We start from the raw sequence: 127,544 nt of genomic DNA on the forward strand, positions 1-127,544 counted from the left end.
AGAAATTATATCTAGACGATCTAGACTGGTCTATAAATTCTGTTCTATTCTATCTTTTACAGTCTTTGGGATCATAATACTTTATTTTTTAAAAGATGTTGTATGATCTATTCTTATAGCATTTTTGATTAAAAATTTTAAAAACAGCAAATAATGGGGTTATAAGGGAGGACTGAGGTTTAGAATATGATTGACAGGATACATCGGGGCAGAACTAGACAGGGGTACAATTAGACAATGGGGTGTTATAGTTTTCCTTAGAAAGAATATTGAGCGAACTACTATTTTTTTCAGAGTAATTAGGGTCGAATTAACACATGTTCGGCAGGGAACATATATTGGCAATTTCATCAAAGTATTGAAATTTATTTGTATCTAGTAAAATCTAAATAATATGTTTTTTCACTAATCTACCTCATCCTGTGGGTATAGGTGTTCAAGTTTCGTGTCATAAATGGTACAAAATAGGGAAGCAATTGGTGTTCCTTCGACCCTAACTACCTAGCTTTTCATCGAAATGTTTTTTGTCTGATTCCTACATGTTTTTCACAATTTATAGACAAAGAAAAAAATATTTTCAGGCTAATTCTTTCTCGATCTCTCTTATTATTCAATTAGTTAGTTGTGACTAATATTAAGACGGCGCGGTGGACATTAGCTGCATAACGTTTTTTAATATATTTATTATGCCTCCTTGTCTTTTCCAAGAGAATAACATCTCAAAAGCAATTATTGAAATAAATAAACTAAAGTTAACTTCCTTAACTTTTCATAGTCGAATTATGTAGGGCCCATGCCAATGTCAGAATCAGTATCTCAATCCGTTTGGCCGCTATATTCAAGATTCCAAAATATGATTTATAGTCAGGTAGGGCTTGCATAAGTATTTTATTGTTGAGGTATTTACATACAGTATTCTCCCCTTTCGAATTCGAGCAATAAAAATCATGTGAAGTGTATTTGAAATTGAGAAAATACCATTTTTTTCCAAGTCATCGTCTTCATGAAATAACAGATTGCTTTTTTCCAAGTCAAGTTCTTGTTTTCATCTTCAACATTATACCCTCATACTTTGTTGAGACTGATCTTGAAGAAAACTTTGCTCTTGCCTGTGGCAAAAAGTATATATTCTTAAATTTTTGTTCCCCATCTTTTGCATGAGTCACAAGAATGGCTCAAGTGAAGGATGAAAAAAACCGTGTGAGACTCCATGGCAAGCATTAAGGTATGAGGGATGTATGCTTTCTTAAGGGATCAATTTTGGCTTCATTTTTCATTCGCCATAATCGGAAAATATGTCCTTATTAGCATTTGAAATTCAGAATTACCTCAAATTGTATAGAATAAACAGTATGTGCAGAATTAATTGTGATTTAAATGGCTGAGCATGAAAGAGCAAATGTAAAATTATGCAGTGGCAACCTTCACGGAAAATCCATTTTAACTACAAGCATATGAGCCAGATAAATGAGTAAAGCCACGGAGTGGAAAAGTGCCCGAAAGAAAATTGTATTATTTTATTTACTTTAGGTTTCTACTTGATATTCTATACAATGTAAGTTGGTAAGGGCAAAAGTTTTCTCTATCTCCCCACACACAAAACATTATTATACTATGTTGCCCAATGCGACAACTATATCTTTCAGAAAGAAAAGCGCCACAATTTATCAAACAAATTGCCACTGGTTAGCTCATATCTTTCATAGAATGTTTTTTTTTTATTCTTCCTCCTGCCCAGCCATTTCTTAAGCACCACTCACGGTGTGATTTAACAGGGACATCCCAACACTGCATGAAATTTTAAATATTCACCATTTTCTGTGACTTCACTATTGCTCCGGCAGATATATATTGTCTTCATTCATTTACGACTTGGTCATAATTTTAAATTCTCAGCTGGAAATGCTGGGAAATCTCCACGGAGATTTTTCTATGCAAAAATTTGCTGGAAAATACACTCACTGACACATTTATATTTGCACTTTTGCTGATTTATATCACAGCATGTGGTTTCTCATTTAAATTATGCTGTCATGAATATTTTTTGATAGAAATTTATTGCACTTTTTGCCCAAAAGACAGACACAAGGATTAATGCAATCCTGACATTTTATTCGGAAAATTTTAATATTATTCATTTTATTTGTAATCAAGAACTATAAAGTTTTTTGGGATTTGAAAGCTTGGTTCTGCTGATAGCTTTAGGAATCTCATTTTATTGGCTAAGAATCTTTCAGTGCAATAACAAACGTGTGAGCTTCTCTCTTCCGTCGTTATGTGTAGATTGGCGCTAGTGTCTAGTGTATTCAAATAAATGCGGATAACTTTGTCTTCCGCGAGTGATTTTGACCCCATACTGTACGTAAACTTGTCTTTAATTGTAATGTTTAAGAACGGTCCTCACCGATCATACATGGTAGATCGGATAGATAAAGACCATCCTTAAGTTCTAGAATTAAAGAAAAGCTTACGAACAGGAGAGGGTCAAAGTTTCCCACAGAGGACAAAGTCACCCTCATTTACGGTATGTGTAAAATTTTAGCACTATCTTTATGTAAAATCGTAGATTGTAATATTTGAAGAGGTTGTATCTACTTCATTTTTAGTTGTTTATCTCGTTTTAGTGCTAAAAATACGTGGAAAATAGTTAAAAATGTTATGGGACATGATTTATTGTCAAAACAACAACGAATTTTTAAGGAAACTGAACGAAAACACATGTTTTTTTTCTTGCACATTACCAAACTTTAAATCCGTTTCCTTGAAACTACGTTTCCAAACGAAACAAGTCGTAGAAGTTGCTTAGACAGTAGAAAATGCTTCGTAAAATTGTTCGTAAATGTTTCTAAATTTCTGAGAACTCAAGAAATGCTCGTAAATTGTATGCCCGGTATATCCAACAAAACAGTTCGCAAAAGTATGTACTTTTTACAAACATTGTTCGTTACATGATCACTTGTCGACCGTTTTTTTTTTCTACAAACATTTGTTTGTACGTTTTTTGTTTGTTTGGCAAAGCTTTACGAACAAATGACACACATTTTCAAACCTTTTTTGTGCATTGACGGTCCTTTTGGACTTTATTTCCACAATGAAGTATCAGACGTCCTTTATTTGTTTTTTAAACATTTCTTCGTAAATGTTCGTCAACAAATAGAAATAATGTTCGTAAAATTTTGTCAATTGTTCGTAAAGTTTTACCAGTATAACAAACAATGCGAACAAAAAAGTTGCGAACAATGTTTTGTGAAAAATTACAAACTTTTACGAACTTTTTAGTGAATTACAAAATTCACGAGCATTTCGTATGTCCTCTGTAGGCCCTGTAGGAATGCACAAACATTTACGAACAATTTTACAATTTTATTTTTTCTGTTTAGATAGATTTTCTGAAGAAGTACACACAACTATTAAGATTGATACACTATTAATGTTTGAGAACGTTTTTATACCATTGTATAAATCCGTTAAAATCGGTGCAGAAATGGATGAAAAAGAGAATTTCTGGAAAACAGAGTTCATAACGTGGTTTTTTGCCTAAAAATTGCAGTAAAATGATTTTTTGGCGCAGGAGTTTTTCAAAGGGTGAATGAGTGTTTCTCAGAGCGAACCGTGAACGGCGATCGACAAAATTGCGCCGATCTGGAGGAAAAAATCGAACGATTGGAACTATGCTAAGAAATCGCCAGATCGGCACAATCTTGCCAGTAATTGACAGATCGGCATGTTGAACATGCCATCTTCATTAACAAAAATCGGCAGATCGGTACGATTTCAGCGAAGAATCGACAGATTTAAGTGTCAGTTTCCTCTTGACAGATCGGCACTCGAGTGAACCGTGATCGGCACAGTTATCTACCCCTTAGATTTTTTGCAATTTTTCGAGAAAACTCTTGTTTTTGCATTTGAAAATCATTTCTTTGAGGGAATAATCTTTCAAGAACTATTCTCCTCATATACCACTTAATTTAAGCATTCAACAAAATATAACCCCTTATCGACAAATTCTGTAAAATTTTACACAATTATATTCACAAAGCTTTTCAAGAAAGTTGTAAAATATAAAATTTTTGAAAAATTCTAAGAATTACACAATAAAAAATAGTTCTTCTACAACGATATTCGTTGTAAATAAACGTAAATATTTTATTCTAAAACATCTGTAATTTTACACAGAATTTATACAAAAAATACAAGAAGTTTATATTTCACATTTTCTCGATGCAAGTATTTGTATAAGTTTACAACACTAATTATGTCAAAAAATTAAACGTACTATGATTATCGTTATTATTATTTTCACTCCGCAATTATTACACATTGATTATAGTTTTTCAGATCAGTATTGTTTAACATTTTGTGTTTTTCAACCAAAGTTGTTGAATTTTCAACAAAAATTGTGTAACACGAATTGAATTTCAACTTAAAGCTTATACTTCCGTCGAAATGGTTTTGTGAAGTCGCGAGTATTTTATGAGAGCGTCTCGCGTAAGGAAGGATTCCGAGTTCAAGAACTAAAAACATTCAAAATAAAATATTAGAAATTAATAACTATCTAAAAATGCTAAGAAATATGCAGTTGTCGGGGCTTTCACTAGTAAAAATAAAACGATGAAATGACAAAAATTTCAGTGTTTCAAAAGATGATATATACTCCATCATTTTGAAACAATGATTTTCATCTTTTGTCAATAGATGACCAACCATCTTTTTTCAAACACTAAAATCATCTTTTGGAAACAATGGAATATATAGCATCTTTTGAAACACTGATTTTCAGCGTTTGACAACAATGATTTTCGGTGTTTTATAGGATCAAAATTTTGCATTTCATTGATCAAAATACTGTTTTTCAACGTTTCTGAACAATGTTTTTCTGTGTTTTATATCATGAAAATTTTGCACTTCATTGTTCGAAACACTGTTTTTCAGTGTTTCAGAACAATGCTTTTCACCGTTTTACATGATGCAAATATTGCATTTCATTGTTCGAAACACTGTTTTTCAGTGTTTCTAAACTATGCTTTTCACCGTTTTACACGATGAAAATATTGCATTTAATTTACTGGAACACCGTTTTTCAACGTCTTAGAAATTTATTTGATTATGAGACGCTGTTTCCTCGCTTTTCAATAGAAAATATTTATTTTTAAATTTCATGCTTCAAACTTGGTACTTACATGCAAGCTGTCCCAAACTACCCAATTTTATTTGCTTTGCTCAAAAATATTTCGGACACGAAATAAAGGGCGTATAGGATGGTATCTCGCGCTTAAAGTTTTCCAAATGTAAAAAATGCTATATCTTCGGAACATGTTGAGGTTTTTTTATTGTTTTGTTCTTTTTTAAGAGATAATTTTACTATATTCAAGACTATATTTTTGATTTTCAATATCATCGCTTGCATTAGCTATCCTAACTTTCTCATTACTTAATACGCAATTATTACAACATTATCGAAATACACAGACTATACAAGAATTGCCGGTTAAGTGATCAGTAAGTTACGACAATCGCTCATTCATGCAACGATATTTATTTTATTTTTTGTAATATCCTTCTATTTTTTTGGAATATAAAAAAGTCTCAAATTTGCCAGACAAAAAAGGATATTTGGAGCTTTCAATTTTATACTTAATTTTATTCGGCATTGAATAAACGAGCAGTAAAAAGTCAAATTTGCTCAGCAAAAAAATCGAAATGATCAGTAAAAAATAAAAAAGGGCAACAAAAAGTTAAAAAGATCAGTAAAAAAATAAAAGAGCAGTACTTTATTAAAAGCGGTCAGTGAAAAATGAAAAGTGGTCAGCAAAAAATTAAACATGATCAGTAAAAAGTAAAAGATGATCAGTAAAAAACAAAAAGTGGTCAGTAAAAAATAAAAAGTGGTCAGTAAAAAATTTAAAATGAGCAGTAAAAATATTGAATTTGGTCAGCAAAAAATTAAACATGATCAGTAAAAAAAAGTGATCAGTAAAAATAAAACATGATCAGTAAAAAGTAAAAGATGATCAGTAAAAAACAAAAAGTGGTCAGTAAAAAATAAAAAGTGGTTAGTAAAAAAAAAATAAAAATAAGCAGTAAAAATATTGAATTTGGTCAGCAAAAAAATAAAAATGATCAGTAAAAATATTCAAAAAAGCAGCAAAAAAAATAAAAGTGATCAGCAAAAAATTAAAAGTGATCAGTGAAAAATAAAATATGGTCAGTAAAAAATAAAAATGAGCAGTAAAAAATAAAATTTGATCAGTAGAAAATCAAAATAGGTCAGTAAAAAATAAAAAGTGATCAGTAAAAAATAAGTGGTCAGTTAAAAATTTAAAATGAGCAGTAGAAAATAAAATTTGTTTAGTAGAAAATAAAGTGGTCAGTAAAAAGTTCAATAAAAAACAAGAAATTGAAAATATTCAACTCAGTAAAAAATTGGTAAGGAAAAATTAAAATGTGCAGTAAAAAATAAAATGTGGTCAGAAAAAATAAAAAATGGACAATAAAAAATAAAAAGTGGTCAGTAAAAAATTAAAAATAAACAGTAATTTTCTTCATTTTCAAGTGAAATTTCGCACATCTTGAGCCTAAAGCAGACTTTAAGAGGGTGTAAAGTATGACGCCTCTATCTCTCATAGTTTCCAAGGGTTTTCGGAATCTTTGCCTTTTTACATTTTGTTTTTTTTTTTTTCAATTTGTCTTTGGAATCTTTGTCTTCGGTAATCTTTGTTTTTTAGAAACTTTGTCTTTGGAAATCTTGTCTTTTATATATTTTAAACAAATATATTTTATTAAATAAAATTATGATATTACAATGGTGTTTTTTGATGTTTTTAGATACGACCTTCAGGGCAAAGGGAAATTTTCTGTGTTTTGGGAAATTTTTAGTTTCGTCCTTTGGGGCAAAGGGAAATTTTTAGTTTCGTCTTGGGGCAAAGGGAAATTTTCTGTATTTTGGGAAATTTTCTGTTTCTGGGAGGCTTTTAATTTCGTCCTTCAGGGCACAAGGAAATTTTCTGTGTTTTCGGAAATTTTTAGTTTCGTTATTTAAGGCAAAGAGAAATTTTCTGTGTTTTGGCAACTTACCAGTATCATCTGTCGGGGCAAAGGGTAATTTTCAGTTTTGGGAAATTTTTAGTTTCGTTATTTAGGACCAAGGGAGTATTTTGGGAAATTTTTAGTTTCGTCCTTTGGGACAAGGGTGTTTTGGGAAGTTAACAGTATCGCCTGTCGGGACAAACGGAAATTTTCTGTTTTTGGGAGGTTTTTAGTTTCGTCCTTCAGGAAAAAGGCAAATTTTCTGTTTTGTGAAATTTCTAGTTTCGTCTTTTGGGCAAAGGAAAATTTTCTGTGTTTTGGGAACTTATCAGTATCGTCTGTCGGGGCAAAGGGAAATTTTCTGTGGTTTGGGAAACTTTTAGTTTCGTCGTTTGGGGCAAATTTGAGAAAAAGGAAGTTTTTGTAAAGTTATAAAATGTGCAAAATGTGTTACAGACAAAATTTATGAAAATTGTGAAAAATGTATGAAAGACAAGATTGCCAAAGACAAAGTTTTCAAAAAACAAAAGTTACCGAAGACAAAGATTCCAAAGAAAAAAACTGGGAAAAATAAAAGCGTAAAAAACAAAATGGAAAAAAGCGAAGATTCCCGATCCCGAAGGAAATGTACCTCTATAAGCTGATTTAGGATTATCACTGGCTTAATTCTTCGTTGATAAATTTATATTTTTTACTGACCAATTTGAATTTTTTACTGACCACTTTTAATTTTTTACTAACCACTCTTAATATTCTACTGACCTCTTTTAATTTTTTTGCTGGCCTTCTTTAATTTTTTACTGACCACAATTAATTTTTTATTGTTTACTTTTAATTTTTTACTGATCAATTTTTATTTTCTACTGACCACTTTTGATTTTCTACTGATCAAATTTTATTTTGTACTGCTCAATTTAATTTTTTTTACTGACCATATTAGGTGAGAGTTTTTACAATCTCACCTACTTTTTATTTTTCACTGATCACCTTTAATTTTTTGCTGATCACTTTTTACTTTTACTGACCGCTTTTTATTTTTTGCTGACCAATTTTGATTTTCTACTGATCAAATTTTATTTTTTACTGATCAATTTTTATTTTCTACTGCTCGTTTTTAATTTTTTACTGACCAATTTGTATTTTTTACTGACCACTTTTAATATTTTACTGACCACTTTGAATTTTATACTGACCACTTTTATTCTTTTACTGACCGATTTTTATTTTTTATTGCTCGTTTTTAATTTTTTACTGACCGATTTTTATTTTTTACTGACCACTTTTTGTTTTTTATTGACCTCTTTTAATTTTTTGTTCAGCAATTTTTATTTTTTACTGCTCCTTTTTAATTTTTTGCTGACCACTTTTTAATATTTCACTGATCAATACGAATATTTTTACTGATCATTTTTAATTTTTTTGCTGACCACTTTTTATTTTTTACTCCTCATTTTTAATTTTTTACTGCTTTTTTAATTTTTTTTGCTACGCATTTTTAATTTTTTACTGACCATATTTAATTTTTTGCTGATTAATTTTTAATTTTTTACTGATCAACTCGAATATATCTACTGATCATTTTTAATTTTTTGCTGATCACTTTTTATTTTTTACTGACAAAATTTTACTTTTGATAAAATTTGATTTTCTGCTGACCACTTTTGACTTTTTATTGACCATTTGTTTTCTGCCATTTTATTTTATAAATATTAATTTAAGGCAAAAAACAAGTGGTCAGTAAAAAGTCAAAAGTGGTCAGCATAAAATCAAATTGGATCAGCAAATAATTCTAAATAATCAACAAAAATTTTCAATTTTGTCAGAAAAAAGTAAAATTTTGTCAGTAAAAAATAAAAAGTGATCAGCAAAAAATTAAAAATGATCAGTAGAAATATTCGTATTGATCAGTGAAATATTAAAAAGTGGTCAGCAAAAAATTAAAAAGGAGCAGTAAAAAATAAAAATTGGTCAGCAGAAAATTCAAAGAGGTCAGTAAAATAATCAAAGTAGTCAGTAAAAAATAAAAATCGGTCAGTAAAAAATTAAAAACGAGCAGTAAAAAATAAAAATTGGTCAGTAATGGCGTCTACACACTAGTAGAAATTTTTTAAAAAAAGGCATTTTTAAAAAAAAAATTCTACTAATGTGTAGACGACATATAAGATTAAAAGTGGTTAGTAAAAAAAAACAAATTTGTCAGTAAAAAATTAAAAGTGGTCAGTAAAAAATAAAAATTGGTCAGCAAAAAATTAAAAGCGTATAGTAAAAAATTAAAAGTGGTCATGAAAAAGATAAAAATTGGTCAGTAAAAAATTAAAAGTGCACATTCAAAAATTAAATGTAGTCAGTAAAAAATTAAAAATGGTCAGTAAAACATTAAATGTGATCAGTAAAGTATTAAAAGTGATGAGCAAAAAATTAAAAATGATCAGTAAAAAAATTGAAAAATCAGCAAAAAATTAAAAATGAGCAGTAAACCTCTTTTTGTTTTTACACTAACCACTTTTTATTTTTTACTGATCATCTTTTACTTTTTACTGATCATGTTTTATTTTTACTGATCACTTTTTATTTTTTACTGATCATGTTTAATTCTTTGCTGACCACTTTTCTTTTTTTACTGACTGCTTTTAATAAAGTACTGCTCTTTTTTATTTTTTTACTGATTTTTTTAAACTTTTTGCTGCCCCTTTTTTTATTTTTTACTGACCATTTTTTTATTTTTTACTGATCATTTCGAATTTTTTTCTGACCAAATTTGACTTTTTACTGCTCATTTATTCAATGTGAAAAATTAAAAATGAGCAGTAAAAAAATAAAAAATGGTCAGTATAAAATAAAATGTGGTCAGTAAAAAATAAAAAGTGATCAGTAAAAAAATAACCAATTTTTGATTTTTTATTGCCCACAGTTTATTTTTTTACTTCTCATATTTAATTTCTTACTGACCAATTTTAATTTTTTTCTGACCACTTTTTAATTTTCGCTGACCACTTTGCATTTTAAACTGATAAAATTTTATTTTTTACTGCTCATTTTAAATTTTTTACTGACCGTACTTTATTTTTCACTGATTTTCAATTTAATTTCTTTTTGCTGATCTTTTTTACTGATCTTTTTAAACTTTTTTGTGCCCTTTTTTTACTGACCTTTTTCTTACTGATCATTTTGAATTATGTGGCTGGACTGATCAGATGCGAATATAAAATTTTCTGTATAAACTTTTAACCCTCTAAGGACGATGGGATTACCGGTGACTCCGGTTACCCAAAAAGAGATATCTTTCCTACGCCCGTCTAAAGTTATGTTTCGCTCGCAGAAGTCACTAAAAATTATTTTTTCTGCACCCCCAATTTTCGATCTTCTTGTCCTTAAAGGGTTAACCTATAAAATTTTATATTAAGCTCACCTGAACCATCAGAACCACCTGAATCACCTGAAACCACACCATCATCTGCGAATTTATTTATCTCTTTCCGGTAGTGGTCTGGAAACCATCTTCAATCCCAGCAATGGTCACCTCGATAAACTACGTCGATGATCAATGTAATCTTCTTGATGATTTCTGACGGGGAATGCTGATCTCCAATCCTCCCCTCTCTCTCTTGTGGCATCTTGTCGTATGAGACCGCATAACTTTCAGCTCTCTGCAGCTTGAGCAGCTTACCTCCAGCACCCAGACTATCTTCCTTTGTAGTAGATTCCTTAGTACGGTGTCTTCATTTGTAGTTTTTGTCTGGCATCCAAACTAGATCCAATAAAATACATCTACAAGTTAATATAACCTCACTTTGGGCTTTCCGGGAACTATTTTTCCCACTCTCAGCCCAAAAACCTAGGCTCTGAGGGTACTTGTGATACGCTTATCACATGACTCCAAGAGGGTCAAGAGACTCCCTAGAGAACCAGACAGAGGAGGATAGGGATGAGGACAGAGTATCTTACTTGACAAAATTCCTCCCTGGAGGAGCAATTTCACCAGCACACATGCATTTTCTGATTGTCTTGGTACCAGTTGCAAGATGACACAATTTGTCCTGAGATCGAGATGACGCAGGATCCGGAGAAGTCAACCAGCCTCATATTGGAGTCTTTTGATGCATTTTTGACAGCCACAAGAGTCAAGGGATGTCTTTCACTTTTCACTGAACACCAACATCCCTTTCACACCATCACTATCACTTCCAACGCACTTCACGAACGTAGGGCATCTCCAAACAACTTTTGGTGGAGAAATTGTGCCCATTTCTTTATTTTTCTGCGACAAATTGCACAGACAAAAGAAAGACATCACCGCACTGACGCCATTTTCTTTGACAACTGACATGTTTGTGATGTGTCAACCACTGATATTTGTAAGCGATGTTTTTCAGTGTTTCAATAAATGAAGTTGCACGAAAAATATTACCCGTTTTACAAACAAAATAGAGCAAATTTAATAAATAATTCATGCTTAACCTACTTTTTGGGACAGAGCAAAGGCAAAAAATGTGTAACCTGCTCAGTCCCACCAATTTTTCCCCAAGAAAAACCCGTCTGAAAATATTAGTAATTTTCAGTGATTTGAAAGATGGTTTGAATGTATGTAAAATAAGTGACGTTTTTTTTCAGTGTTTCTAATAGATGAAATGACGAAGACTTTTTACTCGATTTTCTTGTGGAAAATCGTGAAACGTTGCAAGATTTTGTTCTCAGAATACTCTTTAGATCTGAGCAAAAAGTTTTCTACAGACATCTGATAGAACTTATTGTTAAATCTGAAAACACTTTTCAGCTTTTTGAATAAATGACATATCATCAATTGGGAAACACTGAAAATCAGCTTTTCAAATCAATAAAAAATAGACGAATTTCGATCAGCTTTCTCAAAAGATGACCGATCATCGTTTTATTTTTACTAGTGTTTGCCCTGAAAGATTCTTTAGGGAGACCAAGACTTATCGTGGCCAATTTCCCGGCAGCTACTCGTTCTGTACCTCCATTCGAAGTCTTCCAAGCCATGTTATACTGTCAGACTGACAGTGTCTCCTGTCAATCAAACCCCCACACAACGGGCTACTGTACACAGAACTTTAGAATTAACGTTCAGTTTAATCTTGACATATTTACAACGTCCAATGCAATTAAAAACAAAAAACAAAATTGCTAAAAAACTTCTTTTAAATTCCTGTTCTAATTCTTTCGCAGTGGAAAATTAATGTTTCATTTTTCTATCGTTTTTGTGTGGATCGGCGCTAGTATCGGTAGCTGAAATTGAACAAACAACGTTAAATAGAAATCAATAGAGCTTCTTAGAAAACTACTCAGGAATTATTTATTATCATTGTCAGCAGAAGAAGTAGAATGTTTAATTTTTCCACCGCTGTTGAATTGATTGATACAATTACAAACAATTCAAATTAAATGATATATATAAGCAGGATTCAAAGCTTATAGATTGTTAGTCAGCTCATTAGAAATTGTTTAGATCTGCTAAAAACTTAAATGTATCACTCTCAAAGCCGCTTTTGTATGATTTGTAGCCAATAGAGTCAGCTTAAATTGTCTAAATATTTAACAAAGTGCAATTGAAAGCGATTGAAATAAAGTTTTCCTTTGACATTGCAATTTGACTTTAGCCCGGAAAAGGGGCTAGAAAATAAAGTTTTGTCCACCCAGCAAGTGACAAGCATAGAGATTATTTTCTTAAATAAACGTGTAGGAGCACCCAAATCAATGTTTGATCATTCGTACAGAGAAAATTTACATAATGTACCCAGGAAAAGCCCTTGAAGGGAGAAAACATACAGGTCCCGTGTATATTGGGATTCCATTTAAAATGCGCACTTACATACGGTTGAAGGAAATGGTGTTGAGAATAATGTCCTTATTTCTCCTCAACCCTCTCTCCCTTTTTTAACTTTTCCTGGAGTCCCTCCTATTCTCGGGTGCTGCGAGAAAAACCCCTCAATATTGTACTTGGCTTAGCGCCAGTTAGTGGAATGTCTCTATTTTAAATAAATCAGCGTGTTGCAATGTGTTTTTTCGGTGGTACTTGGCAGAGAAAAAGAAAATTCCTTCATCGTTTCACCACCAATCAGTGTATATCTCATTGCAATTTTCAATGTATTTCGACGATATCGAATGTGAAATATTCTTGCAACATTATTACTTTTATCTCTCAACTCTCCGGCAATATGGTTCATTTTTACTGACATGATTTTTTGTTGGTGAACCGACTAACCGAATATACAAAATGTGCTTAGAGTACACTGTAAAAAACCTACATTGATATATTGCACATAATTATGATCAAATATGATATACAATATTGCCTGGTTATTAATTTTTTGTGTATTTGAACACAGATTACGATGTGGGCTTGGATACTTGCTATGAATTTATAGAATTTAGTACCATATCGGTCAATTGTCAGTCAAATGTGAGTCTTCATTTGACCATCGTGGTAAGAAATGCCTGTTCAATGTCAGTCAAATGTGAGTCTGCATTTGACTGTCACGATACAATGTCGGTCAAAAGTCAGTCAAATGTGAGTCTTCATGTGACTGTTTTAGTAAGAAATGCCGGTCGAAAGTCAGCCATATGTGAGTCTTCATTTGACTGTCAGAGTTCGAAGTGCCGGTGAAAAGTCAAATGGGAGTCTTGAGTGTTCTGGTGTGAAGTGCCTGTCAAATGTCAGTCAAATATGTGTCTTCATTTGACCGTTCTAGTACGAAATGCCGGTCATAAGTCAGTCAAATGTGAGTCTGCATTTGACTGTCATAGTATGAAGTGCCCGTCAAAAGTCAGTCAAATGGAAGTATTGACTTGACTGTTCTGGTACGAACTGCCTGTCAAATGTGTGTTTGATATTACGAAATGTCGGTCAGAATTCAGTTAAATGTGAGTCTTCATTTGACTGTCGTAATACGAAATTTCGGTCAAAAGTCAGTCAAGTGTGAGTCAACATTTGACTGTCGTGGTACGAAAATTTGATCAAATGTTAGTCAAACGTCAGTCTTTATTTGACTTTTATGGTACGGAATGCCTGTCAAATGTCAGTGAAATGTAAGTCTTCCTTTGGCTGTCACGGTATGAAGTGCCGATCAAAAGTCAGGAAATTGTGAGTCTGCATTAAATCATCTCGGAATCATATACTATTAAGTTTGTGAGCTACAATAGTAAACTAGTAAAAAATGCCTTGTCTGATTCATCTCATTTATTCTGGGTAAAAAAAATCCCTTTAACGTTGGTCCTTTGAAATTAGTAAGCAATAATCCCCAACCCAAAACTAAATCCGCACTTAAATTCTTCATCCATAACATTTTATTTGTGCTAAAATTCAAAGTTTATTTCCATGTATTATAAAATTTAATAATTCTTTCTGTGACTATGGAAAAAATGAAAGTCAGAATTCCGAAACAAAAATTATTCTAATATTGTTGAATTAAAATTGTTCACAATTAATATATTATATTTACAAAACATTTTTGTAAAGCTAACATGACTATGTGTGTTGTACACATATTTATATTACACTTTATTATTTATTTTCAACTTGAACAAATTGAATTAAATTATATTTTATTAAATAACATCTTAAGTATTTTGTTGCAAAATTCCAAAACGAATTCTATTCATTCATTCATCCATTTTCAACAGCTTATCCCTATTCTATTTTTTTTATAAAAATTATAATAATTATGATCTGAATAATATTAACTTCCCAAGAATTTTCTCTAATTTTATTAAAAAATGTGGTATATATAATTTTTGGTAATAATTAGTATTTCTGGAAGTAGCTTTTTTAGTGTACAATACAAAGCTCCAATTGTCCCACTTTTTTTATGACACATTGAAAATTTCCATAAATTATTGTTCTGTTGAATGTTTAATCGTATTCAATGGTGAATGTCTATTTGTTACGTAGCCAATACTTAATCATAATTGCCAATTATGTTCATGGTAATGTAAAACATTTGCATATTTGTCATGTTTGTTTCTCCAAAATGAGAGAGAGTGTTCCTGGTCCAACATATTTTCCTTATTTACAATCCAACTACCACTAGTCCAAGTTGAATCAGGAACACAAAGGAAATTGCATTTATGGTGCTGTAGACAATGAATTCTGGCCATTGCATCAAACAATATGCTGAGGAAATTCTCTCACTCAACCGCGTATAAAGTCATCATTTTGATCACCTTCAGCACTAGATTATACGACAATCCGTATGCAATGCAAATTGGACTGGGATGAAATTGTTTCCTTAACTTTAAACATGCATCCCCTATATACCATGTTTCACTAGCACATTCGTTGAAAACAACATTGAGGACATAAATGAAAATAATGTTTTGTTCATTTACTGGTAACATAGCTTTCAATCTCCTGAGGATTTAATATGCAGCTCAATATAAAATTTATTATTGCAATATGGGATCTCGATATGAAAAGTGTTATTACCGTTAATGGTGGATATTTAATGTTGTGAAAATACATTTCGGTGTGAATTAACCACTTACATTATTATTTTTTCAATCACTTTTCATACAATAATCCCCAGATATCAAACACATTATTGCTCGACCACAGAGAGAACATCATATTAATAATATCGTTCTTGCCGTTTATCTGTTAGTTATTGACTACACTTATTGGTCAAACGGTGTGAGATTGTGAGTTGGGATATCTAGTTTCTGGTTTCATTTTCTTCTATTTATTTGTTGAATTTATAAGGTTTTTATTCGTTTTAGAGGGTATACTATTTAATTTATTTTGATATAATGGGCTTTTTCCATTTTGTACATTGTTCAGTTTACAATTTTTTATTCGGATTACAATGTGAATAAGAAATATGTCCCTTCAAATGCTTCAATCCTTTGAAACGGGCGGGACTCGAACCTCGAACTCACAACTATGGAAGTCGAGTCAGGAGTAGACGCACAGTAACAGATGGAAATATAGGACATCAATAAATTATTGCAATTGTTATTTATTATGAATTATTTAGTAATCCCGCCATTTCTAAAATAATCTTACGTTTTCTAGCACATTTTATATGAAAAAATGTACGTTTTTTTGGAACCAGAAAGAGTATTATTTATTGTCATGGTTATAATAATTATAGTACTATTAGATATTGTTATGAATATTATTACTATATAAATATTATTATTATTATTTTGAATCCTGAGCAATGCCCAGTGATCGCGCTCACTCCTATAAACAGTTCCGAAAATATGTTTATGAAACAAAAGTTATTGTTCGTTGATCATCCGAGATTTATCTTGTGTTTCCAAAAAAAAGCTATAGCATTTGGGGGTTTATTTTAAAAACCTTAAATTTTTTAAGGGCTCTTCGCAACGATATTTTAAATAAATTATTTTACAGTAGAATTTATTGAATAATGAAAAATTAATTTAAGAGTAATCTGTCACTTATCAAAGTATTGCACATTTAAAAATTCAATGGATTTTACTCTTTACTCAGAAAAAAAAATATTTCGAAAAATTGTTCGTTGTTCGTAAATGTTTATGTATTCCTATTGGTGACCTATGAAATGCTCGTAAATCGTATAACTCACAAACAAGTTCGTAAAACTTCGTATTTTTCCACAAACATTGTTCGTAAGATGATTGTTTGGTGAACATCTTGTTTTACTTTTACAAACATTTGTTCATATATTTTTGTTTGCCTGGCAAAAATTTACGAACAAATGACAAAATTTTACGAACATTTTTAGTGTGTTTACGAAAAACTGTTTGTAAAAGTACAAAAAATGCTCATATGATCATTTTACGAACAACGTTTGTGAAAAAAGTAGTAAAAATTTTACGAACTTGTTTGTGGGTTATACGATTTACGAGCATTTCGGAAGTCCTCAGTATAAATTCACAAATATTTACAAGCAATTTAAAAAAAAATTTCTGTTTAGATAATAATCACTATTTTTATAACAATTCAAAAAAAATAGACAGGATATTCGCCTAAAATTTAAATAAAGCAAGTATTACTATGAAGAAAAGACTCTAGAGCATATTTAAATATTTAGAAATATGACTAAAATCTATTCCCATATAACACAATCGAGATGAAGCATTCCACAAAGTCTTTTCCCTTTGTATCTTTGTAACGTTCATTTTTATCGAGTTTCGAAAAAGAGAATAAATTGAATTGATATTATCAACACACTAATTATTGTTCTATATGAGCCAAAAATATTGTCGGAAATTTTTAAAAGGAAATTTTACGTATATTAAATCGGAGATAGTTATTAATTTTAATGAAGCTAATTGTCGGTATTTTTCCCCTCTATATTAAGAAAATATTTATTCTACATTCTTTACGAAGTGATATTATTACCCTTGGAAAAAATAATTGGAAATGATAAATTAAAAAAAAATGATGTTAGTAATTTATTTCCTATTTAGTACAAGACTATTTAAAAATAAATTACTCTTAATTTTTCAATCTGACTAAAAACATTTGATTTTTTTGTTTTCAAATTATCAATGACAAACTTAGAGAAATTGTAAATTTGCAATGGATGTTTAGTGTCTTGGGGACGTATTTTGGTTATCTTGTGACTTAGTCGTATGACTTTCTCATATTTGAGTTTCTAAGAAAACCAGATGTTGCTTTTGAATGCTAATTTCCAGGTTCAATTTAGCATACTTGGGAGAAGTGTCATTCGACGAATTAAGTACAAAAACTTTTCACGTACTGTGATTCAGCAGATCGTGAGAACTGTCTGACAAATGTCATCAGAGACATTAGTCATACGATTATTTTTCTGATATATTAATCTTAACGTATGTATTTCAAAGTGTAACTTTTAAATCATATTTCAAATTAAAGAACAAATTAGGGTTGCGGTACTCTGAAAAAAATGTTTTGTCAATTAACAAGACAAGTTTGTAAAAAGAATGTTCTTCCATACAGAATATGGAAAAGTTTTGTCAAATTGGTATATAACATCATTTTGACAAAATATCAACAAAATCCATTTGTTCGTTTAACAAGACATTTTTTCAGAGTAGGACTTATGGCCTTTCTTTACTAATTGCCTTCTCGCTAAAATCTTAAGCTTTTGTCAGAAAATGATTTCAAAAGACCTCGAAATTAGGAATTTTTGATGTGTTACAATAGAACATCATATTTTTTAGTTTTCGTACTCATTTTCTGACAAAACTTGCGACGAAGCTATAAGTCATGCCGCAACCCTATATGACTTTTCTTACTTCGAAACTCATCAGTGACACTTGTCACAAGTCTGCTGAATCGACCCCTTGGAGTCAGATCCTGTTCAAAAGTGAAGTCAAATCTTACATTTTAAAAGCAAGAGAGGCTCCTGTATTCCAAGAGTACACTTTTAGAAGTCAATTCCTCTATCAAGATTCCAACTGTCTCAATTTGAAAGTCGTGAGTTACTTCCCCTCTTTAGAGTGACACTGCAACAAGTTATTTGGGGTGAGGATGAGTCAGTCTTGGTTTGACTGCGAGATGGGGAGTATCAAACTCTGGATTCCTGGGCTACGGAGATCGGATAAATGGTTACTCCAGGGCCCCGTAGGGGAATTCTGCAACAGAATGACAATGTCATATGACAAATTTAAATTTTTGCGTGGTAATTTAGGAAAAATTAATCGTAAATCCAATTCATATCAGTTACAAAAAGCTAAATAGACCTCTCTGGAATGGCCATTTGATGCTCACTTTGCCTTAATGTTGTTCTGCTCCTGAATTTACTACAAAAAATTTGTCATATGACATTGTCATACTTTTACAGAATTCCCCTACAGAACGTCACACTGATTCTTATGTCTCGATCCGAACTCTTATAGAGCGAAGGAAGATCATTGCTAGCGCTATAGTCCCTACTTCTAGTATACAATTACCTACTCTCAGCGCTCTCTTGAGGGAAATAGGGATTTTGGTGCTGCAAAAGTAAAAAGTGTCACACTGACAAATTCAGCGAGAAAAGTCATGTGCTTTATTTTGCTTATAGCAGGACTGATTTGTTTTTGAAAATCACAAGATAAATATAAAACTGTATTAAAATGTTCAGACTTAAAATTTTTGGTCTATTCTCATGAATAATTCTCATATGACAATTGTCATATTTCTGCAGAATCATCCTGCTTTTAAATTGAATTATAAAGTAAAATTTAAGTGAAATTTCACGGACCTACTCAAAAATTCTAATATATCGGACAATATTTTCAATTTCAGTGAAAATGTACTCAATTTGACGAGGTTTAGCAAACCTTGTTATAACTCATTTAAGACTACCAGGACTAAGTTGAAAATTAATAAGTTTCCGTGTGAAGCCCATTATCTGTTCTAAAGGATTACAATTCATGTGAAACTTTAACAAAATTATGCAATTTCTAAACAAATTTTAGTATAAGCTTCTCTGTATTGTTAAAATATCGCATAAATTTAATGAAGTCTGCACGGAACTAAAGATATTTGTTGCAGCTGCAAAAGCTGTCATTGTCTTAATCTCTTTCAAGTTTCTCGCATACCTCCATTGATTTCGTGACACTTAATAGCACTTAATCTCAACTATAAATTTCTTGAGAATCAGTAAGGTCTTGGGGTATGAGAATTTTGGCCCATTTTCACGCACATCCACTTCATTATCGGAACTCGCAGGAGATATAAAAACAAAAGTAAATACTAAAACCCTCGCGCGCCGGGTGGTACAAGAACATTGGATGAAATATTGTACTATAGCGATGGGAATTGGGGGTAGGAGTTAATACTCTACAACTTCTTTAATACTTTTCTCTATTGCTAGGGCAAAAGCTGATATGTAGGGGGTGTTGAAAAAAAAAGTGGTGAAAAAGAAGTGCTAAGTGTGGCTGATTAGTAAATCTTGACACGTAAAATAGTCTCGAAGTGCAACCAAATTGTTCTGAGTGGATGCTTGGATGGATAATGATCCATGTTAAGGCGATATTAAAGTTTTCTCTCAACACTTTGTCGGTGAATTCTTGCAGAGAATTTCTTCACCATGTCTTATTATACGGGGTATCACGCTGGGAATTTTACACTGAGAAAAATGATAATAGTATTTTCTACAATTTATTCTACTTAGATTTTTTTTCTAGACTAAAATTTGTATTATAAAACGGAAGAATTAAGAAAATTTAATCATACAAAAGCAGTAGAGGGATTCTGTAACGATATGACAATGTCATATGACAAATTTTCGTAGTTAATTCGGGAGTAGGACAATATTAAAGACCAGTTAGCATCGAATTGTTGATGCAACTTCCTACATGAAGCTCTTAGTAATTGATATGAATCTTATTTTTGATTATTTATTCCTAATTTACCACATAAAAATTTTTAAATTTCTCATATGACTTTGTCATACTGTTACAGAATTCCGCTGCAGGAAATACCACACTCATGCAAAGGAAATGGAAGAAACTGGACAAATAATCGGACTTAATTTGTCTTAAATTTTTAAATTCGTTTAAAATCGACCAATAGTAACAACGAATGATAGCGAATGGATTATAGTATTCGCTAAATTGCTCTTAATGAAATCTAAATTCACATTCTTTTCTCTTAAACGTTTTCCATTTATCGCTGCTTTTTGCACTCTTTTTATTCTGAATGTCAATTTTAAATTTGAAAGAGTAGGATAGTCATTTTCAAAAAATTTGAAAAAGAAAGATACTTGAATTTTGATTTCAAGAGATTTTCAGACTTAAAAGGTTTACCGAAGCCATTAGGTTTCAAAACCAAAAATTCCATGGTTTTGTCTTTTTTGGGATTGCTCAAAAACGCGTCGTGCAATTTTTCTAATTTTTAAATATGTTTTAGAGATGACCTAGGCGGACATTTCATACATATGCGAGAAGATCGTTGAACTATTCCTAATAACGATTTTTGAAGATCAAAGGTTAAAAAGATTCAAGAGAGTGTATTTTTCAACCGAATGGGGTCATTTCGGACTCGTTAGAAAGGTCTTTGAATTTCTAATAAATCTGAACCCTCTGAACCAGAGGTGTGCAAGAAACCGTTGAAACCGAATTAACGTCAAATGAAACATGTACGTCAATGGTCAAAACGCTACTATAACAAACTTATTTTGACGTTAATTCGGTTTCAACGGTTTCTTGCACACCTCTGCTCTGAACCTATTCCAGTCGGTTATGAACCGGTAATAAACCGATAATGAATCAGTTATGAACCAAAAAATAATTTTTATCCGAAAATCAATTGTATTACTTCTATGGTATTTTTGGTGATCTTTTGAGTGATTTATAAATCGGTTCAAGTTCAAACCCGTAACGAACCAGTAAACGTTCAAAAAAACGACGCGAAAGTACTTTTGTGGTACAAGGTCGAATTTTATTTTGAATTTCTTGAATGTCTAGCACAATTACAGACCAATTCCGATCTTATTTGATTTGGAAATGTTTTGAAATTACCTGTCGATAATACTCCCCAAGTAGCAAAATCTGACTTCCAAGATGAAATATTAGTTGGTATAACGTGTTGACTGAGTCATATCTGAGATTCTTATAAGTCAGTTGTTAGCGAATTAAACAGACTCTATCATCCTTCTACGAGTTTTATTTTACTTATTTTCACAATGAACTTTCACGTACGCTCTTTTTTCCATCTGTTTTCATTCAGTGATGTTCCGCTAGGTGCGCTGATGGCTCTCGATGTAAGCTATTATGAATTCAAATTTCCGTTAATATCAGTGTCTTTTTGGTCCCATAAAATCTCTTAATTTAAATAGGAAATATTTTTTAATATACATTGGAACTACAATTATTCAATGTAGGGTCGAATGAACACCTCTTCGACAGGGAACCCATATTGACACTTTTTCGATAAGGATAAGTGTTCAAGTTTCGTATTCCAAATGGTACAGAATAGGGTGTCAATAGGTCCTAACATGAGTTCTTAAAGAGTCAATAGGTCTTCCATTCACCCTAAACTGTTTTGGTATCTCACTTTTTGTGATCGTGAAACAAGTGTCAAGTAGTGGTCCTCGTCACAATGACTTTAGCACTTCGAAACTAAGCTCATATCTAATTTGATTGCTATCAAAATAGTAAATTTTTTGTCATTCTACTGACGTAGCATTAACCCTTTAACAAAAAAGGGACACCGGTGTCTTAAAAACAGAAACCATTTCTCTTTTTCGTTCCAACAAAATAAATTGTTCTTTTTTTGTTTTTGGGGCACCGGTCATGAAAGAGTCAAAGACGTTTTTACGACGTCTTCATGACCTACTGCCGTGCTGCGTGGGTCAAAGTCTCACCCACGCAGAATTTTCTGAAGAAGTTGGTAATTTTGAGTGCTTTATTTTTCTCGGTGTGGTATGTGCTTTGGGGGATGGATGGGGGTCGAAGGAAAGGTCGGGGTGAATGTGTTGACGGGTGAAGGAGATGAAAACATACACACCTAATTTTGGGGAATTTTTATGAATATTCTTTTGTCGATTTGAGGGGTGGATGTGGATGGTATTTTGGCTCTATTTGATAGTTTTTATTTCAACAAGACGAGACATTCTATCTCAAAAGGGATGGAAGGAGTTAGGAAAAAAACTAGCACCCTCTTCTTGCCTTTTTCGTTCTCGTTACACTTTAGTGTCTCTGCATCATTATCCTTTTTTTCTCTCCTCCTTCTCTAATATTAAATGTGTCTTTCAGCAATGGAGTTGTATCCATTGTGTTGTGCTGCCATTTGAGGCGCCTTCCAAATTGTCGCCTAACATTCTCATACGGATATCTTGTGTATATCAGTACAAAGCTTCACTCCTTATATATGAATGGGTAAATTGTATGTGTGTGGAATATAGAGAAATCCTATATATGTAATTTTTCCGGATTTTCTTTATCCCTTCTAATAGCACTGTTAAAGGTCTGTGAATTTTCTCCATGTGGTATAAGAAACGATTTTATTTGAGGTTCTTTCAGCACAATGCTATATTGCCGCACTTGTGGCAAAGGAATATTCTGTCTCACCCTGAGAAAAAAATATAAATATGTAACCATCGTATAATGCAATATTTGGTAAAGGTGAAACACAAATGATAAGTGGAAAAGAGCATTTTCGCGGGTTTATGGGGAAACATGCGGGTTGGGGAATTATCCTATTTGTTCGTTCACGCATATAAAAAGAAACACAATTGTGGGCTTTTTTTTTGGGAGATGGGGCAAAGCTTTTTATTTTCTATGGAATAATGCCTAACAAAATTTTCTATTCTGGATTTAGAGGAAATGGAAAAATACCTCATTTCCTTAATGGAAATTTATTGACAAAACTGCGGTATAAGCGCGATTTAAAATCTCTCTAAAATTGCACCAGAATGCAGAGTGTCCCATTTGTAGCGCAATTTAAATGTTTTTGAAAAAAATAATGAAAAGAAAAAAAGAAGCTAACGCTAAAGGTGTAAAAACGAAGTATTTAGCCCCTGTAAGAATATTGCTGAGAGATTCACTATAATTTGAAAATATTATATTTAAATTTTCTAAAATTTCCAACATTTCAAAATTTGATTATCACTGGTTTCGTAACAGTCCAAAAATGAATAGTTATGCTTTTATATTGCTCAAAATCTAAAAAGTATGCTTCAAAATGTCGGAAAGCGATTTTTTTTATTGTAAAATGATTCATTTTACAAAGTTTTAGATGTGAAATTTTTATGACAAAATGTTCCAATTTGGATAGAATTAAAAGACATAATAAAAAATAAGTCAGAAAAACAAAGATATAGTACGAAAACACAAAATTAAAAGCAAAATTGAAATCTTTCAAATTTTAATCTTGATGTGACAATCTTTCAAAACAATATTCTCTACTAGCACTGGTCATATACTGGTCATATAATGGTTATAAATTAGTCATGATAGTCCTATAATGGTAATATTATTGTTATAATACTTTGGATGATTTTTTATTAACTATTATTCTTTTTTGCCAAGCTAACCTTCAATATTACAAACAAATTTTTTTTGCACTGTTAATTCTCTTGATTGACAAAATTGAAATCCTTTAAATTTAACAATATTAAATCTTTAACTAAAAAAATTCAAATCTATATAAGTACTAACACTGGTCATATATTGGCCACTTAATGGTTATTAATTTATCATGACAGTCGTATCATGGTCATACAATGGTAATATTGTTGTCATAATTATTGTACTAATAATTTTAATTAGCTAATATTACTCTCTATAAGCTATTACTTTTTTTGTCGATCTACTTTCAATTTTGCTTTTAATTGACTTTTAATTAACTTAATTATTGTTTCCTAAATTTATTTTATTTTATTTTTTAAATTTATTAAAAAAATATTTTTTGGAATCCCAAGTAATTCTTTCAATTGATAAAATTTTAATCGTAATGCGACAATTTTTCTGAACAATATTGTTTACGTACACTGGTCATATACTGGTCATTGAAAGGTTATAATTAGTTATGCTCGTCATTTCAAGGTCATACAACGGTAATATTATGGTAGTATTACTTTAGAACTATTTTTTATTAGTTATCATATTTTATTAGGTATTAAAATTGCTTTTTCCAAGCTATCTTGGATTTTGGCATCTTTATAGAAAAGAGTGTGTAGTCGTTACTGATTCAATTTGTTAATAAGGTTCAAAAAACTGATTTTTAATATTTATTTAAAATTTACATCCGTATATCATAGAAATTCTCAACAATTACTGGTTATTAATTTCACTATGATTTATTTTATTTTATTCACTTTCTTGGATCTGGCTAAAAGCGGTTAATTCGTATTTTCAAAATTCATCTAAAAACTTCATATTTCCAACGATGATTGCATTAGAAGCAAAACATAATGTAATTAAACACTCTATCTCTTAAAGTTGATGAAAATTGCAAGCTCATTTTTCATGTGATTTAATTTTCATAAGCTTTTGACCTACAAAACCAACCAATTCGTACATTATCTAAATTGATGATGTACAATTAGGATCTTTTCTCATGCTTTATTTGCCAAAATATTCTCTTCTTTGGTTTTTCCGCCCCGTTTGACGGCGGAGTAAAAGCAGAAAAAAGACTCTGCATAATTAAATTATTCGTAATTGAATTTCATGAAATACCCAAAAATATCTCCTTACGCTTTTCATCAGTATCCTAGAGTTCATTTCTCTGGCATCGGATTAAAATTATATATATGGAGAAAATTGTGTGTGGAGGATGAATGCCTGTCGCAACTTTTGGCATTATTGTAGATTGTATTACATGGGAAATTATTCTGGAGTGTATACCATAGAGTGCACAATAAAATATATTATACCAATGTAATATGACCAAAAGGAATCTTCTCTATTATATGTTAGAGGAGAACCGGGATACTTGGAATTGGGGTAGTTTGGGAATCCGCGATTTTTTTCTTCTTTTAATTTAATCGAATAAAATATTGGTCGTAGAAAAATTAAATATATTGATATCCCAAGTAGTACTGCATGATTAGCACAAAATTAAGTCATGAAGACGTCGTTTGAAAGGCTTTAATGCCGTGTATGCAGAATAACTAAAATTTCACAAGTTTAACAGCAATCAAAGTTCATGTAAGCTTAATGTTGACTTCATGGTGACTATTATAAATTGCCTTACAATTATAATTATGAAAAAATATTTCCTCTTCAATTACTCAAATGAAAATTGGTCAAATTGGAACGAAATAGGGTAATTTGATAAAAGTCGGACAGCATTAAAAGTCGGACTATGATGACGGCTTCAGCACAGGGAAACATATGAAGTTGAGCTGTTTCTTAAATTTCTCCTTTTCCAAACCTCACATATTACAAAATGTCTAGAGGAAAATAAAACGGGATTGTAAACTCCTTTAAATCAAACCGGAATGGTCAGGAAATTTTATTTATAGGGGACCAATCAGAAACATCACACTGCATTTGGCCATAGTCTTACTGACAAAATACTAGATTGTATCAGTGACATATTCGGCCTACCAAACCGGGCTTTCTGACGATTACCTGGGAACGCTGGTAGTGATAAGTCTGCGATAGACGCAACTAAGTCACGAATTGCGATATACCACTGTCTGGAGCTCGAACTTGGTGGATCCGTGCTATTCAGCCAGTATATTATTGTGTTCTACGCTGAGGTTAAGCATTTCCAATTGGGGTTCATACCCTTACTAAATCTGACGTTTCTGGCACGAAAATAAGCGCATTCTCTGATAGTGGAGCTGCTTTACTTTCTATATGAGGAAACAACTAGTCCTAGGAAATGTTAGAACGGTCTGACTTACCTGTGAGATCGTTCTAAATTGGGTGTTTGGGCAATGTGGCATAGCGGATAACGAAGAGGCTGACCACCTCGCAGTGGTAGAAGTGAAGACCGAAGTCACTGATCCCTAGCCTGTCGTGAAAGTGTCCATCCAAATAAAGAAGACCACACTTACGCGCGCGACATCAAGCGGTCTGGGTGGATACAGACAACTGTCGTGTGTCCAGTATCCACTTGTGGACAGGAAAAAGTCTGAGTACTTGGTGAGCAGCAACCTCTACAAAGACTGGCAGTTTGCTAATCTTATAACCTCACACTTTCTATTTAAACAACTTACTTACTTACTTATCCGGTGCTACAACCAATTACTGGTCTTGGCCTGACTCACGACCCGTCGCCACTCGAGCCTGTTACGTGCCACTTTTCTCCAATTCCGCACCCCTAATGAGCTGGCGTCCTGGTCCACGCCGTCGGTCCATCTGAGGCTGGGTCGGCCTCGTCTCCTCGTAGCATAGAGTCCGCCCCTAAAGATTTTTTAGGCTGGGTCGTCCTCATCCTTGCGAACTAGATGACCAGCCCACCGGAGCCTATTGAGACGTATTTGCTTGACGACAGTTACCTCTGTAGCGCTCATACACCTCATGGTTGTATAGGCTCCGGAATCGTCCCTCCTCACATATGGGGCCAAAAATCAAATGGGCCAAATGGGCATCCGTCGTAGGATCCTCCTCTCAAACACGGCTAAGAGTTCGCAATTCTGTTTGTTGAGGACCCACGTCTCAGACGAATACGTGAGGACTGGCAGGATCATAGTCCTATACAGCAGTAGCTTAGTTTCTATACTTAAGGTTCTGGACCGCAAAACTCTTGATAGAATGAAATAGGCCTTGTTGGCTTTCAGCAGCCGTGCGCGGACTTCTTGGTACTTGGTGAGCAGGAACCGCTACAAAGACTGGCAGGTTGCTAATCTTATAACCTCACACTTTCTATTTAAACAAACACCTTAATATATTGGGTACTACCTTTAGAAGTTGTAACAACGCTGAGAAGACAGTCTTACATTATGTATGTGACCCTCCAGATGATCGATATTATGGGGTTCAAAATTGAGGCCGGCCTGTCTAAGGGAATTTATCCGAAGGACAGGCTAATTCAAAACCCCTAATAAGGGTCAACAATAAGAGGGGACCCAATGAGGTCTGGATGCATCGCAAGAGTTAAACAGGACTAGACACACGAGCAGGGTGGGGTCGGAAGAGTAGCTGAAGGTGCGCGGATGGACGCCAATTAGTACCCCCAAGTATGCATCTAATCTTAGTAAGACTATGACTAAGTTATAATAATCAAGATAGCACAACGTTCCATAGAGGAACTTAAGCCTTCCCACAGGGAAAGTTCGTGATATCCATTCTATTTTTTTCTTATACAGGGATATGATTGTCAGTCCCGTACCCCATTCAATCAAGTGCAGTGCTCATTGGAAGCTATTCAATTCAAACACCTTTAACTTCAGGAAATTCCTGGTAACCTTAAGGGAGATTTGAACTCGATACACTTGCATCATAGAGAGAACATCTACCATTTGACCCAATGAATGCTCAATCATGAATGGGTACATCAAAGCAATTTTCATTTGACTTACTTTATTATCACAGTAAATGTGAGTTTTCTGATGTTATACACCTGAGGAATCATTGGGTTTTGGTTTATGGAAGTGATCGAACTGGTACTTAAAGTCTCATGTTTTATTCCTAATCTGCAGTTGTATTACCGTCAAGAGACTTAAATATGACTAAATCTTTACGTAAAACTTACTAAAATCTTTGCATCGTAAAGATCAGTTTTTACTACTTGGGATTGTCATTATTTTAAGTGATGTAGGTTTTCCACACTCAAGGGAGCCTTATTTATTTTGCGGATCTTAAATATCCCTTTCTATAAACTGCAATAAAAACTATCTTTAATGCTTCCGCTCTCCCCTATACGTTATATTTTTGTCTCATGCATGGCCATATTCATATAGGATGGAAAATATACAAAGCTGTATCTGGTAGTGTGGCAAATACGGAAGAGAAGAAAGATAGTAGAATCGAATAAATGCTGCAGACTCATTCAATTTATGAGCCGTGACTTTCATTTTGTTCCAGGTTTTGGACTCCCCGACCTATACCTAAAGTGTCGGTGGAACATATAGGGGATACCATCGTACGCATTAGTGAGAGCATTCCTGTGCTCTTTAGCTGAGTGAAAGGCAAGAGGGTGAAATTTGGTGCTTATGTTGGGATGGAGGTAGAAGAAGGGAAAATATACAACAATACGTAACAATTGGACATAATGTGAATAGGATAAATGTGTTTTTCCAGGAAAAGTTTCACCAGATTCCCGCATGTCAGCTCTCTTTCTCTTCTATATTCTTTGTTATATCGCGCTGATTTTCTCTTTATTCGGGGTATCCCTCGAAATAACGAAAAAGGCATAGCCCGGTATGTATGAAAGTTGGTCTGAATGTACCTTTACTATATGTGATATTTGCTCCAATAGGAAAATGGAGTAGAATAAAACATCTAAATATAACCAGAGCACAAGGGAGCACCTTTATGTGAGGTTCGCACTCTTGGAAGACTTATCTCATGTGCACGTGTGTGCTTGAAGCTTGAAGAAGTGGGTGGTAGGGAAGGCATAGCGTATTATTTGATTGCTTAAGTAACTCTGAAAATGTAACTCAATTAGTTACGGTAATGAATACGTTTACATGGATTTATGTACTTAAATTTGCAAGACATTCTAACGACCAAAAGAAAAAAAACGACTGAACCTTCAATTGAGAGAAGAATTGAGAGTTTGGAGAGGAGATGGGGTCATGGGAAATAAAGCACTGCCAAGAGTACTCGGTAGACACTTAAATTTGGTCACAATGTCGAAGGTGAATTAAATGGAAAATGCATGTGGAAAAGAGGAAAAATCGTATGAATAGTATCGGCATAGTTAAGCTCATTTAATTGCACTATTAGTTCCACCAAGGGGAGGATTTTAATGGTAAATGATGTACCTTTGAACTGGAAAGATTTTCCAGATCATTTTCTAATACTTTCAAAACTTTGAGGAGATAATGGGATTCTCAAGCACAAAACTTAATTTTAGTTACTCTTTCTTGCATATTAAACTAAGTTTTCAAGTACATTGAGTGAGAGATTGGCGAAAGTTTAGGTAAATGAGTGTTGTTAGCACTCGATACTCTGCACTAATTTTATTTAAACCTAGATAAGTGTTGTTGCTACACTCGAGTGTTGCACCAAGGATAAATGAGCGTAAAAGTTAATGTAAATGGAACGGTCACTCCCCTTTGATTTTACTTACTATTGCCAATGGACATGGATTTACACTTATATGCTGAGTCCTTCCCCTCCTCAGGCCTACACTGAGAAAAAAAAGAGGCTACGATTAACTTTTTTTCGTCATAACTTTAACACGTTTCGGGTGTAAAAATATATCAACATTTTTTAATGTTAGTTTTACACTTTTTAGGGGTAAAATCAACATGAAAAAGGGTAACTTTAACCCCTAATAAACCTAAAAAGGGTTATATTTACACTGATTTCGGATCAACACTACAGGGTAAAATTAACATTTCCGGAATGTTATTTTGACTTTTTTGGATTTCTCTCAGTCAGTGTACAAAGCCTATCTAGGTCTCAGTTCGTGTCTTGTCAACTTAATTTATCTACCACTTTCCTACAAGCCGTGTTAGTGACAATAGCTGAAACTTAACCATGTATAAATATTAATGGTAATGAAAAATAAATACAATACAAATACGATACAATATTCTAAATTACAATGTGCAGGGTATCAGACAATTGTTAATTCAGTCGACGAACGAATCCACAAATCCCGCTAGTTTTTTCAAATTAATTTTATTAATCTAATCTTTGTCCAATGCACAAATACGTAACTTGAATTCTATCCAAAATTGGTGTAGCATTGTTTCTCTAGAATTAAAACCCGATCCTTTGGTACATAATCATTTCATTAGCTGTTCCTAGTCATCTTATAATTAATTCATAATCATTTGGAAACTGTCCCTATTTTATATAAGATTTACAAACCTTTCCAATGAGTCCAAATTTGGCCATATTGGTGGGAAAATACGCTATCCGGAGCTGTTTAACTTTTAAACTTAGAAAACCATGAAACGACTGAGAAAAATACCATAAAATCTGACTTTTGAAAAATAAGTATTAAACGTACACTGATACGAGGTTCGGATTTACACTAAAAATAGAAAAGAAGAGTGAAATTGATACTGAATTAGCTTGAAGCGAAGCTACTCTTTTCAGTGTAGTAAAATCTACGCCTGACAGTGTTCAATTAATTCAGAGACACAATTTTCTATGCAAGAAGAAAACAAGAAACAAGACAAGAAATCTTCCTAGCTAACCTCTTAAGAGCATTGAAAAATTATGGATTTTTGTTATGTAAAATTTAATATGTAAGTTCGAGGACAGTCCCCCAAAGACCCCAAGTCGTTATATCTAACCGTTTTCTCTAGCTATGATTAAAGTGAGATAAAAATAGATTTTATAACTACATTATTTAGCCGTCAAATCATCGTTCAACAAACCGATTTTGCTCAGTATGTTTTTCACAGTAAATTCAGGAAGAATCCGGAAACTTTCTACTGTAAATCTACGTAGTTGATCTACAGAAATTCGATAGAAAAGTTGTTGATTTTCAAGATAAGCATTTAGCAGAATATTTCTGAAAGTTATTTCATTTTTCATGCAAGGCACATTGTTTTCGGTGTTCTAAAAGATTTTTCTTTTTTAAAGTTACAAAAAAGACCTTTAGTTGTTTAATTTAAAACCGGAGTAGAAATGAACCCAATAAATCTACCAAGAATATACAGATTAAACTGTGGGATTTAAATTGTACATCTACCAAATAAACTTCATTTCAAAATTCTGAGCATTGATATTAGTCACTTAAAAGATTAGTCAAACGAATTCAGGCACTTTTGTCCTAAATTTATACGAGTTTTCACACATTCTTTAGTACATATCAGTAGTGTAGTATCTCTTTAAAAAATTAAATATATTTTTTTTAATTAACGTCAAAGTAAAAACTAACAATAAGCACGGTTTTTTCGTAACCGGATATGTGAATAGTTCTGGGACTAAATGCATCAGTCGATAATTCATCTTATACGTGTTTAAGTCCTATTTGTTAAATTCTATGATATTGCTGCATTTTTTTGAAAAAATGCCTCGAAAATGTCTCAAAATCATCAAGACTAATTTATAATTTAAAATCAGTTTATTGAACATCACAATTTATGTAGATCTGTTCACATTATATCTGCAGTGTTAGAAGAAACTAGGGCAGTAGTACACATATCGACCATGAATTCTGCCTCTGAAGTTTTATATCTAATTAAAAAAATCACAGTGTTTACAATAACCCCTACCACAGCAGTGTTTAGTATTGCCCCAGTACCCCTAGATATTCTCTAGTGAATCTTCATTGAATTCTGTAGATATCCCTAGAAATAGAAAACAGTTTACTGATAATAAACGATCCTTTCAGTCTGTTTTTTATCTTTTTTTCTCCTTTTTGTCTATTTTATGTAAAATGTAAACTCTTTTCGTGTAACGGAAATGGTTCATATAACCTCAGAAAAGTTTTCACTGTTTTTACTTTGGAGGTTGGTCACGTACACTAAGACGGCGGTGGCCAATATTACTCAAACGAGGAATTCCTTAAACCCTTTATCTGTGAAAATTTCTGTAAATTTCTAGTTATGTTAATAATAAGTAATAAATAAAATAAAATTATAGTAAGCTTCCACAAAAAATGAATTCCTCAACTATGAACGGTTAACGAGACGGTTGAATTCGTAATGTAAAATTTGAGGTTATATGAATCTGGTTCTTCCTCAATATTATCGTCTTATATCAACTTCCTTTTCGAAAACTTTCGAAAAGAGTAAGTGAATTTCAGAAAAATTCGGTAACATTTTTTAAATATTGTTTACGTTTTAGGATTGAAGAATGTCATCGGTACCCTCCGAACGTGCATTTTGAATAACTTGATCGGTACCGTAGATTCTGATGACTTTTCCCCCCTTCTGTTCATAAGCTTCTCCATAATTTTAGCACTTAAACTATAAGGCTAAGCCTTATGTCCTAGACACACTAGCGACTTAAGCCGATAGACGACTTAGTGGAAAATGATCGAAATGGGGTTTAACCATTGTTTCGAATATAATTACGCTAAGCCGTTTCTCGGCTAGTCCTCATGTCGTTCATAGCCCTTAGGTCTGAAGCCTGTTTAAGGTTCTACTGGTGATCTACGCTTCCCCCTCTTCGTCGAATATTCGAATGTTACACCTTCCAAAATTTCTTACTTCAGGAACTTGACTATAGGTAGGTACGGGTAGTATCGGTCTCCGAGGACGGCTTTGCCCCCTTCTATTCGTAAACTTGTTTTCAAGTCTAGCACTTTATCGATCGGATATGATAGATCGGCTCGCCGAAGATCATCCGTAACGTCTAGAATTAAAGAAAATCTTACGAACATCTTACGAACGGTAAAGCGGGCTTAGCACAGTTCCTGGAAGTCTGTCTTTTCTGAACAACAAGCAACATCAATTACAAAAAAATGTCAAAAATTTCGTGTATTGAGAAATTACAGCAATAAATTGTTAGGCTAAGCCTTAGGGCTATATCTCGTATAATGTCGTACTGACGGTCTACGTTTCCCTCATTTGTCGAATCTTCGAATATTACACCTTTCAAAGTTATTATTTCAGCAATTTGAAATTATACTCTAGGTACGGGTAGTATCGGTCTCCGAGGACGACTTTGCCCCTTGTATTCGTAAACTTGTTTTCAAGTCTAGCACTTTATCGATCGGATATGATAGATCGGCTCGCCGAAGATCATCCGTAACGTCTAGAATTAAAGAAAATCTTACGAACATCTTACGAACGGTAAAGCGGGCTTAGCACAGTTCCTGGAAGTCTGGCTTTTCTAAACAACAAGCAACATCAATTACATTAAAAAATGTCAAAAATATCGTGTATTGAGAAATTACAGCAGTAAATTATTAGGCTAAGCCTTAGGGCTGTATCTCGTATAATTTCGTACTGACGGTCCACGTTTCCCTCATTTGTCGAATCTTCGAATATTACACCTCTCAAAGTTATTACTTCAGGAATTTGACTATATACTGTAGGTACGGGTAGTATCGGTCTCCGAGGACGATTTTGCCCCATTCTATTCGTTAACTTGTTTTCAAGTCTACCACTTAAGGATAGCCTCACCGATCCGACATGGTAGATCGGATCGATGAAGACCATTTTTAAGCTGTAGAGCGTTCTTCAGAATAAAGGTTTTGCCCGTTTTGCCTAGTTTCTGAAGATCTGGATTTCCTCAACAACAAGCAACATCAATTCCGTAAAGAAAATTGTCAAAAATATAAGGCTGAGCCTTAGATCTGAAGCCCATTTAAGGTTCTACGGGCGATCTGCGCTTCCTACTCTTCATCGAATATTCAGGATCACTTCTAGAGAAAACCTGCTTAACTCTATTCTCTCTGTAATTCTTTAAATTTTCTTTTAGTATTATTCTATTTGTGTTTCTATTCTCTACCAAATTCTTTTGGGATTCTGTAGAAGGTTATCATGGGGTTAGCACGTCGGTGTACATTTATTTGTCAAGCAATATTCCCTCGAATTTGCTGAAGTGTAAGGAAAAAATTTTCAATAATTGTGAGATTTGTCGAAAAGAATTTGAGAATGGAATTCAAGTGATCCGGAGGTTTTATTTCAAAATTCTTTTCTGCAAATAAGGATGAATTTCTTTTCTTCTCTTTTTTTTCCTTGGTAGAGAAATTGGCGAGGTCAGAAAAATGTATGGTGGCAAAAATACTCGAAATGTTTTCCTGACACACCGAATGATGCATCAATTTTCTACTCGCCCCAGCTTGAGGAAAATCGCAAAGATTGAAAATCTCATCTCGTGTGAATGGTACTGACGGGATTTTGCTTGGGAAATCACGTAAGTTTAATTTTTAATGATGTCTATTTCGGTATCAGTTGAACATTTTTGCCTCTCTTCCTAAACGATATATAAATTTAATTGTGTGGGTTATGTGGCTTGGAGAAAAAGACTTTTTTTTTTAGAGAAAGAGGGAATATCTATGGAATGTTTTTGTGCTGGAATATGTTTTTTTTTTGCATCAATTCTCTTTCATGTGGGGAAAATAATTAGGATTTTTCTTGGGAGAAAGGTGCTTTTCTTGTTGGTATAGTGCTTCCTTCTGTATGTGCTTCTATTTATCCACGAGAAATGTGTGGAAAATGAGGGAGAATTTTTTGGAGGAGAATTTGTACTAAGCAGAATGTTTGAAGACTAGCGCATGCGAAATGGGGGGCCTTATTGTAGGTTCTAGGGGATGATTATTCCGTGTGCAGTTGAGGGTAGTCAGTTTATCAAGAGTCGCTGTTGAGATAATATCGTTTTCAGACGAATCTCCATTTTAGTCTAATAAATTAATTATTGAGATACATATCATCGTAACAACGAGTGTTTTATCTAACTAAGCAAAGTGAACAATTTAGGAATAGCTCTGCAATTATGCTTAACTAACTTCACAATGATCCAGGCTGATTTGCGAGTAAAGTAGACCGCCAAACGAGAGGGAAAATCTTTCAATCTGAATTAATGTCATCAATGTGATTGCCATATACTCTATTGACAGTCAATTTCGCTTTAATTGAAGTGAAGCCGATCGAGATAGGAGAGGGTAGGGTATGCAGAGCTATATCCTGACAAATTGTCGTCAATATGATATTGTGAGGAGAGAGAAATAGGAAAGGAAGGAAGTGGTAGGGAGATACCAAATTAATATTTAGTATCTTTTCACTGTGGTTATGGTTTAAAATTTAATTCTCACAACCGCTTCTAAAAAATTTTTTTTTCGTTGTTGTTTTGCATAACAAAAAAGAGAAAAAGGGTATTTTTGTAGGGGGTTGTGGGAAAATAAAAGCTATCACTGGTTAATCCCAGAACAGAGACCAGATTACTTTTGAATAATTTACAGTACACCATCTCCGCCGAGGAGGAGCACGGTGGGGGGGAGGGGTGAAATATATAGCAAACTAAAAGTAAGAGAGATAAACTTATACATAAGATATATAAATTTTCCACCAGAGAAAATTTGCAAACAATGTCGCCAAGAGTGAAAGGATATGGTGTTAACATAGACAACTAACTGTCTTAATATTGACCTAAATTCATTCTTGGAATATTTTGCTTTTTGAATCTCATTTAGAGCTAAATTTAATACAATTTTGCCACATTTATTTGAAAGGCGCAGGAATTCCGCCAAAAATCCATTTAATATTCAAATGATTAAATAACTCTCCCAAAACTGACGATTATGTCTTCAATAGAAAGCAACTTCAATTAGTGGCTTACCAAAATAATTCTCCGTCGCATGGGATTAAGCTGGTGGTTGAGCTTTTGAATACATAATGTTTCAATTTAACCCATTCCATTTTTTTTCTATATCCTCAAGCTATTTCCTGTGATTTTCTTATAAATATTCATTCTAATGCACTTTTGATGCACTCACCTGGAATATTTGCTGGGGTTGGAAAAACAAAAGGTACAGAGTGTAAAGGGGAGACGGGGAAAAACTACAAAATTGAGAAGGATTTTGTGGAAAGTCATCAAAAGTCGTGGTGAAGTTTCAGTCGTGAAAATTTCTACAGGAAATTGTGGCAATTAAAATAGTCGAATGTGGCACAAAGGTGGAATGATATACTAAAACTAATGAACTTTTGATCATTCAGTCCAAGAATTGTGTTTAGTGGTTTGTTGAATGTGCTGAAAGTTCTGTGGAATCACCATGAAGACAACGATAGCAAATTTAGCACTCATTTTTACAACAATTGCAACTTCAGCCATCTTCACTGAGGGTATGTTCAAGTCCTTTCTTTTAAACATTTGTCACGAAATTCCAACAATAAGGATTGTGCCAAAGGGAGAGATCTCAATGGGTATTATTAAGGGAAGTCTGCTCATTCGAACCCAAAACTCTTGCACCATAGAGCAAGCGCTAAATCCCTTTTGGCTTAAATACACTCAGGCTAGGTAGCTCAATCTAGCAGCACCTCAACAGCTTCAGTTGCTTAAAGACACTGTCCCCTACTTCCTTCCATTAGACCTATGGCTTAACTTCACTAATTTCTTATCAATCTTAGAAAATTTTGACTTTGAATTGAAATTTTTAAAATGCTGCAATAGATTCTGAAAAAACAAAACTCGAACTCGAACCGATCTTTCCAGGGAACCTAAGGACAATCCACGAAGAATTCACAGGGAACCCGGGGATCCCATGCATTGTTTTCAGCAAACTCACAGGGAACTCATGCATTTTTCAGGAAACTCTGGGGAAAGCCAGGGAACCATGTATTTTTTCAGGGAGCCCAGGGAACTCATATACATTTTTCAGGGGACTTTGGGGAGCCATACATTTTATTAGGGAACCCGAGGAACTTGTTAATTATTCAGGAAACCCGGTGAACCTATATTTTTTTCAGGGGACCCGGGGAAACCATATATTTTTTCAGGGAACCCAGTGAAATCATACATTTTTTCAGGGCACTGGGAGAACCCGTATATTTTTTCGGGAAACCCGGAAAGCCTGTATATTTTTTTAGGAAGCCCGGAACACTCATAATTTTTCAAGGAACCTGGGCAACTTAGAATTTTTTTCAAGGGAACTCGGGGTACCCATATAGTTTTTCAGGGAACCCAGAAAGCCATACAGATTTCCCGGGTTCGAGGGTACCCGGGGAACCTATGTTTTTTTTTCAGGGAACCGGAAGAACCTGTATGCTTTTTCAGGGTACCCGGGGAACCTATATATTTTTCAAGGGAATTCGGGGTACCCATATAGTTTTTCAAGGAAACAAAGAGAACTCATATATTTTATCAGGGAACCCGGAGAGCCCGTATATCTTTCTAGGGAACCCGGGGAACCTATACATTTTTCGGAGAACCCAGAGAAATCCAGGGAACCGATATATCTAGTGCTATATTTCGACCGTATACGTATACAAGCTGAAGTCAATGTGGGAAATTCGGTCTTATTTTGTATTCTTCAATTTGACTTTATTTTGCCAACGTTTCGATCCTGGATGGGATCTTCTTCAGGGCCTATTACAGACAAATTCAATGCTTAATTAAATAATTTTTTGAACAATTTTTTTTTAAACAATTTCTTTTTGGGACTTTAATAAAGTCAAATTGAAGAACACAAAATAAGACCGAATTTCCCACATTGACTTCAGCTTGAACCGATATATTTTTTCTAGGAACCAGGGCAACTCATAAATTTTTTCAGGCAACTTGAGGAACTCATATTTTGTCAGGGAAATCGAGGAATCCATACATTTTTCAGGGAACCTCGGAAACTCATATTTTTCAGGGAAACCGGGGAACCCATATTGTTTTTCGGGTAACCGGGAACTAGAGCCACTCTGATTTATTATAAATAACCTCTTGGAAAACCAATAATATTGGTTTTTATTTAGGATTTCAAGGTCCTGGAACTGGGCTAACCTTTAAGTCTGAAACCGCTTTTACGGATAGGGGAAACTGGGGCACCACCAAACACGGGGTAGCACCAAACACTAATTTTTATTTCTTAACTACTTGGACTATCTCAACCATTTCTTCAATAGACAGGCATCCCTATAGTGCCTATAAATTCCTATAGGGCTTGTCCTTAGATGTCGAATATCTGATTAAAAAATCGCAGTGTTTGGTGCTACCCCGTGTTTTGTGGTGTCGCAGTTTCCCTTAAGACCGTAAATGCGTACACCTCCTCTCCTCCAGAATGTAACCTGTTCTGTCGGTATGTTCACCTCTCTAGGAGCTTTGTGGTTTTTTAATTTTTGAATTTCTGTGGTAAGGTGGCAACCTCCTTCTAGCCTAGGGTCTTCTCATTTTGGTGGTCAGTGCAATCCTCATCCTCGATTCCCTATTCAAAGCAGATTCTGCTGAATTGAGGAGACTCTTGAAGAATTTTTCCCATTTCCTTAACCCATCCTCTGTCTTTATTAGGGTATTTCCTGACTAATTTTTTTCACAAAGACAGTTGTGGTTGAGAGCCCTGTCCCTGAGACGATACAGTGTGATAAAAGGCTCTCACGCCTCTCATCTGCTGCAGCGCCTCTATGTCTTCTCGAGAATATTTAGCCTGTAAAATTTTGCAGTAAAAATTTATCCCAAATTGTTATACACTCAGGACTTAGGACCTCAATAGGCTTAGGCTGATTCTCGAGAATATTTATCCTATATAATTTGGCAGTCAAGGATTAGGTAAAGGAAATTTATGCAAAGGATTTGTAATCGATGATCCTAAGCCCTCAGTGTATAACAGTTTGGGATAAATCTCTACTGTCAAATCTTACAGGATAAATATTCTTGAGAATCAGCCTAAGTTTATTTAGGCCCTTAGGGCCCTGACAGACCTGAGGATTAGCCGAGAGATGGCTTAGCGTAATTATATTCGACATAATGGTTAAACTTCATTTCAATCATTTTCCACTAAGTCGTCTCTCGGCTTAAGTCGTAAGTGTGTTTAGGGCATTAGGCTCATCGATTAGGGTCCTTTTCCTTTACGATAAATTTACTTAACCTAATGCTTTACTGGCAAATTCTACAGGCTAAATATTCTCGAAGAATAGCTTGAGTCTATTTGAATCCTTACGAATCACTACGGTTAGTAACGGATTTTACTAAGTCAGTGCAAGTATTATATTTTCCTTTCCGATTTCGACTTTAGGGAATTTATAACAGATCACAAAAAATTAAACTTTCTAGGTAGCAAATAAACAAAGTTAATATAGTTAATTAATTTATTTATTGTGCAAAAACGAAGACATTTTTATAACAGTAGAATACTTTTATACCTTACTACCCTAAAATAGGTTTCTGCCTTTACTAGAAAGTATTGTCTCTACAATAATTTAAAAAAATAATAATATAAAATCATTAAGATAATAAATTAAATAAAAAAGGCTTGACTCCTCTTTGGAACACGTCGCAGTAGGGGAAAGCGCGCTACCTTCGGACGGTTTATGCTTCGGACAAATCTCTTTTTTTTAATGTGTTATAAATGAATTTGGCCCATTATAATATTTTAATAGCTAGTCCAATTCCTCAAATTTTCAGAAAAGAGCTATGGGTGAAATTCATAAGGAACATAGAGAAAAAATTGAATTGTTTGAAGCTTGAGTCATCCGAATGTAGCGCGCTTTCCCCTACTATTTACTATTTTTTAGGATGTATTCTAATATTGAAATTTATACAAAAACTAAAAAAAACATTGCCAATAATTTGTTTAGAAGTATTTTTGGTAGATCATTTATCTGAAAACCAGTGAAAAATTGGGTTAATATGGAGATATGGCGCAAGAAAGTAGAGAAGTTCAAGTCGAGCTGAAAAATTCATACACCGTAGAAACTGAGCCAATTTTATACTGTTTTAAAATAACACAATTCATAATTTATGTGAACTTTGCAATTTATACCATCTGGTTAAAAAAACAACCCAAGCAACATTTTCTTTCCAAATTAAAACTTATTGTAAGGGAAAGGTTATTCTGACGTTATTACAAATAATCAAAAGGCTGGTAGTTTTACTTACGTAAATTTTACATTACTACCACGATAGTAACGTAACTCAGAATTAAATTGACATTATGACGTCAGATTTTTTAAAATTATACATTAGACTTCAAAAGACGAGACCTGTCTGAATTCGTTGATACCAAGAGGTTTAGAAATAAAAATCACTGTTCGGTGTTACCGCATGTTCGGTGATGCCCCAGTTTCCCTTACTGATCGTAATTTTTCTCGCAAAAGTTATAAGAAGATTAAATAAATTTTGCATTTAGTTAACTTAAAGTTTTCTTCCTTCTTTAATGTCTTCATTACAGAATACCATCACAAGCCTTTTCGCTACGCGCACCTTCAAATCTTTCATTCTTGAATTATAATGAGAACCCTTTAATATGTGCATAATGTACAACAATAAACGTACTGTATTTCTTATTGGAATATGGAAAAATCTTGGAAATAATTTTGTTATATTTTCTTGAAATCTCATTATTTTCAAGTCTGAGAAATATTTAAAAATTCAGTGAAAAATATCTTTGATCGGTAAATCGGCAGATTGGTCAACTGAAAATATCAATATTGCTCACAACTTTTTTATTGTCAATTTTTCAATATTATTTATGTTTTAATCACTTTTTAGCTTAAAAACATATTAGCTGAAGAAAATTTGTTGAAATCAAGGCTTTTCAAGGAAGTATATAGCAGAGTTATCGTTTCCAGAGTTAAATTCTCTTGAAATCAAGTACAAAAGTGGTTCTTAATGTTATAAAACATTCTCAGAGAAGTTCCCAAAATGCTATATTAAAACGTTTTATTCTTCATACAAACGATTAAACAAGTAGATTAGAGTTCTGTATAAACAATTGTATCCAACTTTAAGTAGAGGAAAGCGCACTACCTTCGGACGATTCAAGCTTCGGACAATTCAATTTTTTCTTTATGTTCCTTATGGATTTTTCATAGTTTTTTTTTCTAAAAATAAGTATTGGACTAGCTATTAGAATATAATATTATAATGGGCCAAATTCATTTATAACACATTGAAAAAAGTAATTTGTGCGAAGCATAAATCGTTCGAAGGTAGCGCGCTTTCCCCTACCCGGTGCAAAATTTACAGTGGAAATGGGCTATTTTGTAGTGACTTAAATTGTGTGCGAAGGTGAAAGGTTCATTGAGCCTTTGCACAAACTACGACTAGATTTTCATTGTTCTCTAGAGGAAGTTCTGAGGATCTCCTAGGATAGCCTAAGGAGCGATTATGAACCTAACAAGTGAGAAATTTTTTGGCATAGGGGAAACTAGGCCACCAGCGAATACAGGGTATCACCGAAGACTGCGATTTGTTTGAACACTATGCTTGTCCATTGAAGAAATTGCTGTCGTAGTCCTAGTACTACTTACTTACTTAAGGGGCTGTAACGTCCCTTTAAAGGACCGGGTCTCTCGCATTACCCTCCTCCAGTCCTGGCGACTCTTCGTCAGCTCGCTCGCCCAACTCTCTCTAGAAGGATCAGATCCCCTGTTCGTTAGCTTCAGGTTCGTGGATTCGTGACTTGCCACTGGGGTTGGTTACCCAATCCTTTATCACTCACCTGAGTGTATCGGGGCGTATCAGGCATCTAGACCGCTTGGAGGTGAACATTAAAATTGAGGGGAAGAGGTTATGTGTCGCATTATCCCGATTTAGACCCCCATGACCTAGTCTACTCCATGTTCGGTAGTGATCTAGTTTCCCCTAATTAAAGAATCGATTCAGTTTGTAAGGTAGTTAGAAAAATCACTTAACTCGGACGTCTTTTTTGTGTGCGAACCCTCAAAGCATTCCCCTAAAGTCTTCTAATTTACTACGCCTCAATTTGTTGTTAGTACTAAATGAGTTGTTAAAAATTGTATCACGTTCCTAGATCCTAAAAGTGTCTTATAAGTTTGACATTTTGAATGAGATAAAAGAAAAAATCGGATTCTTGCATTTTATTAATCGTAATAATATATTTCACAATGCGATCAATTGGTAAATTATAATAAAAAAAATCTAAGGTGAGGTAAAACTAATGTAAGATTTTAGTAAGAGAACTTACCTATTGCATGTTTTATAAGGAGACAAACGTTGTTAATAAAATACGATATTCTTCACCTTTAAAACGTTATACGGATAATAGTGAGTTAATCATTGACCTACGAATAACTTTAGTCTTTTTTCTTATTTTGGTACTTGGGAGGGAAGAGGTAAGATGTGAGCATTCAATCTTCGAACTCTATAAGAAAAAAATTAACGGATTTTAGGGGTGGTTTTTTTCTTCCTAAAATTAAATTTCAGAATGCGATCAGTTGGGAAATATAAGAAAACTGACGTGTGGTAAAACTAACGTAAGATTTTAGTAAGTGAACTTACCTATTGCATGTTTTATAAGGAGACAAACGCTGTTAATAAAATACGATTTTCTTCATTTTTAAAATTTTTTGCGGATAATAGTGAGTCAGTCAGTGACCTACGAATAACTTTAGTCTTTTTCTTATTTTGGTACTTGGGAGGGAAAAGTTAGGATGTGAGCATTCAATCTTCAAACTCTATAAGAAAAAAATGAACAGATTTTTTTCTTCCTGAAATTACATTTCAGAATGTGATCAGTTGGGAAATATAAGAAAACTGACGTGAGGTAAAACTAACGTAAGATTTTAGTAAGCGAACTTACCTGTTGTATGCTTTATGAGGAAACTAACGCTGTTAATACAAATAAGCTATTCTTTACCTTTAAAACTTGTTGCGGAAAATAGTAAATCATTCAGTGACGTGTGAGTAACTTTAGTATTTTTCTTATTTTGCTACTTGGGAGGTAAGAGGTAGAAAGTGAGCATTCAATCTTGCAGCATTAAGGAAAAAATGAACAGATTTTTTCCTTACAGAAATTACATCTTACCACTTATTGTATTTTCTCCTATTTTCTGTAGCAGAAAATTAGTGTCTCGCAGATTAATTGAAAATGATCAGAAGTATCCTTTACAATCTCAATGAGTCCCATGTTGAATTAAATTTACTGCATATGACATACAATCCTTGGTCCTTTCTCCACATTTCATTTCAATCAATTAAGGGAGAGAAGCAAAATAATTGATATGAGGGTGAAACAAACATTGGATATTACTTTGTAATTACATACATTGACTCCGCTATCAATTTGTGGGTAAATAATCAATTGCATGGTCAAATGGATAATATTTTGTGTATGTTTTGGTCCTTTATTTAAGCGTTACTCCTCCATTTGATAATAATGAGGCCGTATATTTTGTCTAATAGGACAAATCTATATTATTTACTCAAATGTTATACTGTTTTTTTTTTTTGGGGTACAATAGGTACCACGAAATTATGATGTAGGGGGATTATTTTGGAGAATCAATATCACTTGATAAAATAAATGAACTCTACAGAATTGTGTAAATCCAGTTGAGTGTTTGGGTTTTTTCAGGGGATTTTATTGGTTTTAATTCTATTTAGAGGTGCTTTTTTATCGTTGTTTGTTGTCTACTGCAAAATACTTTCAATGTTTCCACGTTCCCATACATTATCCAATTTAAAAGTTTCAAGGGATGTCAATATAGAAAAGCTCTTTCTCTAATGGATTGGATGGGATATCTTTATTTCGTCTCATATCTACATTTTTAGATCATTCATTAAAATAACTTTCTTCACATTTTTTTTTCATCACTCGCTCTTGCTCTCTTTCGTGTACTTTGGGGTAGGTTTTTTTTCTTCTTCTTCTAAGTATATATCAGAAAATATCATCCAAGTGGAAGAGGGTAGATTAATTAAGAAATCTGGTATTTACAGAAAGTTTCAGCTGTATGGGAATTATCTCTGTGAAGTATTATATATATGTATATGTGAAGGGGGGTAGGGAAGGGGGATGTGATATAAACATAGGAGATGGAAAACTTCCCTTCTAAATAATTCATTTTACACTGCCTCACAAATCCTCACCAAGTTGTGCAATTTTGTTAATTATGTGCAGCATATCTGATTTCTCAAGGGATGAATTTTGTAGGACAAGACGGAAAAAATTTGGTTTCTGCCTCAGTGGTTGGTATGTGATCATCATGGAGCCGTCCTTCATCATTCGTTCCTTGATTTTCGGAGCTACCTTGTGCAATTTAGCCCAAAACACCTCATCACGCGGGCAATCCCTCAGACTTGGCGGCAAGTACCAGAAGCAGACATTTGTGCATTCTGGCTCATTCACAACCATCTCAAAGTCACTCCTCTGGCGTATTTGTTCAGTGAAATATTCTGCCATCTCAAAGACCTTTTCCGTGTGCTTCTGTAGTCCCATGGTACCCTTAGCTTTCCACATCAGCCAGAACTTAAAGACATCAGCACGACGCCCACATTGAATGTGCTTGTCGCCAGTGTCATATTTAGTGTCGTAGAATTTATCCTTTTGAAATAGATATGAAGCATTACAGGAATGGCATTGCTTCAGCAGATTAGTGTGTCGAGTGAGGAATGTTGAGCACTGTTGAGGTGCTGCCAATAATTTATGTGGATTCCATGTCACTGAGTCAGCCCTATGTAACAATAGCAGAAAAAAAAGGGAATTTTAGAGATCAACACTTGATTTTTAGCTTTTCCTCCTACATCAGGGGAAAAATATATACAGAAGCACCCATGGGATTTTTTTTATCCTGGGATTTACAGCATTGCACAATCAAGTGGTTAACTACAGTCTAAATTTTTAATGTTTCAACGGTTGAAAAGGCTTAGAACAGAATAATAACATTTACCCTATAGCACAATCCGAAAGTGTCTCGGCTAAAGATAAAAGCTTTCCGTTTTCGAAAAATGTCGTTAATGTTCGAAAAATTTAAGCAGAATTTCGCATTTTCATAGTGAAGCTCGAAAAGGAAACACTTCAGCAACCATGCGGACGAAACAAGAAGTAAAAATAACAAAATGTCGAAAGCCGACAGACTATTCGCCACACTATTGGATCGATAAGCCTTGCTCAGTGATAACCCTTCGAAGAGTCAAAGCGAAGCCAAACTTGTTCGAAAATCGACCAGTAGCGGAATTCTATAATTTCCGTGACATTGTCACGCGTGAGTTCGAAACCTGACAATGCAATTTGAACTTTTTTGATTTTTTAATGAAGTCCCTTTACTTGATGATTTTATGAAAATACAGTACGTCTTGGTTGATTTGTTTAACAAAAGTCATTGCCATTTGAATTGCCAGAAATCTCATATATGTGACTTCTGACAATGACACGTGAGCTCAAATAGCAATGTCACGGCTACAGAATCGCATTTTCGAAAAAAGCTCTCCTAAGATTCGAACCCAATTTGTCATATGGCATTGCCAGAGCGTTACAGAATTCCCCTCCAGTAGGGGAATTCTGCAATTTTCGTGGCATTGCCACGCGTAAGTTCGAAACCTGACAATTCCATTCGAGCTTTTTTGTCATATCATATGAGTTAGAAAATGCAATTCATTGAATTTTTAATGAAATCCCTTTACTGAGCCCGATCACAAGTAGATTTTGATTCTCCAATAGTGTCTTGGATAAAAGGTAACTGGAACTCTTTGCACAAAAAGTCGTTGAAGTTCGAAGAATTCAAATTCAATTTCGAATTTTCATACTAAATTTTCGAACAAGTTGGGGAAAATTTATGAAATATCACACTAAAAAGCTCGCAAAAGAGTTACTCAGTGATTATGGAGTGATTAAATACTTGGGCGAGATAAGTAAACGTCGTTGTTCAGTTTTTTTCCTCACAACAATGTGAAGACCGTCACATTTTGACACATGAGCACTTCGAAATTCGAACAGGATGTAAATTCCGCCACCTTGCGAAAGTATTAAGAAGTAAGAAAGTCTCTTTTTTGGATCTTCAAATAGATTTTCGAATTTTTCAAGATCTACTTCTGTACGGAAAGACTTGATGATTTTATGAAAATACAGTACGTCTTGGTTGATTTGTTTAACAAAATTCATTGTCATTTGAATTGCCAGAAATCTCAAATACTTCTGACAATGCCACGTGAGCTGAAATGACAATGTCACGGCAACAGAATCGCATTTTCGAAAAAATCTCTCCTAAGATTCGAACCCAATTTGTCATACGGCATTTCCATAGCGTTACAGAATTCCCCTCCTGGAATTCTGACAAATTGGGTTCGAATCTTAAGAAAGCTTTTTCGAAAATGCGATTCTGTAGCCGTGACATTGCCATTTGAGCTCACGTGGCATTGTCAAAAGTCACATATTTGAGATTTCTGGCAATTCAAATGACAATGAATGTTGTTAAACAAATCAACCAAGACAGACTGTATTTGCATAACATCACTAAGTAAAGGCATTTCATAAAAAAAATAAGTGAATTGCATTTTCGAACTCATATCATATGACAATGAAAAAGCTCGATTGGCATTATCAGGTTTCGAACTCACGCGTGACAATGCCACGAAAATTACAGAATTCCCCTACAGAAGTCTAAAGTGTAACAAACATATTCGCAACTTTAGCCAGGTTGTCCTTCTATTTTGAATTTTCGGTATTCTGGACACTTCAATAGTCAAAACGTGAATTATTGTGTAGTTTTGTGGAATTTTAGGATAGCAGAACCTTTGAATTCTATTTCATTACAATTAACGTCCTTTTCAACACTTTATTCATATTTTTGCAAACATCTGTTTAAATTTTCGAGCTTCCAACGGGTTTTTAGGTAATTTCTCTCTGATATACGTTCACATCCTTCGAATACGATACAGTATAAACCTCAATCGAAGAGAGCTTTCAAGTTCGGAAGGTTATTCCTGAACGTAAGAAGAGAATCCTTGTATCTCCTATTTACATCTTCTGTAATCGAGGGGACAAGAGGAACACGCCATAGGAATCGACCGACATTGAAGGTCGGATCAGTCATCCCAAAATTAAATTATTAGTTATATTAATTATGATGTACTGGGCTATTTGTGCCATTTTGTACATTGTCCAGTTTACAAATTTCCGTGAGAAATGTTTATTGAAACGCTTCAGTCATTGGCTCCGGTCGGGATTCGATCTCACAACTGTGACAGTTGAGTTGGAGGTCACACCGCTCAAAAGCGGAAAACTCTGACTGCTCTTACCAATTGCACTATGGATCTCTCTCTTTTACTAAAGCAGTGAAAATTCTCCAAAAAAATCGTTATTATTTTGTAATATCGATCCGACCTTCAATGTCGATGATTTCAGTGTTTCCTGGTAAATTGCGATGAAACTAAGTAGAACTACTTGCCTTTATTATTTCAGATTCAACCTTAAAATTTAAAGTTCGTACAATTCTAGAATTGCATAAATAATAATCATTTCCATATTATTAAAGTCCAAGTTTCTGAATTGGTTTGTCCGAAATTCCGCTATGTCCGTAATCCCAATTTCTACTCGTAGTAGAATATATTCAGAAATATAAGAGCTGTACCCAAATTTCGGACAAATTCTCTATATGCTCGAAAGTTCTAAGTTTGAAAAGTTTTATATTTTTTATAAAAATGAAAATTGTTATTATTTCTTTTGTAGCATCGGTTTTTTTTTAACTTTGGAAAGCAGTTTATCTTTATCATTTTCCCTTAAGTTATTCTATATCTACTTGAAATTGTATGGAAACATAGGCATTTGATTTGTGTACTACATCGAACAATTTGTTTCTCAAAATCCCTTGCCCTACCGGAACTTTTATTAGAATTTTCCTACAGTCTGTTCATGGAGTCGACGCTCATTTGTTTCTTTGCTATTGTACAATCTTTAGAATTTGACAAAATTAAAAAATTATGAAATTTGAGGAATAAAATAGTGTCCGATATTACAAGCTGTTCGAAAGATTGAATTTTAATAGTGTCATTAAAAATTGATTTTGTTTTCTTTTCACAAGTGTTATTTTCAACCTCAAAATTGGCTAAAAATATAGGTATTGCTTTGTGTGCTATATCGGACATCACTTTGTCGATGTCACTTGACCTTGCAGAACTTTTTCAAGGACTTTCCTATAGCATATTGTTCTTTCGTTTCATACAGTCTTTAGAAATTAAAAGAAAACCCGAAATATTTACGGATTTTTGAGTAACTATAGAAGTGTTCGATATTGCAAATTGTCCGGAATTTAGCACAGTTCGTCTATTTGATCTATATTTTATATCAAATTTTTCAAAGACTGGTTTTAAATGAAGGCAAACTCATATCCAATTATTTTTAAATCTGACGAAAAATTGCTATATATCCTATTTCGAATTATGTTTAATGTCTTTGCTAAATTATTCTCTATATATAATAATGTTCTCTGCAATTATTACCAAAAATATGACTTTCACATCAATATTCCAATTGTTTTTGTAAATAGAATAATTTTAAATACAGAATTTTGAGAAATAATAGAAGTGTCCGGAATTGCATGTCCGAAATTTGGCACAGTTCGCCTATTTGATCAATATTTTGTCAAAATATCAAATAGAAAATCGAACTAATACAATGTATACCATTAAATTGTATGTTTTTTTCGTGAGATCTAGGTCATTTATAGAAGGAAACAAACTGGAACAATTTTACATTAGAATTCTTTGATGATCCACAGTAATTTCCACTAATACGTATACTTTTAATCTTGGCCCATAAAAATACGTTTAGCCTTAACTATCATAAATATAGGCCATATAAAGCAGCATATTAATAAGAGATCAAAAAATTAAATAGAATAATTCTTCAAGTTAAATTGGTTTGCTATGCAAAATTTTAAAGTTTTACTCTGCAAATAAATAATTGATAACTCTTGACAGATAGCTTTTCAATTCAGTGACAGCGATGACAGCTACTAAAACCTGTCAAATATAAACATCAGTAATTTTGACATTAGGATCTTTGACACTTTGAAGAGAAATTATTGTTCGCACACGATTAAATTTAGCTTTTACACATTATAATATGTGAAATTCATAATCCATTAATATGACTTAGAGAATGCTTTTTAATGTGAATGTTTTTACTTTGCCTAAAGGATCTTTATCTTTTAATAATATTTAAATATTGGAATATATTAATTATTCCACTATTATTGAGAATTTTTCATTCTCTTCACAATGCTGATGCTTTATTCTAAAACTAAAAGATAAAATCAAAGGTTAAATGGCCCACAAAGACAGAAAAAAGTCTTGAACATTGAATAGATCAGCTTATCATTTTCCATTTCAATAAAAATCATCAGTCTGGAAAATATTTTAAAATGCAACATTGAAGGTTCTCCAGAATAATATTTAGAAAAAAATATTAGCGGCAACTTGTTCAACTAAACGCCTCAATTTGCAAAAGTTTTGAAAAAAAGTTGTATATTTTTCGCAAGTTACCCAGTAATAATCAGTCAGTAAAATAACTTTTTTTCCCCATATGATAAAGTTTGTAGACATGAATTGAAATGCTGGCAAATGCATAAAGTCTAGTATGTTGCAAAAATTCAAATTCTCTTGCTAATCCATTCACGAAAAAAAAATCCCGCTGAAAGTGCACTCAATGCCATGGAATACGGTGGAAAATCTCCTCCCATACGTACACCCCTCGATGTCACCCAGCTATAAATCATATTTGACACGGTGATTGGGTAAATGGCATGAGGAGATCAATTTAAAACTAATTTATTGCTTCACTATCGTATGGGAGACTGTTACGAAAATGGTGCACTTGAAATTGGCTAAAATAATGCCAAGAAAAAGAGCAGTGGTAGAGAGAAGTGTGAGGTAAAAAAAATAAACAGAAATCAAGGTTGAGGAAAATGTGAATAGAGGTTGATTTTTTGATGGATATTATTATCTTTTGGTTTATACCCGACTGACCACACATTAATTCCATATTCGATTCGGCTAATTTTATTATTCGTTATCTGGTTGCTTGGAGAAAAAATTAATTCTTTTATGTGGGCTTAAGATTGGTTTGACATTTAAAATTGAATGTATTTCTACATTATTCTATTTGCAGAAACAATTGAAATATTCATGTGAATGTCATGGTATTTTTGGTAATCACAGAGAACGTTGTTTATGTGGAGAATAATTAATTAAGATTTCAAAGATTCACGCTGACAAAACATAACTCTAATCAAGAATATAGCAATTTCTCCTAAGATTATAAATATTTGCATGTGATCTTGTCTTGATTTAAAACCAATCTTTAAGAATTTTGATACAAAATATTGATCAAGTAGGAAAGGAACTGTGCCAAATTCCAAACACCTTCTAATGTCGGACACTTGTTTTATTTCTAAAATTTTGAAATTTCAAATTGGAGAGTAACTTTTCCAAATGAAATGCTATTAAAAAAATATTTGATAAAGCTCCAGAAGTGCAAGATACTTTGAGAAACTTGGTGTCCGATATAGCATACAAATCAATATCTACATTTCTATTCAATTTTAAAAGCAGTGAGAAAAATTTTAGAGAAAATAAATATGATAAACCACTTTTTAAAGCTTTAAATAAAGCTTAAAAAAAGAAATAATAAAAAGTTTGATTTTCATTAAAAATTTTACAGTTCACGTTTACACAGAAAAAAGATTTCGTAAAATTGTTCGTTAATGTTTGCGGTGAATACCTAATGGGAACTTCAGCCATAAACATGTTTTGCAAAAGTTTGCATTTTTTTTCACAAACATTGTTCGTGACATGATCAATTGAAAAGTATTTTTTTCTATTTTACAAACACTAGTTCGTAAATGTTCGTAAAGAGTAAGAAAAAGCACTCGTAATTTTTTTTCATTCAAAACAAAAATGTACGAGCTAATTTAATGAAAAAGTACAATATTTTGCTCGCTTTACGAGCATTTCGTAAGTCCCTAGAAGGAATTGACAAATATTTATAAAATATTAGTTTCTGTGTGGGAAATCGGTCCGAGATTTGGATCTTTTCCTCTACTTTCAATTTGCAATTCGGGAAATTTCGGCAATGAAAAAAATACCAATTTCCGGGTTTATATCCACTACCATTGTTAAAGTTATATTAGCTTTATTGAAATTTAGTAGATTGGTTATTCATGAAATTAAATTTTCAATAGTTAAATTTTCATGATGTTCTCAACTTTCTGAATTAAAAAAAAGACAGGTAGCGTTGCATTTACATAATAAAATAATTATTTGACATTTCATAAATAAATTCGCTGACTATTTTTATATGAAATATACTTATTTGATTTTCTTTCAAATTTATTCCAGACTTCAGCATTAAGAAAAACAGTATTTTTCCATTCTTTCATAGTTCAAAAAATTATAAAATATGTTACTTATTTAAAGAAACATCGAAGTTACATTTCTGTCTTTATTTTCTCTACTTATTTTTAATTTAAATTTTACAATGTTAAATTCCTTTAAGCCCTTAACTTAAAATGGAAATCTAAAATTTACTTGAGCTGTTTCAAACTTTTAAAACAATCGCAAGAACCTTCTTGCGTTTGTTAAAAGTTAACTTCAATTATATATAGTCTTAAAACATATAGTCTTAAGAAAGGATCGTTGAATCCAAAAGGCAGGAAATAAACTGAAATCTAACCTAATCTAATTATTTAAAATTTTGAGGTTAACTTTTAATTTATGAAGATTCACTACGTTTGATTTAAAATCAGAAATCTTTAATGTTGGCTTCAATATTGAAATCAAATTTTTAACATGTGACAGAGTCTAAGCAAATCAAGACTGATCATTGTCCAGTGAAAATCCGATTAAAGGAGATCCAAAAGAGACTAAATTGAATAAATGCATTTGTTTTAGGTGATGGTAGCTAAAAACCCTTAATCCAAATTACGAATAGATCGAAATCCCGTATGGGAAGAAAATCCAAATGGACCAAAATCTAAAATCCCTAATACCAGAATTCTGAAAGTCAAAATCGCAAATCGACCAATATTCAAAACGCTGAAATTTTGAATTGGTTGAAATCCCGAAAAGCCAAGGTCCCGAATAGCCAAAATCCAGAATAGTCAAAATCTCCTATGGTCAAAATCCAGAAAGCGTCAAAATTCCGAAAATCGAAAATCTCGAATGGGCCGAAATCCCGAATAGTCAAAATCCCGAATTCTCAAAATTCAGAAAACGTCAAGATCCTGAATGGTATTAATCCAGAAAGCGTCAAAATTTCTAAAAACCAACATCCCGGAAGACAAAATCTCCAAAGTTGAAATCCTGAATGGTCAAAATTCTAAAAGGAACGATATTATACGAAGGATAATGTGCGGAATAATTTCCCAAAGTGCAGAAAATTTCCCCTGCCTCCAGTAAGCGCAGGTGCAATCGTGGGAGCAGCTATGACACTTTTAGGGATTCGGAATTTTGGCTTTCGGAATTTTGGTTTTCGGGATTTTGGCTTTCAGGATTTTGAGCGCGACCCGTTTGAGGTTATGAAACCTGCAATTGTTTTCAAGTCGAAATACCTTGATAGAACGTTTCTTCTGGTTTGACTGAACTGGTTTTTGCAAGTCTGACTAATTTTGGCGACCGAATTCCAAATCAAAGATATTCAAAAAATATACAGAAGACCGGGGCCGGGGCAAAATTAGCCACTGATAGCTTTAGATAGTGGGATGTTATAGTTTGCCTTAGAAGGGATCTTGAGGAAATCTTTATTAATTCCAAGTAGAGGAAAGTGCTCAACCCATGCTTCGTATGACCCCAAGCTTCGTAATGACTGAATTTTTCCTATGTTTTTCAATAAATGTGACTCATTGCAACCTTATTTTAAAAACTAGGGAAAAGTGTCAATTTTTTTTAAAATAAATTGCGGAGTCACATTTATTCAGAAACGTAGGAAAAAATCTTGAGACTGTACGAAGCATGAGCATGGGCACTTTCCCCTAAACAATTCTTTTTATTCGGTCTCCAATAGAGTAAAATTTGCAAAGATAAATTCTTGAGGAGGAGCTCAAGTTTTTTCGCATTTATGTGCTGCAGTCGTCCTTCATAATCCGATTTTCAGTATGTCCGAAATTTCACGACTTTTCGACATATTAACAAAATTACTCTATACTGAGAAAAAAGGGGGTGCGCTTAACTTTTTTTCCTCATAACTATAACACTTATTAGGTGTAAAAATATATCAACATTTTTTAATGTTAATTTTACACCTTTTTTAAGAGTAAAATTAGCATGAAAAAGGGTAACTTTAACCTCTAATACACCTAAAAAGCATAATATTTGCACCGATTTCGGATCAATATTGCAGGGTAAAATTAACATTTCCTGAATGTTATTTTAACTTTTTCGGATTTCTCTCAGTGTATGTATATGTAGTAGGTCATACCCTTCAAATTAAATCTGATTATAAGAAGACCGTTTATAAATACCAAATGTGCTTTAAAATAATGCGCATTAATAGAATTGAAACACTGAAGGTACTATTATTATTCGAATAATCATTGTATGACCCTTTGTACTAAATTCACCTTATACTATTTAAGATCATTGAAGAATTAGCATCAAGATTTTTCTAAAAGAAATTCAGTAAGTTGAAGACGGGTACTTCTCTGTTAGGAAGCCTTTGAAATAGGGGTTTTTCTTCGATTTTTAATGATTTAATTTAACTCCACAAAGACATATTTCAAAGGTGCTCCAGTTGAAAGGTATCGCACTTCAACATAAACCCATTATCATTTGGTCAGCCGGGTAATGACGTCCGGTCAAGTTGAAATGGGTATTTTTGAAATAAATAAAAGAGGCACGTTTTGTGCAGGAAGTTTCATCTTAACCGGAATTAGTGCATTTTGGACCTTGGCATTTCAGCACCTCTTTTGGTGGTCAGCTGGGAAGTTGTATAAACGCCGAATGTTTTGATAATTAAAATTGACACCTCTTTTCACTCTTTGGGCTGCATGAATGGTAAATAAAATAAAGTAAAAGAGTTATGTCTCACCTTTCAATTCCGGCTAGGAGCGTGCGATATTTTGGAGAAACCAGTGCTCCACCACCCCAAGCTGCGTCCACATGGAACCAAAGCTGGTATTTCTCACACAGGTCGGCAATTTGGGTGAGTGGATCGAATGCCCCCAGCACTGTCGTACCTGCCGTGGCTGATACCATAAAAGGGTGGCCACCTTCACATTTGGAACGCAAAATCTCGCTCTCCAAATGATCCATTTGCATTTTACCACATGCATCTGTACGTATTGAGTATACATTATTGGCACCGATACCCATAAATGAGGCCAACTTCTGAATAGAATAGTGAGCATCCTCGGATGTGAACAACACCAAACGTGGCATTGCGTGAAGTCCTTTGGCCTGTGGAATTTTCGCATCAAAATCATTTTATTGCATACATTGCATTGGTGCTAGCATATGGGGATTATCAATTCAATCAATTCACAATTCATTAAATTGCAACCATTATACCAATTGAATGCTCCACCCTGAACTACCATGTGCTCTCACACTCTCACCATTTTAGATTTATGCTGAGGGCTTTATCAGATTATTGGGAATTTTTAAAGGAGTTATTGAATTACACTGTCAATGGGGGTGGATGGTTAAAGGATTTCCTTTTAAACTCTGTATCGATATTCTTTTCTGCCTCAGTCCCTACCTCATCCCAAGAGCTCTTTAACCTTGTTGAAGAAGGAAAGGATTAAAGTTCTTAAGGTGATCGTCTTAGCAAATTTCTCACTTGAATTTTACATGTTTTCTTCACTTGAGTTTATTTATCACTTTTAATACTCTTTGGAATTTATGAACAGAATTTTCTTTCCAAAAGATCCTTTTATCTGGAGTTTGACTGAAACTTAGCATTTTGCACCCACCTTCAAGCAAAAGTCTTGGGGACTTTGAAACATGGAATCTGTTCTGTACCGAATAAATCAATGTTTTAATTATACTTTTATCACGTAACCTGACGCAGATGAATCCCAGTTTTGAAGAATCATGAGAGCCATTACTGGCTTGAGTTGTTTTATAATTCCTAATCATGTGAGAAAGATTAATCGGAATATCATCGGTTGAATCAACCTTTGTTGTATCTGTATTAATTGTGTTTGCATTTCATTTTGTAATACTGATACAAAAGAAATTCAGATACTATAATTGACGATTCTATAGATTAATAAAATGTATCCCTGATTCTTTATTTCAAAGGCATTTACCGACCGGGTGAAAAGTTCTGAGATCGGACAGCAAAAAGGGACTAGGGTAAAATGAGGTAATTTGGAACCATTTGAGATTTTCTCATTGTTTCAGAGATTCAAAAGACAGAAAAGCTGTTCCTTTTCTTCTTAATCGTCTTTTTCTTCTTTTGCTCGTCTGAAACAATGAGAAAATCTCAAATATCCCAAATTGTAAATGGTTCTAAATTACCTCATTTTACCCTACATGATTCCAATTTTTTTTCTAATTGCTTAATCTCCTACAACTTTGACGTACTTGATCTCATAATTCTGCAATAATTTTAAACCATGGCATTAGCGTGTGTAAGCTAGTAGTGTGCAAGATCTGTTTAAAACCGAACAAATGTCAAAATAAGTTTGTTTAAGGTAGCGTTTTGACCATTGACGTAAAAGTTTCATTTGACGTTTGTTCGGTTTCAAACGGTTCTTGCACACTACTAGCTTAAAGTGATGTCTACGGAGAAATTTATTCACGTATTCCAACAGACAGATGTCGCTGGAGGTCAAATCTAGTTAATAATGACGGATGATCAAACAATTCGTACATCCAGCTTTTGTCAAATTTTTACGTACGCAAAACCACTTTTTCAATTAGATTTTTCATATAGAAATGTTTTTGCAAAATGTATCGTACTCATTGTTTTGAGATGCCTATATAGTATGAGCAATTTAACGCGTAGTCACACTTGATCTACAGAGACAATAATTTGGATTTTTTAACACTAAGAAAAAAACGGGGGTGCGATTAACATTCTTCCTCATAACTTTAACCCTTTTTAGGTGTAAAAATATATCAACATTTTTTAATGTTAATTTTACACCTTTTTATGGGTAAAATTAACATGAAAAAGGGTAACTTTAACACCTAATACACCTAAAAAGGGTAATATTTACACCGATTTCGGATCAATACTGCAGGGTAAAATTAATATTTCCGGAATGTTTTTTTTAACTTTTCGGATTTCTCTCAGTGAATGATTATTGGGTTAATTCGCATTTTGGACTTTGACTGCATAGATTACTTTTAGGCCTTGCAGACCACCTTGAAATTCAAGTGACCAACTGCAAACAATTGATTTTGAAAGAGGATATGTCCCTTGTGTTTTTATCATTTTAGAATTATTTACCACTGCTTTTAAATTTTTTTTAGCAAAGAACTTATTTACTGCACGATGTTAAATTTTTCCATTTTGAAAAAATGGATCGACACACCAACTTCAATTGCCTTGAAAGGTATAAGAAAGAATTTCCAGATGGAAATGAAGCTTAGTATAGATTCACATTAGGAGTGATACTAAATTATTAATAAATTAATTCCTCCTATCAATTAGGATCTTCTGAATAAAACGTAATCTTTAAATTAGGCAGTGAAAGGAACGTTCGACTCTTCAATTTTGAATTTTGTAATGACCCAAGAGGTATTTTTTCTGTAAATTGTTTTTTTTAAATCTACAAGTGAGAATCATAAAATTGAATTCTTATAATTTTTCAAAAATAAATTTTTGAGATAATAAATCATTATATCGACCGCTCAGAATAAGAGACGAATAACTCGCAGTTGGAAAATTTTACAGGAGAGCGATTTGAAGTAGAGATTTTACATGCAAAGTATAGGATTTTTGAGATTTAAGATCTCTATAACTTTGAAAAAGATTATCATTTAAGTACTATATTTACAGGAAAGTTAGAGCGTATAAAGAAGTATCTAAAAAACTAAATAAAACGATTTTTTTTTGTAAAAAAATCGAGTTGTTCGACTAATATTCTGAGTAGACGATGTGGGAACTGTGCTATAAGTTTTAAAGTATGCAATACCCAAGAAAATAATAAAACGACAATTCAGACTTAGTGAGCTTAAATAAAGTTCATAAAAGTTTGTCAATTGAGTAACAAAGGGGTTAGTTGGGTTACTTGATTAGCTCGACAAATAAAAAAATTATTTAATTTAAGTTCTTTATCATATAAAACTATAATATTTGAACTATATTTTCTGGAATTTTCATTTAAATTTGAAAAATATTGTCGTTGGTACCTAATTTTTGGAGAAGATTTTTGACTTACTTTGCGGTAGTTACGGTTAATCAGAACAAATCGTCTAAAGTTAAAAAACAAAATATTTTCTGTTAACAAATGAGCTAAACACGTACTTCAACGAAGGATTTTTAATAACTTTGATCACAACTTATTTTACAAAACGAAACGTGGTTCAAAGGACGCCAAAAATGCTCTCACAGATCCAAATTTAATTATTTTCAGTAATCCTTCATTCTAGTACAAGTTTAACTCATCTGCTATCAGGAAATATTTTTTTTTTTTATTCTAATGGACTTGCTCTGAATTATCGTGACTACCCTAAAATATGTTTTTTCATAACAGGTTTCCAAAAACCAGGTCCCTACGGCTGATTTTTTAATTTTTTTAAATAAAAATTTTAGAAAATATACTCTAAATCCTCTAAACCCATATGTGAACCGGTGAGCTTGTCGGGGGTGTAGGGTAGCTCAGAAAAAACAGAGATTTTTCCTAAAGCTACTTTTTCCTTTCTTCTCTTGTGGGCTTCTTTGTGAGTTCTCACAGATGATAAACAAATAAATGTTTTATTGTAAATATATTATTGAGCAAGAAATAATGAGGAAAAATAATTTTGAAAATAAATAAGAAATAGAACTTAATTAAATATTTCAAGAAAATCTTTGAGAGTATGGAATGAATGGATGATGTTAGTTTAAGCTGAGACTTCTTACTAATATTTCAATATATTGCGATTCTGAAGAGGGTTGAGAAACTATCCCAAGTTCAATCATTTGTCTAAAAACAAAATAATCTAAAGGATTCTTCCATTGGTTTTTGGGGTTTTTCTATCAGGGGTTAGAAGGCATGCCAAGACGGCGGTAGACAGATGATGTAGCATATTTTTAAAGCAGACTAAACCTTACAATTATTTTATTTCATTTACAATTGTTTTGTAGAGTTAAATTGCATTACGTCAAAGATCAATTTTCCTTAAAAATTTATGGAAAATCATATATTATGCAGCCCTACAACTCAAAGTATCCCCACATCCCCTATAATCTTCAATATTAATTGGATTAATACAGATTATATCAGATCAATTTAGTGCATCTTATCCTCGGCATTTAATTAACACAATCACAGTCAATATGTAATTTTAGAATTCTTAAGAATAAGCACATACAATCACTTATCATGCAGACCAAGTCTTCATAACGAAATGAATCTATGTTTACAATATCCAAGAATATCTCCTTTTTTGGCTAAAGTTGTCTAAAATTTAGGACTTTTCTTGTATATATTCTTCTATTTTACGAGCTTCCAAGTCACATGATAAAAGTTTCAAACTGTTTTTTTTTTTTTAATTTGACTTCACGTGAGGTTTTCTTGTTAAATATGCTATTAACGAACTTCCTTAATTAACATTTAACATAACGTCTAAGAATAAAACTTTTTAAGATATTCACTTGAAATGTATGATTTTTTTTATTATTATTCAAATACTCTTCTTTGTATCGAGCATAAAACTTTTGTTTGTCAACAGAAGAACTTATGGCATTCAACGAAGAAAAAGTATTGAGTTTGTTAGAAAGAAATTGTGAGCATTTTTATGAAACATTTTTTTCAATTCAATTAGAATAGCACAAACAACAAAATTGATCAAAAGAAAATTATACAAAATGATATTTTTGGTGAATAAATAATTGACAGTTCAATTTCATTTGAAAATGTGATATTTTCTGAAAATTTTGTGAAATTTGTTAGAATAAAGGAAAATGGAGTAGCAATAATTATTAAAACCGACAAAACTCAAAATTCTCAATAGTCAGTGAAATAATTTACTTAATTATTGTGGAATTTTTGTTGGAAATGTATGAGTGACGTATTCTTTTGATCAAAATTTTAAATGCAAAATTATCCCTCAATTTTAATGAAGATTGTAGAGCGTAAAATTGTGAATATTTATTAATAAAAAGAATCAGCCCATTGCTGAAATAATTTTAAAATGTAATTATTTTTTTAATTGCAAAGTAAAAAGAGATGATTATCAGGCGGTGCAAAATGATATTTAAAACAATCATTAAAAAAAGATATTAAGGATATTACAAAATATCACTAAAGGAAAAGTCTCTTGAAAGTCTTTAAAGTCTCTTATGGCGTTATCACGCAAATTAGATCAAGAAAATTTCATGAAATCGAAATTCACATCCTTTTCTTTCTCAAATAGTTTGCATAAGTCTATCCTATTCTTTCGCACTCTTCTTCTTTTTTTGAATACCACACCAAATTTAATTTAGCGCAATCTAATTTTGAGTGGGAAAGAATGAAATGGATATATGCAAAATGTTTGAAAGAGAAAAAGATGTAAATTTTAATGTTACGCAATTTTCCTGATCTCAAAGATGTGCTGGAACCGGTATGATCAATTTTGAGTCTCTTATCGTTCTAAATAAAATATTTCACAGGCCTTAATTCATTTTACAGAATATTTAGCGGAATATATGCCTTTCTGTGCTATTTTTTGTTCTGTTCAAATTAGTTATTACTGAACAAGATTGCTTATATAATTTACTTTATTCAATTCCTAATTTATTTATTTGTTTTAAGAAGCACCTGGTAGCCAAATTCAATTTTTAGTAACCAAATTTTCCAAAAAATATTGTTTTGACAGCTTCAACTTTTTGAAGCATTATTAACAAGAAATTTGGGATAAGTATGTTTTAAAGAGGTTAAACATTTTTGGTACATAATATAATATTGTAATCAGTAAAAAATGAATTTTTAAGTATTCCGTTTTTTTCAGCTAAACTCAATTTAGAACTTGAATCAAATTATAATCAATGTCATATTGGGCAAATATAATTCAAAATCGTCAGTGAAAAATAAATTTTGATCAGTAGAAAACTAAAATGTGGTTAAGATTCCCTTAAACTCGCACCGCACGCCCCAGATAGATCATAATATTTTTAGTTTTCTTTTAAAAATGTTATTTTCATGCATTTTCAATTTATGATTTCCCTTCTGTTTCTAAACTGATCAAATTCAATAGCTTTTGCTTTATAACCAGTCAGTGAAAAATTATACAGTTACAACACAAATAGTGCCAACACGTCTGGTTCTTTTATTTCTGTAAATTGGAAAATTATTAGGGGCGGATAGGTACATTTTCACGTAGATGAACTTTTTTCAGACCTCGTTGTATTAACTTCTCTTGAGTATTGACTATCTGAAAACATACAGCGCAATTCCTAGAAAAAATATTTTTCGTCTTAAAAATCTTTATTTTCGAAACCAATGTATGCGTGAAACTGCCCTATCCTTCCATACAGTATATTCTTGGTTATCCGTTGACTGTTTGTCCATGTGACATAAAATTGTCCGTGATTAAGTTAAATTTTAAAAAGTTTGTTGACATATTATCTACGTTAAAGCGAATGTGTTCCAATTTACGGAGATTTTTTCGAACTTATGCATTCTTAGGGAAAATGTCAATTCGATCACGCTAGGATTCAGTCCACAAACTTTTCACGTAAAGGCCTATACACATTGAGAGCAATTTTCGTCAAAAATTGCATTTTTGACAGAATTTTGACAGTTCTGCCTACAGCAGTGCAGACAATTTCCTTCAAAAATGCAATTTTTGCCAAAAATTGCTCCCAATGTGTAGAGGCCTTCAACAAAAAATTATCGTTGATTTTTAAAAGGTTTGACGTCTAATAATCTTTCAAATCGTGTGACATTTTGGTCTCGCTTGGACGGACAAGCAAGAATATACTCTAGTAGTTGAAATATCTGATTCACTGAAGTTCTTAGTCTTTTAGTGTAACTTAAAAGTTCAAGAATTACCTTGAAATTTTACATATTTTTTCAATTTTATTTGAAATTTTTACGGGTTGACACTACTGGGATCGTACTGTATTTTTTCTGTACGAAATCAAATTTTATTAGTCATCAATTAAGAGGTCTAAAAGCACTAAAATTATTATTTTTATTTTAGAAACGAGAATAAGAGGGTAAAAGGAAGACCTATTAGCATTTTCTGTGCTATTTGAACTTTGAACACCTCGTTTTTATAAGAAAAAGTAGAGTAATGTAAAAAACGTCACACTAGGGTAAAGCGATACAAGTTGGACAATTCGCCGTTACAAGTTGGACAGGGCCTTTTTCTTGATAAATACAGTACTAATTTTTTTTAAGCACAAGGAATCAAATTATAAAAGAAAAGCATTAAAAATATACAAATAAAAATGAAGTATAAAATTTATCAAGAAAAAAAGGCCTGTCCAACTTGTACCATGGTCCAATTTGTACTACTTTACCCTACTCAAATTTTGTTAAATAAATTAAATAAATGTCAATATTTTCGCAAAAGTGCCAACAACTGTCTGTCGAAAAGGTGTTCCCTCGACCCTATTCTGAAGAAAAGAATAAGGAACCTTTAACATTAAACCTAATGGCTCTAGCACACCTTTTAGATCAGGAAAATTTCATAAAGTCGAAATTGGAATCCCTTTCTTTCTCACACGTTTTTCATATGTCCATCTCATTCTTTCGCACTCTTCTTCTTCTTTTAAACATCACACCAAATTCAATTTAGCTCGATCAAATTTGATGTGCGAAAAAATGAGATAGACATAATGCAAAACGTGTGAGAAAGAAAAGAACGTGAATTTTGATTTCATGAAATTTTCTTGAACTAAAAGGTGTGCCGGAGCTATAAAGACCGTTTTTGGTGGTTTTTTCTAGCGCGCTCGGTCAAATGACAAACCACGGTAGGTAGGATCAAGGGTAGGATACTCAACATTTTTTTTAGAAAAAATTAAAAAAAAAATTAAGTAATAATTTAAACATTGAAAAACATATTACATAAATAGAAATTTATAAAGTTTGATAGCACCATTGTACCGTTTAAATATTTGATAAGTTTAAAAAGTTTATAAACCGGTCAATTTGACCGGTCTTGATAGGTTTAGTGTTAAGGACGATTGTGTTATTGGTGACACAAAAACAAAATTTTTCTTACAGTCTCCTGAAGTTATGTTTTGCTTTAACAAAATTAGAAAAAGAAATATTTTTTTCTGACCCCCAATTTTTGACCCTTTCGTCCTTCAAGGGTTAAACGAAGAATTGGGTCTGGTTAAAGTTTTGTCAAAAGGATGTTGTTTACAAATTTGCCAAATTTTTTCTCACAAATTTACATGGAAGAATATCCATTTGACACACTTTTTTTGTCAAAGTAGATCTATTTTAGGGGTACTTTATTCTTTTCACAGATCAAAATTTAATTAATATTTTATTTCCCAAAACTATTTTGCCCGCAAAGTGACAATACAGAAATATTTCAGGCTTTTATTACCTTAAATTTTTTGGCAAGAAATATATTTTGAATTGCAGCCAAATTATAATCCAAAATTCTATTTGAGAGAGAAAGTACTGACTTGCATTCTTAATATTATTCCTTAGTGCTTTTTCCAATAAGGCGACTGGTATGGTTCTGGTTTTTGTTTGAAATGATTACATGACGTCAATGGAAAGAAAATGCTCAAGGGTATAAAACACGTTTAACGATATTACACTTTCACATAACACCGTTTCAATTCCAATTGAATGCTATACAACCGCCATGAACTCGTTCTTTACATTTCATTGAGAGCTTAGGAATCTCTAGAACGCGCTCAGTTCGCGCTAAACAGCTGTGTGACGGGTTACAGTTTTTTTCTTTTTGTTGTTTCGTGGTAAGAATGGGACACACTGTATTTCCGCAATTATTAAAGGAATTCCGCATAGTTAGGGAGATAATTGGACAGAGTTTATTTTTAATGGTATACAATAGCTTCTTACGGGGGTGCTTTTGGAGGAAATGAGACACTTGTGCTCAAATTGCAAGATTTTATCCTGAAATATAAAAGAACAAACAAAAAAAATAAGGGAGTATATCCTCTTGAAGAAACTTTCGCTAAACTGGATTTTTTTTTTGTCACTGAGAGTCTATATCGTTTTGGTGGGATAGAAAATCTCCGGTTTCCCGGTGAAAATCCTTCCCTGCAGTGTCATTTGAAGCACCACACACATAACAATTCCACTCTTGGGAAGCTTTTTGGCGGCGGTATGAGAGACAGTGAGAGAGCTTACGAAAATCACTTCCTGTTCAATTTTTAAACTATATAGTTTGACGTAGTCAATTGGGCATAGGATGGAGCTTTTTTTCTGAGCGATATTGAATTTTTTGCTGTTGCTGAAATTCACGGACAATTAGATAGGAGCTTCGAATTACCTTCACATCTGGCATACATTTGTATCTTGCGCAACTAATTGCATATCCGTTTGCAATTGAGCCGCCAGGTGCAAAAATACCATCACCATCACCATTGGGAAATCCGACGATTTTTCTCAGTTCACGTAAAACAACCTCTTCCATGAGGGTGAATACGGGTGCGACTTCATAGGTGTAGACGCTGGGATTGAGGGCGTCTGTTACCCATTGTCCGGCCAGGGCGTAGGGATCAACGGTGGAAAAGAGTTGATTGACAAAGTATGGATGGCCCGTCTTTACGGAATACTTTATAGTCTGTCGTATATGGTCAAGAAGTTGACTGTCCGTCACACCATCGGTGGACAGGTCAAGATCAAGTGTACTGGCCAAGTCTTCGGGATTGCGCCACTCGAGGACTCGACTTGACCTATCAGTACCGGAGAAGATGGCCTTCTCCAATAATTCCTCAATGCACTCACGCAGAAATTTTTCATGAGTCCGATTTGTCTGACTCTGATACCGTACATCGGAATTCCCATCTGTATCACTCTTCATTTTATCCATTTTCATACCACCGAATTTATTGATATCCGCCTGATGGGCAAATTCCTCATCTTCTTCGGATAATCCAGCACTCTCTGAACCACTAGACATATGGAAATCCTCCACTGTTTGCACATCCACATTCAATTGGCCGTTTGCGGGCATTTTGGCTGCTGTCGCGCTACTAAACTCTCTTAAAAGTTCTTCGGTTAAACAAAATCTGATATCACACTTACAATATGTCACACCACAACTTGTGCCAAATAAACTTGCTGACACTCTTCCGACAAATAATTTAAACGAAAAAAAAAAATACACAAAAAGAGAAATATACCCAAGAACTCTCCTCACACCGTTTTGCGATGCACACGGGGAGTGAGTTGGTTATGAACTAAAACTATTTAAGTAAATGCTTGGCTACTTATAAATACCCCACAATCATCGAATCCCAACTATTTAACACTTTTTCTCTCACCGCCAACGACGGACAAGGTGATTTCCAACGGAAGATTGATATATAAAATTGCTTTAATTATACATACAAACTTGGTATTTTTACAGTGTATTTGGGTGGGGGCTTGGGGAAGGCCTTGCAATGACTAACCAAACTCAAAATCTCTATTCAATTCTTTTTTTTTATCATTATTATTTATTTTATTTTACTGCTACGGAGCAAATTGATCATTTTATTGGACGAGAATTGATTTCTTGCATTTTATTGCAAATTGCCCCTTACATTTTACATTTTGTTGCTGTAGCTAATAAGTTCTCAGGAATTAACTCTTGTGCTCATTTTTTTCTTGTATTTTTTGCAACAATATAAGATACAATAATGTACAGTAATTAGGTGTTTCAATGACTTCGGGCTGTCTTTCTCTGGCTGATAATTTTGTCACAAAATGCACAAGAAAGTGAGGAGGAGAAAAGACTTAATCGAGTGCTCGAAAATCGTAAGACTTTCGTACATCTATTTAGACTTAACCTTTTGGGAATGACACGTGAAACGCTAATAATACCGTGAAAAAACGGATTAAACGGACAAGTAAGAAGCTTTCAGTAGGGGAGACTGGGGCAATATTTGTCAAAACGAAAATTTCAATATTCACTATTTTCAAAATAAAAGAGACTGAGGCTTGATTATAGAAAGCCTTCATGAACCTTCTTAAACTTACAAAGTTTCAAGGGATTCCAGGAAGGATTATGCAAAATAAAAAAATAATGAAATTTTGAGCCATATTTTTGGAATATAGTCATTCGAGGAGAGTTGGAACAGTGCGAGAGATGGACCACTTCGCCTCCTGCCTACACCCTATGCATGATCTCCACCTCATTTGGTCTATTTGTGCCCATCAACATTCTAATGAAAACCCCCAAGTTGCAGCTTTCTATCTTTAAAATTGTACGAGAAAATTGAAATTGAATTTTTTGGATGTCTGAAAAATGGCCAAAAATTTTTATTTAGCCATAAAAATACATGTATTTGGGTGTTGAGGAGAGATGGAACTTAATGGTTTTGGCAACACTTCCGGTGTGAATTTTGGTCAATATTCTTCAAAATCTTTTCAAGTAAATCTTAGAAATTATTTTCCCTATATTTCTGGTAAGACTGACTTGATACACTCAGAGAAATTGCTATCGAAGTATGTGAGCCACATATTCCACAAAATAAATCAATTATACTGAAAAAATATAATAAACTTTAATAAATTCAATGAAATGGTGTTCATGTCTAAAATTACTTCTCTCCTATTCTAAATTAATAAAATAAACTATAAATATTTTGCTAAAATTAGGGGTGTTCCATCTCACCCTCACTTTTTGTGAGTGTTTTAAAATGCAACTTTTTTTAAATCCTTTTCGAAGTGACTATTTTCATCTAGGCATTTCTAATATTGATATCTTAAATTTAGAGTCTTCAAATGATAAGCCAGTGAGATTCGTCTTTGTATTGCATTCAAAACGTGTCCGCAATATTGTATAAAAAAAGGTGTTCCATCTCTCCTCGAATGACTATATTTGGCTTACAGAAAATATCAATACTGATTAGCTCAATTTAAGCACATTTCTCGTTAAGATAGAGAAAAATTATCTTCGACAAAGTTGTAGAGGAATAAATTTTCTATAAAAATATGCCTATTTAATATTTTTAACGTTTGCAAGAGTAAAACGTCACAAATTATCCGAAGACTGACAAAATTTGCCCCAGCAATTTTGAGAATCTCCACAAAATCGACTTTTAGAAAATGATTCGAAAATCATATCTCTTTCGATATAGAGGAAAAAGTCTTCTGCAATGTTGTAGAGCAGTAAATTTCCTACAAGAATATGCTCATTATAGAACGTTTAAGTTTTCCCAAAGCTCGTGAAAGACTTAAATATGCGCTTTGACAAGTTTTTTCCCAGTCTCCCCTAGCTTTCAGACTAGACGTTTAGCCCACAGTATCTGAATCCCTCGAAATCCTAAATAACAAGCAATATTATTAATTTTTCAAAATCTAATGGATCATTTGCTGTAGCATTTCTAATTTAGGGTGCTATGTACAGAAAACTGCTACTTTATTAACCCTCCAGTCGTGGAATTCTTTAAAGATATGACATTGTCATATGACAAATTTTATGGTAAATTCAAAAACAGGACAAAATCTTAAACTCAATAACCAATGGCCATTGCAAGGAGTTCTACTAAGCTCTTTGTAACTGATATAAAGCAGATTATCGATTTTTAAATTTGCCATATGACATTGCCATACTGTTACAGAATTCCCCTACAAGTCCAACCTTTTAATATGCAGAAAAGAGTAGGAGAATATAGGCATAGTTCGCACACAGTGAACCTTCAAACGATTTGAATTTTTTCTCTGTTTGCAAGAAGCTGCCTTACCATTTATTACCTCGTCTCATTAGGTTAATGTATCAATCTTATGGCTAAGAAATGTAGATCTGCAACATTGCAAGCAAACAAAGAGAAAATTCGCAGAGTTTGAAGGTTCGCTGTGTACGGATCATGCCAACATCTCCCTATATATTTTTTTAAGTTATGGGGCGGGGGGTTTAATTGAGTTGGGGCTACATTGAAAATGCTAACCTTGCCATAAATTAATTTTGATCCACTATTATTTTGTAGAGCTAAATTACATTACATTGATGTCCAGTTTTCTTTAGAAATATGCGAAGAAATAGCGTTTTCAATGTCCTATCTTATAATGTATCCCCACCTCTCCCTAACTAAGATCCAATAAATTCAAAATTACCACATATTCTTCATTGTATCTTTTAGTTCAGGTTCCAGATCTCAAAATCGCACTTTAATTTCTTTTTTTTCCAAATTTAATAAATAAAATATACAAAGTAAAATTACATACTTTAGACAGGCATTTTTGAAGAAAAAAATTTGCTGATCTTTCAATAATTCATTTTTTTTATATGTCAATAACAGGGGAGACTGGGACAAAAAGTCACAAATTGAAAATTTTAAAATTCAATATCTTCCAAGATAAAAGAGATAGCGGATTAATTTTTTTTCCATAGATGGCCTCTATAGACTTTCTTCAAAGTCGTAAGTTTCTTAGAATTCGAACAAGGATTTCAGAAAATAAAAATATTGAAATTTTTAGCCCTATTTTTAAAATGTTTTCCTTACAGCACATATCAATTTTGACCTACTTATTCTCCAAAATTGATGTACTGATAAATATTTCCTAAATGATTTGGACTCTTTGAATACGAAACCAATATCTATTTTAGAATTTTACAAAGATTCTTTTCTCCAGAAATCATTTTATTAAAAATGACCACTTGGGGTAAAAAGTAACAAAAGGTATGGAGTAAAAAGTAACAAAGACCGAAGCAATTTATGATGTCTCACGGCGAGAAGAAACGTCATTTCCATGTTTCGCCGCTTTTTGCTTGCATTGGTCAAACGATTAGCAGTGTTTTGTGTGCTTTTTTCTAAAATAGCTTGAAAAGCACTTTTCTCGTTCAGATAGAGAAAACTGTGTTTTAAAAAGTTGTAGAGGAATAAATTTTTTATAAAATTATGTCACCTAGCTATTTTTTTTAAATTTACGAAAACCCGTAATAAAGCAAATGAAAATATGATAATATCCCATACCTGATACTATTTACCCCAGCATTTTTGAGAATGGTCACAAAATTATCTTTTAGAAAACAGCTCGATAAATGTATTTTCTTACAAAAATAGCCGAAAATGACTTTTACAAAGTTGTAGAGCAGTAAATTTCCTATAAGACTGCACTAATTAGAAATTTCTGGGGCACTAGGTTAGCTTGAAAAAAAATAAAATATCCGTTTTGTGACTTTTTACCCCAGTCTCCCCTACTAATTGAGAACATTGAAGACATTTTAAGTGAGTAAAAAATACTACTAACTAAAACTATACCAGTAAATGTGATTTTGTAATGCTACCTTGAAGACCTTGAAGACGTATATTAAGCTTTAGAGTGTTAATATACTAATAAAAAAAATTACACAAAGGAAAAAGCATACTTATTCGTTAAAAGCCTAATTTCAAACAACAAATGATTTCAATGCGTGGAACTTGACATTTTATGAACTAATGAAAGAAGAAAGAGACACTGGTAAAAATAAAAGAGTTAATTTGATCCTTTTCAGAACAATGGATCATATTATTCGATCAATTTGATCCTTTGAAATGTTCACTTGTATCTCTTGAAATTTTGTATGCACATTTATCATCATTGATTATATTTTATCGTATACTTAATTAGTCATATCATATTTCCTTCATCTGAGCGAAAACCGAAACCTCTCATTTTTACCACTGAATCTTAAAACTAATCTCGTGAATGACAAATTTTTCAAATTGATTTAATAAAGAAGCCTCTGAAATTTTTCTCATCGTTAGTTCTGCCCTCTGGCGGTGGATAAAGGAAGCCTTACGATTAACTTGACAGAGCTTTCGGGACGTCATTTTTTGTGTTTGTGCGTTTATTTTTTGATTGATTAATTACTTAATAAACCTAATAAATTAGCTAGTTTCTGTGCATAGCACCCTTAATTCAAAATTTTTCTAAAAATGGTTTTATGAGTGTAGTTAAGCCATATGGGTAAACCTTAGATCTTAAGCCCATATAATGCGACTTTAACGGGGGAAAAAGGTAATTCCTATAATTCCTACCTTATTAATTCTAATATTGAGTTGCTGTAAACCTATTCCTAATGAATGGTAGGGGAAGTACTCTCCCTTGGAACGTTCATGTCTTCGAATAATGTGAGTTATCTTTAAGTTTTCCTGAGAGATTTAAAGATTTCTATTAAATATTAGTTTATTATCAATTATTGATAATTATGTGACGATCATGTAGAAATCTCTTAGGAAAAGTGAAAGAAATCCACATTATTGAAAGGCATGAACGTTCCAAGGGAGTTACTTTCCCCTACACGTTTGCAAAAATCTTGGCTGTTATAAGTGTTACTATTCAAATCCATTCTTGGACCGATTCTAAGTCGCTGCGGTGTTATTGCCTTCTGGATCTCTGTCACTGTACCTATAAGTTGGGGAGCCGACAGAGTAAATTCGGTCTAGAACGTTGGAGAGAAAGGACGTGAGGACACGGGTTTCGTGGAGGGAGGAATCTGACTGGGTGCTAGAAGGTGCGGCGGCTATTTGGCTAAAGTGAGATCATGCCTTTCAATCCTTCCAATCTAAGAATCCGACCGGTAGTAGGGGAAAGTGCCCATGCTTTGCACGGTCCCAAGCTCTACAATGACTAAATTTTTCTATGTTTCTGAATAAATACGACTCCGCAATATATTTTAAAAACAAGTCACTTTCCCCTAGTTTTTGAAATACAGAAAAGATGAGTCACATTTATTGAGAAACATACGAAAAATTTAGTCATTGTAAAGCTTGGGGCCGTATAAACTATGGGCACTTTCCCCTAATGTATCCTTTCATCCGTAGAAGCGGAACTTTAACATATCCTTAATATAAGAAATAGATCATTTTCCAGGGGCCTATCGACATTTCATTTTCTATACATTTTTACATTAGAGGCACTGAAGACTATTGGCAAGTTTTTTCCTAAAGAGATTTGACCGATCAGTCTGCTATATTTCTAAATCTACGAACTACGAACAAATTTGCTTAAGTCGCAGTGCAATATCTGAAACATTTTTACAAGGAAAAGTAAAAAATAGCTTCACTTTTTATTAGGCTTGATGGGCCCCTGTCATTTTCACTCTAATAATGGTAAAATGAAACTTTATAGTAGATAAAAAAGGTATTTCCACGTTTTTAATTCTAACCACTAAAAAAATTACTTCTCCCTTGCGCAAATTATTCTTAAATGCTTGTGAGGTACTAAACCTCAGGAAAAACATTTTTGGTCAGTAAATTAGCAAACATAGTTAGAAAAAATTACATTGGTCAGCAAATAGATCACCAAGGTCAGCAAACAAATAAAATTTTAGGGATCAAAAAATTCTATTTTTTGGTTATCAAAAATTAATAAGTGTTCGTAAATCCTTTTCAATAAAACTGAAAATGCCAAGGCTGTTCGTAACCGTGACTACTTCATTTTCCCTTCGACTATTTAATATTTATAATTACGTTTTATTTATGTATACTTACCAAGTTTAATTTTTATTGACCAATTTACTTAATTATTGCACAATCTGCTGCAGTCCTAAAAACCACGATTGTAGGGGATTTCTCATCTTATTAAAAAGGCTCATAACATTTGGTGAATATGAAAACATTAACCTGGTACAACACTTAGGGGGTAGTTTTGCAGATTCGTACTGAAAAATGTGTCCAAGATTTAAGAGTTTTTACTGAATTCCACACAAACCGAATCAGATGTTCATAGTCCTGCCCATAGTCATCAGATGCAAACCGAATCAATTATACCATAAAATGACAAAAAAATCCCTTACTTATTAGGTTCATAATTCCACCTCACAAAATTCCTGGAAATCCTTGGACTTTCCTCTAAAGGAAAATGAAAATGTAGTGGCACTTTTTACGAAGCTGCCCTATAGGGGAATTCTGTAATTTTCGTGGCATTGTCACGCGTAAGTTCGAAACCTGATAATGCCAATAGAGCTTTTTTGTCATATCATATGAGTTCGAAAATGAAATTAACTTATTTTTACAGTCTGTCTTGGTTAATTTGTTTAACAACATTCATTTTCATTTTCATTTCCAGAAATCTCAAATGTGTGACTTCTGACAATGTCACGTGAGCTGAAATGGCAATGTCACGGCTACAGAATCGCATCTTCGAAAAAGCTCTCTAGAGATTCAAACCCAATTTGTCATATGGCATTGTCAGAGTGTTACAGAATTCCCCTCCTGGATTGATTTTATTGATTTAATTATTATCTGTCATTAATATGACTTAATTGACAGCTGACTAACCTCTAAACCAGAGTTGAGCAAGAACCGTTTGAGTTTGAAACCGAACAAACGTCAAATGAAAATTACACTTGTAAAAATAAAAGTATCAAATTCATCCAAATTTGATCCATCCTTTGCAAAAGGATCAATTTGATCCTTTCATTTTTACCAGTGTATACATCAAAATTTAAAGCGCTCCTGTATGGCATTCTGTAACCGTATGACATTGTCATATGACAATTTTAGAATTTCTATCTGGTCAATTCGGGGAAACTATTCAGAAAAAACGAATCATATCAAATACTGAGAGTTTCACAAAGGTCCTTGCAATAGAGATGTGATGCTCACTGACCTCTATTGTTATCCTGCCTTCGACTTTACAACGAAATGTCATATGACATTGTCATATCGTTACAGAATTCCCTTATTGAACAAACTTATTTTGACGTTTATTCGGTCTCAAACGGTTTTTGCACACCCCTGCTCTAAATCCAACTTAACTCATTTGTGTGGTCTGCATCTATAGCTAGCGCCATCTATCTGTGAACCTTTATAAATTACTTGAGAACGTAGTTTTCTCAAGAATGCAATTTTATCAAAATCGAACGATTATAAATTACTTTGCTCTTTTTCATACGACTTCGAGCAATTAAAGTTGATGGCGAAAAAAAAAAGAGGATCAATACTTCCGACTCTTAATTGACTTAAAGCTTGGCATGGGGAGATACACAAAATGCTTGGAATTTTTTTGCATATAGACTAAAGAGTACATCATTAAGAAAAATGTTGTAACTATAGCTAAGTATCACGAGTAAATATCGTGGCATAATGTCTAATGAAGAGTTCATTTTTTTTTGTTCTTTTAGTAGCTCTCATAGCTGTTGCATTTCTCTGGTGAGAGAAAATTTTTTGGCACTGAAACTTTTGCTACTATTCAATTCACCATTTCTATATCATTGAATCTTTATTCGCCATTCTGAGAAAAAAAGTTATTTTATATGCTATGACTGTAGATGTACTTTGGCATTTTGATGGGCGACTGCCAAGCAAGTGGTAAATTTGCAATAATTCATCTCAATTGCATCAACATCCAATACATTTTATATCTCCTTCATGCTTTTCTCTTTTCTGTTCGCATGAAAATTTGAAGGGTTGGATTGCGATTTTTCCCACAAATGTTTTGGCTATGTGCTTCTTCTGTAAACATATAACGTATCAGCGGTGGAGGATCTCCCCTTGCGCACATTTCGATGACTACAATACAAAATATAGACGCGGTGTCGCCATAAATACTGTTTTATATAACACTGTGATTTACAACTAGCGTCTGTATAAATAAACATAAAATTAATGGATACTATTCGAGTTGTATGGGAGCATCTCAAAAGCGATTTCTGTGCCAATTCTGCCATATTAAACTGATTCTACTGTTTGACGTCAGGAAAAATTTTTGGGCTGACATAGAGAAAAGGGGGGAAGAAATTCTATATCTCAAATGACTACAATGTTATTCTGTACATAAAATTGCCACTATATAATGTGGCGTCTACCAAGAATTTTACCCAAAAAATAAAATCATTCAAGAGTAAAATGTTCTAAGAAATGCCAAAGAAGTTAAATAAAAAGGGGATATTTTAGTGTCGCATCAACATTGTCAGACTCTGAATCAATCTTCGGGGGAAATACCAATAAAAGCGTCATGAGATACAATTTCTCAGTTAATTGATAAGATTTGCCACATTTTTTTTTGCTCCAACCGTAAGATGGTACAAATGCATGGAGAAAAAGAATTAAGAATGATATGACTCAACATAAAATATTTATCTATAACTAAAGTATAATCTTTAGTTTTTTTTTGCTCTCATGGAAAATACGTCGTTAAAGTTTCATGTTGCGAATGCACGAGTTGAAGCTGCCGTAGATAAGAGACAAAAGATAACAACCTTCCGGGTTGCAACAATTTACAGTTAGTTTTTGTAGTGGAGTAGAGTTTCTTTATCAAAAGCCATATGGAATTAATTTATTAAAATTTTAATTGAAAAGTATTGTATTGTTGGGTGATGTAATCTACAAGATTTTCAATCTGTTAACACTTTTCTTCTTTTGAATTTCAATAGGAAAATGAAATTTCTTGATACTTTAAATGGTATGATAAATTTTTAAGCCTGCAAAATGGTAATGATATTACTTGGATAAAGAAAATAAAACGTAATCAATCAGTTTAAAGTGCTTTCTTATCAATTTTGAGGTACTTACAAAACTGGTACCTTAACGACCAGAAAGTTTATTCCTTAATGTATTTCTTAAGTCTTAATTTTTACTTAAAAAGTTATTAGGATGCTCCTAAGGCGGTCTTAAAACTGCATGGTAGGATCCGTAGTATCGATCTCGATCCGAAAACTTTTTAGTTTTTAAGTAAAGATATCAAAACGTATTAAACTTAAAAATCTTTTAAAATCCCTTTTAAGAATTAAAGCATTTATTATATTATAATTAATAAAAATATGTATCATACTACTAAGATGGAGTTCCTTACTGTGTTATCACACTTGCACATTAAAATTTTAATATGATTCACATTAATTGTCGCTGGTGAGAGTCCAAATGTGTAATTTGTGTGTTTGAATCATTTTATATTCAAAATTTGATCTATTTGTTGATAAAAAGGTAGACTTGGCCCGCAAAATTTGATATAAATTGATTTATAGCATTAATGCGAAAAATTAATGCGATTTTCTCTTTAATTTTTTAATGTGAAAAATATTTATGCTTTAGGGAAATTCAAATTTATTTTTGCAAGCCAAGTCCACTTCTTTATCAATAAATAGAAAAGCCCCAAATATTAAGTGACTCAAAGACACAAATAACATATTTGGACGCTAACAAGCGACAATTAATGTGAATCACATTAAAATATTAATGTACAAGTGTGATAACGCCGTTAGAATGGTTCCTAGTACAATTGATAAAAACTGAATGAGAAATGATAATGTTCCAATGATTCTGAGGTCCGAAGAGCAGTTCATTTTAAATCAAAGATCATTACCTAACAAAGTTCTCTAAACCGTTACGATAGGGCACAAACCTAGGATCTCGGCAAATCCTAATAAGAGACAGCTGAACCAGATATAAGACCTACTCGAATGCCTTTAGGTGATCTAGTGCAAAATTTTCATAAAGCGATGGAACTTCGAAACGTCCTACGCTCGTTGCCCCACGCAGGGAAAGGCAATGGAAAAATGAATAGGTTAGGCGTTTCACTTTTAGGTTATAATTCTTTCGAGCAAAGCATATACAAATGCAACTATAAGATATTAAAAGATTTCACTCGTGAGTTTGGAGCTAGCTTGGAGTTTGAGAAGTCAAAACTCTGGAGATATGCTTTGGTTTGTCCGTAAGCGAACTCTGAAAGATCCACACGGACTTGTTCGTAAGCAACCTTGTAGGAAAGAACCCCTTCATCCGCAATCTCTAAAGTGGCTCCTCCGACCATCTAGAACGTGAAATGTAATAATAAAGTCAGATTCACTTGAATGAAAAGAATCGAAAAACGTCGTTCAAGTTATAATTTAGGATGTGATAGGTTTTCTTTTAATGTTATGAATATTTAAGAAATGTTTTATCGAGCTAATAAAGAAGGAAAGTTCACTGACCATGATCATTCAATTTTTTCTTTTAACATGCCACATCTTTTTAAATTTCTTTTAAATTGGATTTAAGATTTGCTGAACGTTCACAAGAGATATCCGCTTCTCTGATGTCATTGGCAAGAATTCCTCGTTTCAAAGATTTCTAAAATTCCAAGATTTTTTAAATGTTGTGGTCCCGGAATTTCAAGTTTTCGGTATTTCGCGTTTTAGGAAAACTTGTCAGACTTGGTAAAACAAATTTTTCGAAGTGCAATATTTTCAATACAAATTGAAGTTTTTTTTGTAGATTCTTTTTCAGGAGTGTAGTTCGGAACCTTGCAAGTAATTTATCGTTTTTGTTTTCTCTATAGAATCCTATTCCGTTTAAAAATGAATAAAAGTACAGACATGAATTTGACTGTAATTTTGGACACCTCATTTGTAATTTCGGACACTTTGCTTATATTTTTGAGCAGATGTTATTCCGCAATAGGATTTCTATTCTCGTCTATATCAAGAATCTAACTTACCACATCCTGCTCTCTGTTTATGAGATGGAACGGTGAGATGTCCAAAGGAGCTCGGAAACCTTTGATGTAATTTATTGAATACGCGCAGATTCCCCTATTCTCTTGCTTTTCCAGCACCTTTTCAACACTTTTTCCCTACAGTTCGTTTGTTGGAGGTAGTACTTCTTTGTTTTTTTTTTATACACTAAAGGGCAAATGGAGCATACCTTTGAAATTGCGATATTCCACCCATTTTTAAATAAAATTGAGCCCTTGATTGAGCCTTATCGTGATACGACTTAGCTACACAAAGAGATTGAGATGCTAAATTACATTATGATAAACTTCAGTTCCATTTAATCATAGAAGAAGAATCCTAATTTCAAAGGTGCCCGACTTCCCCCTATACAACCTTATCTTCACTAAAATTAAAAATTTATAATATTTTGAGAAGTAAAACAACTGTCCGGAATAAGAAGCACTACTTCATTTGTGAACCCCTGACAAAATAGTCTTTTTTACACAAAACACGTAATGCATTAGGCATGTTTCACTTCAGAATTTATCCATTAAAAACCCATTAAAAGGATTAAAAACATAGAAAAAAATTGAAGTGCCCGAAGCTTGATTCGTCCGAAGGTATCTAGTATCTAGTTATTTCTTGTTATCTCTTTAAAGAAAAATTATTAGTGGGGGAATACTAGATACTTTCGGATGAATCAAGCTTCGGGCACCTCAATTTTTTTCTGTGTTTTTAACGTTTTTAATCTTTTTAATGGATTTGACTGATAACTCTTTCTGGAAATTTAAGGCTTTGGACCACCTATTAATTAATGGGACAATTTCATTTGTAACGCTATTAAAAATTAATTATTCAAAACTTCAGTTGTCCAAAGATAACGCACCTTCCCCTATTAATTTAAGAAATTTTAGTTCAAATCATAACCAAAATTGAACGAATTTACTGATAGTATCTTATAAAATGATAAACATTTGAACTAAATACACTATTCAATAAATATTTAAAGAACATTCCATAATATTAAACAATTTTTTGTAGTGTCCAACTTTACCTTCAAAGTGTCCAAAATTACAATCAGTCCCAAATTATGATTACTTCCTCTATCGAGTTTTTAAAATTATTTCTGAATCATTCACTTATTAATTAAAAAACTATTTTATTTATTTATTTTTTATTTATTATTTATTGTTTTATAATTTTTTCGCAATCGGAAATATTGGATTTTGTGTGTTGAATATATCCAATTTAATTTTTTTTAATTACCGGCCTATTTTAAAATTAAAGTGTTCACAGCAGCTGCAGACCAACCCCCTATCTTTCCATTCAAAAACTTTTTTTGAAAAAATATATTTTTATTTCATATTTCAAATCAAAAATACATTTATATTGAGATGCATTCAAAATCTTATCTCTTAAATTTTAATTTGGAAAACAAGTCTTTTCATTGGTAACAATCTTGAGGAAACTGCTGGAACATTTAATGTAACAGCCTCTCATTTCTTTTTATCCTAATAGACTTTGTAAAAAAAAAAAACATAACTCGTGAAATGCCATATCTTATTTGATAAATTGAAGGAGATTTGAAGGGCTTTGTTTTTCTTCTGCAATCTTTGCAAGATTTTTCATCACATCAACTCTGTTCTCAGTCTTAATCATACGGTTTATTTTCATGACACAGCGATCTTTGGCATCGCAATAACTGACAATATAAACCACTGAATTATGTACATATAGAAGCCGGTTTTTCGTCTGTGGGGACTTTTTTATGACTTGCCAAACAATTCACTTGCATTCATGCTAATTTCAGCTTCTGCCATATCGAACGTAGTAGTAAAAAAAAAGGCGCCAAATGGAGCCATGGAGAAATGATGGGGATTTCTACGGTGATGTAGGAGGAGGGAGTTATTGGAGAAAAAAAAAGTTGAGTGACTTTGAAAAGAGATACATGGTGATTTTCACGTGGTTCCCATTACATATTCAATTTTTTCTCTGATTAATCGATGCTGTTTTTTTTTGCTGAACAATTTTCACGGGGTATAATAGCTAATTTTTAACCTTGTTCACGAGTTGGTCTTTGTTTTTTTAATATTGAGATTATTATGTTTTACTTTTTTTTTTTAAATTCGGTTTTAAAATTAGATTTTCACAGTGTCATTGGATTTATTCATATAAATCTGTTTTTGGACACGTGTAACTTGGTAAATTAATCCAATTTGAGATAATCGTGATTCTGAGATAAAGAATACTTTGGTTTATATACGTCACAAAGTATATAAGATTTTTTTTTCTATTTTTGGTGTATAAATGTTTTTTTTTTGGTGGTTTGAAATATAAAGCAGGGATAAAGAAAATGGGTATGGAATTGTTTTGAGCAATTCATTTGGAATCCTCCGTTCGCCTGATTCTCATATCTCTCTCTGGATGATTTTTTTTGTTTGTTTGTGAGATATCCTTTCTCTCGAGATAGACAGGCTAATTAAAATTGAGCACCACAATTTCTGCATCGCTTATTTTTCATGCATAAGCAGCAAAGGATGCCGATGGGAAATAGGAAAATGGCACAACAAATACCACAGCATGTGTAATCTTCTTCCAATGTACCAATCCGGCAGACAGGGCATCCTCCAACAACAATTATCTGCGGAGGGATATTGATAGTTGTTGACGTTGTTGTTGCTGGAAGGGTCTCCGCGGTAGTTCCGTAGCTCATGGTATTCACAGGGGGTGCAGTCGGTAGGATCGGATAGTACTGCGGAGGTCCCGTTGGGGGTGGTCCCACTGAATCACAAAGAAAATCCAATCAATTGTTTACATTAAGATTATTCTATCAGAGATTTCGATTTCACAGATAAAAAAATTCTTACTTGGAACTGGCTGACTGGTAACCGTCGTTGATGTCTGCATCACTTCAGTGTATGATGGAGGTAGTTCTGATATCTCCCGCTTTTCCATAATACCTCTCAACACACTTGAAATGTCCTCTTCAGAAAATTTTTCTTGATTTTCCAAAAAAAAAATCACAATTTATCACACTTGACTCACCCGGGACTGAAGTATAATCTGCGCACGCCTATGTCAGATGCAGATTGTCACGTCTTGTTTGGAGTATTGCCTGATGTTTTCGACAAGCTTTTCACTCCTATACACTCCACATTTAGGCGATATATTCACTTTTTCACTGAGCTTTGTGTTCCTCCTTATCACGCCAGAAGCGACGGTCTTGATTTGAATTTCATCGTAAAATTCACATGAGTACGTGCAATGATGTTTTTGGGAAAAATTTTTCCGTCCACGACTGGGACAAAGTGAATGATTTTCTCTGTGAAAAATGATTTTGCTATCGTGAAATTGAATTTTTTGCTCTTCGCAGCAAACCATATGAAAAACTTAGGGGTAGGAGGAACTATTTGGACTCTAAAGGAAATTTGTCCTTCGTTGAAAAATTGTCAGTTATAACTAAATTTTGCAGAGTTCCAATTGAAGCTCAGAGCAACATTTCAATTTACTAATATATTTTTTCACAAAAGTGATTTAATTGAGATTAAATTAATGTTTTGTTTTTTAGTTTTTTAAATATATTTACAATATTCAGATTGGTGAGTTCGTTTAGGGTTTTAAATAAGATTGAAGAACATTGCATACCATTTCAATAATCTGTATTATGCACAGAAAAAAATGTTTTAGCAAAAATATTGTGTACCTAGTGAAAAATTATTAGGGGAGACCTGGGCAGAATTAGGAACGGATAACATTAGTAATTAACCTTTTCCTATTCATTGAGATATTGAACAATCTTAAACAATTTTATTTGCTGTCTAATTCTTTTACGGTCTCCCTAGCTGTTTTCAATCCAGGAGTGACATGATAACTTATTTTCGATACTATCGACTGTCGATTCTGAAAAATTTAAACATAGCAGGAATTCCTGTAAATAATTCAGATATTTACAAACAGGCACATCCTTTTAAGAATGTCACAAAGAAAGGCTCTGCAATGCGTCAAAAGTCGACATTCACTTAATCTAACATATATAGATTTATCGATACTATCGATTCAATAGTGTCGAAAAGTTATCATACCACCCCAGATGTTACTCAATTTTAATTTGAAAAGCATTTCGCAATTTAAAGCTTTGTTAAAGCTACAAGCGATAAACAACACATACTGCACTCTGCACTAAATAAAATTTTTCGTAAATTGTTCGTAAATGTTTGTGAATTTTTACTGGAGACTTAAAAATTGTTCGTAAATCGTATAACCCACAAACAAGTTCGTAATAGTTTGTACTTTATCACAAACAATGGTCGTAACATGATCACTTGATGAGCATTTTTTTGTTCTTTTACAAATATTTGTTCGTACATTTTTGTTTCTCAAGCAAAAATTTCCAAACAATTGACAAAATTTTACGAACATTTTTTGAGTATTTACAAACATTTACGAATAACATTTCTGAAGAAATACAAACTTTAACGGACTTATTTGCGGGTTATATACGCTTTATAAGAATTTCGCAAGTCCCCAATAGGAATTCACAAACATTTGCGAACAATTTTACGAAATATTTTTTTTCTGTATAGTCCAAGTCTACAGTAGGAACCGTAATTTTTCTCATGATGAAACCTACATATTTTTATAATGATCTCTTAAGACATTTGAGGTAATTATTTGCTAAAGGGTACTATCACACTAGGATTTTCACAATTTAATTTTAAGTTCAATTGAGCCAATTGAGCATTATAAGATTTCTAGAACTTAGGGTAAAGTGGTATAAGTTGAGCAGTGGTACAAGTTGGACAATGATACAATTTGAACAGTGCTTTTTGTCTTGATAAATTTAGTACTTCATTTTTATTTGTATATTTTTAATGCTTTAGTTTTATAATTTGGTTCCTTGTGCTTAAAAACCAAATTTTGTACTGTATTTATCAAGAAAAAAGCCATGTCCAACTTGTACCGGCGAATTGTCCAACTTGTAACACTAATTCCAAATTATATCACTTTACCCTACTTGAAAATTCTCACAGCCAGGACAAATTTTCCAAGAAATTTGCTCAATTTTAAATAGTGCAGCTGAATTTTTGATGGTAAATGACTACGGAAAATGTGTGATAGTACTTAAAATGTCTTATAAGTCACTTATCTGTTATGCAAAAGAATCCCTAAAGCCAGATGAAAGGGTTGTAGGCAAAGGGCCTCATGAACAGAGGCTCATACCGTCTTCTTGAAAATCTGAACTTAGCAAATTACTCCCGATACTGAAGTTGCTCTCGCGCACAAGTTTATCACTAATCACTGTACTTATTTTATTTTTTGGCCACAAGTAATATTAATTATGAGTAAATAAATTTAATAAGAACAATTTAGTTCAAAAGGCCACTCGTTTAACTGCAATAAAATTGAAATTAATGATCAATTTTAACATTTTTATTTGCTGAATTCAAATTTAAATTGAGCAACTATATTTTTGATATTTTACCATTTTTAAACGTGTTTTTGTAAACCAAGTATAACTTTATATCAATAAACAAGCGAAAATCTATCAATTCAAATGAAACAATTCATCTGAAAATTAAATTGAATTTACAAATTGAAAAAAACCTAGTGTGATAGCAAGAATCTGATTTGCGGAGGTAAAGAAATTAAAATGCAAGAAAACCTACGTTAACATTAGCAACTTTGGAAAGTGTTTCAAATACTTTTAAATTTAAAACTAATAAAAGTATTTTCGCCTGAACTTATACAATTTTACCTTAGTATTATCACTAGGGTCTCATTGTAAACTGTTTTTTTGTCAACAAACATGCCAAAAATTTGCTGATTATTTTATTTTTTTTAGTTTTTTAATAATGTAGGAGAGACCGGGGCAGAATTAGCCAGCAAACAAAATTTTTCATTGCGTATAATTTGTAAGACAAATGTTTGCAACATGCTGATAAATATTTCAATGAATAGGAAGTGATGTGTTTTCTTCGAATAAGTATAGTGGTTTCTTGAATATTCCTTCTAAGGTAGGCCATAACACCCCACTGTCTAATACCATGCATGGCTAATTCTACCCCGGTCTGCCGTATAGAACAAATATTTAAAAACTTTTCTATCTATTGTCGTAATACACTTTTTGACAACTTATTCTAATTATTTTAGAAGCAGGTATATAATCCGCTTTTTCCCAACTTGTCACCGCTGTAAAGGTTAGACGGTAAAAGATATCACTTTCCAGTTTTTAGAGACCCCCAATAAAAAAAAAACATTATCTCTAGACGCTTGTTTCCTCCCCTTCACCAACCCCTCCAGAACCATGTTATTTTTGGTTTATTTCGAAAACTGAATAGTTTGTATTATATTTTCGGATATGTTTTAGATACAGCGTAGGCGAACATTTTATCCAAACATATGTCCGGAAAATGGTTATCCTGAATTAGTGAAGGTCGAAGGTCAATCACTTTGGATGGCTCATTTTTTAACTGATTTGGTTAAATTTGGATGTTTGAAGAAATATTGAAATTTCGAACCGGGCTGCATCGGACATCATCGGTGGTGAATCGGTTAAGTAAAAATAATTGGATCGTTTTTTTTCGGAAATTAATGTTTTAATTGACCTTAAGTTTGTTTCCGAGCTAGAGGTCAAACGGTAAGAGATATTGACTTCCGGTCTCCGATGACCCCCCACAAGTGGGCATTATCTGGGACGGTTTTTTTCTTTTCCCCCTATTGGCCCAAGCTTTTTTAATGATTTTCGGATATGTTTTAGAGAAAGTCCAGTTCTTTCAAAACATATTAGAAAATTTGTTATTTTGAATTTTATTGAAAATCAATAGTCAACCACTCTGTAAAGGGCCCACTTTTCAACCGATTTGGTTAAACTTGAATTTTTTGGAAAGCTCTTGATATTTCTTATTTGGCTATATTATCATCAATCGGTAATGAATTGGTCAAGTCGGTCAAGTAATCGTATTTGATTTATTTTTCTCGAATATCCCTTTTTATTTACGCGTAGGCATGTTACTAATGACAAGAACATTCTAACATGTGTATTTCTATCCAATTTTCTAGTTCAGCGTTATTTTCCGACTTTTTAATGGATTTAATGTTTGATAAATAGGTATATTTAATATTCATCCAAAAAATAATTCACCGAAAGCTCTATCTCGTGAGTTCAAGCATTTCGTAAAATTGGGACACTTTTCCATCTCTTTTATCGTACAACTTTCCCGATAAAATTGTAACTTAAGTCGTCAATTGATCAAGAAAAAAAAAACAGATTTCTGTAAGTAGGGTAGGGTAGGGTTATTTATTCCAATATTTTATATTTAAAAAAATAATGCATGCCTGAAGCAACCTCAACCTCCGCTAATATTATTTTGAATACGTTAATACCTAGAGCCGTACTCCATATTTTTGAAAGGATTTTAACGAGAATTTGAGGTTTAAATCTTCATAGTATGGGCTACGGACCTAAACGATATGATTTAAATCCTCTAAATTCTTATCAGTCAAGATTTCTTGAGAAATTTTCACTTAGAGTTCGATATTAAAGATAAATATCCTAGTTTATTAAAAAAAATAATAACAAAATTATTCGCTGTTTGGGATTTTATACCTTCGGGAACAGGGGTAATCCCATAGTCTGAAGATTCGATTCTGAGATGGTCTACATTATATTAAAAGGTGGTATCATTAGAACAATGCGCATTATTATTTTCTTATGATACTTCAACACTTAATTGTTATTACCCAGATCCTTGTTAAAAAGCTTGTGAATTTTGTGATTTTTTTTATCTGTAACGGTCGCTAAATTTAAGTTCTTTACATTAGATTCTTTCAAAAACTATTTATTTATATAGTGTAACTATCTAAGAATAGAATTTATTATTTAGAATTCAAATCAGGGAAGAGAATGAAGGAAATTATTATCAAAACCGATGCAATGTCAAATTTTCCGTGAAGTAAGGGAAATGCTACAAATCGTTTAACTTTTTGAGGACTATGAGGTCGACCATTGATTAAAACCCTAGATCTCAATCTCTTACCGTTTTGGGCTATTTAATCCAATAACACGTACGAACAAATGTATGATTATTATCAGCAGGTTTTTCATTCCCCATTAATAGAATCAATTTCAAAATCTGTCCTTTGTTTGCGCTTAGCCTTTTATTCTCAGCTTTAAATTCCAAACACTCTATACAATTTGGTGTATTCATATATACTTTTATGTATCTAAAATTATTGCACATACTCTTGTTATGTTGATACAAAAACCATATTCAGAATGCTAAACAGATTATTTTAACAATTTTATGCAAGTTTCACATTAGTTTCTAAATTAATTGCTCAATTTAGACAGTGGTAAATCGGTGCATTTTATCTCTTTGTATTTGTATACAATCCCTACATCAACTTAGCAATCAAACCACGAATAATGATCGCATTTGTCACTTTCAATTGCACTAATCGGGCTACATTATTAATAGCTTGTAAAGGACACCCAGTGACGATTTCACCAAATATAATCCTGAATGACGATGAGCAATTCTCGTGTTTAGTTATCGCCGCCCCCAGAGAGAACTTGCCCAGATTACTAATAAAGCCATTACGTTGATCGATTCAACATAGTCCGCAGTTATATATAGGACAATGTGTATAGATATTTCCTCGAGCATCACCGGGGATAGATTGAATTAAGCCGATGAAGTGGACTATCTTGTAATGCTGCGTTATCAACAATTACTATTTGATGTGGAGGATGCTGCAGTAATGAACTATGACAGGTTATTAAATTAAAATAGGACGTTGATGCCATTGTATTAAGGCATTATGCAACATTAAATATTTTTTCCACTAATTCATCTGGACGTCCACCCTCTTGGGGGTGGGGAAAAAAATACTAAATGCATTGAGAAAAAAAGTTTTAACCAAATTTTCTCTTTCTCACACTCTTAAAATACTTTTATAGTTCGATGCCAATTAAAAAAAAATAGTAGTGGCAGATGCTACTGAAAGTCCGGTTAATTTTCCAGCACGGAAGTTTCCAAAACGATAAAGAGTGAACGACAGCGGTATAAAACAGACGTTTTAGTTTTAGTTTTTTTTCTCTGAATGGCATTTTCACATATTTTCACGAATGCGTCTCAATCAAATCGATGACCTATTTCCCCCAGAATCCCCATTGTTATGCAAATATTGATCTACAACAATTTAGGCAATTGAAAGCATTCTTGGGTCTCTCAATATCCCCATTGAATTCCTCAATTCACCATTGTGTTTCGGGGATGAAAATCATTGTGTTAGGCAAACTGCTAGGCCTTTTTTGCCCCCAAAACATCCCAGAACTATCACAATCACAAATCCGCGGAATACTAATCCCCTGAAAACACGTTGACTTGTATATACATATATATATATTTTTTTATTCAGCATATGAAAATCAACGGAAATATCAGAGAAATTCTCTTCAACAGAATCGAGAAAAACGTGTCCTGAACACAAAAAAAAATTCACCGCATACGAAAGAGATATAGAAACACTGCCTATTTACATTTCGTAACGTTGATACGTACAAGGGGTGGATATTTTGGTCAGAAGTGGAATAGTGATCACTGAAAAAGGCGGAAGTCCTTGGAAGTGGAAGTGGGGGAGTGCATATTTCAAAGATTAAAAAGGGTTATGAATTTATTCATTAATACATAAAATCGAAAAAGAATAACGTTAAATTGCGGTTTAATAAAATAATTAAATTAGAAGTACACAACTGTTTGGTAAAGTTCTACTTTTGTACGAAGATAAGTATGTGTTCCTCATATGAATTATTGCCTTAGGGCAGGATCACATTGACAGTCAAATGCTCAACGTCACCGCCAAAGCCTCACCGTTTTTCATTAATTTACGCATTTTCATTGAAATTCCTAAGCAAATTCTCAATCACCGTATTACCTCACCAAATACTCGGTGGCACTAGATGAGAATAATATAAGACAATTGGAGAAATAAAAGTAAAAAGCGAAAGGGGAAGAGCTCATAATTTTGGACAGGGTGCTTATAAGCATCAATGTTCCAAGTTTGAAGTGCGATATTTTCAAAACTAATTGATATATTCTATTATTCTCTTTTTAGAAAGGTTATTTAGAAACTTAACGAGAAGTTTATCGCCTTTGTTTTTACTAAAATTAGTCTTAATACGTTTAAAAATTAATTGATATGTAGAGATGAATTTGACTCACATTTTGGACAACTTAGTTGTAAATTTGGACACCTTGGCTGTATATTTGGACAGCTAAGCAGTTAGGATGCCCATTGTTCTCTATTTCAAGAACCTATCTTATCAAGTCTTCTTCCTGTTTTTGTAAGGAACCGTAGAATGTCACAAAAAGCCCGGAAACTTTCCATATCATTCATTAAAGTGAATTGACTTCGGTATTGGAAGTACGCGCGGATTTGCGCATTCCTTGACCTTTCCGGGAGCCAATATATTTTTCGATGTTTAAGTTTTAATTTTTTCTCTTTTCTAAGAAAAAAAATGTTGAGTATCCTATCCTACCGCGGTCTGTTATTTAACCCAACGCTCTAGGAAAAACGACCAAAAAACGGTTGGTACGTTCGGTGTCAACTCTAATAATATTCAAAATTTAACGAATTTAGTGGAAAAATTTTCCAAAAAGAACAAATATTTGGATAAAATTCAGTAATTATCAAATATTGTAATAAAAAACCAAAATTTTAATCAATTTATTTTTAGTGTTCAAATTTAGAAACCGTCCAAAATTATGAGCTCTTCCCTTACGGTGAACAAAAAACTGTACGAGTGATTATCGTCCTGTTTTTTGCTCACCGTTTATGGCATTTTCGTTGTATTTCTTATATGTTCTTATATTATTTTCATCTAGTGCCACAGGATATATGATGACGTAATACGGTAACTGAGCATTTGCTTAAGAATTGCAATGAAAATGCGTAAATTGAGGAAAAACGGTGAGCAATTGACTGTCAATGTGATTCTGCCCTTAATGTGAAAATCTTTCTTATTTAGAGCTTGTGACTTTCACGTTATTAATAAGTTGTTATTTGAGTAAAACTGTGTCGTATCGTATGGTTGGGCCTCAAAAATTGAGCATTTTTGAACTGGTTTACCTTTGAAAATGGACTTTTTCCAATTTTAAATGGAATTAAGGTTTATAATAATGTAATTTACCTTCACAATGTGTTCGTAAAGCTAAATAGAATCACGATAAGGTCCAGTTCCGCTTACAAATAGGAGAAAAAGCTTATTTCTAAAAGTACCCCAATTCAAAAGTACCCCACTTCCCTCTACACATCGTCGGTTAGATCAGCAACTATGCTAACTGCATTTGATTTGTGTTTGCATTCTTTGTAAGTGACACATCGCTGCATTGCGTTTCCAACGAATGTAGATCTAAAGTAAATGCAGTTAGAACAGTTGCTGATTCAAAAGACGATTTGTGCAACTGATTATCTTTAAAAAAATACTTCATTTTGAGGAAAAAGTCTCAAAATATCACAATAAGGGCACAAACTCTCAGTAAAAAATAATTTCACTTAGGACTATAATTCGTGTGAGCAGCGAGTGTCTTTCTTCGCATAAAAACCAAGTTAGAGCAAGCCAAGATTAATGGCCTCTACACACTAGAGCAGTTTATGTCCATATTGCTGGAGTCTTCCTACACATGCGTAGGAATTTTTTTTCGATATGGACATAAATTTCTCTAGTGTATAGAGGCTATAAGCGTGCAATAAGGGTTCAAAAACCTAGATTATAGGGTAACATATGGTATTTCGGGACACTTTCTAGCAGTTTGCAATTTCAAATAGCCTAATGACTTCTCAAATTATTTTTTTGTTGTTGATGCAAATATTTATGTTCCTTATTCTAATCAGAATAAGATTCTTACCGAAAAATCTTGAAAAACGCATCATTTTTTATTCAAAATAGCAAAAAATATAAAGAAGTAAGAATTGTGTATTTCGGGACAGACAAAAGTCGCTATTATGCAATTAAATTTCATTGAACCTGTCTATTTACATTTAAGTAGAAAGTCTAAACTTAAATTAAATACAATTTTAGAAGTTTTATGTTTATCTAATACATCAAGAGCTTAAAATTTCATATAAAACTTAAAAATAATAAGAAAACAAATATTTATAGGATTTTTTATGTGTCCAGAAATACCCATATTATATCTCGAAAAGCACCTTGTCCAGAAATACCACACGTTACCCTATAGCAAATAACCACAAATTATTCTTAAGGAGAAAAATGAGAAAAAAGCATTAAATTAATGAATTTAATGCTTTTCATTATATTCCGGGTTGACCAGTCTGATAGCTCCAGTAGGGAAATTTTGTATTCTGTCTAAACTATATGGAATATGCAATTCAATTTATTCTATCAGAAATTTTGCGGCTATTGCAAATACAGCAAATTTTCATGGATAAATTCGGAGGAAAATAACTTTGTAGAGATGGAACATGAAATGGCTATTAGAGAGTGATCTAAATTGTATTTTCGAATAGTTTTCTCGGATTGAGCTATTAGTGAATATTAGTACAAGTGAATGATATAAACAGTAACCTCATGTCATTAACTTTATTACTAATTCCTTGCTGATTCTACCAAATTCTTACATTCTTATCGAAGTTTTGTACTCTATGATACACCTGCATTTTCACTCTGGTCTCTAAGGAGGATCAGTTTGAAAGAGAAGAACATTTAGACCTCGTTTAGTAGGGTAAATTAAGCTAATTCAAAACCTGCTCCAAATGGAAATTATTGGCTACTCCAAATGGAAACGTCATTGTTTTCACGACATATACAGTGCTAAATTATTATATTTATGTATTTTATATACCACAGTTTCATTATTTAGTTAATTTGCTCCAAATAAAACAAAAAGGGTTGTTCTTAAGTGTCTGCAAATGCTTCAATAGGAAACCCAGGAAATATATATTTTTTTGGAGAGATTTTCCTTATTATTTTAGATGGGAAAGAGAAAAGACCAGGAATAAGAACAAATCCTGCAATCAAGAGCAACTCAACAAGACTTTGGAAGCCTTTCGTCGTGGTTTCACTTACACTGATTGTCTCCAATTAGAAACTTTCCCTTGTCTCCATTTGGATTAATATGTTTCCAATAGAAGCATTTTACGCTCGCGTATTTTTCTTGTATTTAAAAAGTTTTCAAATTATATCTAAAGAATTTTCACTTAAGAGGTAACACTCTAGAAGAGTCAAGGAGCAAATTTATGTAAGTTAACAATGTATTTTAGAGGTTGTCCAAACGGGTATGTCGTCCTTATACGAAAATTCTGCTAAAAAATTCCTAACAACGATTTTTTGATGTCAAAGGTTAAAAAGGCTTTAGAGAGCTTAATTCTCAATAGAATGGTGTCATATTTAGGCTCGTTGGAAAGGTCTTGGAATATCTGACAAGTCTGAACAGGTTCAAATCAAATGGGTTATAAACCGAATTATTTCGAACCGAATGAACCGAATTTTATTACTCTTAAAACTATTTTGTGGGCTCAAATAGGTTTGGCAAGATAGAAAATGCAAGAGATGCTAGAAGTAATATTATAAACACTTTCAAAATAGCACTGCTGGAAGTGGTGTACAATTTTCTATCACACTACCTCCCCTTGGGTACATATCAAAAATTCTTTTCACCACAAATCTCATCAACCAAACGATTGTTGTAGTATATTTACATAGTTTTTATTCACTATATAAATATTCTCGTAGGTAATATGAATAATTTTAAATATATTAGCAAATTTAGCACACACACATCGACACGATGGACCTTTTTCGGTTTTAAATGAATATACATACATATATATGGCAAACAAAACAGAAACTTCTATCTGGATGTGAACGCATAATTAAATTTGTTAGAATTTGAATTTCCGTCACATCGACTGACTTTCCTACCCAACTCACTGGCTTTTTAATTTATTGAGAAAACAATGAAACCAATAAACTTTAACCCAAAACTTCTAACTCTCTAATATAGTTATTTATTTCCTTCCACAAGCACCTCTTATTTCAAATTATATCCAACACAAGAGAGCCACCAATTAAATTTGGATACTTTTAATTTACGAGAGAAATAATTTCAACATATTATACAAAACTTTCTCCACAATTTTCACTCATACACCACAGAAAAAGACGTAATAATACATTTTTTTGTTTTAAATTGAGGTTTTATTGTATCTTTTATTCCGTATATATATTATTTACTCATAAAAATAAATAGGGGTAGCTAAAATTGTCGAAAAAATTATATATAAAAAAAAGAAATGGAGAATTTAATCAACAAAAAGCTACTGTGTTTATATTTCAAAAAAACTACAACTTTTGCAAATATTAAAGAATGCAGATGGTATGGTATCTGGATGTTTTTTTCACAGCATTTGTTGTTCTTTTTATTACATTACTAAACGTATTTGCTCAAATTTATTTGCCATATTCACGAATTTGCAAAAGAAATCAATGAAATGTAATCAAACAAGCTCATCAATGGTTTTAATCAGTGTATACAGCAAAACCTCGCTTTGATGTGTGCTAATAAAAATTTGAAATATTCCAATTAAAAAGGGACAGATAATCCTAACCGGCTTATGTAGGTGAGATTCTTAACGTGAGCTAACTCGGAGTGCATGCAAATTCGATTTAGAGCTGAAGTTGGGAGACGCCATTCAGTTATCTTGAATCAAATTCGTGAAATTATACAAATTTTGTATTTAAACCAAAATATCAAGGATTTGGATGGACTGGCAGAAAAGTGATATATGTGTGAAATGTAGACCAGAATGTTCTCTATAATTTTCCCATAGAACATGATCTCATCGATTACTCAGAAGCCAAGATAATCGAGGTTTTTTGTTTCTTAACTCGTTTTTTCATCCAGAGTGCCCCAAGTAGTCATTTGTTGAACTTCAACTATATCAAAGAATTGTTGTATTTTGTGGGACTTTCCATTTCAAACCCTATTTTAAGTGTCTTGGTGGAGTAGAGGCAGTCAAATTGGCATCTGAGTGATTTCAAAGCGTTATTATGGGAAAAATCAATTTTTTCACACTTAAACGGCAAAATCGGAGTGATAGCGTAGTCTGAGCGGAAAATGATGTATGGACGAAATGTAGAGACAAATATCCTCTACAATTATGTCGAAGTAATCATCAAAATCGGTTCAGCGACAGTCGAGATAATTGAGGTTATGTGATATTGAAATTGATTTTTCGACTGTGGCGCCCCTGGTGTTGGTCCCACGAAGTTCAAATATTCTAGAAAGTTGTCGAATTTGGTGAGTTCTTTCGTTTAAGCCCTCATTCATCAAAATCGGTCACATAGAACCGGAGATATGATTTTTTGAATTTCGTGAACTTTGACCCCTCATATCTCCGGTTCTATTGAAACCACAGCGCACATACGCACCATTTTGGAAACGTCCTAGACTGGACTACAACATACTAAAATTTCATTAACTTGCACAATGCCGTTTTTGAGAAAAATGTCTTTGAATTTCGATGAATTTTGACGCTATCACAGCGCCATCTATGGTGACTTTTTGAACTTCCATCTGAAAGTGCTCATCGAGACGAAACCAAAAAGGTAAAATTTATGTCGATATGTTAATTAGAACCGGAGATAGAGGCCGGTCAATGTTCGAACTTTGACCCCTTATAGCTCGGGTCAGGGGTTATGGATCGACTTAAGGTTTTTTTTGTTTGATAGGTATTATCAACGGCTACAACATACTAAAATTTCAGCCCGATGCACAATGGAATTTTTGAGTTATTTAACTTTTAAGATTTAAAAATTTTCTTTTTAAAAAAAGCGCCCCTAGCGGTGGTTTTATGAACTTGCGATGTTAGAAGAGGAAGTGGCATTTCACAAGAGCTTTCCAAAAAGTCCTCATTTTTTAAATTCTGACAATTAGAACCGGAGTTATGGCCATTTTAAGAAATTTTTTTGGACCCTAATAGCTCGGGTCAGGGGGGTCGGGGGACCTTAAGTTTGGTATTGATGGAAAGCTCTAAGGCCCAGCTATAACATACTAAAATTTGAGTCCGCTGAATGCCATAGGGGCGGAGCTATTGAGAAAACAAAAAAAGGGGGGTCTTCAAAATGGCGGAAGGAGGGGTGGGGGGTGGGGGGTCAATGCACCAAGTTGCAATTTTCATGCGATATATAACCTTTGCCGAAAACCGCAAGTCGATATCTTTTTTAGTTTAGGAGCTATTAAGCTCCAAAGAGCGGCCGGACGGCCGGCCGGGAACGTAACTTAGCCCCCCATATATTCGTGATCAGGAAGTGGCGAAACACATTTTGGCCAAGTTTGAGCGCGATCGGAGGACATGAAATTTTGTTAGGATTATAGTAGGTGAGATTGTTAAGAATCTCACCTAATAGTGATTATGAGCTGATCTGATTGGCAAGTCTATAGAAAAAAGCTAAGGCCTTATTATAAATTACTCCATGAATTTTTTGTTCAAATTGTTTTTTTTTTTGACTAAAACTTGGGAAATTAAAATTGGAAATATTTGCCAGCGCCGCTTGCGGCAAGACACAGTGCCCTTTTGCGGGGAAAAAGCTCGTCAATGTCAGGAATATATTTTTGTTTAAAATTCTCAGTGAAAAATTTTATACTCGCTCTCTACAATTTTGTATAAGAATTTAACCTTATTAGCAGTTACGTAGAGGTCGAGATAATTGAGGTTATGTGTAATGAAAATTAGTTTTTGTGACTGTAAGTCTGATGCCTAGGATTCAGGTGACGAACTAGGACTGTTTTAGAGAATTGTTGCACTTTATGTGACCTTAATTCACCCACCATAACCAAGTTATGAACACTCGAATCCAAGTGAATTTATATGCAAGAGGTAGATAAAATTACAGAAAATAGCGTACACTCTACAGATCTTAAATGACTTTCATAAAAATTGTGTAGGTGCCAGAGAAGTTATGCAATAGTGTCAGTAGATGTTGTTTGAAAATTAAGATAAATTATTTGACTGTAATTTCGGACACCTTGCTGGTAATTTTGGACACTTTGTTCGTAATTATGGACAGTTGATCTATTGTGAAAGGTTGATCATTCTTGTCCAATTCCAGAAGACAATTTTCCAAGCCTTCTTGTTTGTGAGAAAGCTTAGAATGTCTCAAGAAGATCTGATTTTCCGTATCACTGATTGAATTTATTAACCCATTCCTTGCCATGGTATTACACATCTTACGAAAATTGAGTGATTTTAGATGATTTATTCCTCGCCAATTGTTGTCCAAATTGTTGATGTATAGGGTAAAGGCTCATAATTTTGGACAGTCTGCTTATAAGCATCGATGCTTCTAGTTTGAAGTGCGATATTTTCAATACTAATTGATTTTTTTGTTACGCTCTTTTCAGAAAGGTTATTTAGAAAGTTGGCAAGCTATTTATCGTCTTTTTTTTTTACTAAAATTAGTTTTAATACGATTAAAAATTAATTGATATGTAGAGGTGAATTTGACTCAAATATTGGACAACTTGGTTGTAAGTTTGGACACCTTGGCTATATATTTGGACAGCTAAGCAGTTAGGATGCCCATTGTTCTCTATTTCAAGAACCTATCTTACCAAGTCCTCTTCCTGTTTATATAAGGGAACCGTAGAGTCTCAAGAAGCCCAGAAATTTGCTATATCATTCATTAAAATGTATTGACTTTGGCAATCCAAGTACTCGAGGATTCGCTCATTCTCTGGCCTTTCCGGGAACCTTTTAAGGCTTTTCTCACTACATCTCGTTCGTAGATATGATGATCCTTTGGTTTCTCCAGGCATTTAAACAACCTAGTCATCACAAAAGCTAAAACTTCACGAAATTTCGGGAGAAAAACACCTATCCAAAATAAGGAATATTACCTCACTGGTGAACCTCGTAGAAAATTGACAATTTTTCACACGTAAAACGTAATTCACGAGGCAAATCTCATTTCAGATCAAATGTTCAAATCAACATTAACGTTAATCAATACAATATTCAATGAATATTTAATAATATCACTCAAAAATATTGCACAGAAATTAGTAATACTTCACCACAGCTAAATAAGACTGAAATAAACACAAAGTTCTGTCATATTTCTCGTAAGCAATTGCTCACACTGAATTTTCAACAAAGCCGATTTAACTCAAGTCATGTTCAAAATTTAACGTTTTTAGTGTTAAAATCTTCAAAAAGAACAGATATTTATATAAAATTCATTCTTCATCAAATATTGGAATAAAAATTCATAATTTTTATCAATTTATTTTTAGTGTCCAATTTTACCCTCAAAGTGTCCAAATTTAGAAACTGTCCAAACTTATGTGCCTTTACCCTAAATTCAAATAAAATGTCAAATTGTAGTCTATCACTACAAACTAGGTGGCGCTGAATGTCAATAAAAGTTTAATATTGTCAAAATAAGTAAAAATTGAATAATGATTATTATATATTTTTAATTTTATGTTGCTATTTTATTGAATAATTAAAAGAGGAATCACTCTCCTGAACTTTTCGACTTTTCTGTGTTGGTTCCTGTCACGACTGTTTGGAGGTTTTGGAACACTGCGAGAACTGGGTTAAACCGTCGTGACAGGATACAATATACAGAAAAATCTATAATGCAAAAGCTCATTAGGACAGTCATGTACTAAAGAAATTGTTCAGGAGATATATTTCCTCTTTTCGTGTTCCATTGGCACAGCACTATTAAGACTCTAGGGGGAAGTGGGGCACTTTTGAATTGGAGCAGTTTTGAGAGTTTTGAAATTGGACTTTTTCTCCTATTTTTAATTGAAATTGAGCCTTATCACGATGTATTTTAGCTTCACAAATAGTTTGTAGAGCAAAATTATGTCATAAAATGGTCTAAATTCATTTAAAAACAGGAAGAAAGCCCTATTTTAAAGCTGCCCCACTTCAGAGGTGCCCCACTGCTCTCTACCATGTTTTTTTTATATTTTCTTGGAATATAGTGTCAAAACTCATTGATTTTCTGAAAGATCAGACCAAATTAGCAACTTCAGAAAGTTGTCCATATCTACCCGATTTTCCCCTAATTTACGATAACGTTCGACAGGGTAATTGTGTTGAGTATAGCTAGATAGAATTATTTGTACTATGAATTTGGAATATGCTTGATGAATGTGTTGATTTGCTCCATGCTACTTGCATTAATTATAATCCAAATGTAATACTGAAATCTCAGCATAACATCATCTCAAATGACCCAATTAAATAGATTTTCCTTCTCACACAGAATTTATAATTTGTAACTTTCCCGAGGGAGATTATTCGCAAAAGTCTTATCGAAGCCTCGCATAAGGCTAAAATCTACATAAATATATATAAGTATTCTTGTATCTCATTTTCACTGTGAAAGATGTCTTTGGCCTTAGCCACTAAAAATATATGTAAATTGGAAATATTCGACTTTATATAAATGTGAAGAAAAATATTTGTCTTTTTCCACTTGCATTTCCTTACATAAGGCGAAAGTGGATTTTGCAATTCCGTGATAACGAATAGAGAAAAGGGAAAAAATCAATACTGAGGAATATTATTTTTATAAAAAGGTAAATTTTCAACATTTTCCTCAATTTGCTGTGAAATATTCAACGACTGTACGCATTTACGTTTGCATACTTGTAATTATATTATATTACAATGTATAAAATAAAAAGAATTTATAATGGCAAAGACAGGCGGTTCGTACGAGGTTAAGATGAGTCCTTTCTCTGGCTCTACGATAAGCATTTTTCTCGTGTGTTGTGTGGCAAAAAGAAAGTAATAAGGAGTTAAAAAAAATTAAGTTACCATACTTGCCATGGTAGAGAACTTTGTGGAGAATATGCGAAAGAAGAGAATAACCCATGAAAAAGTCATATAATTTTCGCCAAATTTGGGGTAATGTCCCCTTTTCTTTTCTTCAACAGTTTTTTTTCGGTCTTTGAGGCACTCACACGGGGGATAAGGGAAATTCTACATAATACAGGCATATTCAAGATTTGTGAACGTATTTTGCAAAATTAAGTATTCGATACAATTCTGGATTTTGTATTTCGAAAAATGATAAAGGAAAAAACGTTGTTAGTATGGATTGTATAAGATGTGATTCCTTCAAAATCACACCTATTTAGTTTTTAGGAAAACATTTTTTAATATTTTTTTATTTATTGTAATAATTTGAACATTTTAGAAATATCCATTTATTCATTAATTTCAATATTTTAAAAATATTTAAATTCAATATGTCAATTATTCTATTTATTATTTAATATTGTTAAAATATCATCAATAATATAATTCAAAAAAGATTAGAGAAATTTTTAAAAAGTGCAATAAAAATATGTCGTATATTTCGAAATTAATTTTTAAATTTTAAAGAGAGCGGTAGGGGCTTTTAGAATAATTTAAAATATATGAAAATCAAAAAAAATATTAGAAATAATATTCTGGATAAAATACTACAATGATCGTTTCTAATGGGAGTAACAAAATTTCTGTGGTATTTTTCCAAAGGTTGTAGTAGCAAGTCACTGTTTCAACCCGAAGTTCAAAATTACAATGATTATCCTAAAAAGAAGTAAAGATTTGTTATGTTTTTAATTGACTTCCTAAAAACTAAACGATAATCATCGTAATATTCCATAAAAATCTGAAATTTCAAATGATAATCATTGTAAATCTCAAGTTTTGGTTGAAAAATCGACTTTGTGTTACAATAATCGATTGAAATATCTTTATTAAAATCGTAGTATTTTTACAGTGGTAAATTACTACGATTACTCCTTTATTTTTATATATTTTTTAAGGAATTACAATAAATATATGCCTTAAGGGAAGGTTCTCTCCCTTCGAACGTTCATGCCTTCAAATAATGTGAATTTATGTTACGTTCCCTTAAGAGATTTCTACATGATTGTCACATAATTATCAATAATGGGTGACAAGCTAACTAATAGTTAATAGATATGTGATAAGTGCCTTAGGAAAAATAAAAGAAAATTCCAAGGGGTAACTCATTCCCATTTTTTCTGCCAAGGCTTTCTGGTTTCTCGGGTTTCGCGATGCAATTTTTGGGTTTCTCGGTTTTCGCGATGCAGACACTGGGTTTCTCTGGTTTCGCGATGCAATTTTTGGGTTTCTCGGGTTTCGCGATGCAATTTTTGGGTTTCTCGAGTTGCGCGATGCAATTTTTGGGTTTCTCGAGTTTCGCGATGCAATTCTTGGGTTTCTCGGGTTTCGCGATACAAAAAGTGGGTTTCTCGGGTTTCGCGAAGCGTTTCTCTGACAATTGACGAGGGTTTCTCAATATGAGTTACCCCTTAGAAAATTCACATTATTCGAAGGCAGGTACGTTCGAAGAGAGACTATTTCCCCTATATTTGAAAATATGTTTGCAAAAATAGTTTTGAAAGAGGGTGGTGCGGTTTTATGCATGCCTGACTTTAGAAAACTTTTTAAAAGAATAGAAAAAAGTACACTGAGAGAAATCCGAAAAAGTTAAAATAACATTCCGGAAATGTTAATTTTACCCTGCAGTATTGATCCGAAATCGGTGTAAATAATACCCTTTTTAGGTGTATTAGGGGTTAAAGTTATCCTTTTTTCATGTTAATTTTACCCATTTTACCCTTAAAAAGGTGTAAAATTAACATTAAAAAATGTTGATATATTTTTACACCTAAAAAGTGTTAATGTTATGAGGAAAAAATGTTAATCGCACCCTCTTTTTTTTCTCAGTTTATGGATTATAAAAAAAACTACGTTTATCGTAAGGGAGTGACACAATTATCGTAGTAATTTTCCCATGGTTATCGGTGCAAGCTAATTTTTCGACCCAAAATTAAATTTAACAACGAATAACGTAGAATAAAGTAAAAGTGAATTACGGTTTTAGTTAATTTCCCAAAAACAAAATGACAATCCCTGTAATATTCAACCTTGTAATGTTGGGAAATAATTTTCCGCAACGATAATTGACACCTATATTTTTACTATAATCGTAGTAGTTTTTACAATGGAAAATTACTACGATTACTACTGTAGTTTTGGGAATTCAAATAATGCAATTTCAACACGTTTTCACAGTGTAATGTTAAATTAATAATGAAGCCTTGTTAAATTAGAAATTAGATAAAGAATAAATAAAATAAAAATAATTTTCTCTACATAACAGATTGAGCATTTCGCAGTGCTTTTTTCACTTGGTCATCCCTTTCAGTCCATTAAAATAATTTTTCATTTTTTCACATTGTTTGATGAGTGATAATAAATTATTCTGTATTAAAATTCAAAAATTGTCAGGAAAAAATTATTGGGTGCTGCTTTACAACATTTTCATACACTCCGGCTGAAACACAATGTTTTATTTGTGTTTCATATAAAATGTATAACATATCGCACATTAGATATCACAGAGGTATAACTCTATGCACAAATAGTTATTTAGATGGAGCTGATTTTAAGAATTAAATTGTTTTCGATTTTACTCAAAATGATCTACTCTGGATTTCAAAAAAATGTAGTATTTTTTTTTATAAATTCATTTAATAAAAAAAAAGTATAAATGTGCTTAAGAAGTAGATCAAATTTATAGTCAATTTATTTATTACAAGTGGTTTTGAACTGAGATTCTCCCTGCTAAATTATTTTGATTCCAACTAAATTTTATAGAATATATTCAATATATTCAAATTTATTAAAACACAAACTCGCATTTAATGCAGTTACGACAATTGTAGAAGTAGACGACGAAATATTCTTGGAGAGGATGATATGTGATTTTCTCTCTCTTATTCCACTCTTTGTGTTCGTTTTCTGACTTTGGTTCTCTTATTCTCTCTACAGTAAAGAAAGAATGTGATAAATTTTAAGGGGTAAGATCTACCAGAACGGTAAAAATTAACAGTTTATCTGCAGATTTTTTGTGACTTTGCTAGTGAAGCAAGCAATATGATATTTTCAGGGATTATACCAACAAGACATATAGATATTCAAAAATATATATTTCTTTCATTTCAATTTCGAAAACAAAGTGGCGGAGAGGGTAAGCTAGGGTAAGTTTTTCGAAAAGCCCCACGGTTAGCAATAGAATTCGAGTAATTTTTGTCCTCAGCAGGATAGATAGATTGTCTTTAGAAGTATACCTGATTATTAAGAGATTTTATTTTTTATAATTGGCAGAGACTTGAAGAAACATAATTTATTGTCTAAAAAGTGACTTTAAATGTTTATAACAAATGTAGGGGGATGTGGACTAACTTTTAATTAGGCAATTTTAGAAACAGGACATATCTTAGCTGTTTTTAAATGAAATTGAATCTTACCATTGTGGTATCACTCTATGGCACCGTTAAATAACCCCTCATAGGAATCCCATTTGATTTGGTATCAGTGGTGCTCTCCTCTAGCGGGTCCGGCTATTCGAGCACTTTATCACTTAGGGGTAGTTTTGTGAGAGAGCCCGATCATTCTCTCGGTGACCGTGCTGGGGCATAGAAATGAAAAGCGGTGAGGTAGAGAGCGTGACAATGCGTGCTCGGGTAGTAGGATGCAAAGTCGCCTCCCTTATTACTAGATAGCGATAAGAACTAATTAATTGTGGTCAGAGTGAAACCACACCATGAGATAATTTAGCTCCACGAACCAATTTGAACCTTAATTTAATTTCAATGGCTTCAGTTCAATTTAAAATCGGAGAAAAAAAGCCCTTTTTCAAAGATGCTTCTATTGAAAGGTGATCCACGTCCCCCTATTTGCTAATCAATATTATAATTTTTATATATTTCTGTAGAGAATCTATCTATCCTGAAAATTTCAAACTAATCGAGTAAAAATTACTCCAATTCTGCTGCTAACCGCAAAGTGTCTTAAAAACAAATTTACCTTCAGTCCGCGCTTTGCTGCATGGCCATTTTGTTTTCGAAATTGAAATAAAAAATACTTTTGTGTTTCGCAAGCCATACTTAATAACCTCTGAAAATTTCAGTTTGATCGACTCATTAGAAAAGTCATAAAAAATCCACAGAAAAAAGATTATTTTGAACCTTTTGAACGTTCTGGTAGATGTTACCCCTTGAAGCTAATTGGATGAAAGTCTGAACTGGATAGGGGCTCTCCGGTGTTGGCCAAAGAATTTCAATTTCAAATTGGGCTCTCAAATTAAAACAGTGTTTTTCTTTTTGAAATGACTAGAAATTCACTGGCCATCACCGGAGAGTCCCCTACCCCTTAAGTCCTCTACACATTGAGAGCAATTTTCCTCAAAAAATGCATTTTTTGATAGAATTTCGACGTTTGCACCTACAATGGTACGTCCTTCAAAAAAAATTATTTTTCGACGAAAACTTCTTCCAATGTGTAGAGGCCTTTAAACCCAGTCTAGTAAAACCCAGTCTAGTCTTTTGGCTAGAGTTGTGCCCCTGTAATATCGAATGAGCGATATTTTCATATTATTCTAAAGTATTTCCTATTAATTCAGCAGAGTTTGTTTTTAAGATCTCCAAAGTTGTATACGATTGTAAATTTTCTGGTGAAATTGACTTGGGGGGATATGAAGGAGAAATAATGCTTGAAACTTTTCCTTGAAAGAAAAAAAAACGATGCATATTTTTTAATGAATTTTTATCATAACTTGAAAAAATTTGCAATTAGTCGTAAATTGGACAGCTTTTAACGATTCTTCTCACCTTTTTCGTTACAGGGAAGTCAAGTCAATCCTCAGACACAAAAGCCGAGTACAACAATGGTGAGTTTTTATCCCGCCAAAAAGATTTTCTTTAAGTAGATTTAGGAGGGGAGAGGCTTTAAAAAAGGACTCTCTTGAATAATTTTTTTTGTTTTCTTCCAAATATTGCGTGGGAATTTTAGTATGATTAACTTGTGGTAATGGAAAATGTAAGCAATATAAAAATATCATTAATCACCTTATTTAAATAATGTTTTCGTATAATTCTGCTTGTGATCTCTGGAATCATTTACCACCCCGCACAATGTTCACACATTGTTTATATATTGCTCGAGAGGAACAGACGGTTAGGAGGGGTGCTAACAGTAGAGTCGTACGTGGTGGAAGAAAATTAATTATGTTGGAAGAAAAAAATTACCAGTCCTGTACTTCCTTCTCTCCATCCCAAGTTCATTTTCTATCGTATGCGGGTTTATTTAATACACCATTATAACATATTTTGTGGTAAAACTCGCAATGTCAGTGGTTAAAGGTATATACACAAGTACATCCTCATGCAAATCACAATGCGATGAATTTGTTGAAGGATGAAAGATATAGAGGTAAGAAGAAAAGCCACCGTCATTATGCATTTCCTTCACGATATTTGATCTACTGGGAAATATATACTGAAAAGCACGAATGAATCTTTGTCGTGCTGGGGAGCTTATCCATTTTGAGAGTCTGCAAAATTTCAAAAGACCTCACTTGAGATCTATGTAAATTTCAAGTCAAAGAATGATATTGATTTAGGATTTTTCTACACTGTAAATATCATGAAGGTGACATTTTATTGTCAAAACTTTGTTCAGAAATAGGAGGAAATAGGAGAAACAGAAGGCAATTAAAAACAAAAACAAAAAGAAAAGAAAATAACAATGAAACAGAAAATAGAGGAAAAAGGAAAAAGAAAAAGATACAGATAGTTAGCTGTTCATGATTCGTTCGAATGGCGGTCTGCCGATGTGGCAGAATTTCTGCAGAATTTGCGTAGAATTTCTGTAGATTTTGCGTAGAATTTTCGCAGAAATTCCGCAAAAATTCTAAGGAAAATTTGGGAAGGTTTACAAAAGACCAGCAGTTAATATATCCTAACTGCTGGTTTATCGTGACCTTCCCAAAACTTTCCGCAGGATTTCTGCAGAATTTCCGCAGAATTTCTGCAAAATTTCCGCAGAATTTCTACTGAAATTCCGCAATTTCAAGATCTGCGAAAAGTCTGGAAAGATGACAAAAGATCACCAGTTGAAATCTCTTACCGTTTAGCTTCCAGTTTGAAGAAAAGTACACGGTCAATAAAATTAAAAACATTCGAACTAAATATATCATTTACGAACACTTTACTGATTCATTATCGGTTGAGACCGATGCATCCGAGTGGAATTTTGGGATCTTTCGAAAATAACCAAATCCAATAAATTGGTTGAAAAATATCCCCAGATTGATTGAAATAAAATTCGATGTCGAAAATGATCGGGGCCACCTCTGAAACAAATTCGGAAACCAAAAAAAATCATTGGGGCCGTTTCTAGAACACCTAAGAAATACATATACATAGTTTTAAGGAAAAGGAAGGGATAGGTAAAAAAATAAGGAAAAATGTCTGTAGATAATAGTTATATTGGAGGGGGTCATCGAAGCCTGGAAGTTTATATCTCTAACAGTTTGCCCTCTAGCCCCGTAACAAGCTTAAAATAAGCTGATAGTAATTGGTTTCTCTTTGAGTTCGAGCAGTAAAATCATATCCTATAGGAATATTTATGTGGCAATTTGATTTCCCTTGGAAACCATAAGGATACTTCGTCCTGCGGTAATACCTACGTAACTTTTCACTTGGATTTCTTTGGAAAATATGGAAAATATAATACAGTTTTTTCCGAACATTCATTTTGGATTTCCTGTGGGTATTACTAGGAAAGTTTCTGACAGAGAATCTTATCTTAATTACTAAAAATTCGAATTGGTATAGGGGAAACTGGGGCACCACCAAACACAGGGTAGTACCAAACACTGCGATTTTTTAATCATATATTCGACTCCACTGTACTCCAGTGTTCTTGAATGGAGACCAAAAAAATATATTCGACTTCTAAGGACAAGCCCTATAGGAATTTATTGGCACTATAGGGATACCTGTCTATTGAAGAAATGGTTGAGATAGTCCAAGTAGTTAAGAAATAAAAATTAGTGTTTGGTGCTACCCCGTGTTTGGTGGTGCCCCAGTTTCCCCTACATCGTGAACACTTTCTATGTGAAATTTCTTTTCTTTTGGACTTTTTTTCTTTAAGGTTATAGTTTCTATTTAGAAATTTCAATAAAATTTACTCAACAGAAAGAAAAAACCAGTAAATAATAAATGCTACTTATTAGTGGCACGATTATTATATTAATATGAAATATTCATGTTTAATAGTATTTTCCAATGGTACTTCACAATTTTATGACTCTTTCCTAGCTCTTTGTGTATTTAGTAATCTAAAGTATTAAGCTATAAAATTCTACTATAATTTTTATGCGTATAGTTCGTGTTTTTAAACTAACCTTAAAGGCCTATTTAAATAGTTGTATTTTATACTGAGGTATATTTATTGTCAGCAATATTTTGCTCAGTTTCAACATTTGGAGTTGACTTGAAAAGGACTGAAATAAAACAATAACATTGTATTTATTTTCTACTCAATTGAACTATAAAACAATTTATTTGAATTTGATTGAATTTGTATTTAAACATAAAACATCAATAAAGATAGAGAGCATCGTATATCGGATTAGTATAGATCACCAGATACAGAGAAAAACTTTGAAGTAGAGAGGTTCATTTACATAATTGTGCCAAAATCTCTTGAATTTAGATTAATTTTGGTATTGACTTTGAATTCTGCTATAAAATAATTAATAAAATTATGGGATTGGTTATAGTGCATTATGGTAGTGAATTCGAAAATCCGGATTTCAGCAACAAATAGCATTGAATCTAGAGAATCCTGTACTAAACTTTTAGAGATTTTGGCATTAATTTTAGTATTTTGGTGTTGATTTTGAAAGAGAAATACGAATTATAGCAAAAGTGGCATTGAAAGTAGAGCACTAGTTCGTAAATTTTTGAGATTGTAGCATATTTTGGCATTTTTTTAGACCATTTTGGCACTGATTTTAGTAAATAAGTCCCCTAGATTCCATGCTATTTGCTAAACAGTGGATTTCTTTTCAAGCAATGTCAAAATGTACTAAAATGAATGCCACAATTCCCAAAGTTTGATGTAAAAATATCATTCTAGAAATACAAATTAATACTATAGAGCCAAATTGCTATGAAATTTGTGCCTTTTTCCCCCTAACTTATTTTGTAGGTCTAAGGCCCGTCGGCTTATTATGACCAAAAAGTACCATAATGCTCTAGAATTAATATGATAATGATCACAAATCAATGTCAAATTGATCTAAAATCACTGTTATTATGCACTAAAATCAATGACATAATGCTTTAAAATATGTGCCATAATAATCTAAATTTATATCGAAAAACTCTGAAACAAATATCATAATGCTATAAAATTGTGCGCAAAGAGCAATAAAAAATGATGCCATAATGATCTAGAATCAATACCATTATGCTCTAAAATCAATGTCAAACTGCTCTAAAATTGAGGCAAATTTTCTCTAAAATTTATGCCAAACTGCCCTAAAATCAGTGTCATAATGCTCTAAAATCAGTGCTATAATACTTTAAAATATATGCTATAATAGTGTAAAATTGATACCGCTAACTCTGAAGCAAATCCCATAATTCTTAAAAATTGGTAATAAAATGCCCTAAAATTGGAGAGAAAATACTATAAAACTCATGCCATAATGCTCTAAAATTGACGCGAAAATGTTCTAAAATTGAAGCCAAAGTGTTCTGAAAACATTTCCAAACTGCTCTATAATTGACGCCAAAATTCTCTAAAATCAAAATCTAATTGATATAAAATTAATGCCAAACTGCTATAAAACTTGTGCCATAATGCTCTAAAATCATTGCCAAAGTGCTCTAAAATTGAGGCAAATATATTCTAAAACCAATGCCAAAATGATATAGAATCAATGTCAATGCTCTAAAATAAATGCTATAATGCTTTAAAATATTAAATATGCTATAATATTCTAAAATTGATACCGATATGCTCTGAAACAAATGTCAGAATGCTTAAAAATTGGAATAAAATGCACTAAAATTGAGGAGAAAATGTTATAAAATTTATGCGATAATGCTCTAAAATCAATGCTAGACTGCTCTAAAATCAATGTCAATGTGCTTTAAAATTTATAGCAAAACTGGTCTTAGATTGATGCCATGATGCTCTAAAATCAATGTCAAAATGCTCGAAAATTGGGGCCATTATGATCTAAAACGTATGCTACTAGGGGAAACCGGGACAAAATTAGCCACGTATGCTATTAGACAGTAGGAGGTTATAGCTTGCTTTCTTAAGAATAATATGCAACGCATAATAAATTTTGTTTTGTAAATTTATTTTCGGTATTGCCTATAAGAGTGAGCGAGATGACTAGATTTAGGTCTCACTCACTCGCGCTGAAATGTCAAAAATATGTTTACAAACAAAAGTTATTGTGCGCTGGTCATTAGTCATAATAAAGAAAACAAACTTTATTCCAAATAAACACCTCCCTTCCTATTCACTGAAGTATTTATCAGCCTGATACAAACATTTTTTTTTTACTAATTATACGCAATGAAAAATTTAGTTTACTGGCTAAATGTACCCCGGTCACCTCTATATTAGAAAATGTATCCAAATATGTTCTAAAATAGATACCATAGTGTTTTAAAATCAATGCAGCAATGTATTGTGATACTGATAATTGTCTAATAGTCAATGGAAAGAGTGCTAAAATAATTGTCATTATATACTAAAAAAAAAGATATTTATGGAATTGTTTTAATGCCATAGTATTACTTGATTTCAAAGCCAAGAATGCAGTAAAATCAACTAAAAAATATATAGGAATCTTACAATGCTACAAATATTGCAAAAAAAGCATTGATTTTCTTACATTTTTCTATTTTATTTAGGGGAAAGTCGTCTGCCTTTAAATGCAGCAGCCTTCAAATGTTGCGATTTTTTCGTTGTTCTCAAAAGCATAAATTATATTCTATTAACTATTAGGTAGCTATCCATCATCCTCACAAATCATCAAAAAATGGAGAGCCTGGCTCCTATTTCCTAGATGCTAGATCAAAAAAAAAATGAAAATGAGCTCTAAACTATAATTTTGATGTTCCACAAATCATGTGATTTTTCATAATAAAAATCATTTTACAAATAAATCTTCCATTGTGACAAATAGAAGGTTAATCAGGCTTAATATTTCTGTTAATACATTTTGGTTCAGATGACACAATTTTTGTGGGTGGCAAAAATTTGCAAATATCACCCTGCAGCAGCCTTTAAATGCTAATGTCGTGTGCCTTTAAATCCTATCTTTCCATACATCAAAACATGTGAAATCGAACTCCTACTTTTCTCTGACGAACGTCATACAAATACTTATATCCTGCTATCTTGCTCCGGCCGGGATGTTTCAAGTTGACAATTTTCAACTTCAATGGCTTTTTCTTCCAAATTTTCAAGTGCAAAACAGTGCTTCAGAAAAATGTGAAGAAAAGTTATTGTTTAATGTCTTTTGACTGCAGTGATGATTTTAGTGAGTGCGTTAGGCTTCAACCTAATCATTTATAGCCCATTTAGTTTTATTGATTCAATATTCTCAGTAAAAAAAACATTTAAAGTCAGCTGCCTCGCGTTTAAAGGCAGACTATGCCAGCTGCCTTCATACAAATCGACATCACTTTTTTAATTTCCTCAGAAGGAAAAACTGAGGACTTGCAAGTGCTAAATGAGGTAATCATATACGCCGAATGAACAAGAGAATTTTTTGGTGTAGTAGAAAATAAAATCCATTTTGTGGATTCTTCAGAAAAAAATCTTAAATTTGGAACTCCATTTATCGTTTGAAGGCAGACGACTTTCCCCTATATTTATTTTTTTGTGCTCATACTTACTTTGTTGTGATTTTTTCTAACAGTGTACATCTGCAGCCAATTATAAGTTGCTGGAAAATCAATCTCTCTTGAAGATTTCTATTGGAATTCAAAATTTATGGGGGACAGTTCTTCAGCAAACTTTCCCTTCCTCCTTTCTTCTGACTCATTTTTCTCTGTCAATGAATTTTTATGAGAGCTCTCGCGAACGGGGTAGAAGAACTCTGTAAGAATCGATTAACATTACAATTTTTGGTGTATTTCATAAATTTTCGAGATTTTAATGTTTTTTTTTTGTATCCCTGGACGTTTTTTGTTGGTTATTATAATTTTGGCCGTTCTCAATCACACTGCAAATGAGCTTTTTTGTTGTTGATTCGGTTGAAGGGGTTTGAGATGGGATAGAGGGTTTTAGAAAAAAAAAGACGGTCGTCCCACTTGGTGAAATGGCAAAATTCATTAAGCCACCCTCGTCATAAAACAATGTTAACTCATCATTATTAGCCAAAATCACGTATCTAAATATTTATGTATAAATACATTTTCCACCGAAGTACTGGTATGTACGAGTTGAGTGTGACTGAACTTGTGTATTGCGATCATATTAAAAATATGATGAATGGCTCTCGAGAGTGCTCAAGTGAGAGGAGTATGTATGTAAATTGACTCAATCAGAGTGAATTTATTTCAATATGCTCCATATAAATCGCAGAAGAATTTCTTTGGTAGACGGTTCTTCCTCCTTGAGCTGGGGAGAAGAAGTACATTGGAGCATTGAGGGAAGGAAGGAAGAAAAAAAACCCGTAGTTATGAATAATGTTTTCATATACATATGTATATACTTGTTGGGCAAAAATGAAGAAAATATTGTGCGTGGATGGGAAGTTACTATGTGGTGGCTTTCTCTTCATACATTTACACTGTCTAGAACAGAATTCACGATGAATATTACGAATCATCAAATTTGCATATAAATTGTGTGGAATTTATTCATCAAAATCATCTTATAGATAGCTCTATGTGTTACATAAATTCATGCTATGTTAGATATTAAATTGATTCCTCTTTGGAAAATTGGAGATTTCATTTCATGGACTCTCTCTTTTTTAATAGACCCATGAAGATTTTCCCAACCACAATAACTCTATGTGTTGGTGGCTCTTCTTCAGAAATTGGGTCGTTGACAATTTTCTGTGGAGGAAAAATAGAGTCAGAAAAACCCTGAGGAACCAGCAATGCACAAAGAATTTTCAAGTGCATGGTGAATGGATAGAGAGATGGATAAACTTGACTTTAGCTCTCAAACCAAATTAAATTAAACTCGCATTTTTGTACATGATATACATAGGGAAAATATTTCAGTAATTTTTTTTTCGGAAAAACCCACGATGGAAAAGTTGATGAGAGGTTGAGCGAAAGACATGAAAGGTTGAAGAAAAATGTACAAAGAATATAAATATAATTTAATTTTCATTTACCGACAACAACTCAATTACTGTGCTACACTCAATGAAATAATATTTGTGCTTAGGGGACATAGTGGTGTCTTGGGCATGAATGATGATTGCAAATTATAATACTTGAACTTCCGTAGATACGGATGACTTTTCACTCTTGTTTTTCGTAAGATTTTCATTAATTCTAGCACTTAAGGATAGTCTCTACCGATCCTACCTACCACATCTGATCGGTGAAGGCCATCCCTAAAAGTTAGAATTAAATAAAGGCCTAAAAACAGAAGGGGGCAAAGTAGTCTAGATTTAGATTTAGAATGTATTAATAATCTTATCAAGATATAATATTACAAAGGTAATCATTTTTGCAATGTCAATTCTCGTAGTGGAAGAATCTGCTAAGTGTATTATAGACCGTCCAGGACCACCTTCCCGCGGTGTGGACGCTTCTTCTATGCTCCCGGAGTTATTCGGCGAAGGCGATGCATTATATTATGTTAATATTAACATGTGAAAATTGTCTAAATCATACATTCAGATTTTTGCACCGGACGGGACTCGAACTCACAACTGTGAGAGTCGAATCAGAGATCTCATCGGCCCAAAATCCAACGATCTTGCATATTGCGCCACTGAGATCCCCAGATTTAGAAGAGGGGGTGGTCAAATGTGACCGCTGCACCCAGGCCCCTTATTGGGCCCATTATGCATCCCCTATTAAGGGCAGGGTGTGTCAAGCCAGCGGGTTCTCCGGTTAAACTCCATCAAGCAGGCCGGCTGTATCCCTAATAACTCACTTTGACGCAGTACCGCTTTTCCAAACAGCTTCTGCCTCAAATTACATTAATTGAGACAGTCATACGCGAGATGTATGATCGTTTCCTCAGTCTCATTAGATTCCAGATGGCCAGTTAAAGTGTTGACAGCCCGACGCGGTCTCTAACGGCTGTCACCCACATCATAAGCAGTCCGTTTTTTATCGATATTGGCCATACATAGTCTGGACACATGTCAGTTAGTTGTCGCGGTCCAGTCCGTTTGATGAGCCTTTAACCCTTTAAGGACGATTGGGTCACCGGTGAGTCAAAAATTGAAATTTTCCTACGGCCATTCAAAGTCATGTTTCGCTCCAAAAAGGTGGAAAAATTATTTTTCTGATCTCCAATTTTAAACCTTCATGTCCTTAAAGGGTCAACATATCTTCTCTTATTATAATTTCTTTATTTGTGAGGATCTGCGGTAGTCTAAAAATACCCTATTGGAATCGATCCTGCTTCTGGTGACTGAAAGGAAACTCGTACCCCAGGAAACTTGTATTTATGAACATGAGCTCTATCATTTAACCCATCACTGAGAAAAAACGGGGGTGCGATTTGTTTTTTCCTCATGACTTTAACACTTTTAGGTGTAAAAATATATCAACATTTTTTAATGTTAATTTTCCCCCTTTTTAAGGGTAAAATCAACATGAAAAAAGTGTAACTTTAACCCATAATACACCTAAAAAGCATAATATTTTCACCGATTTCGGATCAATACTGCAGGGTAAAATAAACATTTCCGGAATTCCGTTATTTTAACTTTTTCGGATATCTCTCAGTGATTGAACTAAAGATCTTCAGTCTGAGTTTCGAAAGAATCATAGTACTGTACTCTTTCACGTTCTTTATATATGGGCTTTAGTTAGGAGTTGGAGAGCCGAGAAGGTCAGTTCGGTCTAGAATGTCAGAGAAAAATGGTCTCTTGGGGGAATGTGGCTGGGTGCTTGAAGGTGTGCTGGCTAGTTGCTTAAGAGAACTCATTCCTTATCAATCCTTCCAATCTAAGAATTCGCAAAAAGCACAAAACGCGATAGCACAAAACGAGATTTCTCCATCACATTTAGGATAGATATAATTTTATGTATTATAAACGTTTGAAAACGCACTTTGTTTATGTTTTCCATAAATGCAATTTTTTTTATTAGGGGTCCATCTGGAAGATGATTGCCCCGATAAATGCAATTTGACGGCCCAACAGATTAAATGTTGTCAGAACTTTAGCACTAACTAACTCTCAATTTAACAAAGTAATCTTGGTGAGGAACTGGCATTAGTCTCAGGTTTGAAGCCGGCCTTGGGATCAATCTTGGCATTACAATGGTTTTGGATAGTTACTATCTTTAGTATTTTGGTCCTCCTGGACTTTTCTAAAGTTTTTGACAGTATATCATCCTCTCTGTTCCACTACAACTTCAGAGCAATCTTCAGGATCTTTTTAGTTTTTCTACGGTACCTATCCGCCTTATGGGTCCCGGTCATAATCCCGATAGCCAAAATCCCGAACGCCAAAATCCCGAAAGCCAAAATCCCGAATTAGTAAAAATGTCATAGCTACTCCCACGATTCTACCCGTGCTTGCTGGAGGCAAATGGAAATCTTCTGTGTCTTTGGCTGTCTGTCTCTTCTGTGATTTTGGCTTTCGGGATTTTGGCCTTTTCGGGATTTTGGCTGCCACCGCCGCCTTATACAATCTTACCTTGCATCCAGATCACCGATTGTAAAAGCTGGCGAATCAGTCTCGTCTCCATTTGACCTTATGGCCTCTACATACTAGAGAAAGTTATGTCCATATTGAAGAAAATTCCCTACGCTTTTGCAAGAGAAACTCTTTAATATGGACATAAATTTCTCTAGTGTGTAGAGGCCATTACTCATGGTGTTTCTCACAGGGCACTATTTTGGGACCCATTCTCTTTTCGCTTTTCATAATTGATCTCCCGCGATTACTTCGATATTGCGCATATCATTTGTACGCAGACGATCTGTAAATTTATTGTTCCGGGGATCTGTTGAATAAGATTTTACGTAATTCTCTCAACGATGAATTGGCGTAAATGATTTTAGAGGGATGTCTCCGGTCATTGCCAGTGAAAATGTTAGTCACCCTAAGATGAAAACACTTTTTTGGTTTTGCCTAGAGCTTTCGATCCTGACGGGGATCTTCTTCACTGGCTGGAAGGCCATTAAAAATATTTATTTGCAACGAATTTCTTTTTAACATTCCATGAAGGTCATTATTTGGACAATTTTTAACTCACTCAACTAAATTGTGTTTCCAAAGTCTTTCTTAGGGATTTTCACTGGCAATCACCGGAGACATCCCTCTGAGATCTTACGTGTTCGATACGGTGAATGATAATTTGGAGAGGATGTCTCTCTGAGGCACTCGAAGTGTAGAAACTTTATCTCCAAGCCTATCCCTCTTCCACTATTCCTCTCACGCAATGAGATTCCTTCTTCCAGGCTGAGAAACCTAGATGTTATCTTTAACGATATACTTACTTGGTCCGATCACGCAGCTGAGACTTGTTGCAAGGTTTTTCTTACGCTACCTACGTTGCGATGATATCAATCCACGACGATTTACTCCAAGGGAAATTAAATTGCTTTTAGTTATAGCACTAATCGTTCCATTTTTCACATAAATATTAAGAGTTAAAATGTTTTTTTTAAGTCAAGGTTAATTTTAAAATTAAATTTATTTTAAGAAATATAACATTTGGCAGTTAGAAACACCTTAAACTTTATCATGATAAACACAAAATTAAATTGGAACTCTGTTACTGTGCTATCGCACTAGGATTGTTCACATTTTAATTTTAAATTGAATTGAGCATTGAATTTGCTATCCTTTTTGATTACGAATGACGCCATAAAGATGTGTGATAGTACTTAAAATGCTCCTTATTAATAACTTACCTGTTATGCAGAATGGTCCCCAAAGCCAGAAGAAAGAGTTGTAGGCTGCTTGCCAGAAGAAAGGGGCTGCTGATGTTTTTTTTTTCTTTTTTAAGCTATAAGAACTGGAGATTTCTTAACATAAAACACTTCAAATGGATTTGAAAAAAAGCTTACGTTACTCCCGATACTGAATCTGCACTTCCTTCAAGTTCATCGCTTAATCACAGTGTTTATTTGGTTTTTAGGCCACAAATAATATTAATTACAAGTAAATAATTGTAATGAGAACAATTTGGACTAAAAGATTATATAATATATTTAACAGCAATAAAATTTAAATTTATGAGCAATTTCATTAAAATGTTAATTTGCTAAATTCAAATTAATTTGAGCAACCACATTTACGCTATTTAAACGTGTTTTTGTGAACCAAGTATTAGGTTACATCAATGAATTAGTGAAAATCAATCAATTTAAAATCACGCACAGGAGCAATGTGAAAATTAATTTGAATTTTCAAATTAAAAAATCCTAGTGTGATACCACATTAAGAGAAATTCGTCAGTTAAATCAGCATTTATCGTAACTTCATTTTTGCGATTTTGAGATATATATATATATATTTGGAATCAGCGTAATTTTGTTTATTAACGTACTTAAGAATAAGAAACTTTTATAAGCCCAATAAAAATTATTTTAAACAAAAATTATCGTAAATGCCTTTAATTAAGAAAAATGTATCAGAATTTGTCGTAACTTCCAAGATTTCCATACATTGGAAGTTACGGCTTAATAGACGATGGAAGTTACGAAAAAATATTATTGTGTTTCTTCTAACATATATCTCAATATTTCAGCTTTTAAATCATTTCATAAAGATTTTTTCGAGTTAATTTACAGTTTATTAGTGCCACTTTTATTACTTTTACTCAAAAGTATTACATTTGGGGCTCATTTTTAAGAAAAATAAAGATGAACTGAAAATTTGGTTTCCTGAAAACGTGTCAAAAGGAAGTTACGACAAATGTTGATTTAACTGACGAAATATGTACCTATATTTTAAAGCACAAAATACCCTCCTGAAGCTAAAATATCATTGCTGAATTGTTGATAACGATAAGGCTGACTATATTCATGGAACTAAACTCTATGAGATCATCCAGAACCAGGGGCATGCCGTTTCCTATGTTTCCCATATGTTTTAAGCGTGCCGAAAGAACTTTTGAGTTTAATAGCTATTTTCTGTCATTGTAGAATGAATTAGCAAATAATAATAATACAAAATAAAAGCCAATTTAATGACGAAAAGGCAACCGAAAACTCCAAATTGGCAACCTACGTAGTTTTTGAAATATCTCGTGAAATGTCTACGAAAACAGGAAAAAAAATTACACTAAAACTGATTGCATTTTTGAGAGCTAATGTCAGCCCCCTGTCCAGAACTATCCGGATTTAACGCTTTAACTGGCAAACGTAAACACTGATAACATTTTGTCAGTACACCTCAGGCAGATCTTATAGATTATAGATAGATTATACGTTTCAAATTGAATTTATTGTGATGTACAAAAGAAGAAGAAGAGTGGAAGGAATAGGATAGACATATGCAAAACGTTTGAGAAAGAAAAGGATGTGAATTTTAATTCCGATGATCAGTAAAAATCTCCTAAATACTCTACCTGCCCCTAAATGTTCCCAATTATACGTTCGTTGAGCACTTTAACCTTTGGGTTCATTCTTATTTTAAATAAAGATGACAGATATTATTTGTCATGGATGAGGAAATGCATGTTAAAAGATAATTGCCATTTAATTTTTAATTCTTTGACATGGGTTTTTCGCAGGACAAATTCCTCCACAGTCCAATTCTTTATCCTGACTGACGGTGGATAATTTTTTTTTGTTTCCTTTTATTTCATTCATGTTAAATATACTGCCAGTATTTTCTTTATTTTCCGCCTATATTCACCCCCAAGTTCTTTAGCTTTACTTGCCCCCGTCCTTCCCATAAGAAAAAGACTTTTGAAACTGTATGAACAAGTCCTTTTTCATAAGAAAGCCACAAGGAGATGTGGAAAAATCTCTTGAAGATTTAGAGAAAATCCAAAAGTGCCTTGTTTCAAAGTCTAATGTGAAAATCCCTAAGAGATATTAAAGGATAAAATTTATCTTTTCCTATGATTCACTCTGTTTACTCCCTTATTCCTTTGGTGGTCGTTTTGTCTCATCCACTGTACATTTCTCTTTAGATTTTCGCAACAAGAAAAACAAAACAAAAAAATTTCCTGGAAGAAAATGCAATTAAGTAAAATGATTTGTGAAAATTTTCCCTTTTGCAGAACTCAACTTTCCCCGTTTTGCTGAACCCATTCCAAATATCACCGTGTCAGTGGGTCGTGATGCACTTCTGGCGTGTGTTGTGGATAATTTAAAAGGGTACAAGGTAAGAAAATCTTCTATTTTAGATGCATCCATAACACTAACAATAAATTTTCATGAAAAAGTCATCATCAATCATCTCCATCAGAGCCAGTGTTGATGAAATTAAGAGAGAAAATACAATGTTTTAAAATTGGATGTACTGCTTTGTAACAGTCTATTGGGGATATTTTCGCAAATCACCCAGGATTCTTGTCACGTTCACAAGAGTTTTCATTGAATTGTTCAATGGGTGCTTTAGTGCAAAACTTTATAGATATGTGTCAATAAAATGTTCATTTGATTTATCAGTGATAGAGTGGAGATTTTGTCCTTCAAAATTTTCACCAAATTGCGGTTGAACTTTTACTTCACTTTTCTCTCTTTTATTTGTTCAATTTGTGAACTACCCAGAATGAATTTGGAAATTGCAGAGACACAATGTTATATAATCATTTACATAATGTGTACAAAACTTTTTGATACATACGATGCATATACTTCAAATTGGTAAAATCTTTGATGCACAAATGCGATTGTCACATTCCTAGCGGTGATTGAATTAATTTTCAATATTTTGAATAATTTAAGAAGATTAAATTACATTTCTGTTGCATAGATGGTAAACAGGATCAATTCCTAAACAACGAATTTTGTGTATGAATGAATTTCCGCGGTTAACCATAATATAGCGTTATTTCAGCCTATTTCCATCGGGTAATACTATTTCTATAACTATCATGCAACGCCTTCATTGGGCCTGAATTGACAATTATGTCACTTCACAAAAATATAGGCAACATTGTTTTTTATAGCATTAAAAATATGAAAAATATCGTATTTCGTACCAATAAACTACTTTTGCTGTAAGCTTTATTGCTCTCTTGAACCATACCATTTAATACCTGTTAAAATTGACTTTCATCGCTCTGGTACACCTTTTAGATCAAGAAATTTTAAGTAATCGAAATTCACATCCTTCTCTTTCTCATGCGTTTTGTATATGTCTATCTCATTTTTTCGGACTGGATTTTTTCGGATTTTAAGTGCGAAAGAGTAGGATAGACATATGCAAAACATTTGAGAAAGAAAAAGGTGTCAATTTTAATTTAATGAAATTTGTCCTATTTAAAAGGTGTGCCAGGGCGGCGGCAGCCAAAATCCCAAACACCAAAATCCCAAACGCTAAAATCCCGCAAACGTGAAAATACCGAAAGCCAAAACCCTGAATGTTCAAAATCCTGAAAGCGATGAAATTATATGGAGGATAATATGTAGAATAATTCCCAATCCTGGGAACAGCTATATGACACTTTTAAGAATTCGAGATTTTGGCTTTCGGGATTTGCATAATTCGGGATTTTGGTGTTCGGGATTTTGGATTTCGGAATTTTGACCGGGACCCGTGCCAGGGGATTTATGCTGCAAAATTACGATTTTGATACAATTTTCAATTACCGTATAGGGGAAGTGTGCCAAATTTCGGCCAGCTTCCAATTTCGGCCACTTTGAATGTAATTTCGGCCATGCAAATAAATTAATTAAAATTATGTATGTAATCTTTGAACAGGCAATGAATTCATTTTGCTTTTAAATATTTATTCATTTTACGATGTATTAACACAAAGGCCGTTAAATTTTAGGTATAATTTAAATTTAAATTGCGTTGTAAAAACTCAGTGTGGAAAGAGTCTTACAAAAAATGTGACAGATCGTTTGTGTTTCTAGCAGTTTTGTGATTTGTGGTGAAGTGCAGAAAGTTTTCCTTAGTTGTTTTTCATGAAAATTGATTAGTTTTCATTAAAGATTGTTTCTGTTTATGTTAATAGTGAATCAATCTTTGAAATTCGGGTAAAATTTCCTAGCTGGATCCTGTATTTCGCGTAAAAAAGTATATACTTTGTAAGCGTCTCTCCGGTGAGATAGTGTTGCCTATTCCGGCAACATCTTTTGCTTTCCTAAATTTCTTATTAATTTTATGTTTTTTTCAATTTCTGAGTTCTATAATGTCCAGAGAAAAAAAACCATCGCTTCTATGAAAAAGATGATGTGGAAAAGGCTTTGGAAGAGTTCAGGAAGGGGAAATTGCTACGGGAATCTGCGTGTAAATTTGAGATGCTACTCTTCAGGTCTTCAGGAGAAATTACACGGAAGATCTCAAGGCTTATGGGTAATATAAACGTTGCGTTACAAAAGCTGGCCAGAAAAAGGTGGCCGGTATTTCATACAAAGTGGCCGGAATACTACCCAAAACAATGTTCATATTTTTATTAATTTTTCAATATTTTAGGAAGTGATTTAAAGAAAACAAAGATGACAAACTAGTCTTCAAGGTTCCACACAACCCTCCCCAAAAGGAGGTAACAAAAAAATATCAATATGAATTGAAAATATTGCATTTCAAACTTAGGATTTCGGTGCTTATATGCAACTATGCCGAAATTTGGTACACTTACCCTAACAAAATCTTTTCAACAATTTCCTCTATTATGACTTCGGCACACCATTTAATTCGGGAAAATTTCATGAAATTTAAATTTACATTGTTTTCGTTCTCAAATTGTTTACATAAGTCTATCTTATTCCTTCGCACTCTTCTTCTTCTTTTGAACATCAAAACAAATTCAGTTTTGATTGGATAGGCATATGCCGAACGTTTGAGAACAAAAGCAATGTGAATTTTGATTTAACGAAATCTTCCTAATCTAAAACATGTCAATCAAAAAGCTATAGCTGACTGTTATCCTTTAAAGATAGATTTCATCCACAAATGTCATATACTGAGAACTTATACATATTTATAAAGTTTGTGGCTAATCAATCGTGTCCATTGGGAATCCTACAGACAGATGCGACAGATGGTTATGGTCATTTACAATTTATATCTGAAAAGGTGTCACGTTCATCCTTAATCAATAGCAAGGCATTTCATTAAAGAACTAGAACAATCCAATCTCAAATTAGCTATAAATATATATTTTGATGTATTCCTTAAAGGGTTGGTTATTGATAATTGAGGGGCAAAACAATGCTTACCTTTCGCATCAATATCCTTCCAATAAGACCTTTGGAAATTTCTAATCTGATGTACTAACACTGACTGCGAGATATAAACTGAAATGTGGATCATAATATAATACGAATAACGTAAAAATAAAGAAATATGGAAACATGAAAGAGAAAATAACACACTAAAACTTCTACTTCAACAGAAAGTTATTTGAGCTTTCGAGAATTGTTATAATTATCTACTTGAGTATACGAGATCTTCTTCCAAGGAATTTGTAGAGAATACTTTATGATTAATCACAGTTGGAATTCGGAAAGAAGGAAGGGATATAAAGTAGCATTATACACTTAAAATTAAATATAATTTGGCAGAATATGCAATTTTCTACACCAAGTAGGTATGTGTCTCGGCTTACTGAATTTTAAGGTCAATCTGTTACGAGATCTTCTTCTAAGGAATTTGTAGAGAATACTTTATGATTAATCACAGTTGGAATTCGGCAAGAAGGAAGGGATATAAAGTAGCATTATACACTTAAAATTAAATATAATTCCGCACAATATGCAATTTTCTACACCAAGAAGTATGTGTCTCGGCTTACTGAATTTTAAGGTCAATCTGTTACGAGATCTTCTTCTAAGGAATTTGTAGAGAATACTTTATGACTAATCACAGTTGGAATTCGGCAAGAAGGAAGGGATGTAAAGTAGTATTATACACTTAAAATTAAATATAATTCGGCACAAAATGCAATTTTCTACACCAAGAAGTATGTGTCTCGGCTTACTGAATTTTAAGGTCAATCTGTTACGAGATCTTCTTCTAAGGAATTTGTAGAGAATACTTTATGACTAATCACAGTTGGAATTCGGCAAGAAGGAAGGGATGTAAAGTAGTATTATACACTTAAAATTAAATATAATTCGGCACAAAATGCAATTTTCTACACCAAGAAGTATGTGTCTCGGCTTACTGAATTTTAAGGTCAATCTGTTACGAGATCTTCTTCTAAGGAATTTGTAGAGAATACTTTATGACTAATCACAGTTGGAATTCGGCAAGAAGGAAGGGATGTAAAGTAGTATTATACACTTAAAATTAAATATAATTCGGCACAAAATGCAATTTTCTACACCAAGAAGTATGTGTCTTGGCTTACTTACTTTTAAGGTCAATCTGTTTCTGTTTTCGGTACTTAAAGTCATGGTACCGTCGTATTTGAAATCTAATTATAATAAATTGTCTTATTATTTTGATATATTTTCACATTTTGACATAAAAAAATTTGCAAAGAATCGTTAAACCAAGACACAAACCAGAACCACAAATACTCGATTTTCAAAATAAGAGATTTTTTATCTAAACTTTGGAAGCCAAATTTAATGTCTTATGGCAATGGCACACTTTTTCAGTTGAGTGAAATGCAATAGATTGAAATTTTACCTCTTACTCTTTCAAACTGAAATTAGATATTGCTGTTTTTTCTGTCAAATGAAATTTAAAATTGAAATTGAAAATATAATTAAAATTACAATTTTCATTTGACAGAAAGAGATAAACGAGATAAACTAGATTGAATGAGTAAGAGGTGAAATTTGGATCGATTCAATTTCACTAAATTGAAAAGGTGTGTCAGCGCCATTAAGATTTATTTAGTTGAGGATCTATACAATTTTACAATTTGAATTAGAAAGAGAGGAAGAGATTGCGGAAAACGTTCATTAAGTATTAAGCCAGAGTGTGCGCGAAGCTTGAAAGCCTTCCCTAGCTCAAATGGTATGTGTCTCTGCTAACCGAAATATTTAAATACTTAGTTTATATCGATATTATATTTTTGTGATTCGCCTCTATTATAATTAATAGAAAAGCCTTTTTTAGCGATAAAACTTTTGTGAATGCTTGTAGCAATTTTTATGTAAATTCTGACGTTTCTATGCCAAATTTTGTTTAGATATTGAACTCATGCCAATAAGTTTTCTTATTTATTTCGATCATTTATGAAACTTGCCTCACGCTATTCTTAGTTAAGAAAATCTTTTTCGTTTGTTGACGGACGAGACCTGTTAACTTAGAGAAGTCAAGTGGTATAAACCTGCAGTCTAAAGACTCAATTTAACTTAATTTATTTTTAAGCGCCATCTATTATGCTAGCCATTCATTAATCATTGCAGCTTAACACTATTTTTTGACAGACCATGTTCAGGACTCCAATTCGTGTATGCCTATTATTAAAATGAAAAAAGGGAATATAATAACTGCAAAATGATTTTTGGTGAAACGTAATATTGGGAAAAAAGAGGGGTACATGTCATTGAGTATGATTTTGATAAATCTTTTTTGAAATGTCACTGAAAGAATCATAAATCATCTCTAAAAATAAAATACCATAAATTTTCAATAAATTGTTATTCTATTACGTTCAGAAATCGATTGTTTCTCTTTTGTAGTGCTGCTGCATATATGTTACCATACATATGTATATATATATATAGGTGGTTGGGGTTTATTTCCCAATCCACGCCACGTTCTCCACACATATCGTCAATATAATAATTTTCTATTTTATTTTTGCGAAAAATGCTTGTATCTGGCTGTCTGGTAGTGGTTTTTGCACCATTAATAGAGGAATACCATATATATGTACATTTTGTTGTTTATTGACATGATATATTTCCATATAGAGCAATTTTTCTTTCATAGACGAGAGCAAGAAAAAAAGAACAAGAAGAAAACCCAGAAAGAAAAATACATGAGGCAATAGGCGATATAGAAAAGAGAAAATTTGCGCACATATTTTGAAAGATGGTTCTTTCATTTGTGCAAAAAGGAATATTGCTTTTGATATTGTTGAGTTTTTGTGCTTGTTCTTTGTCATACACACGCAATATGTTTTCTCAATGTTCTGTCTGTATCCTGAAAGCCTGCAAAGGTTCAACAGAATATTCTATCCCTTTTTCTTTCTCTTTTTTCTTCACTTCTTACTCATACCTAGGTCTCCTTACAAAGGTGTGCCCCTTTTTGTAATTTTACTTTGAGATATTTAAAAGCCAGACACGATGTATATTTTATGCTCGAACTCCTTAGAGGGGGATGCAAATACAATTCGTCGAATTTTTGGCAACAGGCTGGGGATTCATTTTTGACACTGATGATATTTTCCCACTTATCTGTCAAGACGGTTCCGACCGAACGGTTAGAGATGGTGACTTAGGGTTTTCTTTAAATTCTCCGCTTTCGTCGATATGAGCTCAGTAAAAATAGATCTAGGAAAAGAAAAAGCTCTCTTTCTGGCTTTAAAATAAGCCATTTGAGGTTCAGAATCAACCCCGTTTATTTTTTATTTTAATGAGTTTTTTCAGGACTTTATTATTAGATACAAGCTTTGGAATCTGATTTATAAATTATTTTGTTCAAGAGTAAAATGGGTAAAATGTTTGTTTTAGGCAAAAACTTTAGAAACAGATTTACAAATTAATATGTTCAGGGGGAAAAAGTTTGTTATGAGCTACAAACTTTCCAAATTGACTTGCAAATTAATTTGTTCAAAAGTAAAAAGTTTGTTATGAGCTACAAATTTTGAATACTGATTAACAAATTAATTTGTTCAAAAGTAAAAAGTTTGTTATGATCACTAAAATTTGTAAATTGCTTTACAATTAAATTTGTTCAAGAGCAAAAAGTTTGTTTTGAGCTACAAACTTTGTATACTGATTTACAAATTAATTTGTTCAGGAGCAAAAAGTTTGTTATGGGCTACAAACTTTGGACACTGATTTACAAATTATTTTGTTCAAGAACAAAAAGTTTGTTATGAGCTACAAACTTTGGGCACTGATTTACAAATTAATTTGTTCAAGAACAATAAGTTTGTTATAAGCTACAAACCTTGGATACTGATTTACAAATTAATTTGTTCAGGAGCAAAAAGTTTGTTGTAAGTAATAAACTTTGGATACTGACTTACAAATTAATTTGTTCAGGAGCAAAAAGTTTGTTATGGGCTACAAACTTTGGACATTGATTTACAAATTCATATGTTCAGGGGCAAAAAGTTTGTTATGGCCTACAAACTTTAGAAACTGATTTACAAATTCATTTGTTCAAGAACAAAAAGTTTGTTATGAGCTAGAAACTTTGGATACTAATTTACAAATTAATTAGTTCAGGAGCAAAAAGTTTGTTATGAGCTACAAACTTTGGACACTGATTTACAAATGAAGTTGTTCAAGAGCAAAAAGTTTGTTATGAGCTACAAATTTTAGAAAGGGATTTTTAGGGCAAATTTCTGCCTTCATTTTGAAATTCTTGAAAGGGAATTACAAAACATGAACTTATTCTGAAAATATGTTTATATCAATAACGAAAAAATACGTCGTGTGATTTTATTTTCGGAAATTTGTGGGTATGTAAATGACCTTGAACTATTCCTTTATAGATGTTTCTTTCAAGGTTAAAGGCTAGAAAGGTTTTAGAGAGATTATTCTCAATTTATAAGTACTTTATAACCGTTTTATAAATAGATAATCTATAAAACGGTCTAAAGCAGTTTTGAAACATCAAACATAAAAAATAAACTCAGGAAGAATAGACTTTGGTAATTCTTCAAAGTAATACCTTATGCAATAAGGAATTTTATTAATCTAAAAAAAATAAAGCAAACACTTTTCAGCGGTGTATTACCTGCAAGCATTCCGTAGAGCTGCATCACTTCACAACCCCTTTTTCCATGTTATTTTCAATATAAACAGACAACAATTCATCTCTCACATTTTTTGAATATTTCCCCAAGAAACGACGAAAGATTTTCACTTTGAGAATTAAGATATCCAAGGCTTCATTTCATCTTCTAAAAGCGATTTTGTGACACAAAAGGGAAAATTGAAAGAAATGACGAAGGAAATTTTACACGGATCAATTGACATTTTAACCTGAGCGATGAGAGAGAGTATGAAGGAAAAGTTTCTTTTAATTATGATGGATTGGTTTGAGTTAAATTAAGTAAATTATCCCCCTAGTACTTGATTCTCCTTCATACTTCTTGAGCATAATTTTGCTTCTGAATTTCTTTTTGAATCTGCAAAAGCTCGTGTAAATAGATTGGTCGAACGAGGGTAGAAAGGGGAGCAGAAAAAAAATACCCAACTCTAAGGGTTGTTACGTATTTATTAAATTAGTATGCTTAAGTTCTTTCTACTTTGCATATACCTTTCTCACATTACACTTTTCCCCTATTTTATCCTGCACTGTTGCCCGAGAAAGTGAGTGGATCATTTTAGCGTAATTGAACTAACATATTCCTCTGCTTTAAATTCAGCCAAAAAAAAGTGGGACTACCGGAGGGTGGGGCAACTTCATACAGAAAACCCTTTGTACATTGAGTCCTTTTCCTATTCATTAACTGCTATGAACTATGAACTAAAACCTCATGTTGCTAGAATAGCATAAAAATCCCATGTCTGGTGAAATTATTAGGTTCGTATTTCTTGTCGTTGAAATGTTATTAAAGTGCAGAAAAAAGTACGCTATTAAAATTTAAAAAAGGCCAAGTGTAAAAAAAAGCTTTCAAAGCATTTATTCAAATTCAAAAATTGAAAAAGTTTTCTTAAATGGTTTTATGGTAATTTAAAAAAAAATATTTCAATGCAAGTTTCAAAGTTTGATTTTAATATTAGTTTGCTAAATTGTGTCATATTTGCGACAGTTTTGTACAATATTCAAAGTAAATCATGAATGAGTTATTAAACTTAATATCTTCATTCATATTCATAATAATAAAACCTTTTATGCTCACCACGTGGCAAAGCACCTTTAAAAAAAACTAAAACAAACTCTCAATGCTTAAATTCACGTTTACCACGTTTATTTACATAAATGACATATGATTAAGTGCACTAAAGCAATTTAAATTGAGTAGAAACTTTATGATTGCAGAAAATATGACTTTTTCGTCCTGAGGGGTAATGGGGCATTGGGCGGTTAATTAAGCCTATATAGAGATAAATGAAAATACTTCGTAATTTTTTATTTTTTTAGATGAAAAAATATTTAGGCATATCTTCTAATAATTTTTTTACAGTTATATTATTTAAAATTCAAGGATTATTAGAAAAACAGATGAGTGAATTCTGATCTGGCCATAATAAAGGGATCTCCAAGAAACAGAATAGACGCCTTACGCCCTTGACACACTTACGACTTAAGACGACAGTCGGCTTAACGTAATTATAATCAAAATAATGATTTGACTAAATTCCCATCAGTTTCACACTAACCAAACCGTTTTTCTGCTTCAGTCGAGAGACGGATTAGTCATAAACTGATGGAAATATAATTTTATCATTATTCTGATTATAATTACGTTAAGGCGTTTCTCGGCTTAAGTCGCAAGTGTGTCTATGGTATTATCGAACAAAGAATTTTATGCTGGACACATCTATGACTTTAGCCGTGAGACGTCTTAACGTAATTATGATCAAAATTATGTTTAGACAACATTCCCATCAACTTCACACTAAAGCTGTCTCTCGGTTTAAGCCTTAGGTATGTCTAGGGCATTTGACAAGTCTTTTAATACACCTTGAAAAGGCTTATCATAAGAATTTTGTGTTGAAATTCTTAAAAGTCCTGTAAAACCCTTAAACTCATTAAAAATACGCTACTTTACTCTTAGTAGTCTCAATGACGGAACCAAGAACAGTATAAGCAGATTATAAGAATTTTGGTTCTTTGGCAAACTTCAGGATTTTAGACCCAATAAAACGAACAAATATAAAAGTATTTTGCGTCCAAAGTGCACTTCTAAGGTTCGATAACAAATTTATAAATTTTAAAGAATATATTCAGAACCTCCAAGATTAAAATCATAATTTTAAATGTCCCGCAAAAGGTCTAGTATAATTTGGCTTAATAAAATAGTTTCCGACTTTTCTCATTATACTATAACTCTTTAAAAAAAAAGTCTTGTAATTTTAAACCTCGCCTAAAAAGGATTAGTAACACCACCTCTAGACTTATAAGCAACACAAGTGGAATTTATGAACATTGGGTGTTTAATAAGGGTGTATTGTTTTATTTTAAACACGAAATCCACTCCCACAAAAATAATTGTGGACGTTGCTGAAATATTTGGCCACTTGTTACTTAAGCCACTCCCCATAAAAGTCTTATCTTAAAAGGTAAATCTAATAGAATCTTTATAAGTTCTGGGCAAAAACAGAAGATTTAATTTATTGAAAGTGAGAGCCGAGGGTAAAAAGTATAAAAAGCTCTACTGTTTAATTTTATGCAGTATTTCAGTTTATCTTTAGATAACCTTAAGATTTATATAACAATACTTAAGAACGTTAAATCGTATTTAATAAGACTGTGTGAAATTCCGGACAAGTTAACTTAGAGTTCTGCAAAGTCTTGTAGCGAGAGGTTTAATAAAACTTGATTTTATGCCATTTTTAATGTTTATTGGTAAAAATACAATATATCTGGTTCGCACTTAATGTCTATTATTCTAAAACTGAACCAGATAGTAGGTTCGCAACAGTCTTTTAAATCTTGATGAAAGATAAATTAAATACTTTCAAAGGAGAAAGCGCGTACTTTCAGATGACTCAAGCTTAATACAACTCAAATATTATATAATTAAAAATAAATAATAAAATAAAATAATTAAAAAAAAAACATGGAAAGAATGAGTTGTTCGAAGCCTAAGTCATTCGAAGGTAGCACGCTTTTCCCTACACTTCAATTCAATTGCATATTTACTAGATTATTAACTAAACTATATCAAAGTCCAAACCTTCAAATTGATTCTAATTCTAATTCAAATTCTAAATTTTATTATTCCTTTGTACATTTAAAATAATTTTTGAAATTTTATTGTTAAAAGTAGGTAAGTGGTCAGAGGCGAGCTGCAGAAGAAAAGTGACGAATCCGATTCATTGCTTGCATATTATAATTCAAATTTATTTATTTATATCAATATAAAAATAAGTCAATATATTTTATTAGTATTTTCAAAGTTTATAATTTTATCTTCAAAACAAGATGGAATTCCTGACAATAAATTTAAAAGCTTGGATTTAAAGTGTTAAACAATAATCTAATACTAGTTAGTAATTTGATATATTTGATACTCCTCTTCGGGAACATTTTGTTATAATAATAATGGCGCATTTTAGAGTATTTTTGAGGAAAAAAATACAAAACGAGCAGTAAAAAGTAAGATTTGGTCAGCAAAAAAAATAATAAAAATGAACAGTGAAAATTTAAATGTGGTCTGTAAAATATAAAAAGTAAGCAGTAAAAAAATTAAAAAAAGGACATCAGAAAATAAAAAAAACAGTATTTTATTAAACACGATTAGAAAAAAAATTTAAAAATTAAAAAATTAAAAGTAATCAGTGAAAAATCAAAGGGCCATTTACACCGCCGCATTGGATTGAAATTGAATTGTCCCAAAATCGGATTTTAAGACAATTCGATCTGAATCTAATGCGACAGTTTCAATGACCTCAATTAAAACCAATTTAGATTGCGGCCTTAGATTGAGACTTAATGATCCGAAATCCGATTTTGGAACAGTTCAATCCCAATCTAATACGCCGGTGTAATAGCCTCAATATCAGTAAAAAATGAAAAGTGATCAGCTAAAACTTAAAAGTGAATAGTAAAAACATTTAAAATGAGCAGTAAAAATATTCAATTTGATCAGATAAAAATATAGAGTGGTAAATAATTTCTCATAACGCAAAAAAATCTTTACCCCAGCAAGTAAAACTCGTAATTTCCCAAAATATATTGATTTGATGAATTTGAAAATTTCATGAAATTTTAATAAGATTTTCTTGAAATTTAAAAATGATTTTACGTTGTTGGTTAATTTTTAATTAGGATAAGTTAGACAGAAATGCAACATTTACTGATTTATTTTTACTCACAACTTTTGAATTTTTGACTTACCACACTGAATATCTATACAGCTGATTTTAAATATTTTACTGCTTTTTTGAATATTTTTTTGCACTTTTAATTTTTTTACTGACCGATTTTTTGCTGCCCACTTTTAGGTTTTAACCGTTTTTAATAAAATACTACTCATTTTAATTATTATTGATTATTTTCTATTTTTATTGTTCATTTTAAATATTTTATTGCATTTGTCTTTTAATATTTTACTGCTCGTTATTGATTTTGTGCTGGTCGTTTTTTTGCTGTTCACTTCTAAATTGTTGATTACCGTTTTTAATAAAATTACTGATTATTTCTATACAGCTCATTTTTAAGTTTTTTTACTGCTCAATTTTAATTTTTTTTGTTCTTAAATAGAAAGAAATTTTATTCTTTGATAGGGTGGAGTCTACACTTGTGGATGTTACACACTTATGGACAGCTCGTAGAAATCTCTATGTTTAACATAAAATAAATGTTGGAAAATTACAATTTTAACACTATTTGATAGCTTATCTTTAAATACAACTTGACAACTAATTTCCTTTAATATTTAATCACAATTCTAATTGTTTTAAGAAAAATATTTTGCTGATGCGATAATTGATTAAAAATACATGAAATTGTTAAGATATTTGCTAACACACTTGCAAATTTTAATGCCAAAATTTCATATATTTTATCGAAAATATTTAATGTTATGTTTTTGATACTATTTCATTAGTTACTAGTTTTCCTTTTTTATTTGATTTTTTAGAAATTTTGGTATAGAAATATTAAATTAGTAGATGTCCATAAGCGTAAATTTATTTGAGGAGATTACACACTTGTGGACGTTATATTTTACGAGTGGCGCCCTCACGAAATTTTATTATTGGAGCATTGTCAATCGTGTTCAACGGTGTTGAAAAAGATTTCTGGCAAACAATATCAAGTAAAATTTAAGGCAAATGTCTGATATCAAGTGGAAAAGTGTTGTGTTCCTATTTAAAGATTGTCTGAAAATTGTAGATTTTAAACTAAATGTTTGTATATTTTTCTACATAACCTAACTTTTGTTTTCAAAAACAATGACACCTCCTATAAGTGCAAAGAAAACAACAAAAAACAGCACCTATATTCCTGCCAGAGGGTAACGAAGGCCTTAAAGGTCATTATTGTAAATGGAATGAACTTGACGAAGGATTCTCAGCACATTCCTGTACAACACTACACAGAAAGTCTCCGGAAAGTCTCCGAATAAGGTATCTGGTCATGGAGGATATCACAGTGCTTTGAAAAAGCAAACGCGAGAGGAAATTGTGAGGTGGATTTTCTATTCTGCTAACCTTTCCCATAACTAAAGATGATACTAGCCACAGTAGAAAAAAAAATCATTTCAGTGACGTAATTCCAAACAGGGTTTTAAGAACGCAAGACCATCAAATCAGTCATTCTACAGAATTTTAAGGAGGCATCCGGAAGTTGTTCAAAGATCAAACAAGTGAGATAAGAAAATTGAGGAAGATGAAATATACAGAAGACGAATAAATGAAGAAAAGTAGATCAAGAAAGAAGAAAACTTAAAAAAAAATAAAAAGAAAAAAAGAAAAGAGGTGCAAAAGAAAATTAACTGTTCCAAAAAAATTTAAAGAAAAAAATGAATAAAAGTTGATGAACTTGCTTAAAATTATAGTATTTTACTTACATTTCCTTTCAGTAAATTTTTTATTAT

The 127,544-nt window shown here is 32.7% G+C and overlaps 2 protein-coding genes and 1 long non-coding RNA gene across 4 annotated transcripts; 1 reads left to right on the forward strand and 2 right to left on the reverse strand.

Annotated features, from left to right (window-relative positions):
- The first annotated feature begins 34,361 nt into the window (after positions 1-34,361).
- Positions 34,362-113,904, forward strand: LOC129806830 (uncharacterized). The gene is made up of 4 exons (XR_008752206.1): positions 34,362-35,156; positions 35,849-36,251; positions 100,214-100,258; positions 113,799-113,904. It is a non-coding gene; the product is annotated as an uncharacterized LOC129806830 (long non-coding RNA).
- On the reverse strand, positions 43,571-64,539 carry LOC129806823 (cysteine sulfinic acid decarboxylase). Its single transcript, XM_055855607.1, has 3 exons — positions 63,403-64,539; positions 53,873-54,240; positions 43,571-44,525 (listed from the first exon to the last, which is right to left on the reverse strand). The coding sequence occupies exons 1-3, from the start codon at positions 64,087-64,089 to the stop codon at positions 43,928-43,930; spliced, it is 1,653 nt and encodes a 550-aa protein (XP_055711582.1). The 5' UTR covers positions 64,090-64,539; the 3' UTR covers positions 43,571-43,927.
- LOC129806827 (brain protein I3) lies at positions 76,797-78,575 on the reverse strand. Of its 2 annotated transcripts, XM_055855614.1 has the most exons (3): positions 78,508-78,575; positions 78,330-78,446; positions 76,797-78,243 (listed from the first exon to the last, which is right to left on the reverse strand). In XM_055855614.1, the coding sequence occupies exons 2-3, from the start codon at positions 78,415-78,417 to the stop codon at positions 77,942-77,944; spliced, it is 390 nt and encodes a 129-aa protein (XP_055711589.1). In that variant the 5' UTR covers positions 78,418-78,446; positions 78,508-78,575; the 3' UTR covers positions 76,797-77,941. The 2 variants fall into 2 exon arrangements, with proteins under 2 accessions (XP_055711589.1, XP_055711588.1); XM_055855613.1 differs by having other exon boundaries at positions 78,330-78,558.
- Positions 113,905-127,544: the final 13,640 nt, after the last annotated feature.

The sequence above is a fragment of the Phlebotomus papatasi genome, chromosome 3, assembly GCF_024763615.1.
Source record: "Phlebotomus papatasi isolate M1 chromosome 3, Ppap_2.1, whole genome shotgun sequence".
In the NCBI taxonomy this organism is placed as follows: Eukaryota; Metazoa; Arthropoda; class Insecta; order Diptera; family Psychodidae; genus Phlebotomus; species Phlebotomus papatasi.

Excerpts from the sequence above, each read along its gene's own strand:
- LOC129806823 (XM_055855607.1), bottom strand. The coding sequence starts at position 64,089 with ATGCCCGCAAACGGCCAATTGAATGTGGATGTGCAAACAGTGGAGGAT. Across the intron at positions 54,241-63,402 it reads AATGTATGCCAGATGTGAAG|GCCAAAGGACTTCACGCAAT; the intron begins GTAATTCGAAGC and ends AAAATTCCACAG. Across the intron at positions 44,526-53,872 it reads CTCCTAGCCGGAATTGAAAG|GGCTGACTCAGTGACATGGA; the intron begins GTGAGACATAAC and ends ATTGTTACATAG.
- LOC129806827 (XM_055855614.1), bottom strand. The coding sequence starts at position 78,417 with ATGGAAAAGCGGGAGATATCAGAACTACCTCCATCATACACTGAAGTG. Across the intron at positions 78,244-78,329 it reads TACCAGTCAGCCAGTTCCAA|TGGGACCACCCCCAACGGGA; the intron begins GTAAGAATTTTT and ends TTTGTGATTCAG.